At 45.4% G+C, this 136,409-nt stretch overlaps 1 protein-coding gene and 1 non-coding gene across 2 annotated transcripts; both read right to left on the bottom strand.

The window, feature by feature from the left end:
• Positions 1-15,628: 15,628 nt before the first annotated feature.
• PKP2 (plakophilin 2) lies at positions 15,629-120,499 on the bottom strand. The gene is made up of 13 exons (XM_053257440.1): positions 120,122-120,499; positions 92,484-92,596; positions 85,649-86,346; positions 73,859-73,994; positions 68,170-68,377; positions 50,844-51,021; positions 28,079-28,196; positions 25,873-26,034; positions 23,749-23,922; positions 22,864-23,017; positions 21,311-21,500; positions 19,817-19,892; positions 15,629-16,396 (listed from the first exon to the last, which is right to left on the bottom strand). The coding sequence occupies exons 1-13, from the start codon at positions 120,324-120,326 to the stop codon at positions 16,328-16,330; spliced, it is 2,481 nt and encodes an 826-aa protein (XP_053113415.1). The 5' UTR covers positions 120,327-120,499; the 3' UTR covers positions 15,629-16,327.
• TRNAV-UAC (transfer RNA valine (anticodon UAC)) lies at positions 58,920-58,997 on the bottom strand. The gene has a single exon. It is a non-coding gene; the product is annotated as a tRNA-Val (tRNA).
• Positions 120,500-136,409: the final 15,910 nt, after the last annotated feature.

Genomic DNA, 136,409 nt, shown 5'->3' with positions numbered 1-136,409 from the left:
GGAATGTTGTCCAAACTTCTATTTCATTTTCAGATAGACCCAGGAAGCGGGTGGGAGGAAAGCCCCAAGTTTTCTATTTTTTACATCAGTAGGAGTGGTTAGCATATGTCAAAATAAATCACAGTATTTCCCTCTCCCTGCTTTTATTGCTTACTGAGTTAAACTTCTATGTTCTGACCTTTAGCAGCAGTGCCGGTAGTGGTGGAGGATGAGGAAAGAGAAGTGATGCTGCAGTTTAAGGGTACTGTCAGTTTCTGGTCAAGTTCAGCTCACACTCACCAGCTGCCTTAGCAAAATGTTTGGCTTATCTGCACGTATATATCTGAACTGCATTCCTCCTCCCTCCTTTTACAACAGCACCATCGACAATTACACTTTAAAAAATGGTTCTAAAGGCCTTTAAAGCTGTATGTATAGAAAGTGTGGGTTAAGAGAACTACTATCTGTGGCAGGCCAAGACCTCTTTGGGCCCAAGATGGGATACCAAATGCCGCCCCCTTTTTTCAAGGGGCGGCAGCAATACAGTACCTACAGTACTACTATTAATATTTATACAGATGGCCCTCATTATTCATGGTCCCAGCACCTGTGGTTTTGTGTATCCACAGTTAGAGTGCTGGACTAGGACCAGGGAGACTCGAGTTCAAATCCCCATTCAGCCATGATACTTGCTGGGTGACTCTGGGCCAGTCACTTATCCCTCAGCCTAACCTACTTCACAGGGTTGTTGTGAGGAGAAACTTAAGTATGTAGTACACCGCCCTGGGCTCCTTGGAGGAAGAGCAGGATATAAAATGTAAATAACAACAACAACAACAGCATTGATAATAAAATTCAGCCATCCCAGGTCCTTGGGAAGGACTCGATGTCTGGATAAAACAAACCAGTTAATAACACCTGTCTGACTGTGTAAACAATAATAATAATTAATAATAAATATAATAAAAATAAAATTATCCACTGTGTAGCTGGAAATTACTTCCAATATAATTTCTAGTGACTATTTTGCAGGACGGAGCCATTTTGTGGTTCTTTCTTTTAAAAATATATATATTTTAAATTCCCCACGTGTGTGTGTATGTAGAAAATAGGAGGAATTGGGGTTTGGGGGGGCATTGCTAGACAGCTGGAAAACTGGAGATCATGGTTTTTATTTCCCTTATTTCTGCCTCCTCCCTGCTTTTTAAGCTTTTTTTTTAAAAAAAAAATCTTGAGGAACTTATCTCCAACTCCCATTGGCTCAAGGTCTCATCTGTGGTTTTGTTATCTGTAGTTGTAGGCAGAACAGCCTATAATGTAGACACCAGGAGCAACCTCTAGAAGGATGCTGTGCTGGGGTTGGAAAGGGACAGGTGCTCTCCTCTGCTAAATATAAAAGACTTGCCACTTCAAGAGGTGTGTCTACAGTCTTCCAATGCCCTTCCCCTGTTTCATCTTCCACGCCCTTCCCTTTCTAGTTATCAACTGTGCAGCAAGGGAGGAGGCAGCGAGCGACAGCAAAGACAAAGAGGAAGGCCTCAGGAGCAGAGGAGTGGAGTGCTTCTTTGCTGAGTGGGAGAGCTGCTCAGATGGCAGGGGGCAACAGAGGGAGGGAGGCAGGAGAGGCCTAGTACAATGTGAGGACATCTGGCCACCCTGCTGCCGCCCTAGTAATTTACTGCTTGAGGCAACCGCCTCACCTAGACTCATGGACAGGCCACCCCTGCCACTACCCTGGAGAAGTGAAGGTTGCATGGATAAATTATTGCTTCCTTCTAGCAATCTAGAGACTTCCAAAGTGGACCTCTTCTCTTCTTGGGAGCAGAGCAGTCGTGACTACAACTCCCAAAGGAAAATGGTGGTGGTGGTCATATTCTGCCCTCAGAAACATCCAGCACACTGTGGAGATTCTTGATGCCAACAGCAATCAGTGCTTAGATCTCTCCCCAGCCCCCATAACCTGCTAGCAGGGGCAGATTAGCCTTTTTGCCACCTATAGGGGGAAAGGCTTTTGCCGCCCTTAAAAAAAAAAATCAGCTGCTGTGTGGCAGTAGCAGTACTGCAGGGGGTGAGAGGAAAGTTCCCCCCTTTACTTCAATTTTTTATTTCAAAAAGCCCGTCGCTGACTGTGCGGGTGGTGGTGAGCTCAGCTCCTCCCTCCTCCCCGCCTCCTCTCAAGTGAATGCAGAAGGGCTGAGGCTCTGCTATAGACTGCAGCCCATTTACCGCTTTCCCATTTGGGCCAGAAAGTGGGCAACATGGACTCTGTTGGACAGAAACAGAGATCCATTGGGCAGGAGGACGAGGTGGAGGACCACGCTGACTTGGGGAATGGGTGTGAAGAGTGGAGCAAGCCTGGCCCACTTTGCAGCACCTTTGGCCAAGAGAAGACCCCTGCACCTACAGAAAGTCAGCTGGACAGTGAGCTTGACAGCCGTGATGGCCTAGAGGGGAAGTCCTCCACTTCCCAGAACCAGCAGAGTCCCTCTAGGTCCTTGCAGAATGAGAATAGTTACCTTGATTCCCTCAGGCAGCAGGCAGATGGGGAGCTGAAGGAGGAAAGCTAGAAACGGGCTGCAGTTTGTAGCAAAGCCTCAGCCTGTGTGTGCATTCACTTGGGAGGAGGTGCGGAGGAGGAAAGAGCTGAACTCACTGCCCACATAGTTAGCGATGGGCTTTTACACTTCCAGTTTGGAGACCTTAACAGCTAGTTTAATCTGATCCAATTATCTTCAAAGCCATGCACTCACTTCCATTCTGAAAACTGTAATGGCAGAAGGATGGGAATCAAACATGTATGTGGAATCACAGAAACCAGAAAAATAAACATATCCAGTTTCTTCACCTAAGGTAGCATCAGCCATAAACAGAAGAAGAAAAAAAGGTCATCCAGTTAGCACAGGGGTTCCCAACCTGTGGTACTCCAGATGTTGCTGGACTGCAACTCCCATGATCCTTAGCCACAATAAATTGTAGCTGAGGATGATGGGAGCTGTAGTTCAGCAAGATCTGGAACACCACAGATTGAGAACTCTTGAATTAGCAGAACTGAGAGTTTAGCTTAAAAGGCCAAAGTAGGGGGTGGGGGAAGCTAAAATATTTAGCTCTCTGGCTCACCTGAAACTTTCCTAATGGGCTCCCAGTAGCATTTGTAGCAACACTGACTTACATGATGCGCGGCATTACAGCTCCGTAATGCTGCACCCCAGGACTGCTGAAGACTTCAAAGCAAGACCCGAGGTTGTTCTGAAGGACCGGATGCAGAAGCAGTGTTTGTGCAAGTTTCTCTATTGTGAGTGAGGCAGTCCCTGGGCACAGCATTGTGGACTTGTAATGCTGTGCATCATATAAGCCAATGGGTTTATTGACCCTGTGTAAGAGTATTCCTGAGACTGAATTGATTCTTAGCAGGGCATAGGGACCATGGAGCAAAGGGGGATGAGCGTCCCTGAGTTGGGGGCCACCAAGAGACCCCCCGCACCCCAAGGCTGCCCCTTGCCACCCTGCTCCATTGCCTTACTCTCATGTCCAGTGTTCCCTCTTAACAGGGATTCTCAGATGTTGACTACAACTCCCAGAATCCCCAAGCAAAAGCCATTGCAGCTGGGGATTCTGGGAGTTGTCAACAACATCTGGGAATCCCTGTTAGAGGGAACACTGCTCATGTCCCTCTGCTGCAGACACCACCACATTTCTCCTGCACTGCAGCCTTGTGCCTCCCGTCACTGTGCTTCCCCCTGTTGTGGAGGCCAGGCATGCAGGGATGGAAAGCCTGACGCTTCCTCCCCTCTCCATCCTGCAAAGCTCTTGCTTCCTTTCATCCAGCTGACCTGAAGCAAGCACTTTGCTGGCTAAAGAGGGTGAGGTAGCTGCTGAGCTTTCCGTCTCAGGACTGGCCACGAGGAGGACGCAGGGGGTGGAGCATGGCCAGCGTGGACTTGTGCATCTGGCCTCCATGGCTGGAGACAGCAACAAGGCATCAATAAGCAGGAGGAATGCTGTCCCGGGGGTGGCAGGCAGAAAAATGGGATGGCCCAGGAGAGAATGAGGTGGCAGGGGTCTGCCCCGGGCCACTGCCCTGCTTGCTACGAACCTGATTCATAGAATAACTGTTGTATTCTATCTAGCAGTCCTTTATGTTTTGTTAATTAGAAGTTTGCCCCAGTGGGAATCCTGTAGGGAGAGTTTTTTGGGGGGGTGGAGTCAAAAAAGGGGGGGAGGGGAGAGGAGAAGGAGAAAATGGAGTTGTTTCTGGAATAAAATCTTAGTTACAACCAGGGGCGTAACAAGGTCAGAGTGGGCCCAGAGACAAGATTTTAAAATGGCCCCCCCTCACTTAAGTAAAATTTATATATACATTATCTACATCTATATCTATACTAGAACATCCTAAATTATTTTTTAAAAGATTTTGTCAATTGTGTTCGATGCAAGTCATTTAATGGTCCTAGAGAAAGACCTGCTGTTCTGGTAGCTCCAGGTTGTAACACTCACATCAGTTTTGGAGGATGAATACAACTGAAGGAAGCCCGGGTGGGTGTGCGGCTGGGGGAGTCAGTTATGTGACTTGCCTCTGGGGGGCCCCCAAGGCAGTGGGCCCCCAGACAACTGTCTCCCCTTGCCCTATTATAGTTACGCCCCTGGTTACAACGTAAGATTGTTTTGTATTTATGGAGGGAAGCAGCTATGAAACAACAATGGAGAGACTATGGATCTAGTCTAGACTGAATCAGGGGTGCCGCTAGGCAAGACCTGGGGGGTCAGGTCCATGTGCCCACACTTCTAGATGGCCCCATGATGTTCCCCAAGGGAAAAGAGGGCCCCTTTTCTCCACTTCTGGAATGGCTTGGCCTAGAGTTCTGAAATGTGGCACAGATGTAGGACAGGTTATCATTGTATATTGCTTTTGAAGTGGATTGGTCAATCCGTTAATTTTTAATGATTTGGGGAATTAATTCCCCCCCCAAAACACGCCTATGTTACTTGTTTCATGGCAGAAAATTACAAAAACTTCTGGAACCAAAGCAACCCCCCTGCCCCCGGGCCATCATTCTACCCCCATGTGGCCGAATCTTTCCATTGCTTTCATACAAAAGGCTAAACATCACCCCCTTTTCATATTTCCATAATGGTTTGGCCTAGGGTTCTGAAATTGGGCATAGATGTTGAACTGGTTAGCAGTTCTTGTCCCCTTATCCCATGACTGCTAAGCTTCCTCAGGAGTCTTTGATAAGGAACTTTGAAGACAGGGTATATTATGTCAACTGGATCACCTTTATCCACACACTTGTTTACACTCTCAAAGAACTCCAAAGGTTTGTGAGGCAAGATTTCCTTTGCAGAAGCCATGCTCTCTCCCAGCAGTGCCTCTTCTTCTATGTGCTTTACAATTTTATCCTTGAGGATGCTTTCCGTAAATTTGCCTCAAATGGAAGTTAAGTTAACCGGCCTGTAATTTCCCGGATCGACCCTGGATCCCTTTTGAAAATTGGTGTTACATTTGCTACTTTTCAGTCCTCTGGTACAGAGCCTGATTGCAGGGATAAGTTATATATTATAGCAAGAAGGTCAGCAATTTCACATTTGAGTTCTATGAGGACTCTTGGTTGGATGCCATCCGGCCCTGGTGATTTGCTAGTTTTCAGTTTTTCCAGACAGTTTAGAACATCAACTCTTGTTACTCCTATCTGACTCAAGTCTTTAGCCTCCATTCCTGAAAAGCCTGTTTCAGGAACAGGCATATGCTCAGTATCCTCTGCCGTGAAGACGGACACAAAGAACTCTACAACCTCCATATCCTCCTTAATCATCCCTTTCACTCCCTCATTGCCTAATGGTCTAACCGCCTCCCTGGCAGGTTTCCTGCATCTGATGTACTGAAAGAAGTTTTTGTTATTCCCCTTGATGCTTTTAGCTAAATGTTCCTCAAACTCTCTTTTTGTCTCCCTTATTATTATCTTGCATTTCTTTTGCCAGAGTTTGTGTTCCTTTCTGTTCTCCTCATTTGGGCAAGCCTTCCAATTTCAGAAGGAAGTCTTCTTCCCTTTAATGGCTTCCTTGATTTTACCTGTTAGCCATGCTGGCTTCCTCCTGGACTTAGTGGTACCTTTGCTCCTTTTGGGTATACAATCTAACTGGGCTTCTAGTATTGTGGTTGTGAGTAAACGCCATGCATTCTGGACTGAAGTGTCTCTCCTGATTTTCCCTTCCAGCTTTCTTTTCACCATACTCCTCATTTTGGAAGTCTGTGTTAGACTGCCTTGGTGATTCTCTTCCCACATGTATGCTGAGTTTGATTGCATGATGGTCACTGTTCCCTAAAGGGTCGATGACACTGACATCCCACACCAGGTCCTGGGTGCCACTCAGGATTAAGTCCAAGGTCGCCTTCTCTCTGGTTGGTTCCAAGACCACCTGTTCTAGGGCACAATCTTTCAACATATTTAGAAATTTGACCTCTTTGTCATTACCTGACTGTGAATTTACCCAGTCTATGTGTGAGTAATAGAAATCACCCATTATTACTGCCCTGCCTCTCCTTGATGCCTCTCTGATTTCGTCCTGCAGCTCCAAGCGACTGTTAGCGTTTTGATCCGGAGGGTGCTAGCACATCCCCAGTAGCACATTTCCTTTCAGGCCTTGTATTGTCACCCACAAGGTTTCTGTGGAGGACTCCGGTCCTCCTAGGTTGTCTACCTTCTTAGATTCTAACAAGTGCTACTCCACATACAGTGCTGCTCCACCTCCAAGGTGCCCCTTCCTGTCCTTTCTGTAGAGTTTATACCCAGGGATAACAGTGTCCCACTGGTTCTCACTGTTCCACCATGTTTCTGTTATGCCCACTATATCTATTTCTGTGTTAGCAACCAAGCACTCCAGCTCAGGCAGAGCTGTCATACATTGGGCCTATGTTTGTGGCTGCTGCCTGCCTGGGTTTAATGCAGTCTGTTAATTAATTTCCCTATACAGATTCTTTTTTAAAGCTTAGCCATGATACTGAGAAATAGGCAACATCAAATTTCAATATATTTAAATAATTAGCATATTTTAAAGAGCAAGAGCACCCTCGCCAGCCTTCTGGAAACGTGGGGGAAAACTGTATCTAACTTAGGAGAAAAAGCATTGGTCAATTAGAAAACAGGGCCTTTGACAATAGACCGTTACTGGGTGTGGACAGATTAAAGACATTGTTCAAGCACAGGTAAAACCAGTTGGTCAATATCTGTGGTTCATACTGAAACGTCACAGTACTGCGAGTGCAGGTGCAGTAAACTCACAGTTAATACTCAACAATAAAGTAAATTGTTCTTTCTATAATATTCTTCTTAGTGCCAGATCCAAGCCATCAGAGGTAAAAGGTATTGCAATATTCTGTCCCTGTGTCTCGGAGAGAAGGAAGCCTTCTACTGCAGAAGTGTGGGCTTTCCTGGCCTAACCTCCAAGGAACTATATTTTATATTATATACTACAATATTTCATAGATCAAAGCAGGGACATGCCTGTAATAAATACCCCAGTTCTCATATCAAGGATTGTTTCACGAGCCCCACACCCTGCACATATTGTTGCACATAGCTGAAGGCTGCATTCTGTCTGCTATATTGAAAACCTTTTGGTTTAAGATATGGGGCTGACAATGTTTGCTCCAAAGTGTGTGGGAATCTCAGATTAAGATGGTCAGCAAAACTTCCACGCCATTGCTGACATGCTGTGCAAGAGTACGCCAATCTAGTAACACAGTAAGTCTGCACAATTTGTGCCACACAAGAGTAAGTATATTGGACACAATTGACTTACTCTTATGTAGTGCAATTTGTGCAAATTTTACTTCCGTGAAACTTAAGCAAATTGAGCAAACACAACATTAATAGATGGACATACTCTTGGGCATTATGTCAGCTCATGTAAGCAGAGGTGCACCTAGGTAATTTGGGAGCCTGGACCTAAAGGCCTTTTGAATTTCCCCAAGGGTGGAACCACCACTGAGCGAACGGGTTCAAAGAACCCGGGCCGCTGCCAATCAGGGACCACACCTTGTGGCCCCAGACATGTTTCCTGCATCTGAAGTCAGACGTGGGGGCTTGATTTTGCTCCCAAACGGGGCCACGCGGCCCCATTTGCTAGCAAAACCAGCCAGTGCTGTGTTCGCAGTGTGGCCAGAGCAACTCTCTCTGCCTTTAAAAAGCCAGGGAGAGCTGCTCCAGCTGTGCTGCAAATGCAGCACTGGCTGATTTTGCTAGCAAATGGGGCCACACGGCCCCATTTGGGAGCAAAGCCACGCCCCCTGCATCTGACATATGATGCAGAGGGCATGGCTAAACGTGCCCTGCATCATACCTCAGACGCAGGGGGCAGGACTAGGGAGGCTGCATCGGCAGCAGAACCCGGGCTGCCGCTTGGCTCCCTCTGTGCCTGAGCCCCCACCCTGAAAGTTAAGCATCATCACCCTACACACACACACACACAGCCACCCCGTGACATAGTAGTTTTAACACATGGCTTCTTGAGGGCACAAATAGCAACTGAACTCACAAGGATATAAGCATATAAAACAGGTATATTTATGCAAATATACATCAGTAGAAACATGTCAACACACAACATGTTCACATCCCACAGATTTCTTTCCCCACTCCCCCTTCTGTCTCTAAAGCACTGGCGCAGGTCACAATCACACTCGGCCAGCCAGTGCAGTGCAGGCCAGCGGCACGGCATGGTGACCACACCACCCAGGAAAAACTAAAGAGGATTTGGGGGGGGGGGGGCTCCCAGGGGGTGTGGAGGCCCTGGACTTCAGCCCAGAAGTCCAGGAGTAAGAGCGCCTCTGCATGTAAGCAGTAAAGAGTTTGCACGATATAGTCTTGCATATTACACTGGCTTTGCAAATTAGGCTGCATACATCCACACTTTGCCTTGCTCTTTCAGCAGTAGCTTTCCTACTCATTTGCTAGAGATGCACCTGTTGAATTTATGCCTGATACAAGGCACAATGCTTTCCCAAACATTTATTTATCATATTTATATACTGTCTGATATATACATCTCTAGGCTGTGTACACAGTCCAAATTACAAAATAAAAATAAAAGCAATTAAAACACTCGCAGAATAAAAACAATTCACAGAGTGAAACAATTAAAATAATTTCGCAGGTTGGAAAAACAATTTAAAATTGATTTTAATTAAAAGCCTGAGAAAAGAGGTGTGTCCTAAGGGTCTTTTAAAAAGCAATCAGAGATGGGAAAAGCTCTTATTTTGACAGGGAGTGCATTCCAAAGCCCCAGGGCAGCCACAAAGAAGGCCCCGGCATGAGTCACTTCCAGACGAGCTGGTGGCAACCCTAACCGGACCTCTCCAGATGATCTTAATAGGCAGCGAGGTTCATGACAAAGAAGGTGGTCTCTTAAATACCCTGAACCTAAGCCATTCAGGCAGTTTATAGGTAATGACTAGTACTTTATATTGCACTAGGCAGCCAGTGCAATTCTTTCAGAATCGGTGTTATAAGGTCCCTTTGTGTTGTCCCATAAACCAACCTGGCTGCCACATTCTGCACCAGTTGTAGTTTCTGAACTATGTACTAAGGCAGCCTGACTTAGAGTGTATTACAGTAGTCAAGCCTGGAGGTCACCAGCATATGTACTACCGTTTTAAGGTAACTTACCTCCAGAAATGGGCATAGGTGATGTATCAGCCAAAGCTGATAAAAAGTGCTACTGGCCACTGCCTCAACCTGAGAAACCAGAGAGAGTTTTGGATCCAGGAGCACTCCCAAGCTACATACCTGATCTTTCTGGGGGAGTGTAACCCCATCAAGAACAGGCAGATCTAAACCATATTTTAGGTTTTGACCGCCCCCCGCCCCCGCCATCAGCACCTCCATCGTATTTGGATTTAACCTCAATTTGTTATCACTCATCCAGCCCATTACTGCCTCCAGGTAGGTATTTAGGGAAGTTATGCCATTTCCTGATGAAGTTGATAGGGAGAAATAGATTTGGGTGTCATCAGCATATTTGTAACAACTTGCACCAAATCTTCAGATTCTCTCTCTCAATAGTTTCATGTAGATGTTAAAGAGCATTGGAGGCAGTATGGAGCCATGTGGAACTCCATACAGTAACTCTCACTTTGTAGAGCAACAGCCTCCAGAGTGACACCATCTGGAATCTACCCGAGAGGTAGGAACAGAACTACTGTAGAACAGTGCCACCCAATCCCACCTCTCTCAGGCAACCCAGAAGGATACCATGACTGATGGTATCAAAAGCCTCTAAGAGATCCAAAGGATCAGCAGAGTCACACTCCCTCTGTCAATACCTAATTGGAGATCATCTATCAGGCCGACCAAAGCAGTCTCAACACCATAGCCAGCCTCAAAGCCTGTTTGAAATGTGTTTAGATAATCAGTTTCCTCCAGGACTGCCTGGAGCTGAGAAGCCACCACCCTCTCAATCACCTTGCCCAACCATAGGAGATTAGAGATAGGCCTATAGTTGCCTCTGAGGGGTCCAATGTAGGGTTTTTTCAAGTATGGTCCAATGATAGCCTCCTTAAGACAAGGAGGCATCCTACCCTCCCTCAGAGAAGCATTTATAATGTTTACCCGACTCTCTCCAAGGGTCACGCACTATAGTAAATTGCTGCTGGGAAGTCTTCCAGGCCACTTGATGTACAGTGTGATGTGTGCCAGAACATGATTATCCTGAAATAATGCGGAACTCAAATACTAATATCTTGAGAAATACAGAACAGATTTTCCTCCCCCCCCCCCCAAAAAAAAAGAAAGAAAGAAAGAAAGGGGGAAAAATGCATTCCACTATGCACCTGCATGTTTTTTTGGACACATTTAATGTGGCAAAGAAAAAAGAACAAAATCAGTTACTCTTGGTTGCATATAGGTCAAGTGAAATTCAGCTGCTTAGGGCCCAAATTTCAAACTGCTCTATTCGGGTTGTTTCTCAATGGATTCCATGGGATTTTGAGAGATGGCAGTACTTCTCATCTAGCTGGCCCATGCCAAATTTTAAGCAGTTTGGATATTTGGTTTGTATTTTAAGACAGATGGAATGTGCAGAACTTATAACAGAGGAATATATTTTTATACCTCACCTTAACTATGCATATATGCCTACTGTGCTTGTATAATTTAATAAGCAATAGTTTGCCCTGCAGTATTGTAAAAGCCAAGAAAGTGTTTGTTATTTAGCTTGACTAGAGATATTCTAGAAGACCAACATCACTGGCCTACACAGTCTGTTAACAACATCTTGCAGCAAGTCTCAGAGTACCTGAAATGGCAGTCTATATACTACAGGCTCTCTTAGAAGTTAGTGTATGTGTGCTTACTTGCTTGTGCATTACAGACAAGATATAGCTACAACCCTCCTCATATATTTAACTGCTGAAGGCCCTGTGTAGGGAGCTGAATCCTGCAGAAGGACCACTCTAGCAACTCACACTAACAGTTTTAACAAGACATTCCTAGGAGACAGTGGCTGACATACCAGCTAACAAAGCAAATGCACAGAGACAGATTTTGGAGATGCAACCTGAGCCCCTGTGCTGCCCCTAAACAATGTGTTTCCTTGCTTCCAGTGCATGGGCAGAGTGAAGAACATTTTACCCACTTGTGCAACATTGTGCACGTCAAGGGGCTGCGGGGGGAGTTGTGTTTGGGCCTCCGTTGTATCTCTGCAGTTCCTCTTTGTGTGTGCACTTGCTTAGTCAGGATGACAGTCAGTGATTACTCCAGCCTGGACAATGGATTGAGTGTAGTAAAAAAATACACTCTGAGAAGACTTTTCATCTTTCCAATAGCCATGACCACAGCAAGGCCCAGTTAAGTCCAAGAGGATAAATTTATGACTAAACATGAAAGAATTTTATTCTGAAACAGGATAAGCTGTAGATTCAATTCATGGAGATTCTTTTTACTTTGATCTTGGAGGAAAGAACTGCTTTCAAGTGATAACTCAGGAGACCAGTTCTGGTGGTCCCAAGTTCAAACATCACCTCAAATACACAAAAGGATTTCTTTAGTAGTGAAAGCAAGCACAACTGAGCCCCTTAAGATGTGTTTTGATGTGGGATTGAGGAGGCTAGCTCAATCCTCAAAGGGCCCTGCTTAGAAAAGATGCCTTTGAGCCAACAGTACCAGGCCAGGTGGGCCACCTGGAGGATCCCAAGTCAAGCAACTGATTAGTGTATTAAACAATTTAACATCTGCTTCAAACACTATGAACTTCAAACACTGTTTCAAAATACTATGGCTGAGCATGCTCGATTTAAAGTGAGGGAGAGACTACAGGAAGTTAAAATGTGATATGTAAAATAGGAAAATAGGAAAATATGTTCTAATCTTCAAATTCAGTAGCTGACATACTGCACAAAGGGGCACAAGCAGCTTGAGAAGTGCCTCTAAGGTGCGCACATGTGCACAAGCAACCAAGTTTTTTGATGTCCACTAAGTTAATTTTAGATCCCGCTCAGGTTGAATCAGGAAAGCCCCACTCTGAATGCACGTGCGCACACACTGCCTTGATACTGCCACCCAGAACAAAACTCATTCTGCACAGAGATGGAAAAAATTAGAGGGAACACTGCTTGAGCACCACCACAGCCCTGTTTAATGTGTAAACACCTCCAATGGGGCTGTGCCACAGGTCAGCAGTGCTCAGTGGTAGGAGCTTAATACAGTTGCATGGCACAACATCCACCAAAAATAATGGATGTCACATCACACAACTGCATGCATGAAGCCCTTACTTCTGAGTGCTGCTGCCCGGCAGCACAGACCCATTGGGAGGTGTTTACACGCACACACAGAGAGTGCTGAATCTGTCCGCATCCCCTTGCACAGCATGTCAGCCATTGGATTTAAAGAACTGAACTTATATGCATGCAGGGGCATGGGTGGTGTTCAGGCCACCCACGTCCTCATGTGGAGTATGTCAGCCACTATTTCTTTCTGTATCTAAACATATCCTAGAGAATAGGCTGTGCTCATGTGCACCTGTCTGGTTGTCTCTCCCTCATTTCTATCTCTTAAGCAGTTTTAGTCACTTTGGGGCAGTCAAGAGCCTGGTTCACCCAATCAGCTAAAGCATAATTTATATTATTTTAAGTGAAAATCCACAGGAAGGAGGGGGCACCACGGCAATGAAGTTGAAAGACAAAGAAGGAATGGTGTGAAAATGATGATTTATGGAGAAAAGTCCCAACGCATTTCGAGCTTGATGAACTTCTTCTTCAGGGGAAAGTACACAATGAACTGCTTCTCTCTAACAAATGAATGAATGAGCTCAAATGATTGTGAATGAGCCATGAAGATTTTCATCTCTTGGGCTCTCTCTCCTCTCATCCTTTGTGATTTGATCCTTTGTTCCAATGAACCAGTTAGATAAACCACCGTTTCCTGAATTTTGATGCAACAGGAAACTGTGGCTTTTCCCAAAGCAGAAGTGTGCCATCTTCTCTTGCATGCCAAGGAAGGAAAGGAGGGGAGGAAAGAGAGTGGGTGAGAGCCCAAGACTTGCCATGGCTCATTCTTCATGAACATTAAAACCAGCCCAAAGACAGAATAGGCATTGATCCAACATTTCCAGTGGGCTGTTTGCAAAACCATTTCTCAGCTACGGATTAAGCTTAAGGTTTTAAGACTGACACCACATGAAAAGCATCACCTTAAACAAAAAGGTACTTCTTGGAAGAATTAAATTAAGCTGGTTAAACAAACAAACTATGCTTAGGTGTGAGGAGCAGAAAGGCCATGACTCATTCATGTCTGACATTTCCTGCCCAACAGAAAACATATTAAAAATGCTACAGAAACCATAGTGCTGCCTTCGAAAGCACAACTATTATTTCAGAATTGATCATGTATCCAGTTGTCAATTTTCCTATTGCAATGAAAAAAACCACCCTCGAGTGTGGAGTTGAGTAAGATATAACTGTTTTTCATTCTGAACTTGTGATTCACTCCAATGGCTGACTGACACATGTTATGTGTCTTTAAAAGTATACACCCAAAATGCAATGCATGAGCGAGACAAGCATGTTTTTGGAAACCTATGTATTCCAGGGGTAGGCAATGTTGGCTCTTCAGCTGTTGAACTACAACTCCCATCATCCCCAGCCACAATAATTGCTGGAGAGCCAGGTTACCTACTTCGATACAGGTACTTTAATCAGCGATCCAAGACTGGCAGCAGCTCCCAATCAAGTGTACAGGTGTGGATTTGCTGCCTTGTAATGTGTGGAAAGACCCACAGTAAAACCAAGTGCATAAAAATATCACAGAGGGAAGGCAAAGCATCTCCTTCCTAAATCTTCCAGAATAAAGAGAGCAATCACTTTGAATGTATTTGACACATTCCCTTTGGCTCTTGCAAGTGAATTGCTGAGCATCACAATAAACGAATTTCACAGTATGGTAGAGAAGGTCACACCCTCTGGTGACTCTCCTTGCAAGAATACATTTTTAGGATGGGTGTGGGGGAGGTTAAATAAATATCTACTGTGTGTGTGTGTGTGTGTGTGTTAGACTGCCCGAATGGCTAGACATTAATAACATTGTAGAGGAGAGGCTGACTGTATGGTTTCTTAACAACCAATCAAAACCGCCCAGAGATGTAAGTTTTGGGCGGTATAAAAATATGTAAAATAAAATATGTAGAATAATAAATAAAATGAGAAGAAAGCCACTCCTAGGCAATAGTTGCAATCTCTCTAAATTGCTCTGCTAAAAAGAGGCAGGAGAAGTTTGTTAGGGAGCCATTGGTCTAGGGTATCCAGCTGTGCCACTGAAGCCCCCAGCAATGAGAATTAGAGAATAGTCACAAAGAATTCCAAGAACTCCAAGATGTTCTCCAAGATGAACTCCAAGGGGGATGGGGTGAACCATGAGTTCAAGTGAGGGGGTAAAATTCAGGTCAGGTGAAACAAGCAACAGCAGTCTTTATTTCCTGTATTTTGTTTCCATTAAATTAAATTAAACACACCCACCCACCCCCATTTCTACTTTCTTATGCATTATATCAGCACCAACACACAACTGTTGGTTTGCTACCTCCTTGTAATGGTCTGGTTCCTGAGCCTTTAATAGTTGCCTGACATGCAGAAATGCAGCAGGTGAGGGTTTCCTGGAAGGGAAATGAAGTGAAAGGAAAAGCTTCACCTGCTTTGTTTCTGTGCACAGGAGTCCTACAAGAAAAGGAGCTGGCAACTCTACACAAGTGCATTCTCTACAGAATGGGGACATCCCCAAGGATGCTTTGTGTACAAGTTCTGTTGAAATGAACTACAATTGTTCAAGACTGCCCTTGTGATTCTGTGCAGTTCTAATTCAATTCAATTCAATGGTGCTTGTGATTAGACAGGTAAAAAGGGAACCAGCAGGTGACAATGCTCATTTCCATGCTGTGAAAAGCTTCCCTTGTTGATTCCTGCAGATCAAGCTGCTATTAACACACACAGAACCAGGCTTCTTCTGGTCAGCTGGTAACCTCAAGAGAAGAAATACTTGTTAGAGAGAGAGAAACATTAATTCAAGATTGCAGGTAAGTACTGGTGGTTGAGTCTTCAAATACAAGTCTTGTGATCCGGCAAACTCACGGTGTGGATGGATTAAAAACAACAGCAGCAGCAAAGTGATCCCAAGTTTGTATGTATTTTAAAAACATATCCTTCAATACATTATTTCATTCCACACCACTAGAAAAGTAAGCTAGTAAATATGCACACAGGAGGCAATTACTATTGGATCAGGGTAGTGCAGAATTACACCCTGGACAATTTCATGTTCAAAAGCAGTTTATAGAGAAGCTGCCTGCATTTGCAACAGATGTGCAAAAAATAGGTGAAGCTAGACTACAGGCAGTTTTGCATGAAGCATAGATCAGTAGTATGTTTAGCAAAATATGAAATGTACAAAAAGGATTCAACAGGAATTCTCTAACCCTATCTTCTTTGGTTATTCATCTCTCACAAAACAGCATATCAAAACTAAGATATTATGTGACTTATTATCCAAAACTGGGCCAACAGAATATGTGACATTGGTGTGAAGGTCAAACTGTGTATTAAAAGTGTTCATTAGGTTTCAACTTGGGGTTGCTTCAGGATTTACCAATGAGTCATGAGTTTCAGAGGAGTGAAAATCAGTGGTATAAGGCAGCTGGTTTGGGGGAGATGGACAGCACTTTTTTCTGGTCATCTGTTTAAAAGTTTAAAATTGGTATCCCTTGGTGGATGCTGCACTGCTCCTTCTGGTGAGTCTGATGCCAAGAAGTTGGCTGCATACAGTTCCATACAATGTCATCAGTCTCTAAGGTCATTGCTGGCTGCTTTTCAGTCTTTGAGTGAATTGTAGGCTCTCAGTGTCCGGGTGTTGATGAAATCAGTCTTCTTGAAGTTAGCCTTTTCCATAAAATGAAATCAAAATAAAAGAGATTAAATTATAGCTAAGAACCACACAGAACGGAGAGGAACTGAAAGCACCATGGGTGACCTCCAGAGGGACAAAGCGCTTGTGGAATAGTGTTGCACTAGTGCAAAACTATTGTACTTGCTAGCTGTGGTAGTGCGCAGTAGCACAGTTGTGCAACAGTAGCGCAACTGCAGCATGCCTAATTTGTTTTGATAGGTGTGCTATAGTGCAATACAGTCCTGAAAATCCCCATTTTTAGCACAGCTAAGAGAACATCCTGTGCAAGTACATATTTGCTGTTCTGGATGGTGACCAACAACAGGTTATCAGGCATCTATTAAAGATGCAATCTATAGCCCATTGCAAATGCCTTCAGTGCTTGTTAGAAAAGCTGAACATATTATACAAGCCTTTTGTTTTTAATTAAGGAGAAAAATAGGAAATTTTTGAAGGAAAAATACATTCTAAAAGCATGGATGCAAAAGAATGAAAAAGGATGATAATTACAATAATAAAAGGGGAAAAGCACACCTATGCCAAGAATAACATGAAAATAATACATAGTTACAACTAGATATAGATATATAGGAATAGATGTGATCCTGGAATTTCTTTATTCCAAAACATCACAAATAAAGCCTGCTTTGAATATGTCAGTTTGTTGCTTAGAACAAGATTATAGTGTCTTTCTAACTGTAGGCACTTAAGGAAACTTTAACAGGGTGCAATCTGAAAAACAAATATATCTGAAGAACTGTTAAAACTGTATTGGCGGTCAAGCAGGTTCTGGATCCTAGCAGGATGCAGTCAATCACAAACATTTATAAGTAAATAGGCAACTGACAAAAGAGAGAGAGGCTGACTGATGAAGGTGGAGGCTGAATCAATTAATGAAATAATTACAAGGCTCTCTCTGTTTTGGCAGTCATTTATTAAATATGTATATGAAAACTCCCATTAATTTGAATGGATTTGGTTTGCATCCTGCAGCAGTAAACTAAAATGCGATGACTGCAAGCGACAGCATTTTAATACACCTCAATTTGGGATGAGGAGTTTCTCTCTCATGTGTCAGCCTAAACATGCAAGGAACTTTTAGCTGCATTGTTTTGTGTTAGGAATTTAATGTAGGTTTTCAGAAAGAAAGAGGCTCGGGGCCGAAACAGACACTGGACAGCTTCACACGACACGTGGCAAGTCTGTTTGCTTCAAACTGCCGGTTCCCAGTGAGCATGCACTCCTGGTGTGACCTGCAAGTTCTGGTTCTGGCAAGTTGTGTGAACCTGCCAATGTCCGGTTCCCCAGCTGCACTTCCCACCCAACTTCAAATCTTGGTTACAAATGTCGAATGGTGGGAGGAACTGCGGTCAGGGAACTAGACACTGACAGGTTCACACAACACAATGGGATTGTCAGCTTGTGCTGAGAGTGTGTGCTCACCAAGAACCGGTGGTTTGCAGCAACTGGATTTTCCACGTGTTGTGTGATATAGCCCATTATGAAGGAGATCTGTAACTGGATTATTTGAAAGCAGCCATGGAGGAGGGACTACAACCGGTCAGAGCATTGGTGCCCTGTGGTTTTTCTGGTCTAAATTGTGTTCTCACAATAGCACTCTTTGTGGGTACAGGTATGGTATCATGGTGAGTGCAGCAAACACATATATACTACATAAAGACAGAGACCTTTGCCCTTGTAGCTGGACAGTGTATCACTGGGACCAATAATGCACATTGCCAATGTGTGGGCAAGATCTAGGATTCAGGGGCTGATATACAGAGGGAAATTACTCAGAATAGATCTCCAATGAAATTAAAACTTGTCCTTTTAATTTCAATGGGACAACTTTGAGTAATTTTCCTCCTTATGTCCACCAGGAATCTGTGCATGCTTAAGTGGCACTGTGGGGAAATGCTTGACTAACAAGCAGAAGGTTGCCAGTTCAAATCCCCACCGGTATGTTTCCCAAACTATGGGAAACACCTAATTCAGGCAGCAGCTATATAGAAAGATGCTCTGCTAGTGCAAAGCTGTTTGTGCTAGCTACATGTGCCAAGTCTGGAACTTGCACGCCAAACTAGTATTGGGTAAGCATCCTTGTGCAACAGATATGCACCTGGTGGTAGGTCTCATTTGTTTTAAAGGCAGATTTTGCAGAAGAGCACAATTCCACAATTACCTTGGTTTTTTAGTGCTACTTTTCTTCTTGCAGCAGGACAAGTTTGCTTTGCAAGTGCTTTGTTAGGATCTTGGCTCATATGTTTGTGAGTACTGTTATGCTAACTGATTAGTGGACTGGGCTCTCTGCCAAAACTTGCCAATTATATACGGGTAAAAGAGCAGACAGGAAATCAATACTTTTAATTAGAAATGGGCTGCCTTTAATATTTTTTGGTAAAATAAAGATACAATAAATGTTTTGGGACAAATTGAATCTCGGGCCTGGCTTCTAATTATCTATTTTTGGTTGAAAATACGTCTGCGACCAGTTGGTTTAATTCCTGAGTTTCTCTCAGCTAGTCCCCAGTCACTATAGTGTGCTACAGTAAGTAATAAACTCGCCTTTCTAGGCTTAGATCCAGCTCAATTGCTGGAACTGGGTCTAGCGAATGCGAAAAGAGTAGTGAGACAACGCCTTGTTGATATTGAGATCCAAGAAAACTGGGCTGTACTTCCAGAGTTTTATAGAGTAATAAGAACTAAGACGGACCTTTCCCCCGCAAAATATCTGTCGACAATCACTTTATCTAAGTTTCAATGGATATTTACGAGAGTAAGGGTTAACTCCTTTCCACCTGCACTTCTAGCTGGGAGGTTGCAGGGTGTGCCTTTAGAAGAACGACACTGTAGTTGTGGGTCAGGAGATACAGAAACTGTTGCACACATTCTTCTCCATTGTAAATTCCATTTATATCCTAGGGAACGTCTTATTGCTCCTTTAATATGTAAACTGGTAGATCAATCCGATGATAATCTTGTAAAACATCTGCTCTCAGATAAAGATGCTTCAATCTCTATTTCTGTAGCTAAGTTTAGTTATATTGCTTTTAAGAGGTATAATGGGTCATCATCTTAATTCTAAACTGTACATATATATACATTTTAATGTCTATTAGTTTTTACTCTCTGTTTGGTCAATGACTGTAAATAAAATTACAATACAAATGTTCTGGGAATAAATTGTTTCAGTATATTATACAACATTTTAAACTTTGATATAATAATTATATTATTGAATTAAAATGCTAAAAAAAGAGAGAGAAAATATCCAACTGACACTTCACTTGATGACTGAAGCAGGTTATTTCAAAATTGGCCTGTTATATTTAAAATCAATTTTTAAGAAGTAGCAACAAAATCTAAACTACTGACAGGGAAGACTTTTGTCTCAGGACTAGTGGCTAGCTTACCTTTTTGTAGGCATTGTGGAGATCAGCATGAGACCATAAAGAGTACAAGAGAATTGAAGCAGCTTTGCCAGCTTTGCTGAGGACAACAACAACATTTATTATGTATAAAATGCCTCAAGCGCTAGGTATGCACAATAACTATGGCAAAGAGAACAAACTCTGCCTAGAGACCTACAATCTAAAAGGACAAGAACATTAGGAAAGGGGAAGGAACACAAAATGAAAGGAGGTGAAGGAGAGGCAGACACTAGAGGTTAAAGGCACAGGAGAAGAGGAACATTTGAAGATTCTGCTTCAACACTTGCAAGGGGAAAGAGGTGCACATGTTAAGAGACAGCGGCCTACATGCTGACTAAAGCTGCACATGTACAGTCAAGAAAAGCATGTGCACAGTGGCTGTGCTCTCGCTTACAAAGCATCGAGGCTTGCACATGGGGGCAGATTTTTGTCGATTTCTCCTCCTCTAGAAGTGTACTATGCAATCTGGAAATATGTCTCTGAGGGTTACATGATCCTCGGGGACATATTTCTGCTTCTGGGGGATGGGGAGATAGGTTACAATCACTCCCCACTAAATGTGAGCTGGTGCATGCACACTTTTCTTTGCTGTGTGAGCTCTGCTTTAATCAGGATGTTGGCCAGTGATTTACAGAGAAAAAAGGCAGCAAGAGAGAAAGGATGGAGGTGATACAGAAGAAGTAATTCGAAGTTTAGCTGAGAGGAGAGCCAAGTTGAGGAGGAGAGGGCAAAATAATAAGAGAGAAGAGAAGGTAGATAAGGAGCCAAAGTGGGAAGAGATTTCAGCACAAAAGATAGCAAATGAAACTGGATCCAATAAGGAAATGGCAGCCAATGAAGGGAGCATATCACAGAAGAACATGGGCAAAATGACATCCAGATAAATAAAACCTAAACAGAGCAGAATTAAGAAAGGAAAGAGAGAATGAAGCTGAGAAAGAGGCAAGGCAGAGTGAAGAGAATGACAATAATCAACCTGGGAGAGAATCAGGTAATAAACCATGGCTTTGTAGAGCTGACAACAAAAAATAATGTAGTTTAGCAGTATTTAAAAGTTGGAAATGGTACAGCTCAGGCACAGGTTTACCATCTCAATGAGGGCTTGTACTATGATGCAAGTAGGTCAGAGATTCATAACAAATCTCTTCCTCCTTTGGCGCTTTGTAATTGTAAACAGCCGCAGTAATAAATAAACACAGGTTTGATTTCTGTGTTAGTCAGGTATTGAAAAGAGTTCCCTTTCTCTTCATTTCAGTGTAATGAGTAGTTTTACTCCTGAAGTAGTAATTACACTGAATTAATAATGCCACCCAAAGCAAATAATAGTTTAGACTGGGACATGTCCTAAAACAAGATATTTCTTTATCATGGTTGAGATGTTATATTGGTATTGCTGGATGACAGGCCAGTCGTCCAGCAATATAGGCTTTGCCAACCTTGTGCCTTTTGGGAGGGGAGTACATGAAGATGGCTCACCCATCACTTGGGCTGATGTTCATAATCTTTGAGATGCCACCTGAGTTCAAGAGAAGCCGGGCATTCTGGGAGCTGCTCTGAGTCAAGTTATATAGGATGTAGCAAACAGAAGCTGTAGTCTCACTGGCAACATCGGATGTTGGGACAGAATCTGGAAGTATGGCGACCAAATCGTGCAAAACTTCTCTGGCTGGAAGATAAATGGGAAACATCCTTATCCCAGCCATTACATTTCAAGTTCCCTATTTCCCTGCCCAAATTATATGCACTAACTACTATTCAGCATTTGCACAGCATATCACATCTAATTTTCAAAGCACTTTACAATGTTTCGTGTTTATCCAAGATCAATCCTATGAGGTAGATCACTATGATTCTATTGTAGAGATGGGCAAGAGAGTTGTTATTGTTATGATCTATGGCCACACTATCCACAAGGCAAGAGAATGACTCCATGCTCTCTTAGGACCTAATTTCAAATCTCTAACCACTGAACCAGATTATTAGGCTGGATTTACATGTTACACCATGACTGCAAGATAAAGTAATAAGTTATAACCCTGGCCCTATGCTGTTTTTAGATTCCTGTATACAATGGAGGATCAGGATTGTGCTGGCAAGCTACATCTCTGTGGGTCACCCTGACATCTGCATGTTATGTTCAGTGTTTGCATAGAGGCCTAAACATACAGAACACAGGGGCTGACATCCAGAGCAGTCATTATGTGATGCTGCACAGAGAGGCTGTTCTGAACTCAACCAGAGCCTTCCTGAGCAATAAGAGTGTGCACGAACCGAGGTTTGAGCACTGGTTCGGTGCCATGGGGAAGGGAGTGTCAGCATTAAGAAAAAGGAGAGCAGGTCCTTACCTGCTCTCTGCTGCCACATCCAGATTCCTGCTGGGGTGGTGCTTGTCCCAAGCACCTGTGCACAGTGCAAGCATGCATATGGCGTCTGCTAATGCTTCCTTCCCTCAGGTGCATACTTGTAGAATTCAACATGTATAGACCTGGTTTGTATGATCTATACCAGGGGTGGGGAACCGTGGCCCTCCAGCTGTTTTTGAACTACAACTCCCACCATAATTGTGGCTGGGGATGATGGGAGTTGTAGTTCAAAAACAGCTGGAGGGCCAAGGTTCCCCACCCCCAATCTATACCCTCGATTTTGTGCAGGTTGTGTCGATCAGATCTATGCCCATGCAAATTTCAATGGGGACTTCAAGTCCAATACACAAATGACAGGTGGAGGCAGAGGAGGCATGCAGGGGGTGCTATGGTGGTGCAACCCCAGTTCCTCACCATGTACAGCATTTCAATGTCATTATAGGGCTGCTGAAAACAGTCGCCGCAGATCAAACACCAGTGACAGAACTTTCATCTCATCTCATCTACTCTCAAGCGACCCTCCAATATTTAAAAGGGTGCAATCTCCCCACTCAGCTGTACATGTTTATTGAGATAAAGCTTTATCTAATACAAAATTCTTAGTATACCATGCATTTAATACCCACACGGCACTGAAAGAAGTTTGGTCAGTCTTTGAATATTTACCTATTACATTCTGCAATGAGGTGTTACGAGACAAGTTCCTGAGCAGAGAGACGGCAGTTTTGCTAACACTTGGATTGCTCACATGCAGCATGTTTTGGATACTTGGAAGTCCGTTGGCCTTCTTTACAATGATATGGGCTACCCCAAATGGCATCTGTCACACAACACAGGCAACTTTCAGGCTTGATAAAATAACCACCATAAACAATGCATCCTTTTCTTTCAGGCACTGTTAAGGCACATCTACGTCACATATTTAAACTGCTTTAATAATCTGGAGGACTGTAGTTCTAAGACAGGGGTTAGCACCATCTAACACAGAATTCTCAGCAGACTGCAGGTTTATTCACACGTTAAGGTCATTCGCACAATTACAAATGGTGTTCTACTTGGCTTTTCCTCCTACCATCTTTCCACACAACCAAAAATTGGGCAGCACACAACAGATCCCAAACCTGGGTAGAACACAGTTTTTGACTGTGTGAATGTCCTTGTTATGTTCAACACTGGTACAACCATTGTACGGTGTACAGAGGTACAGATATGTACACAGATACAGTCATTCAACATGTTATAAGAACATAAGAACAGCCCTGCTGGATCAGGCCCAAGGTCCATCTAGTCCAGCATCCTGTTTTGCACAGTGTCCCACCAATGTTGAATGCAGGTAGAGCAGTGCACTTCCTATCTGTACCATGCATTTGCTGTGCCTGTATCCAGGTTCACGGGAGAATGAGGACTTTCTCTACCAAGCAGTTTGAAGAACATTCCTTCAGAATGAGTCGGAAGATATAGTATGAGAAAGGGCATCTCGCTGTGGTTTTTGATGTCTTAAATTAAGGTGGAGAGCTGGAGGGGAAGAAAAGGAGGAGCAACCATACTTACTGGTCCACTGCCAGCTGTGAGGTTCTGAAGAGCCCCCAGTGATGCTTCTTGAGTGTAATTCCTTGTGCTTTTTGCTATTAAGGACAAATATATCCTTATCAGAGTGGAATGCCAGAGGGTTTCGACGCCACTGGGATTGCTCTTTTCCTCCGGCAGTGGCAAGTCTTGTTGCTTCTAGGCAGGAAAATAGATTAAACTATCAGACGTGAAGCACTTAGGAATGGAAAGAATTGCCTTTTTGGGTCAAAACAAAGGTCCGGCCAGTCAGTCACTCTGGTCCTGTTATCACAATCCTCCTGCTGACCAGTGTCGAGAGGAGGTGGGAGGAGGCGGTATGCATACTCCCGTGGCATGTGTTGTGAGGACCAGGGAAAACCAAGGGACCATGGTGCTGATCTCAGGCACCAGCCTGATCTCCTCCTGAGATTAGTAATCTGGGATTTGATGTCGGGAAGATGAGCTCTGGAGGGTGTGGTGCCATTTCCCCTGGTTCTCATGACACAGGCCATAGGAGCGTATGTGCTGCCTCCTCCCTATCTTCGGTGGCATGAAGGTCATGAGAACAAGCCCCCTGTCTCCAACCATGGCCAGCCAAACTGAAAAGAACCGCTTGGTATCAGACTGAATTGCTGGCTACAAATGCTTGCAGAGTGAGGCTTGGCAGGGACTGACTTCTCCACAATACCTGTTTAGAGCAGCCATGTTAAGACTAACTTCCCCTTGACAAGGACCAGAGAAGGCCACATTGTCACATCTACTGAAAATATGGTATACAAGGCGAAGACAAAAAGTGCTATCAAATGCAAAACATCTAGAAGATTTTAATGCAATAGGTAATTGAACTATATGAAGAGGCATAACAAGTGATAAATTGATATAATGTACCAATAAATAAGAATAATGTGAAAAAACGTTGTTACATAGGACATGATATGTGTGTGTGTGTATGAATGAAATAATATGAAGACATGTAGCTCTAATAATTCCATATTTTGTTGACCTTCTTCAGTTTTGAAAAAAGGCATTCAAAGAGATATTCTATAAACAGACAGCAAAAGTCTTTGAAATTGATGTAGGATGCAGCTGTTGCTTTCAAAAGAAACTTTTGCCCAGATTGAAGCCAACTTGCCCCATAATGCATTGGGGGAAGGACAGTGGGCTTAAACACTTCCTTACTGGTTTATAAAGATGCGGTTTAGGCTCCCCACTTTTGCACCTGGCTCCCTTCCTTACGCATCAGGAGTGGCAACTTCTTCCTGGTGCATTATGGGGCAAATCAGTCCCAGGAGCAACATAATTTTATTTTTTAATTTAATTTATTTATTTTTACATTTTTATACCGCCTTTCGTTAAAAGAAAACCCCAAGGCGGTTTACAAAAATTAAAACATACAATAAAAGCAGTAAAAACATCAAGCTAAAAACATACATAAAAACAAGACAGCAGATAAAAAACACACAAGAACAGCAGTAAAAAACGATTATGTAAAAGCCTGGGTAAAAAGCCAAGTCTTTAAAAGCTTTCTAAAAGCTGTGATGGAGTCCGAGGAATGAATGGCCACTGGGAGAGCATTCCAGAGTCTGGGGGCAGCAACAGAGAAGGCCCTGTCCCGAGTGCACGACAACCTTGCCTCCCTCATTGTCGGCACCCGGAGCAGGGCCCCCCCAGATGTCCTGGATGACATGGATGAATAAGATATGAATAAGAAATTATATAAGAATAAAGAGGACGGAGCAAGCTAACTTGTTTTTAAAATCATGCAAGCAGCTTTTGTGGGGGCAGTGTGTCCCAATGTATTTAATGTACGTATGCCTTCGGATGAAAATTTTTTGGAAACACTGTTTTAAACACATAAACCCATTATGATGATTTTATGATCTAGGATATTTATATACCATTTTTCAACAAAAGGAAGTTCACAAAGTAGTTTACATAGTAAGAGGAATGGGAAAAGGACTCCCTGTCCTAAAAATGCTCACAATCTAAAAAGGGAGGCACTAACAGCCGCTGTGAAAGACACGATGCTGGACTGAGTAGGGACAGTTGCTTCACCACTGCTAAATATAAGAGACTCACTCCTTTAAAAGGTGCCTCCTAGTTAAGTTGGATTACTGGCACTATTACCTGTTTGGCTTTTCTGCTCCGTGTCCCAAAGCATCCGATGCTGCTGTCACTGGAAGGAACATTTTTCCTTTGCATATAGATATTCTGGGCATAACTGCTAGGGAGCTCAGATTCTAATTGGTAGGAGAGATTATGAAGAATGCACACACAATTCTCTGTGGCCTGAAAAAATGAACATATATGTGTTATTTTGGCTTCGCAAATAAGGTGAAGAGACAAGTAGAGACCTGCCATGCAGTTTAGTTTCAGGAACTTAGATGTTAGACCTTCGTTTACAGCTCTGTTGACTATTGTCTATTGACTGGGAACTATTGTACAATACAATACGATGACAAATATTTATATACAGCTTTTCAATAAAAAGTTCCCAAAGCATTTTAAAGGGAAAGTATGCCGTCAAGTCAATAGGATATTAAAAAAACAAACACACAAATCAAATGGCTCCCTTCTCCCAAATTTAAAAAGAAACATAAGACAGCCACTAGCAACAGCCACTGGAGGGATGCTGTGCTGGGCCAGTTGCTCTCCCCCTGCTAAATAAAGAGAATCGCCACTTTTAAAAGGTGCCTCTTTGCTCAGTTAGCATTATGGGGCAATTATACTATTGTCTAAATTTTGTCCAGAGGTAGCTAGAGTGAAAAGTGCCTTCAAACATTTGTTGCCTTACAAACTTACTTATCTGGCGGTCAACTCGTATTCCTCATCCGACAGGGAATACTGACATGAGTAATTTTTACAAAGCTCCTCCCCTGAAATCACTGGAAATGGCAAGCATTTTTAATGAGGTGCAAAATTCTCCAGTCTGCCAGATTTGCTATTCTGAGTTAGAATTCTAAATATTAATTTCTGGAACGGAAAGCATTAATTCCTTGGATAGTCATAAAATGGATTATTTGGTTAAAGTGTTTAATTTTTAAAAGCTCTTCTGTATGTTGTCAGCTTCCTTTATGTTAACAATTTGTCATGTGAGAGGGATTTTATTCTAAACCTGCTGATTCATTAACTGATTTCATATGACCTAAGTGAAATATACCAGATGAAGCTACACATAAATTAATTTCTGCACTGATGAAAGGCCATTCACAAACCTTTCAAAGAAAAATGTGCTAAATCCACATTAAGCTACTTATTCCCTTGAATCAATATAAATATTCAAAGAATGTGAAGAGGCCAGTTTGTGATAATGAAACTAAAGCTGAATGAAATGGCATTGGGGTGGCGTGATGCACTGCATTCTTCCAACATAGGAACAGAAACATAGGAAGCTGCCTTAAACCGAGTCGGACCATTAGTCCATCTAGCTCAGTGTTGTCTAGACCAGGGATTCTCAACGTTGGGTCTCCAGATGTTCTTGGACTTCAACTCCCATAATCCCCAGTCCCAGTGAACTTTGGGTGGGGATTATGGGAGTTGAAGGCCAATAACATCTGGGGACCCAATGTTGAGAATCCCTGGTCTAGACAGACTGGCAGCAGCTTCTCTAAGATTACAGGCAGGACTTTTTCACCCCTATCCTGGAGATGCCAGGGAGGGAGCCTGGAACTTTCTGTATGCAAGCATGCAGATGCCCTTCCCAGAGTGGCCCCATCCCCTGAGGGGAATACCTGACAGTGCTCACATGTAGTCTCCCATTCACATGCAACCAGGGCAGACCCTGCTTATCAAAGGGGGCATGTCATGCTTGCTACCACAAGCCATGGAAAGCCCTTGCATGTAGGAAAAAGCACCACCCTGGGGACCATTAGGATGCAGAGATGGAAGCTGCAGTCAAAGAAGGCAGATGGGGGAAGTCTTGGTTGATGCAGACATAGTAACATGCATGTTGGACCTTTTTGAATCAAGACTATAGACCTCTTTGTGGCCTTGGCTAGGTCACTTATCAGCCAAATATAAATATCTGAAGCTGCTGATTCTGACTGCCAGTCTAATGCCATAGACGCTACCAGGCAGTGGCTTTACAGGATTTCAGATAAGAGGTCATTCTCAGCTTGGCTACCTGAGATTATTTAAACCAGATGTCACACATGTGCATGCAAAGGACATTTTCTACCATTGTGCTATGACATCCTCTCCTGGATGTTCATGACAAGGTTGTTATGAGACAGAATAAACAACAATCCATTTTAGGAATAGTGCAGGGAAGACATGTAAATAAGCAGCACTGCTCATCCTTGACACAGAACATTCATTCATCTGGAAAAGTTACCTTGTCATCAGGTTGATGATCTGCAGTGGTTCCTTGGATATAATACACCAGTGACTCAATTAACCCATTGCATTCCCTCATCTTTTTCCGCCCCTCGGGACCAGCAGAGCTCACGTTTCTGTTAAAAAGGAATCACACTTGGTTATAGGAATACCCTGCATTAAGTTTCTTGAATCCAATTTTGTGATGATTTCTCATTAGCACAGGGTGCTAATGCTTGTGAAGACAGGTTCCTGCTCACTGAGCAAAGAGGCACTTTTCCAAGTGGTGACTCTTATATTTAGCAGAGGGAGAGGAACTAACCCTATCCAACTCCAGTGGCTGTTGCTGGTGTCTACCTTGTGTTTCTTTTTAGATTACGAGTCCTCTTGGGACAGGGAATCAGCTGCAGTGGCGCAGCGGGGAAGCAGCTTGCCTAGGGAGCAAGAGGCTGTTAGTTCGAATCCCTGCCGGTGTGCTTCCCAGGCTGGGTCTAGTAAATATATATTTGTAAGGTTCTGTGGTCACCAGGAGTCGACACTGACTCGATGGCACACTATACCTTTATATCAGGCAGCAGCGATATAGGAAAGTGATGGAGGCAGATGCTCACTTCAGTGACCACGGCAAAGGCATAATCTCATACAGCCCAGGAGGAAGGCAATGGTAAACCACTCTTGTATTCTACCAAGAAAGCCACATGGATCTGTGGTCACCAGGAGTCGACACCGACTCGATGGCATAATCTTTCCTTTGGGACAGGGAACCATCTTATTTCTTTTTCTGTGTAAACAGGGAAGAGGTGCAGCATACACACAGCCTAGTTAAAACTTCTCGACAGCACTGCTAAATATGTGAAGGATGCAGACTAAGTTGGTTTTTAATAAGCGCCACTAAAATAAACGAGACAAGGTAGCTGGGAAGAACAAGTTTCATTCGTTTAAATGAAAAGTCATGACCAGCTTGATCTGGGTCCTACCTTATGTGAACTGTACATATTAGTGGTTTGTAGAGAATGGGGCTGTTCTCACGACCAGAGACGCTGGGTTGTAGAGAGGAAACCCAGCTTAAGGTTGTCTGGGCCCATGGGATTCCAGCAAACACAAGCTGTTTGACCTGATTTGGCTACCCAGGCCCGTGCAGAAGGCAAACTTAATGATTTGCTTATACTGATACAGTGCTCAAATTACAGGCGATGGTGGGAATGGCCCCAGCCTTTGTGATGGCTCTCTTAGCGACTCTTTTTAGAGGGTCAAAACGCACACCTCATCCCACCCATAATGCAAGCACTGGATGACACAATCCACAAGGATGACAGATGAGTACAACAGATGTGTTGCCTGATCCTCTGTAGTCCATGTGGGACCATTAGATATGCCCCAGTCCTGTGCAGAATTAGGCACATCTTAGCTCAGTGAAATTAATGGGTTTAGGTGTGCCATACAATTGGCCTTGTAAGTATAAGAACATAATGTAAGGACAGCCCTGCTGGATCAGACCCAAGGCATATCTAGTCTAGAATCTTGTTTCACACAGTGGCCCAACAGACACCTCTGAGAAGCCCACCAGCAAGAGGTGAAGGCATGCCCTCTCTTTTGCTATTGCTCCCCTGAAACTAGTATTTAGAGGCATCTTGCATCTGAGGATGTATGTGGCCTATAGACAGCAGATTAGTAGCCATTGATAGACCTGTCCTCCATGAATTTGTCAAAACCTTTGCTGCTTACCCCAACTTCTAGATCATTTATCAACAAGTTAAAGGACACTTGTCTCAGTACAGATCCCTGGAGGATAGGGATGTGCAAGCCAGCTCGCTTTGAGCTGGGCTCCACATCAAGCTGGCCCAGTTCGGGTGGTCCAGGTTCGAAACCAGACTGCCCCCTGGGTTGAAGAACTGGTTTGTGGGCCGGCTCAGGGGCTATACTTGTAAAGGGGAATCTGGCGAGGGAATTTGCTGCATTAAATGGGTGTGTATATGAAGTAGTATTTGCCTTAATAATTAAGGCAGTGGAGGCAGCCACAGCAGAGACATCATAGGCAGTGGGCGGGGGAGGGGGAGAACTCCTCCAACACCCCCCCCGGCTGGCCTCCTAAATGACAGTCCAGGCTGGCTGCGGCCCGTTTTGGGCCTCTGAGGCTGGAATTATCATTTGGGAGGCAAGTAGGGGCTTGGAGGAGCCTCCCCCCACCTCTGATGTCTCTGCTGTCACCTCTACCAACCTGGCCACCTTAATTATTAAGGTAAATACTACTTTCCCTCAACCCCCTGCCCCAAAGTAGTATAGGAAATTCCCTTTACTTGTAAAGGGGAGTCCTCACCAGATTCCCTTTTACAAGTATCCCCCCCCCCCCCCGCCCCGAGCCAGCCCGCGAGCCAGTTCGGCCTGCCTCAATATCTGAACCGGACCCAGTTTGGCCAAGCTGAGCTGGGTTGGTTCAAATCCGATCTGGATTTCCTTTTACAAGCAAGGCACACAAACTGGGTTTAACTAGGCCAAACTGGTTTGACCTGGTTCAACAGCATGAACCAAACTGCTGGCTGGTTGTAATGAACCGGTTTGTGAACTGGTAGTTCGGTTCAAATTCAGTTCGAATTCAAATTTAGCTGCCACGGATGGTCCTGTGCACACCCCTACCCACTTGTACCTTCAGTTTTACTGACTTTCTGCGCCCTTTTCAAACTAATATTTGGTTGGCTTAACAAAGTTGGTAAATTCTAAGGTTCGAAGTGGGTAACTAGAATTGGGAACCAGACTCGGGCAGATTCTGACATGACTCCCAACAGGAGTATGCGATTCCCATGATCTCTGGTTCCCTTCATACTTATTTGCAAGTACTTTCAGGTGGTTGTGTAAACCCATCCATACAATTAAACACACACACCCATAAAACAGCAAGCATCAATAAAAGCAACAAGTAAAATGCAGTAATAAATGGAGTTACCATATATATTGATTTTGCTAAATGTTAAATTTAGTTCAGCTACTCATGCATGCGTAGCACATGCCAATTTCCTCAATATTTTCCAGCAATAATCCAATATGCTGTAGTTAATACTTAATACCACCTCAGTATCTAAGCTTGCACAATTGAAGCAAAGCTGCACATTTTGAATGTTCTGATACATGAGAACTATGCATGCGCGTGCACACACACACTGATATTCTATTGTGGATTTCAGTGGTGTTTCCAGATAGTCACCCATCCAAGCACTGAGCATACCCAGACTGGCTTCAACATAGCTGCCGTATCACATCCCTTTCAAATCATGCCCTGATACAGCTCTCACCCCACTGACATACGGTAAATAAGACTTTAACATAATGTAACTTTGTCTGGATCATGCTCTTCCAGAAATCTTGTGCTATTGAATGCATCATGGGTCACATGTAGGGGAAAACATTTTCTCCTTACTGCCAAAAATCTCTCCAATTTTGCTGGTGCTCAGTGACAGTCTCAGTGGCATTTGAAATATGTTCCCATAAAACAAGGTCAGAATTACACAATTAGACATTACAAGAGAACACAAGAGGAGAATCAGCGGGAGGGTGTGCTTTACTTTCCCTCTTCTTGATGAATGCCTCCCCCTAGGAATTTTTAGTTCCCTGCCAGTAAAATACCAAAAGTGAGGCCAGCTAGGGAGGCAACCACAGGGCGGAACAGGTGGACAAGGGAACAACAAAAACAAATATTTATATATCGCTTTTCAACAAAAGTTTCCAAAGCGGTTTACACAGAGAAATAATAAATAAATATTATTATAACAAATATTTATATCTATATATTTAATTCTCTAAGGCATACCCGTGGCTAATCCCATGCGTGGCAGCTCTCGAGAGAGTTCGCAAGCAGAAGCACCTGATTGGGCAGTGGGGATTCTATATGCAGATAAGGGGGAAGGAACCTGTGAGAGCAGAAGCACCACGGTGATTGGGCAGTGGGGATTCCATATGCAGATAGGGAGGAGGAGACTGTGGCACCATGTTGATTGGGCAGTGGGGATTCCATATGCAGATAAGGAGGAGGGGCCTGTGATGGTTAAGGTCAGTTGGAATGCAACTGTTACTGGTCGGAAGAAGTTCTTGAAAGTAGACGAGAGGAATCTATCTATATAAAAGGATAGTGGGCAGGGGTCTGCAAAGAGAGGAGTCGTGAGGGAGGAAAGAGCCCCTTCAGGAGAAGGAGGCTGCCGTTGTGTTAATTAGATGAGGAAACAAGATGAACAAGATCTGTTAACTCAGGAAGGGAAGGAGGGAGGGAGGGAGAGAGAGAGAAAAAACATGAAGGGAGGGGGAAGAAACAGTGGGGAAGAGCGAGTGGAGGAGAGAGAAAGAGAGAAAAAGAAGGGAGGGGAAGAGAGACAGAAGGAGGGGCAAGGGATGCGCCCAAACCTGTCAGCAGCCTGAAGGGAATGGGAGGCCTTGGTGGTGGTGGCAGCGAGGAAGGGCCCTTTCAACCACTGCTCCTGCTCCTGTGGGGAGGAGCAGGAGTGGGCTTGGGTGGGGAGGTCTCTGGGGATAGAAAGCTGCAGCTTGGCCAATAGGTGCCAGAGATGCTGCAGCCACGACCAAGAGGGGTAAGGGTGTTGGCGTAAAGGGATGGAGGAGTGACCAAGAGGAGTGAGGGGGGTAGAAGCAACGAGATGGAGGAGCAGGAGCAGGAGTGCAGCTCAGGTGAGGGTGGAGAGATCTCTAAGGTGAGGGGGGCTGTGGCAGGGGGTGAGGGGAGCAATCAAGTACTAGCATGCAGATGCTCTGCACAGGTTAAGCTAGTTATAAATAAAGGGAAGGGCTAAGTATCCTGCAAGTGCCCCTCTCCTTCTGCATTTCCATTATCTCAGTCAATGTAGGTAGTAAGTAATAATTACTAATTACAGTCAACCAGATTTAACAGTAAAAGAAATATCAAAATACACATCTTTACAGGGAGCAGTATATATGCAGCAAGTACAAGAGGGCAGCGGGGAAGTAACTTGCCTAGCAAGCCAGAGGTTGCCAGTTCGAATCCCTGCTGGTATGTTTCCCAGACTATGGGAAACACCTATATTGGGAATCAGTGATATAGGAAGGTGCTGAAAGGCATCATCTCATACTGCTTGGGAGGAGGCAATGGTAAACCCCTCCTATATTCTACCAAAGACAACCACAGGGCTCTGTGGTCACCAGGAGTCGACACCGACTCGACGGCACAACTTCACCTTTACAAGAAGCCGACCCTGGGCAGCACTCACACTTAATTCCTTACAGCGGGGGTTATCAAACTTGGGTCACCAGATGTTGGACTACAACACCCATCATCTCCCACCACAGCGGTCTTTGGCTACTGTGGCAGGGGGTGATGGGGAGTTGCTGTCCAATATCTGGGTACCCATATTTGAGAGCCCCCACTTTACATCGTCAGCTGCCTTCTGATTTTGACAGCAACCACCAGAATCTTAGCCACTGCCAAGGAGACCCACCCAAGGCAGCCTATCAGCTCATGCGTAGCTTATTTTACAGATCTATGTGAGCTGTCAATTTAATCCCCTGAATTAAACATCTTGCAAATCTGCTGCAAAGCAGATTTGCTCTTCAGATACCCCGCGGCCTGAAGGCATGTATGAATAACTCCCTGGAAACATGGTCAGCAAAGGTACGACGAGTTGTTTCTATCTTAGTCAAAGTGACACTGGGATCACATACTGGTGGAGAGAACATCTAGTTATTTCAGTTATCTAAGGCATAACTTAGTTATCAAGGGCAGGATTGATGGTCTTGTGGTAGCGACCCTGAATTGTCCCCTTCGCTAAGCAGGGTTCACCTTGATTTAAATTCAGATGGGTGACTATATGTGAGCGCTGTAACATATTCCCCTTAGGAGATGGGGCTATAGCTCAATGGTAGAGCATCTGCTTTGCATGCAGAAGGTCACAGGTTCACTCCCTGGCAAATCCAGGTGTGGCTGGGACAGACTCCTGCCCGAAAACTTGGAGAGCTTTGCCAGCCAGTGTAGACAATACTGAGCTAGATGGAGCAATCGTCTGACTCCGTATAAGGTAACTTCCTATGTTCCTACATTCCTAGTTGCTCCGAAATGTGACACGAGACTTTTTGTCCTCTTCCCCATGTCCTCTCTCCCCCCCCCCATATAAACTCGCAGATCATTATTGGCATCTGCTCTTTACAAAAAAAAATAGGACTGTGCACAGTTTGACTGAAACTCGATGGCACTTGAAAGGACACGTTCTCTCTTTTACCAGCTCTGTTGTCAGCAGCATGTTTTGCAACAGCCTTGCTTGTGCATATAGAAATAGTTTCGCAGGTCTGTGAGAGCTAAATAAAACAAGAGCGATACGGCTGGAATGTCCAACTCCCATTGTTTGCACTGGAGCGCAATGGGTGGATTTCAGAACAAAACGAGCTGCAGTTACAGCAAAGGGACGTTGTCGGGTGTTGTACAAACAATGCTGGGTTGTCGTTTTGCCATCTTGTCTCAGCCCAGGGTGTGTTGTGTCTTCTCACCCAGGAACAAGTCAGGGAAAGGGCCAGTGAATCTCAGAGGTCATTCACACAATCGAAAACTGTGTTCTACCCAGGTTTGGGAACTGTGTGTACTCCCAATTTTTGATTGTGTGGAAGCAAGGTTAGAGGAAAACCTGGGTAGAAGTGATTGTGTGGAATCAAGGTAGGAGAAAAAGCTACCCAGGTTTTCCTCTAACCTTGCTTCCACACAATCAAAAATCGGGGGTACACACAGCTGCCAAACCTGGGTAGAACACAGTTTTTGATTGTGTGAATGACCTCTCAGTCTCAGTTCTGCTTTCTGTAGGGAACTTTCAGTATTTGCTAGCTTGCTGCTTTTCAGAAAACATGGCACACCTGGGCCTTTTTTTTAATCCCACCCACCTGTGGTTTTACCACAGGTTTACGGGGAGGGTTTACTGCAAACTCAACGTTGTCCCCCAAAACTGACACAAATAGTGGATTTTTTTTACTCCTGATATAAATCGGGTTACACTCTAGTGCACAGTGAAAAACCCAAAATGTGTGTGAAATGCCCCCTGATAACTCACAGGGACTTCAGGGTAAATATAGCCAATATGTGAATGCATCCCCGCCATTCCATAGGAGATGCGAGTTAAAGGGCTTCAAAAGGCCCTTGTGAAAAGTTTCCTGGAGCTTACGCCCCCCCCCCCAAACCCCTCGGTTTTGTTGTAGCTTACATGTTTTGTGTAAAAAAATCTGTAAGTTATTTTAACATCTTTTACGTAGCAAAGAGGTCATTTTGAAGTTTGCTGTTGGTGCAGTGCAATGCATATTTCATTGCTGGCATATTGTCTTTTTTGAAATGTGCAGCTAGAAACATAACTGCACCTGATTCCTTATTCACTGATCTTAAATTCTGTGCCAGCACATGCTCTGGCTGAAACAGAGCTGGTGGCACCTATCATACAAAAGCATTATTTAGTTTCCTTTGAAACCAGTGGCGGAAGGAGGCTTGTGGTGGCCCGTGTTCAGCTGCCGCTATGGCCCCCTGGCCCTGCCCCCGCGTCTGACGTCAGATGCAGGGGGCCGGCTAGCCACGCCCGCTAAAGGCAGGGAGAGCCATTCCAGCTGTGCTGCCAATGCAGCTCAGGCCCATCTCCCTCCCAAACTGGGCTGCCTGGCCCCATTTGGGAGGGAAATTGGCCCCGCTGCATTGGCAGAGAGGCCAGGAGCGGCTCTCCCTGCCTTTAAAAGGCAGGGAGAATCACTCCAGCTGCGCTGCCAATGCAGCGTGGGTCGACTTCAGTCCCAAACGGGGCTGTGCGGCCCCATTTGGGAGCGAAATAACACGTGTCTGGGGCTGCGAGGTGCAGCCCCCAGGGGCAGTGGCCCGGGTTCTTTGAACCCATTCGCCCAATGGTGGCTCTGCCCCTGTTTGAAACATAGGACGCTGCCTGAGTCAGACCCTTGGTCCATCTAGCTCAGTATTAACTACACAGACTGGCAGCGGCTTCTCCAAGGTTGCAGGCAGGAGTCTCTTTCAGCTGTATCTTGGAGGTGCCAGAGAGGGACTTGGAACCTTCTGCATGCAAGCATGCAGATGCTCGTCCCAGAGTATCCCCACCCCCTAAGGCAGGCATCCCCAAACTGCGGCCCTCCAGATGTTGCTGAACTACAACTCCCAGCATCCCTAGACACAATTTTTTGTGGCTGGGTATGCTGGAAGTTGTAGTTCAGCAACATCTGGAGGGCCGCAGTTTGGGGATGCCTGCCCTAAGGGGAATATCTTACAGTGCTTGCACATGTAGCCTCCCATTCAAATGCAAGCCAGGGAAGACCCTGCTTAGCTAAGGGATAATTCATGCTTGCCACCACAAGACCAGCTCTCCTCCTCTTTGCAAGCATGATGGTATCAAGAGTTTTATTCGATGATATGGTGGAAATGTCCAAATAGGAAGAGAAATGTGACATCAGAAGAGGGACAAAAGCAGTCTCACAACAGCTCTACTGCTCTGCAAATATTTGTGTCTGGGAACAAGCTCTGCAGCTAAGGGTTTGTACAGGTTTTCTGAGTTGCTCAGCTTAAAATGGGAAAAGCTCAGTGATGAAAAGAACCTATTGGCTGCTTTCTATGTGGTCACCAACACTTCTTTCTTTCCCAGTTCCCAGAGCAGTTTTGCAAACTGTTTAATTTCCTAACTTTTTTTTTTTTTGGTAAGGTGAATAATGAATGTATAAATGAATGCACAGAAATATGGCATTAAAAAATAACAAAGGCAGAGAGCCTAGCTGGCACATGAGGAAAGAGACAAGAGTGAGATCTGGAATGGGGCTTCAGCTTCCTGATATGTAGATGTGTGGTGGAAGTCACAAAGCTGAACTCATATCAGGGTGAAGAGCCAGCAATGAATGCATGTAAAATCTTACATCTGTTACCCCAGCTCAGCAGCTGGGATATGGCATACATTTCCCAGCCTCTCCTGGTACAGAGGCTTTTCTTTGGCTACAGAACATAAGACACTGAGATCCGACATCTGCCCATGAAAGAAAGAGCAGGGTGTCCTTTCTCTAAATCAGCTTCTCTGACAGCTGTGGCAGAACATTTTCAGGAGGAAAGCTCTGCAAACATCCTGTGAATGGATGCTGCATGCCAAAGGGAAGATCAGTACCTTTAGTGTTCACAGTATAACAGAAAGCTTTGTGTTGGGTATCATGCCAGCTATTCTGGCATGTACACAAATGCAATACAAAGGCAAAATGTCAACCATGTACTTGGTACTAGAACATCTCAGAAAATGAGATTGCTGTGCTTATCAAATTACTCTCAGTTAGGCACTGAAGCAAGCTAAAGATCAAGGCACTGCACTTTCAACAGGTTTATGTTAGCAGCAGTCTCTAAATATGGAACTACAGTTTGAAGTAACTCTACTGCTGTAGGGTTCACACATAATGAGTTACCACTGAAGACCCAAGATCTTCTACTTGACTCTGGACAAAAAGGATGTAGGTAATAGGTCCTACAAGGTGATGTGACAGGGGTGGGACTTCCTTCTCCCTTCACCCCACTGTACAGGGATAAAGCGGGGCAATTTTATAACCTCTGAATGAGGCTATGGTGAACCTGCTTACTATTCCATCCATGACAATGGCAGTTAAAATGATCCCATGTCTGGAAAGATCACTGTCTGAGACGTTGTACAGCCTGTATGGTACTGTGTATTGTGCAGACCATCAGTGATCTTCACCGTTTTTCAAGCAGAAGTCACTTTGGTCAAAAAACATTCAGTGTGAGAGACATTTACTACCACGCTGACCTCTTTGCAGTGCTGTAGTTTCCCCTGTGCTGGGAGTGGAGTGCTTTAAGAGAAATGGAATCCAAGCAATGGAATCCAAGCAACATCTTGGAAGGCGTGCACAAAGCGTTGGGAACTGTAGTCCCTTCTAGCACTCTCCTCATAGAATTCTATGGGGTTCTAGAAACTAGTATCTTCCCAGTGCTACGGTATTTATTTATTTAGCATATTTTTATACTGCCCCAAACACAAGTTCTCTAGGCTGAGAAATCACTTTTCAAGATGTTGCTCGGACTCAACAGGGCTCCATTTTCCTTAAAGGAGCCCCACCAGTGCTGGGCAAAGTGCACAACTGCACACTGGGAATGGCTGCCTCTGCGTGGTACCTGTGAGGCGTGTGCAGATTTGGCTGAAGCTTCCCGTAGGTTCAATAAACAATTAGCCAGAGAGCTGCACTTAGGGTTGATGTGAGACACCACTAGCTTCCGGGCTTTGCAATGAAGAACACTGCTACTGTAAAATACAGGTGGAAACACACTCAGTTCATAGGAGCCCTTGGTGGCAGATTTTATGTGTGCTTTAAAGAGCTCATTAAATAGTGATGCTAGTTCTATGAGGTTGTTAGGCAACAAGCATGTCCCTTTTGATTTACTTCAACCTTCCTTCTCAAGGCACAATGCCAATTTTCCTTTCTCTCAGCCGTAAATAGAGCTTCTGTTTCAGAGGCCCAATAGCTGACAGTTGCTGGAACAGGCCTCTGTGTACACAATATCCTTTCCTAACAACTAAATTTGGATGAAGCTTGCCAAAGAGAGCAGCTTTCATAAATTTACATTTCTCCACCTCTCAGGGTACATACAGGTCGAGAATCACTTATCCGGACTGCTTGGGACCATTAGTGTTCCGGATTTTGGACTTTTCCATAAACAGTACAGTGTGGCGGAACTCTCACTAGAGCGTGCGACAGTTCCAGTGGGAAAAACAATGGCGGTGGCAAGGAGGCGAGGGGAGGAGGTGGGAGGCGGTGGCAGGCAAAAACAATGGTGGCAGTGGAGGGGGGAGAAAACAATGGTGGTAGCGGAAGGGGGCCATAACAATGGTGGCGGTGGGGCAAAAACAATGGCGGTGGCAACGGGGGGTGGGGGATAAAAAACAATGGCAGCGGTGGGACAGCCTGGTCTGGCCCTGAGGGACGTGGCGGGATGGCCCTGGCCCTGAGGAATATGGTCTCCTTGACCATATTTTAAAAGTGAGCTGAGGGTGGTTTTGTTTGTTTGTTTGTTTGAATGGCATGGTGTCCAGATTTTGGAGCATTCCAAATTTTGGATGTCCGGATAAGGGATACTTGACCTGTATACGGATTTACGCTCCTATTCTGAAATAGCAACTGCAGAATTATCGCCACCTCCCAATTCTCTGTTCATCGTCATTGGTGTAGACCAGATTCCTCTTTCTGCATATAAAGACATTTGTTAATTAATCTGGAAACAGGAGATTTTTGCATCCCTCTCTCCAAATTTGAAGAAGGGCCACCTATATGTCTGCCACTATACAGTGGACTCAAATTGTATCTGCAAGTGGTTCAAGTTCTCCCAGGTCCCTCAGAAAGCTGAAAATTTCTATAATTATTGCCCAATACACCCTAGGTTGGTTCACACAACCATCAAAATTGGGGCTCGAGGTGGGCTACCCTGATTGGCATGATTGTCAGAACCTATGTAGTTTCCCTGAGCCCAGCTTGCTACATGCAGGGCTACCCAGATTTTTACTGCGGATGGAGGAGAGGAGAACCCTCCTACCTTGAGAACCCTTGTGCCTCTTCTACCTGAACGGCACCCTGCCCTCCCTCCCCTACACAGCAGTCACAGACAGCTGAGGCTACAGCAGCTGCCATCAACGGATGTTCTAGCTTGCAAACCATGCTCTATGTTCCTGAAGTTGTAGCGGCTTTGGCAGGACTGCATTCACCTCCTCCTCCTTCATGGCCAATGAGAGGGCAACTACTGACATCATGAAGTTTTCCAGTCTGCCAGCACCACAAAGCATGCTGGGAAGGCAGAGATGCCTTTGGAGGACCTTCCATGGGTGGCCATGGTTTGCAACTGAAACAAAGTCTGCAATGAACCCAGCAGTGACTGTCTGTATGCTGGGCTTGCAGATCGAAACGGAGGCAATGCTCATGTGCTACTGACAGGGTAGGAGCTCTCCTGGCCTCCAGCCCACCCCCCAAACGGTCATGTGAATGAGCCTAACAGTTACAAGGAAAGTTGGGAGTGTTGGATATGGAGTTCCCGTGCATCGACCCTTTGTACTGACTATCCTAATGACCACGAGGGGCATTTGGAGTAGAGGTAGTTAGTGAGGCGATTCTCAAGATCAGTGGAAAGCGGGCTAAGGGAGCTTAGTCCACTGTCCACGGATCGTGGGAAACACCGGGCTTGCAGGCGAGCCCGGTTTCCCCAAAGCGGGTCACCCACTTACCTACCCCTCCCCTTAGCCCAGGTTAGCGGAGCGAGTGATCCGCTAACCCGGGTTTTGTGGTCGTGTATTGCCGCGGCAACATATGAGGAGACCCCTGGCCTCCCGTCTTTTGGGGGTCTCTCCAGCATGCCTCGCGCACTTGCGAGGGGCATCCTGGAATTTCCGGGGGTGTGAGGTCCCCGATCCCCGCAGCTCCTGCCGGCTCCATGACGGAGCCAGCAGTCGTGTGGGAGGCCAATCTGGTCACCAAGGGCTGCAGCAGTGCTCGTCTGCAGGGAGAGCGGGCTGAGCCTGCTCTCCCCGTAAACCTCATTTTGCAAGTCTCACTGATCATGAGACTCGCCTCAGTGAGGTTCTCCTTACCTGTTCCTGTTTGCCTCTACTCTATGACCCCTGCTTTGACTACTCAGGTACTTCCTGTAGTGAGTCGGTCCTCTTCCTTTTCTCCTAGAGAAAAGATGGAAACATCTCTCTCTCTCTCCCTCCCTGCCGACTTACTCATTATGTAGCTGATAGATAGGATTAGGTCTTTCTTATCTCAGTGTACTTCACCAATAAATCAGTTTCGTTTAGACTCTTCAGTGATCTCCATGCATATTCTTTAAATAGCTACAACAACAACTCGACACTCTGTAACTGGAGCAGTAGTTTCCTTGGCACTTTGCTAAATAATCACAAACCCCAACAGGGAGAAGGCGTGCTTTTACATCCAATAGTTTAAAAATGGGACAGGAAATTTACTTCACAACAGAGAGTAGCATTCCAATACAAACAAGCCCAGGCAAAGCGTTGGCTGTGAGAGTTCTACAGCATCTTTTCACATATCAGTCAGACTATGATCTGTGGGGAAATTTCTGGTAGCAGCTAGTCAAGCTTCATTTGCTAGCAAAAACATAAAACAAACACAAACCCACAGGCCAATACAACGATAAAGTTGTAAAGAGCAACAGCATATCAAGTCTCTCCACCCATACCTTGGCTGGCATCACTGCCTCCTTGGTTTCTCCCCTTTCAGGATTGGCCTGGAGGCTCCAGAAATCCAGAAAACAATCTCCGGCTGACTACTGAGAGCAAATCAGGGGCTGGTAATGATATTGTAAAAAGTACTGGGAAGAAAAAAAACAAACCCCAGGAATAGCACCAGTCAGAGTTGGGAACTCTTATCTCCCATGCATGTCAGGAAGGGTGAGTGTAAAAGCCTTCACCTATATGGTTCCTCCAACAGTGTTTCTGATATCCCACACAAGCAATGGCTAGCCATTGGGAGCTGCATCACCTGCACAGCATGTTAAGCACGCTGATAGAAGGACTACATGGGTGAAAGCATTTAAGTCGACCCTGATCCATCTGGGAGAAACCACAGAGGCAGCAACAATCATGCTGGCATGGGTAAGGGATGCCAATTCTATAAAAACCCAGTGAAGAAAAACATCTCAACCCATCTCCTAAAAACTGGGAGTGATATGGCCTGGTGGGCTGTCCTTGGGAAGGTGTTCCACAGCTTGTGAAATAAGCCCTGCTCCATACACTTACAGACATTAGGCCTGTTCACACAATGGTTTGAATCTAGGTTTAATGTGGGTTACTAACATTTGCGTGATTGTGTGGCCCCATGTCAAGGTAGGGCTCTCGGGCCATGAACCACCTTGGTATGGGTTCGCGCAGCCTCTTCAGTGTTGATAGCCCACATTACACTTAGATTCAAATGGCTGTAAGAACAAACCTACTATCTCCCTAGCCAGAGAGCCCTTTCTCACAGTGAGAATGGTGAGAGAGGGCAAGAGAGTTAGCAGGCAGGAAGACTTAAAAAGCTTACCTCCCCGCAGATGACCAGGGGCTCCTTCTGCAGCGGGCAGAGCGCCTGCCCAGACGACTCCTGGCTACTGCCAGTAGCTTGGAGGGTCAGGGTGCATCACCCCGCATCGCCCCACCCCTAGACCTCCCATAATGCACTGTGCGAGTGTGTGGTGCGTTATGGCGATCCCCCTTCCCTCCCCAGAGCTGGCCAGGATAGTTGGGAGGCGATCACAGAAACGGGGTTAGTAGAGCGTTCGCTCTCCTAACCTCAATTTAGAGGGTGGCTCTAGAGGTGCGTTTGCCACCAAGGTGCTGCTGGGATCGGGCCTGATCCTGGTGGTAAACACATGCAAGCAAAACTGGCTGGGCTTTCTTAGCTTGGCTTTGTCTCTGTGTGTGAAAAGCTTCAGGGGGATACAGAGCAAAGCGTTGTCTCAATATGTGGTGTTTCTGTGTATCATATGAAACAGGTATTCCTAAACATACTTTAGGTTCAGATAATTTAGACTTGTCTAAATTAAGCAAGCAGCTCCCCTCTTTCCCCCATTTTTCCTACACTCCTTTGATTCTGCTTTAATCCAGGGTTTCCCAACTTTGAGTTCCCAGATGTTAGACTACAACTCCCATGATCCCTAGCCAAATCAGCTGCCCATTGTGGCTGGAGATGATGGGAGTTGTAGTCCAACAACAACTGAGGACCCAAGGTTGGGAAACCCTGCCTTAATCAGAAATATTTCTTCCCCACCATCACCTTTGTTGCAATTTCTCTTTTATTGCTATTCCTCTGTTACCTCTACGAGTGACATTATTTAATTGCGAGCAGTTCAGGTGCATTTTGCATAATGCAATATACATCAAAAGTGCGACTTGCTTTCTGCAATACAGGCTTCGGGCGATAAACTTTAAACACCTGAGCAATGAGCATGTCAGCTTTCACAAAAGGAGGAACTAATTAGGGATTTACAAGCTGGCATATGTACAAGTAGTTAGATAAATTATTTGTCAGCACATTTTCCCCTCCAAGCCCTGCTTTTCATCATAGCTTGTCAGCTGGCACTTTGGTTCTTGTTCTCTTTTACATATACACTAATAAGACAGAGAAAACAATTCTACAGAAATTAGCACGGCTTTGGAAATGTCAAACTCAATGTGGTCATTCACACAACCGGGTGGGCAGGGCAGCGGGTGGGACAGTGGGGAGGCTGGTTGTACTCACTTTCCCCCCAGACATGCGCTGGACTCCTGCTGGGAGCACGGACCACACTCCCAGATGATCTGAGCTGTGTGCTGCAACATGGAGCAACGGAGGCCGGGACGATGTGTCCCAGCCTCCGCATATCCCACAAAGCACTGTGTGATATGCACGACACATTGCAGGAGACGGGTGCTCTAGGCACCTGTCTCTGTGTCCGCTGGGGCAGAACATAGTCCCAGCAAACACACGGAGCCTGAATTAGGGGCTTGCATGAACCCTTAGCCCTGGCTAAGAGCCAGGTTTCAGAGTGAAGCTCGGCGGTGCTGCCCAATCCTGGCCATTCTCACATGCAGCCTGACCCAGGCTGGGCTTCCCTAGCCTGGGTGGATGTGAGAATAGCCTCGATGTGAGCGGGGGAAGATGCCGTTTAGTGCTCTGGCAATCAGCAGCTCCACAAGTTCCTAGCCCATAGCAAGGAATATAGGGAACATCCCATGGAAATACAGGTACCTTCCCAGCCTCAATCTGAAAGGCTCCCTGAATTACCTATTAAACAGTGTTAGATCAGTTTGCTGCTGGCTACATTTGACAAATTTTATTTACTTTATTAATGTATATTTCTCCCAAAGTACTAAAAACATTTTCAGGGAGGCTTCTAAAATAAAATGATAGCCGTGTGCTTGTGCAACAAAGCGGCGCTAGTGTAAGATGATCACGTAATTGTGCTAACTCATGGGAATTATTGGAATTGTGCTATTGCGTTATTGTGCTAAAGTTATTTTTAAAAAAAAACAAATGAGGTGCGCTATAGGTTGCGTGCCTGTTGTGCAAGTGCTAACACTAGTCCGGAATGCAACCTGCAAACTTAGCACAACTAGCCAGCAGAGCAGTCTCACACTAGTGTGATGCCTTTGTTCAAGGGCACCGTTCGTCAGGATATCAGCCAGTAATAATGCTAAGATGACAATAAATAGGCAGCAGGATAAAAAGAAGAGCCATGACCAGTAAAAACAACTGGAGCCACAGACTAAAAGCCTAGGCCAGGGGCAGGCAACCTTTGGCAGCCCAGCTGTTGTTGAACTACAACACCCACCATCCCCAGCCACAATGTGGCTGGGGCTGATGGGAGTTGTGTCACTAAGCAATAGCTGGCGTGCCAAAGGTTGCCTGCCCCTGGCCTAGGAAAATAAAAAGGCCTTCAACTGGTACTCCTATGAACCTTCCTTCTACTGAGCTAAACCGTTTGGCCATCTGGTTTAGTATGGTAATAGTGTAGTATTGTAATGTTGTAATCTGGCTCAGAGTGTAATACTGTATCTTCCTGAAAAGAAGATGGCCCTGAGGCTCTACACACAATCCGTGTGTAGCGCCTGGGAGGGTTCTGCGGGGAGGGCAGGCTCCCCGCAGGCTTAGCTTGCTGTCCCTACACATGAGCAGTTGACTTGAGCAGCCCTGGGTGGCCGACTCGGCCACCGACACAACTACTGACTCTGTCACGGAGCCAGTGGGGGCTGCAGGAATCGGGGGCGCTTGGCCCCGGATGCCTGCAGACTGGAAGTCCCAGGACACCCCACGCAAGTGCACGGGGCATTCTGAGGGGACCCCCAAGACCGGGAGGTGGATTGTAGCCTCCCGGTCAGGGGTCTACTCGTGTGTTGCTGCACATCGCAGCAGCACATGAGCAGGAAGACAAGGTTAACAGAGCACCCACTCCATTAACCTCCTTTAAGGGGAGGGTGTTTTAGGCAGGCTAGCTGCCTTGGAAGCACTGGGCTCGCCTGTGAGCCTGGTGGTTCCCACGATCATGGGAAAGTGGGCTAAGCTCCCTTGGCCAGTGATCGTGGGAATAGCCTCCCTGAATTTAAGATGTAATAATTAAATAATTTGGGTTAAATATAGGTTATGCTATTTACTCAGAAGGAAGAGGACCCTACATTTAAGACGACCCCCCAATTTCTAACATCAAAGCACGTGGGAAAACGTGCATGGTGCATTACTGGGGCTCCGGGGGGTTGGGGTGCCTCGCGGTGCCGCTTCCCTGGGCCCGACCCCTGGAGCTGCCTGGCGAACTGCAGCGAGGTGCGGGCGGCCTGTGGGAGAGCCGCCGCTCGTCTGAGCGGGTGATCTGCCCACCCATGGACAGAACACCAGTCGTCTGCGAGGAAGGTAAGGTAAACCCTTCTTCCCCACAGCCAGCCCCAAAGCTCTTCTCACTGTCTGACTTCCTCCCTGACACTATTCTACACTGCTGAAAGCTGTATGCCATTTTGGTTTAATCTGCAATAGCCTTTACTCTATTGATTTGAAAGCCAAGAAAGTGTTTGTTCCTTTGATTAAAGATTTACGGCAAGTGGTGAATGGCAATGTGCTTCAGTGTTCCTGCACATATGTTTACATGGATGAATGCGACAAACTAGGGCAGACTTCTAGAGCGGTCTCATGCCAGTGAGGCAAATCCCCTCCGCGCTGCTGCAGGCTTGCAGTGAAGTGCAGGCGCTTTTACACAAGACTGCAAATAATTTGAGGAGCTCGCCCACGCTCTGGAAGTGCTCCTTGGATTAGAAACATGCCACCTGACCATCAGTGGACCATCTAGTCCAGGGATTCTTAACGTGTGGGTCCCCAGATGTAACTGGACTTCAACTCCCATAATTCCCAACCAAAGGTCACTGGGGCTGGGGATTATGGGAGTTGAAGTCCAATCACATCTGGGGACCCACACGTTGATAAACCATGATCTAGTCTAAGAAGCACTTCTGAAGCATGGATGAGCTCCTCAAAGTATTTGCACTTGTGCAAAAGCACAAGTCTTCAGGAGTGTGTGTGTTTGGGGTTTGTATTGTCTAGAGCAGGGATTCTCAACGTTCGGTCCCCAGATGTTATTGGATTTCAACTCCCATAATCCCCAGCCCCAGTGAACTTTGGTTGGGATTATGGGAGTTGAAGGCCAGTAACATCTGGGGACCCAACGTTGAGGATCCCTGGTCTAGAGTTCTGGACTAGCACTGGGAGACCCGAGTTCAAATCCCCATTCAGCCATGAGACTTGTTGGGTGACTCTGGGCCAGTCACTTCTCTCTCAGCCTAACCTACTTCACAGGGTTGTTGTAAGGAGAAACTTATGTATGTAGTACACCGCTCTGGGCTCCTTGGAGGAAGAGCGGGATATTAAAAATATTTTTAAAAAAAACAAACCTGTTTTGGGCTGCTCTCAATGCCAGCCACTGTGAGTTCATTCCCTGGTCAGAGGAAACTTAATCATGAATATAGCTCTAGCAGCTTGTGCTAACGAAATATCAACCAGGCAAAAGCAGGGACAGCAATTCACCAGGGACTAGGAAGCAGGGACTGTTGCTGGTAAATAAGGACAGTTGGGCAGTATATATCTAGCTGAGGGACTAACCTTTGCTCTTTGTCCTATCATGGGCCTTGAGATCTGCAGAGATCCTATCCTTAAGGCAGCACTTGTGAAATACCAAAACATCAAGGGGGAGTGAGGAGGCATTCCAGCTTCCAGGTTGCAGAATATCTGGCCTTGAAAAACCACCAGAACTTGAGGTTGGCTATAATTTGGGAGCAATGCTTTGAGTGTCCAGTGATAAGATAAAGATTGTTCCTTACTCTTAAAATGTTTGAACAACAGGTATACGAATACTTTAGCAAGACAAACATGAGCCCATGTTCTCAAATCACACTGGTTAATTATTCTTTACTGAATGACAGGAGTGGCCTTGTAGCTTTCTCATAGCTATAAAACCTTAACTGAACTTGTACAGCCAACACTGTGTGATATAAAACCTGCGTGTGCAATAAAGGACCAAAGAGAGAGAGAGAGAGAGAGAGTGAGAGAGAGAGTGTGTGTGTGTGTAGGCTCCTTTTGTGCAGCATCCATACCCCTTAAGGAAGGACTGCACAACTTTGGTCCTCCAGCTGTTGTTGGACTACAACTCCCATCATCCCCAGCCACAGCAGTCAATAGTCAGGGATGATGAGAATTGTACTCCAGCATCTGCAGGGGGGCTGAAGCTGTGCAGTCCTGCTTTAAGGACTGGAAATCCTGACCAGCATTTGTACTCACCCTTTGCAAAGTAAAGTTTGGAAATACACTGAGAGTTTCTAGCAACAATGACAAGAGCTTTGCTTTTTGTGTTGAGGAAGAAATCAAAGCTGGGAAGTTAAGATTTTGGGCTTGCATGTTGACCCTTTGGACACATAAAATACATACATTCCCATCCAATGATGAGATTACTGCATTTCCCTAACACGTATATGAACCATCATTCCTCAGCTAGTAGGGCAAGTGAGTTTTGGAATGCTGTGAATTAAGTGAGCATCAGAAGCACCTGTGACAATACAGACAAAGACCAACCAAATATTCCGTTGTCTGTGACTGACATCCTGAGTAATGCTGTGGGCAAGCAGCTAAAAAAGGCATGCATGTGAAAGTGTCCCCATTTCTGAAGCAGTGATTTTTGTGGCTCAGCCCTTCCCTCAGAAGTCCTCTGAGCAGTGTGAAATTACGTCTCCGAGGGCCATGCAGCCTTCACAGAGGGGCATAATTTTATGCTGCTCAGAGCACTTGCTAGTGCTCCTCTCTTGTTAAGCCCCCATGCTTCAGAAGCGGGGATGCTATTGCTGCGTGAGTGCCTGTTTTAGCTGCACATGCACAGCATTTCTCAACATATTCACCAGTGTGATTTTGTGACAATCCATGTAAGGTTTTATTTATTATTTTATTCTTCTTTCAGACTGTGCACTAGGGACGTGCAAAACGTTTTGACGTCAAAACGGTTTAACTCAAAATGGGCCATTTTGAGTGTCTCGGACTTGAAACAAAGCACCCTTTAAATAAAGGGCCTGCTTTGAGCTCAGAACAAAACAACCCTGTGTTGAGTAGAAAAATTTCAGGTGCCATTTTGGAGGCCTGTTTGTCCCTTGCTGATTGGTTTTCTGGCATTGGGTTCCGATTGGCTTGTGATCTCCTTGTTTCTTGGTTGGCTTTGTTATCATACAAATCAAGTGTTGTCATGGGCAACTGCGCAGCCATTGGCTGGGGGGAGGGAGGAGGGAGCCAAAGGAGGAAGTTGTTCTAGTTGAGCTTATATCTATGCTAGCTGCTAAGCGTGCTGCTGTGGCAGCTGTTGGAAATAAGGAGTCATAATTGTGTATGAGAGAGCAATTTGTGCCAATAATGTTACTGCAGAACAGGTACTGTAGATGCCAGTGGATTCTGGGTCAGTGAATCTTCTTTGGCCATTTCTGGACTATGTTTGAAATGTGTGTTCTGTGTCGGGAGGGACAAATTCCCTTTTACTGTGTGCCTCTGCAGTGTTTTCCAAGGCAGGGTTGCAAAATGCAATTTGCAGTGCAAAACTTGTGTGCATGCACTCTCTGAGTGCAGCTTGTTCTGGCCTTAGGGAACAACGTGGAAACTCGAAACACCCCACTGTTCCCCATGGGTAGCTCCTAGGGACACCAAAGTGGGTTGCATGTGGTGGGGCATGATGGCTGCTACCTCCCACTCAACCCGCAAAAGAAATGGTGTGGGCGATTTTAAACAAAATTTTAACCTTTTCCCCAAACCCCCATAGGATCCTAGTGTACATAGGAACATAAGCAGCTGCCGTATTCAGTCAGACCATTTATCCCAATATGTTCTAGACTGACTGGCAGTGGTTCTCCAGGGTTTCAGGCAGGAATCTTTCCCAGCCCTACCTGGGGCCTTCTACATGCAAGGCAGATGCTCTACCACTGAGCTACAGCCCATCCCCAATAATCTGTGTGGCTTCAAAAATGAAGCCAATAAATCTCTCCACACTCCCCTGATCAACCCCTATATGTGGACAGGAGTTTTCTTTTCTCTGCTATTGTTGGATTGGAGTTGGTGCATTTTTTTGCACACAGAGAGAGTTCTAAGCTTGATCCTCCCCCCTCCCCCCACCCCCAGTTTTGTAAATTATCTGGATAAGCCTTTAGCAAAACATTGCTCTGAAACCTGGAGAAGGAGAGATTGTCAGGGTGTAGTTTTTTGTTTTTTTTAAAACACACATTTCTGCCTAGGAGTCTACTATCTCTAAAACCACAGCCATGTTTTTACACTAACTTGGTTCAAATAGCATGGGTTCTCATTTTACATTTATACACATCTACAGGGTCTATTAACGAGAAAGTTAGTATCACATGTCTTTTGTACTCCTGCATCTGAATAGCCACTTGCGATGCAGGGACCTGGCTGAAGAACAGGAGCCCTTTATAGTTGAATAGCTGGGGCTCTAACCTGGGGGATAGGAGGCCGATTCCATTGGTGCCTCTGTCATACCCTGCAGTGTAGCTCTGGGACCTTTACTTACCCTCTCGAGAAGTTTACGTCTAATATTTTGTCTGATAAGATTACAAGCTCTTCAGGCCTGTGACCTCTTAAGCCAAAAAACTGCACAGTGCCTAAGACCACAGTGCCTTGGACTTAATAACTGCTGCCATATAATGGCTAAATACAAGTAACCAAACATACGCATGCTTCTCCAATTTACCCTTGCCTCTTGCAAGCTGCTGGGAGTCTCAAACTGGGGATGCAGGCAGTGGGGCTCAGACACCTTACTCCAGGCCTGCTCAGGCCCTCCAGCTCTTTTTGAACTATAACTCCCATAATACCCAGCCACAGTGGTCAACAGCCAGGGATTATGGGAACTGTAGGCCAACATCTGCAGGAGGGCCCAAGCTGAGCAGCCCTGCCTTACTCCCTGCACCGCTACAGTAGCTCCCAGGCAGAGGGAGTTGTCAGCCTGATCTGCTGTGCATAACGTGCCATCCATTTAATGGCAGGAACTGGTACCTCAGCAGCTCTTCAGTCTTGATGACCTGAAGACCCAATAGGGGCCTGGCTGGTTGTATATAACAGTTGCTCTAGACCTGGTTCTTCAGTCTGACCACAGCACAGACTTGACCATACCCATAACTTGCCCTTCTGCTCTTTGTTCATCTGATCTGGCACAATCCCAGCCTGTCTTGACTGCATCTGCCCCTCTGACCCTTATCCGCCAGCTCTTCAATCAGACCCTTCCAGTAGCAGCCTGCCCTGCAGCTAGGTCAAAGTGTGACACCTCCAACTTCCTCCCCTACCTTGGATCAGACTAAAAGATCCTCAGGGCAAAGACCTGTCTTTGTGGTGTTAGTCTGTGCACTGCAGGTGAAGTTTTCCATAGCATGAAGATAAGGGTGCTTATATCTGCTTAATTTCTGCATGTCAAGATTGGTACTGAAGGCAGAGAAGTCATATGAATAAATAAATCTGGCAACTTTATTTGATGCTCACTGTGTGAAATGGTTGCTACGCAAGGCATTTTGTAACAGGTTTTCATCCTCATGCACAAAGAAACCAATAAACTCCACTACTTTGACCTTCATATTTCAGGGACATTGCTGGGCAACACATTCTAAACGGCCCAGTCTCGCTGCATGCCAGGGACTTGCGCACTTCCTGAAAGGAAACATTCCCTTGGGCCATGAGGAGTTTAAAAACCACGATTCAGCTGGTTATATCACCAACACATAGCTCACCTCAGGCATCCTGTAGCATTGTAAAAGATGTCAGGGTCTGGTATGATGCTAGATTTTGGATAATCTCTATCTGGCCAGCCAGAGTAAGGGATGAGAACGGTTTCTGTCAGCGGCTGCAGCGCTTCTCGGATCAGCAAGGTCTTTAGCTGGTCATTGGAGGACAGGTTCCATAACAAACCTACAAAAGATATAAAAATTATGATACAATAGCCATAAGAACATAAGGACAGCCCTGTTGGATCAGGCCCATCCTGTTTCCCACAGTGGCACACAAGATGATGATGATGATGATGATGATGATGATGTATTCGATTTTTATTTTAAGATGCTTCTGAGAAGCTCATAGGGAAGAAGTGAGGGCACACCCTCTCCCCTGCTGCAGCTTCTCTGCAAGTGGTATTTAGAGGCATCTTCCCTCATTAGGAAGGCGATTGAAAATAAAAATGCTTATATTATAATGCCCTTATACAAATCTATGGTGCAGCTACATTTGAAGTACTGCATGCAGTTCTGGTCACCATATCTTAAGAAGGACATGGTAGAACTGGAAAAGGTGCAGAAGAGGGCAACCAAGATAATCAGGGCACTTTCCTCATGAGGCAAGGCTACAGTATCTGGGGCTTTTTAGTTCGGAAAAGAGGCGACTACAGAGAGACATGATAGAGAGGTATAAAATTATACATGGAGTAGAGAGTGGGCAGAGATAAAATTTTCTCCCTCTCTCACAACACTAGAACCATGGGTCATCCCATGAAACTGAAGGGCATGAAATTTAGGGTTAAAAAAAGGAAGTACTTTTTCAGACAGCACATCATTAATCTATGGAATTATTTGCCATGAGATGTGGTGATGGCCTCTAGCTTGGATGGCTTTAAAAGGGGCTTAGACAAATTCATGGAGTACAGGTCAACCAATGGCTATTAGTCTGGTGGCTAAAGGCCACCTCCAGCCTCAGTGACAAGATGCCTCTAAATATCAGTTGCAAGGGGAGCAAAGAGAGATGGCATGCCCTCGCCTCTTGCTTGTGGGCTTATCAGAAGCATCTGGTGGGCCACTGTGTGAAACAGGATGCTGGACTAGATATGCCTTGGGTCTGATCCAGCAGGGCTGTTCTTATGTTCTCTTAGACTGGAGGTGATCTATAGCCTTCAGACTAGTAGCTATTGATAAAGCTGTCCTCCATGAATTTGTCCCTCTCCACAGTGTCTGTCAATATGTCTGGTAATTTTGTCAAGTGTCTATTGTCAATGAAAGGACTGATTAAGTACATTGGTCGACATCCTGACCAAGGATGTGGCAGTGCTCCAGGCTTAAGAAATCCCAGGTGCCTTGAAACTTAACCGTAATGCCTAGACTAGGATATTTAGAGGCAGACTTACTTTATAATATTTTTATTTGCCACAGGGAACCCTATTTCAGTTCTATATTACTTGTATAGAAGATAAAGTGAAGCCTAATTACCCTCCCTCTGCACAATGTCTGTCACTAAGTTTGGTAATTTTGTCAAGTGTCTATTGTCTGACTCTTAATGTTGGGACTGGCTTCTACAAGCCAAGACAATTTATCAAGACCTGCTTCAGGAAGTAGCACCTCTGTCGAGGAAGCACCTGTGCTGACTACCACAGTGCAGATGCTCATGAGGGAAGGGGTGCATCTCTCCTTCCTCTGGAAGTGTCCTGTGCATCACAAAAATATGTCTCTGAGAGTTGCGCAACTTTGAGAGGAAGGAAAGACTGACAAAACTCACCCTTCTCTTTGCACCTGGCATTGCACGACTAAGCAAAGTGCTCTGCAGCACAGGCACATACTTTATTAGGATGTCAGCTACTGAGTTTTGGTCTTTGGACAATGGTTCCAGTGCTTGCTTCCAAATATTCCATAGAGCCTAATTGTGCATTTTCTTCTTTCTCCAATCAAGAGCCAGAAAGATACATATAGCATATACAGGACATTTTTCTGACAGAACTCTTAACAGCTGCTTACAGCAACACACAGTCAATTTTACCATGTTCATTAGGCAAACTATATTGTCTGAATGCAAAGAAAGATTAAACACAGCATGCTTGGTTGAACATCTTTGACACTTCAAAAGAGACCTCCAACATAGGAGTGCTGAACTGCTTTGCATGAACCATTACAGTCAAGGTAGATATGGCTGTAATCCCTGTCACCCTAGGGATAAAACCCACTTGCTTGGATGTGTCAATGCTTGGAAATGATATAGTGGCATTACAAGGCCACATAGAACAGTAGTACATTTGCTGGTCACCTCCAGACTTGAGTACTGCAATGCGCTCTATGTGGGGCTGCCCTTGTACATAGTCCAGAAACTGCAGTTGGTCCAGAATGTGTCAGCCAGGTTGGTCTCTGGGTCATCTCGGAGAGATCATATTACGTCTGTGTTGAAAGAACTACACTGGCTGCCAATACGTTTCCGGACAAAATACAAGGTGCTGGTTATTACGTATAAAGCCCTAAACAGCTTAGGCCCTGGGTATTTAAGAGAATGCCTTCTTTGCTATGAGCCACACTGCCCGTTGAGATAATCAGGAGAGGTTTGTCTGCAGTTGCTACCGGCTTGTCCGGTAGCTACTCAGGGATGGGCCTTCTCCATTCCTGCCCCAAGGCTTTGGAATGTGCTCCCTGCTGAAACAAGAGCCTCCCCATCTCTGTAAACTTTTAAAATGGCACTGAGGAAACATTTATTCATCCAGGATTTCCTTCCTTCCTTCCTTTTCTATACCGCCCTTCCTGGCTCAGGGCGGTTTACACAAAGAAATAATAAATAAATAAGATGGATCCCTGTCCCCAAAGGGCTCACAATCTAAAAAGCAACATAAGATAGACACCAGCAACAGTCACTGGAGGTTCTGTGCTGGGGGTAGATAGGGCCAGTTACTCTCCCCCTGCTAAATAAAAGAGAATCACCACATTAAAAGGTGCCTCTTTACCAAGTTAGCAGGGGTTAGATACCCCTGGGCTATTAGATACTGGGGCTATTGCCACGATCAACAGAAAGCGGGCTAAGCTCCCTTAGCCCGCTTTCCATCAATCGTGGGAACCACCGGGCTCACAGGCAAACCTGGTGCTCCCAAGGCGGCTAGCCCACCTAGACCACTCTCCCGTTAAATGAGGTTAATGGAGCAGGCAGTCTGTTCACCTCATTTCTTTGCTCGTGTGTCACCGCAGTGCACCGCGACAAATGAAAAGATCCCTGGCCAGGAGGCTGCAAACAGCCTCCTGGGCTCGGGGGTCTCTCCAGGATGCCCCGTGGACTGGCATGGGACATCCAGGGACTTCTGGGGGCCAAGTGGCTCCCGACCCCTGCAGCTCCTGCCAGCTCCATGACAACTGGCAGTTGTGTGGGCAGCTGATCCAGCCGCCCCAGGGCTGCCCTTTGATCGTGATTGACCCCCGCAGACCCGACAGAAGCTCTCCTCATGGATCGTGAGAAGAGCTTCACTATTTCAATAGTTTGGTTTTTAATAGTTTTAATGTTGTTTTAATTTTAAATTGTTGTAATGTTTTACTCTTTTTACTTGTTTTTATTGTTTTGTTGTAAACCACCCAGAGACTTGCGTTTTGGGTGGTATAAGTAAACCACATTTTGGGAGACAAATTAAAATAAATTAAAATAATGCAGCATATTTTTCCCAGACACAATTTATGAAGGAGAAGGGTGGTATCGTAAAATGTTAGAGTTGGAAGGGACCTTCTAGGTCTTCTAGTCCAACCCCTGGTTCAGGGCTGGAAACTGCTACAGCATCTGATGGCTGTCCAGACTCTGCCTGACAACCTCTAGAGCAGAGTTCTTCATTGTAAGGCCTGGGGACCAGTTGTGGCCCTCACCAACCCTAAGTGCAGCTCCTTGACTAATTGCTTGTTGAGCCTGTGTGACACTTCGGCCAAAGCTGAATATTCTGCACAGTCCCCCTGGCACCATGCAGAGACCCCATTCTCATCATGCAGTGCAGCACTTTGCCCAGTGCCAGGGGACTCCTTTAAGGCCATCAGAGCCCTCTCGAGCCCCTGCGCCATCATGGGAGGCATGCAGAGCGTGCTGGGAAACGTAGCCCTTCTCAGAACATCCCCCCCGAATTCTTAAAAGAAGGCCCCTTCTGTATCTCTGAAAGGGCCTTCCCAGCTCTGAGAAAAGTGAAGCACTGTATGGAGGTCAGGAAAGGGGAAATGGCTCTCACATAGAATGCTTTTTGCCAAAGTGGTGCCTGCTTTAAGAAAAACACAGTGAAGATCAGAGAGTGAGAGAGCAAGAGAACACTCTGCTTCACCAGGAAGACTGCTGAACAGCAATTACAATCAGGACATACTTCCTAATATCTAGCCTAAATCCCATCTCTTGTTTGAAGCTTGGTACAGCACTCTATTCAGAATTTCTCCTCTGACAAATCTAGACATAATTGTAATCTGTGCCTCAGATAAAGTAGGCTTCCCCTCACCTTATTCTCAACACATTCATTAAATATGTTTTAAAATTATGCATTCACTTGCTCAAAGGATTTCTTATCTCCCCAACTATTAAAGGCTTGGGCCCAGGGTATTTAAGAGAGCGCCTTCTTTTTCATGAACTCTGCTGCCTATTACGATCTTCTGGTGAGGTCCGGTTATGGTCGTCACTGGCTTGTTTGGTGGCAACTCAGGACAGGGCTTTCTCTGTGGCTACCCCGGGGCTTTGGAATTTGCTCCCTGTTGAAAGAAGAGAATGTCCTTCTCTGTTTGTTTTCAGGAAGACCCTCAAAATGCACCTGTTATCGCAGGTTTTTAACCGGAATTAATTTTAATAATTTGTTTTAGCAACCTGTTTTATGACTTTGTTTTAATTGTGTTTTGTGGATTTTTAATCTGTTTTTACTGTTTTATATATGTTTAAAATTTGGTCCACTGCCTAGGCGGTTTTAAAAGATAATGATGAATGAATGAATGAATGAATGATTAATTAATATCACTTGGGACTGTTTCTGTCCAGTTCTGGTGCTATACTAGTGTTCACGTTCTTCAGTGTTTGTATTTCCTCAGTATAGAGGACAGTGATTCCCATATTATCACTGCAAATGATACTGATGGGAAGTTTACAGCCCAAACCTTCATGATTTCATTAGCTAGGGCTGGAACGTAACTGAGGTCAGTTAAGTGCATGATATTTTTAAATGTCAGCAATAGGTTCTTTCTGCATCAGATGATAATTTGTGCTCTAAGCAGACAGGTGGACGATCTGAGAGCATTAGTGGTCTGATGAGACAATCTCTAAACTGGTTAAACAAGTATGGATACAGGTGGTTCCAGTCTCATCTATAGGAGTGAACACGGAAACTACAAATAGAAACCTTGAGTCAATGGGAATTGGGGGGTTAGGTTCCTGGAGCTTTAAAAAAGGTCCTAAAAAGCAGAAATATAGGGAATAAAGCATAGTACCTTGCTCTCCAGGCCTCCAGTTTTCATGAAAGGCCTCCCCAAACCTGAAAATCCTCCAGATTTCTGATATTTTTTCCAAAAATTCTTGGGGAATTTTTTTTTAAAAGGAGCCAGAATAAGGCCCTGAGATGCAAAATGATGGCCGGAAACGACATTGGAAGTCATTTCCGGCTACCCTCCTCGTAGAGGAGAGCTGGTCTTGTGGTAGCAAGCATGACTTGTCCCTTTAGCTAAGCAGGGTCTGCCCTGGTTGCATATGAAAGGGAGACAATATGTGAGCACTGCAAGATATTCCCCTTAGGGGATGCTGTATTCAGGGAAGAACATCTAGGTTCCAAGTTTCCTCCCTGGCATCTCCAAGATAGGGCTGAGAGAGATTCCTGCCTGCAACCTTGGAGAAGTCATTGCCAGTCTGTGTAGACAATACTGACCGAGATGGGTGAAAGGTCTGACTCAGTATGTGACAGCTTCCTATGTACCCAGGAACCACAGATAGGCAATTTTCCCCTATTTTAAAAACTGAGGATAAAGAAACTGAGTACCTATGACCCAATCGCAGATATGCGAAACCACAGGTGCTGGGACCACAAGTAACTAGGGCCGCCTGTATTTAGAATATTGTCTCAACAGAAACCAGTCACATGAGCAGAATATCTGAAGGGAGATTCTTAGCCTGTCCTAAATCCTTTGCCTGGGTATAGTATTCTCCATAAATCCCCAAGTCCCAAATCTGCAGCACAACTTTTTTTAAAAAATGGCATTACCTTTAATCCAGGCTGCTAGCCTGCACACATGCAGCTCTAGCATGCAACATAACGTTTTAATACACCCCTTGTCCTGATTATCTAGGATTAAAAATGCATGGATTGGGCTGAGAACTTCACTGAAGCTCTCAAAAAATGAGAGAGCATGGGCTGAAATATATCATATATTTGGAAAAAAAGGGAATGAAAAACAATGGGTGACTCAGCATTTGCCCCATACAAAGTTACAGCAATGATTGTAGCACTTATCACCACACATTCCAATTTTACATACCGCTTCTAAGCATTTAAGTCATATATCTAGCATTGCAGATCTGAGCATCTAAAATGTTTGTCAAATAAGATAACTACACCCCTAGCCTAATTAAAATCCCAGTTACAGTATGCACATCCTATCTGATACCTTTGGCTCGTGTTATTAAACGCAGACCTCCCATCATCTTGAAGTGAGAGTTCACCAATTTCCTAATCCTATCTGACACAGGAGATAGGGACACTTTGCATCTCACTACCCAGAGGGGAGCAAATTAGCATGCTCTTTGAACTACAGACAGGTGTGAGACCCACAGTCCTCCCTCCCTCCCTCGTGGCTTTAAAGCTAGAGGGCAAAGGCCTGGCCAGTGTTCAGTTCTTTCCATCTGCAAAAATGGGTGTTCTATGCAGAAGCTGTAGTGATTAACACTCTCTCAGCCAAGGGCCTGCCAACTGAAAGACTAAGGTAAAACTCAGTGCTAGTCAGTTAGTGAAACTCTTCTCATGATTGGTGAGAAGAGCTTCTGGCAGGTCTGCGGGGATGTGGCGGAGGAGCAGGTATGCACCTGCTGTCCTCCGTTTTAAAGGTGCTGAGGATGTGCTGCAAATTGCGCTTTGAATCATGATTTGTGCACATGCCTGTTTTGATGAGGGCAAAACCTCTCTCCACTTTCTGATCATGGCTGCTCTGGCCCTCACGGCAGAGGCCCTATAGAATCTATTCACACATTCTGTTCAACACCCGTACAATCTGTGTACAGCCCAGGTAGCCTATGTAGGTACAAATCTGTGTGATAGAGGTATTGCTACAGGAGTACCTATCTGTAGCCTGCATTTCAGGGGGCCTTCATTTTTAAAATGAACACAGGCGCAGTTGTTCGCACAAAAACAAATCTGTAAGTACAGGTATCTGAATGCAGGTACAACACAAATGCCTGAACAGGGCTTAAAGGATGCACTGTGTGCCTTTTTGGAGAGCACGCAAGGATAATGCTACTCCTAGGCACCCTTGTGAGATTCTGGCCCTCTATCCACCTGTTGTGACAGCCTTTTTGCATGGCAGTTATTGTTTTATTTATTTATTTTGAAGATTTATACCCTGGGTTTCAACCACAGGGTCTTCTAGGTGGAGAATGCCAGGCCTGATAGGAAGAGAAAGAAATTCTCTTTCTTATGGAATTTGCTCAGTAGCGACAGAAATCGGCAAAGCAGAGGCCGCCCAAACAAGCTTCTGAAGGTGAGCCAGCCAAGCCCCCAGGGAGTATCTAACCTCTTGATCTTGTCTCCTACACAGTACATCTAAGAAATGAAAGAACATTCTTTCTGCAGGCAGGATTAGAGAAAAGGCAGGCAGGCAGGCCGGCCTGTTGTGAAAGGGAACATAAATATAAAAAGGAGCCACACCTATCTTGTACTCAGTCAAACATGGAAAGTCACAGCAGTCTGTTACTCTGCATGCATATGATTCCCAGTGTAGCTACACCAAGGGCCCAGTGCTGCAAATATCTCTTGGTGTGAGGCCTCATTGACTCAAGCGGAACCTGCCTTATACTGAGCCAGACCTTTAGTCCATCTGACTTGGTTATCACACTGACTGGCAGTGGCTTCTCCAAGGTTTCCCAACCCTGCCTGGAGATGCCAGAGATTGAACCTGGGACCTTCTGCATGTATAGCAGATGCTCTACCACTGAGCCATAGCCTCATCCCCCTGACAGCCAGACTTGCGCAGCACCAGTGGAACAGCATTTTCCATTGTACGAGAGGAGGCAATTTTTGGTGATCTCCTCTTCTTCACAGCCACTTGTGCCTCAATAAACTATGTCCCTGAGGGTCCCTCAACTCTCAGGGACATATTTTCAGCAGGCACAGGAGGCTGTGGAGGCAAGGGGGGATTGGAGAACATCACCCCACACCACCCATGAAAAATGCTGTTCTGTTGGTGCTGTATTAACCTCGATGTTAATCAGTGATTCTGCTGCCTTCTGACAATCCAGATTTGAAAGCCAGCACGGTGGTGGTAGTGTTTTGACTAGGACTGAAGAGATAGGAATTCAAATCCCTGTCATGAAGCTTAGTGCATGACGTTGGACCGCTCACTATCTCTGAGCCTAACAAATCTCCCATAACATATCCTTGGGAGAACAAAACGTGTGGTGGGCAAGGGGGCATGAATGTTGTTCTAAGCTCCTTGGAGGAAAGCTGGAATTAATAATTGAATTAATAATCATTTGGCCCTTACATATAATAATATTTTGGTTTGTTCAGTGATTTATGGAGCTCAAAGCATCTAATATGCATATTATCTCAGCAGGGCTGTCAACATTTCAAATGATCCCTACTGGCTGCATGTATTATTTCCAAAAATGTAAAAACTGCAATTTTCTGCATATCAAACTGCAGTTTTCAGAGGGCAGATTACAAAACTGGCAATGCTATGAAGGCCACCCAGTAGATTCATGGCAAAGGTGAGTTATGAATGGAGGTCAGTCTCTGCTACAAAAAGTCTCTCCTTCCCCAAAGCCGCATGAAGTAGGACTGACAAAATAAATTATTTTGACTCACCTTTATTTTACTTGGCTCCTGCTGCTTTTCTGCATGCAACATATCTTACTGAGTTTATCTTGTTTAAGGTTACCAACTTTTTCCCCCTGGCAGAGCTCCTGTGTCTTAAAACAAATGCCTGGCATGCAGGAAAAAATGCTCATTGCTTTGTTTGCATGCACGGAAAAACATTACTCTGCATATTGGCCACCTGCCAAATGTGAAACCAGCTTAAAGATACAAGAGTCCTGTCACAAAAAAGTTGGCAACCCTCATTACATGGTAAGTAAGTAAGTTTAGTGTTGTAGCCACAGGTCATAACACATATTAAAACAACATAAAACATAATAGGTAATATATCATGCTTAAAAAACCCCCAGACAAGACAGTAAAAAAACCCGTAACTAACATAACTAACTAAACATGCTTCCAGTTAGTGTTGCCACACTGCCAGTCAGACACTGCCAGCCAGTGTTGTTATAGGCCAACAAATTGTGACTTGCCCAAGGTCAGTCCCTGAGACTGATCATTCCTCTGGCATCTGAGTCTTATTCTCCTGTGCCCATTCCAGACGTTCTGTTCGTTGCACTGCATTTTAGCCCTTTATTACAAAAAGCTTTCTGTTCCTTCTAAAAGTTCTGCTGTCATAATAAACAGGTGTGGCAGTGATGCCAAAATGATGATATTGCTCTCCCCACCCCCCGCACCCCGTACTAACATGACAATGCAACTACTGTGCTTACAAATTATGAAAGACCGATTATCTGTGAGCCAACAGTGAGAAGATGTTTTGGGCTGAGATTTAAAGACCATCTGCATTGAACTGAGATTCAAAAGATGTGTTTTGGAATGCAGAGCAGTGAGCTGAAGAAACAGTCCTTCTCTTTGTAGAGCCACTCTGCGTATGATATATTGCCAGATGATACTTAGCAAAACCTCCCCTCCCGCAAACAAAACAAAACTCAACCCAGAAAAGTACTTTGGTTAAACTTTGGGGTGATTTTTTTTAAAAAATTAAATTCACAGAGCCAGATTTTCTTCCCTCAAACACTCCTTTAATCACCAAAGTTAAAGCAACAGCCTGTTTTTGAAAAGGTTCTCTGGGAGCCAAGTAGATCTGCGGCCAGATTGTCAGATAAGCACTTTATAAAACAGGAGCCATGGGTATTTCTGTCACAAAACCTTCTGGCTTCTGTCAATGCCCAAAGGAACAAGGACCACAGGCAGTTTTTTTTAACTCTTTCTTTCCAGGAGGACCACGGGAACACAACAAGCTGCCTTTTACTGAGTCAGACCATTGGGCACTCTGATTCAGTATTGCCTGCACGAACTGGCAGTGGCTTTCCAAGGTTACAGGCAGTAGGGCTGGCGTTGTGGCAGTGCCGGGATCTGCATGGATCCCAGCAGTTCTCACGGGCAGCCAAGCGCAGGCTTGGCTGCTTCTGAGAACAGCCTTCAAGTTTTTTTATTACTTATTATTATTGCATGGAGCTTGCTTCTCCCCTCCCTGCCTGAAAGAAGACTGTGTTTCAACAGCTTTTCCACACAACAATTGTGGAATTCTTTGCCACAGGATGTGGTGACAGCCAACAACCCGGATGGCTTTAAGAGGGGTTTGGATAACTTCATGGAGAGGTCTATCAACGGCTACTAGTTGGAGGGCTAAAGGCCACCTCCAGCCTCAGAGGCAGGATGCCTCTGAGTACCAGTTGCAGGGGAGTGACAGCAGGAGAGAGGGCATGCCCTCAACTGCTGCCTGTAGGCTCCCAGTGGCATCTGGTGGGCCACTGTGTGAAACAGGATGCTGTATGAGATGGGCCTTGGGCCTGATCCAGCAGGGCTGTTCTTATGTTCTAACTGCTAGGTATCACAGGACAGGAGAAGGAAGAATACGCTGACCTCTGCCATTGGTCATAGGAACAAGCACGACTGGATAGTTCTTGTACTATTGTAAGCCACCTAATTAAATACAGAGGGAAATGCAGCACCTCTGGGTTGTAAGCTGTCAACCATAACCTTCTTAACTTTTATCATCTTGGTTATTCTTCTGACGGCCTATTCACACTATTAGTTATTGAGGCTGTTCGCACGACCTACCGGGTGGGTGGAAGTCTTTGCAAACCTTGCCTCCCCCCCCCCCGCCCCTCCAGATGAGCATGTTTAGACTGGTGGAAGTGTGCCTTGTGCTCACACAAGATTAGTGCTGCTCCATGCAGTGCGGATCACTCTGGGGCCGGGACTCGTTATCTTGGTGTCCTGTATCACATAGGAAGTTGCCATATACTGAGTCAGACCATTGGTCTATCTAGCTCAGTATTGTCTTCACAGACTGGCAGCGGCTTCTCCAAGGTTGCAGGCAGGAATCTCTCTCAGCCTTATCTTGGAGAAGCCAGGGAGGGAACTTGAAACCTAGATGCTCTTCCCAGAGCAGCTCCATTCCCTGAGGGGAGTATCTTACAGTGCTCACACTTCTAGCCTCCCATTTCTATGCAACCAGGGCGGACCCTGCTTAGCTAAGGGGACAAGTCATGCTTGCTACCACAAGACCAGCTCTCCTCTTCACACAGTGCCCTGTGCACTGAGCACAGTGCACTAGGGGATTCCCGCAGGGGATGGGAACTCTTGGTGCCTGACTCTGTGTCAGCATGAGCTGCAAGCTGCTCGCACTGACACACAGTACTGGGAGCTGGGTTAAGGGCACGTTTGCACCCTTAACCTCCACTAAGAACTGGACTTCAGTGCTTGGGTGGCACTATTTTAAAGTGGTTCAGTTCCTACCTCTCTGGCAGATTCCAGATGGTGTCACTTGGAGACTGCTGCTCTGCAAAGCGGGAGTTAATGTACAGAGTTCCACAAGGCTCCATACTCCCTCCAATGCTTTTTAACTTCTACATGAAACTGCCAGGAGAGATCATCAGGAGATTTGGTGCAGGGTGTTATCAATATGCTGGCGACACCCAAATCTATTTCTCCCTATCAACTTCATCAGGTAATGGTATAACTTCCCTAAATGCTTGCCTGGAGGCAGTAATGGGCTGGATGAGGGATAACAAGCTGAAACGGAATCCAAATTAGATGGAGGTACTGACTGTGGCGGGTCAGAGAGATGGTTTAGATCTGCCTGTTCTGATTGGGATTACAATCTCCCAGAAAGAACAAGTATGTAGCTTGGGAGTGCTCCTGGATCCAAAACTCTCTCTGGTCTCTCAGGTTGAGGTGACATCCAGGAGTGCTTTTTATCAGCTTTGGCTGATTTGTCAGCTATGCCCATTTCTGGAGGAAAATAACTTTAAAATAGTGGTTACATATGCTGGAAACCTAGAGGCTTGATGTAATGTATTCTATGTGGGGCTGCCTTTGTACATAGTCTGGAAACTACAGTTGGTGCAGAATGGGGCAGCTAGACTGGTCTCCAGGATAACGTGAAGGGACTGCAAGATCTGCACTGGCTGCCGATATGTTTCTGAGCAAAATACAAAGTGCTGGTTATTAGCTATAAAGCTCTGAATGGCTTGGGTCCACGAAATTTAAAAGAGCACCTCCTTTGTTATGAACCCCTCATCTTTGCCGCCTACTAAGATCATCTGGGGAGGTCTGGTTCCAGCTACCACTGGCTTGTTTGGTGGCTACTTCGCACCGGGCCTCCTCTGTGGTTACCCTGGGGCCCTGGAATGCACTCCCTCTTAAAATAAGAGTTTCTCCACCTCTGGCTGATTTCACAAAGACCTTTAAGACACACCTGTTTTCTCAGGCTTTTAATTGGTTTTAAATCATAATTGTTTTAATCATTTTATCCTGTTTTTATATTTGTTATATTTTAACTTATGTACATCAGCTAGGGATGCACAAGTCAGGCGGTATAGAAATATGATCAACAAACAAATACATAAAAAGCTTTTGGATTTCATCTTTTAAAATACTGGGATCAATGATCCTGACTGTAAACAGTAGGGGGATTGTTATCTCTAATGAGTGGAATTCAGAGTTCTGAAACATAAACCAGTGACAGCCGCCAGAGATTAGCATCCTGATTAGTGGAAATGGCCTCACCTCTACATAAGAACATAAGAACAGTCCTGCTGGATCAGGCCCAAGATCAATCTCGTCCAGCATCTTGTTTCACACAGTGGCCCACCTTTTAAACCTTGGTAGCCAATACCAAGCAGATACTGCAGTTTAAGTTTGTATTAAACTGTATTAAACAGAGTAAAGCCAAGTGTTTTTCTTTCCAACTGAGAATAGTCATTTTTGCCGATTACTATAAGGCAAAGGTTTTGCAAGGTTTTCATTCTGTTTCCCCGCCCCAAAAAACAAACCTCTAGAAGGCAGAGTTTCCTACAACACCATACTAAAAACGGAGGCCCTTCCTCCCAACATCCTTAACCAGAGATTTCAACATGATTAAGGAAAGTACCGAAAATGTTAGATGGGGGATTCTTGCAGGAGTTATATCAGGTTCTGTCAGTCTCCAAACATCCCTGAACCATGACCTATTAGTCACATAATCTGCAAAGGAATTACCAGACGGTAATGTTATCAATCTTTCTATGGACACACATTCCCCCCAACTGCTTAATTTGTGATGATAAATCTGGAGAGGGGTTGTCATCATTCCAGAGTGAGATTTTCTAGCCTGGAATTTGGAGCCAAGACCCTTCTGCTCGTTATCATTGCATTGCAATGCCATTACATGATATAGTCATGGGATACTATTTCATGGTTGGTAATATGGTTTAGGGAAATATGAAGGTTTTGCTTATGTAGAAGGCCATGTGCTCAGTTTAACTTCAGGGGGAGAAATTCACAATTCCCCTTTATGTTGGAGGTTGCACAGACAAAGGCAACGTTGCCTTTGCCATCCAATACGTTGCCACCCCATCTAATTGCACAGAACGATCCCTAAAAGATAATGTACATAATATTTGCACCCCCATCACTATCCTCTCTAATAAAATGCTTGGTGTCTGTCCGTGCCTCGGCTGTTCTGGGCATGCGCGGAGCGCATGCCCAGAACAGAGCCAGGGAGGCACAAACACCAGGATCTGGCGACCATCTTGGGCGGCCAGAAACGGCCGCCCCGAAGAAGCCAGGACTGCGGAGGAGGGGGAAACTGACCGAGGCGGCAGCGGAGCCACTGCCTCAGCCGAAAGAGACGGAGGCCGGGGGCGGAGCGGAGGCCATGTAACTTTTAAAAAAAATTGCTCCCATGCAAGCGCCCAAAGCGGCAGTTCGGGAAGAGGCTTTGGACAGAGAGGAGCTCTGCTTGCGAGCTCCTCTCTGCCTCTTAAATTAAGGACTTTCTTCGGCCGACGGGCCAGGGTAAGGGGGACTCGGCAGCTGGGAGGGAGGGTCGGCGGTGTCGGCCGCAGGAGCAATTTTTTTAAAAAGTTACATGGCCTCCGCTCCGCCCCCGGTCCCCGTCTCCCTGGCCTGGCGGGGGCAAGTGCCTGGGCCGATTTGGCCCTTAAACGTGGGGGGGGGGGGGCACAAAGGAGCTGGGAGGGCGGGCGGCCGGAAGGCGGAGGGAGGGGGAATGGCGGCGGGGGGCCAGGAGCGCCGTTACTAGCGCCCGTTATTCAACGGGCCGAAATTCACTTGTTTACTTATATTTCCTCCACTATACTCTCTTGAGACACAGGCTCTGTTTATACCAGGGCTACACGATGCTGGTATACATCGTGGTATACGACAACTCCCATAATTCCTTACTATTGGCCTCTGTGGCTAGGGATCAGGCGCGGAGCCAGCCGAGCGGAGACCTGGGTCCAGCCCTGCCCGGTGGCCCCTCTGACGATGTCCTGTGCATATGACATCATGCGCACGGGGCGTGCTCGGAGGGAAATCCCCTCCCAGGAGCGAGCGCTTGCCCATCCTTTTCAGGCAGCGTTTGCTGCCTGAAAGCATTTATTCCTCCCTTTCTCTCCCTCTCTGGAGTACCAGTTGCAGGGGAGTAACAGCAGGAAAGAGGGCATGCCCTCAACTCCTGCCTGTGGCTTCCAGCGGCATCTGGTGGGCCACTGTGCAAAACAGGATGCTGGACTAGATGGGTGTTGGGCCTGATCCAGCAGGGCTGTTCTTATGTTCACCCCAACCCAGGCTAGCGAAGCCCAGCCTGGGTAAGGCTGTGCACGAGAACTGCCAGAATTGGGCCTGATCCTGGCAGGGCAGTGCCGCCTAGCCCTGCTTTGAAGCCCGGCTCTTAGCCAGGGTTAAGGGCTCAAGTTTAGGCTAAGGATTCAAATTCAGCCTCAGTGGATACAGAGACGGGAGCCTAGAGCGTGTCATGTCGTCCCAGCCTCTGGACCTCTGTGCTGCAGCAGGCAGGGCAGATGATCTGGCAGTGCGGTCCGTGTTCCCAGCAACACAACAGTACTCGCCTGGTGGGGAAGGTGAGTTTAGCCAGCCTTCTGCCCACTCACTGCCCACCCACTTCTGTGAACGACCTCACTGCTCTCTCACCTGCAGACTGAAGTGATACAGTCCAGGCTAGACTTCATCAGGCCTTCATAATTTGCCTGTCCTTTGGTCTCTACTTCTTAGCCAGTCTAGTGAACTTTTCTGGGGGGGTAAAGTTCATTTAAAAATATACTCCCTTTGAACTTTATAATTAATGAATGACTGATTTTGTAACCATGGAATAGCAACATTCTTCTCAGTAAGTGCCCATTTCCTGTCAGTTTGTAGGAGTAGATAGCTTCTTATCTCATTCTGGCCAATGCGAATTGACACATCTTTTGCCACAGAAATGAACTGTGGGCAGAAATTCTATAGAGTTGAGGGGGAGGTGAATGGAATAAAGAGGCACTATTCTGACTGTGTTAGGGGGATCTCTCCTAGTAATTCCGCCTGATGAATCAGCCCATTAATTCAATTCTTTACCAAATCCTTAGCCATTTCCAAATCCAATTCTACTCCCTGAACCGCCCTGTGAATTTACCTGAGTCACATTTCGATCCAAACCAAATAAAAAATCAATTACTCTACTTGATTAAAACAATTAGCAACAGTCATCATCAGAAGTCTGGCAGTTTCCCCTGAGGAAATGGTCTCAGATCTCAGTCAGGCAAGAATAAAAAGAAAACCTGAAAAACCAGGAACTAGTATGTTCACAGCCCACAGTTTGAGGCAATTCTCATGACTGGCCAAAATCGAGCTAAGGGAGCCTAGCTCAATTGCGGCCAAGCATGAGAACCACTGGGCTCGCAGGCAAGCCTGGTTTCTCCAAAGTGGGTGACCCACTTCTGTAGCCCTCCCCTTAAACGGGGTAGTGAAGCGAGCACTCTGCTAACCCCATGTATTTGATTGTGTATTGCCATGGTGCAGCAACACACAAGGAGACCCCCCCCCCCCGAGCGGGAGGCTGCAAGCAGCCTCCTGGGCTTGGGGGTCTCTCCAGGATGCCCCGAACACTCGCATGGGGCATCCTGGAATTTCCGGGGGCCATGTGCTCCCCGATCCCCATAGTCCCCGCTGGCTCTGTGATGGAGCTGGCAGTCATGTGGGCAGCCGATCTGGCCACCCAAGGCAGCAGGAACGATCATCTGAGGGGAGAGCAAGCTAAGCCCGCTCTCCCTGCTAACCCCCTTACGGTGAGTCTCACTGATCATGAGACTTGCCTTCTTGTCTTTTACAAGGTGGCTGATCTGCCTAGTACTACAGCAGGCCTTGAAAGTGAGAGGTGGCACTGCTCCTCTGGCTGCTATTGGTGTTGTTGCTCTGACATCACAAATAGTGGGGCTGCTTGGGATAGGTAGTTAGTGCTAAAGGGGACTTAAATTGGAATTCTAAAGTCTATGGGCAACTTTTGCTCAGTCTGATTCTAAACATATTTGCTTGAAAGTTAAGTCTCATAGATTTAAATGGAACTTACTGTACTTCCAGGTCAGTGTGGTTAGATTTTGCAGCATACACGATGCAAGTATTACTTAAATGCCATGGGCTGTCAACAGGCACCTCTCTGGTAAACATCCACTGAGTGGTTTTGCATGAGATGGATGGACAGACAGACATGTACTGTTCATAGCAGGGGTTCTCAAACTTGGGTCCCCAAATGTTGCTGGACTACAACTCCCATCATCCCCAGACACGACGTGCCTTTGGCCATTGTGGCTGGGATGATGGGAGTTGTAGTCCAACAGCATCTGGGGATATAAGTATGAGAACCCTTGGTTTATAGGATGAAAATGGTGCTTCCCTAAATAGACCAAAATACTGGGGAAACTCCTAACTAAGCCCAACCCCACATTTAGACAGTAGGCATTTGTACTTAAGGAGGACAATGATTATGAAAGGCGTGTACAGTCTGGAGCAGCATTCCAGCGAGTCACCTTTCCAGTTACCTGTAATTTGCTTTTTAGTCTCCACGTCTTTGGTTTGCCGCAACAGCCTTAAGAGGATGGAGATCCCCTTCTGCTCTGACACCTCCAGCTTGTTGTCATTGTCTTCATATACCAGGTTCCTCAATGCTCCACACGCTGCCCTCTGCACGTCCTCATTCTGCACACTCAGAAGCTCGATTAGCTTGGGAATACCATGCAGCGAATAAAACTGTTGAGGGAAAACAGGCAGATGTTTAATTTAAGGGGAAAATATTCAGCAAAGATAACAAGATGCAGAGGATGCCATTTGGTTCTGCGAGGTGAAAGCTTGTTTTGGAAATGCTAATACCATCTTCTCATACTAGCGAGGCTACATGCAATAGATCGCACAGCTCTTCAGTTAAATCTTTAAGGACTGGACTGAGCTCTGAAACCCATATGTCAAATTCTGGCAAGCGGCAATATAGGAAACTGTGTTACCTCAAGTCAAACCATCTGGGTCAGCATTGCCTACACTGACTATCAGCAATTCTCCAGGGTTTCAGAAAAGGATGTTTCCCAGACTTACCTGGAGATGCCAAGGGTTTTCCTTGGGATCTTCTACATCCAGATCAGGAGTACAACCCCTGAGCAAGCCCCTCCCCTAAATTAACAGGAATATAATAAGCATGAACAGCTGAAATCTATTTGCCTGCAGTGCTTGCAACACACCACTGCCACACATCAATAAAAGCACACTTATGATGCACTGGGGTATCTGTTGGTATGGCTTGTCCATCACACTCCTGGATTGGGGCTACAAGTCTCAGGGCTCAAGGACAGGATAGGGCATTTTCTTTTAAAAACAGTTCCAGGGAGATTTGTCCCAGACACCACCAGCCACTATTGCAAAGTTGGCTTTTCAAGCCTTTTCTTTATAAGCAAAATGTTTTATAGTAAAGGAAAGCACAATGCACAATGTTTTAGCCCAGACTTTCATAGTGGCATAGGTTTTCTGGTGGACAAACCCATTCTTGGATAGCCAGAAGTGCATATACAGAAATATGGAAATGTGATCTAACCCTAGCAGTGGGGAATGGGGGCGGGGCGGACCAGGGAAAGAGCTTTACAACAGAATGAAGAACTTGGCTGCAGGTGCTGAGAACAGGCCAAGATGAAATGCAACAAAGACTTCTGTTAGCCTCATGCCTTGGCAGGGGATCATGAACTCCTGCACTTACTTTCACTCAGTTGCATTAGAATTCCTACTGATACTCTGCTTATCCATTTCCCAAGCCTTTCAAATCCTTATTTTTGGATGCTGATGGAATAAGATCAAGACCTGCCTCTCTTATTCAAGAGGAATGATGTACACTAGGGATGTATTGCATATATCCATCTATTGTACCCAAGTTCTGAATACAGGAGGCCCTCTTTACTCATGCGGGTCCCGTTCTCTCCTACAATCCTGAGAATGGAAAAAAGGCCAAAAATGGGGGAATAATAATAATAATAATAATAATAATAATAATAATAATTCGATTTCTATACCGCGCTTCCAAAAATGGCTCAGGGCGGTTTACAATAAGAGGAATAAAGCATTGTACTTCACTCTCCAGATCTCCATCAATGCCCCCCCCCCATCGATTCATCACAAAGAATCGTGATTTAAAAACAAAAACAAACAAACAAAAAAGGGCCACAAAATAGCTCCATGCTGCCTCCGGACTGGCAATGCCATTGGAAGACACTTCAGGCGGCCCAGAAAACATGGATAGGTGAAAATCGCCTATTTTACTACCTGCAGATAAGGAAACTAGGTCTCTCAGACCCAACTGTGGGTACACAAAATTGCGGTCGTGAATCCGAAGATAACGAGGGCCTCCTGTATTATCCTAGGGATGTTATCCCTTGACATACATGCAAACACAGGTATTCAGTACCTCTAAGCTATTAAGTACCTCTAGGCCAGGGGTGAGCAAACTTGGCCCTCCAGCTGCTGTTGAACTACAACTCCCATCATCCCCATCCACAATTTATTGGTGCTCCAGGCCATTAACACATCTTCTAACCAGGAGGTGAAAGAATCCAGCTGGCAAATAGCATGCAGCCCCAGAGAACCTACCTTAGTCCACAACCCACATAGAGGCATTTCAATGAGATCCTGACATAAATTATAATGAGATAAAGGACTGACTTGACAAAGGGGCGGGGGGAGAGACAGTGGGGAGGGGAAGAAGATATATAATATATTTGTACTCAGTGTATTCAATAAGAGTAGAACAGTATTAAACAGGATGGTTCCAAGTCCCTGTTAACACTCCTTTAAGTGCCACCAACTCCAGTGCCCCAGATAAATTACCAGTCTTTGGCCATCACATCTCCAGGAATGCTTTCAACAGTCACCTGGAGATGGTTGCCAGACTTTCCAGGCCAATCCTGGCAAGTCAGTAACTATCAGATTTGGGTCCAATGACCTGTGCTAAACCTCATGGTTTGTTGACGTGAGCTGTGTAATGCTCTACTCTCATGATAAGGGGGGGGGGGACCTCTTGGCATGTAAACTTTGATTTGCATAGAACATGGTCTTGCATGAGTTTGCTGCTCATACAGACTCAATCAATAAAACAAACAAATGAGTAAGGTGAGATGCATCAGTAGCACCACCAACATTTTATTTTCTCTCACTTTTTTGTGTTTGGCCCCTTTTCCCCTCAAAGAAAAGGAAATGGGGAAAAGCAGAGGGTAGAAGAAAGAAGCAAGGGGAGTGGAGGAGAAGGAGAGCTGGTCTTGTGGTAAGAAGCATGAATTGTCCCCTTTGCTAAGTAAGGTCCACCCTGGTTTGCATTTGAATGGGAGACTATGAGGCTATTCTCATGATGGGGGAAAACCGGGCTAAAGGAGCCCAGACTGGTTTCCCCCCATTGTGGAACCACCAGGTTCGCGGGCGAGCCCAGTGGTTCTCTGGCAGCTAGCCCGCAAAAGAAGCCCTCCCCTTAAATGGGGTTAGCGGAGTGAGCACCCAAGTAGATCCCAATCAACAGTACCTTCCACCCACTCCTGCTTTATAGCATACAGCTTCTGGTTTTGAGTTTTACCAGCAACAGACTGAAGCCCTTTACAACTGCATGTGGCTTGAGTGAACTCCAGAGTGTATGGAACGATATTTTAGGTGAACCAGAACATGGCTTCAGAGTAGAGTAAAATGGTCTGCACTCTGCACAAAGCAGACATTTCCCCCCAGATTAGAGAAAGCTTTTGTAGCAAAGGTGCTGATAAAGGAAGAGGCATGCATTTGTTGTGGAGAGCTTGTTTTGGGAACGCTCAACAGTTTACCACATTCAGCATTTTTTCCTCTTGATCAACACCCTAATCAGTTGAGATAGGGAGGTGGCTGATGCTTTGTTGAGGACTCTAGATATTTGCTACGGGGGTCTAAAGAGTTTCAAGCTCTTATGTAAACAGCTTCATACCAGGGGCGTAACTACCATTCAGCGAGGGGAGGCGGCTGCCTGGGGGCCCCCCACGCCTCGAGGCAAGTCACATGTGAATTGAGTGTGTGTGTATCAGTGAGGGGCCCATTTTTAAATTTTGTCTCTGGGCCCACTCCAGCCTCGTTACGCCCCTGCTTCATACCACTTTCTCTCAGACACTGGAATACTAAATATAGAACTGGAATAACGGTTTCAGAACTGTGAGGCTGGAAGTGTCTCAAAGACTGTCCAGGCTAAATCCCTTCAGTGAGGACATGTTCTTTGGAAACATGTCCAGGAGGGGTGTGTGTGTGCATGCATCTGGGGTAAAACTGAAGGCTCACTGCAGACGTGATTAGGTATCCTACTATGGTGGGAGGCAGGTTCCCAAGAAAGAAGTTCTCAAACTTGGATCCCCAGATGTGTTGGACTACAACTCCCAACATCCCTTTGTGGCAGGGGATAATGGGAGTTGTAGTCTGACAGTATATGGGAATCCAAGATTAAGAACCCCTGCCTTTAGAAAAATCCATCCCCTTGTCATCCACTATGCACTTACTTCATCTGATGCATACTGTGGCTATCTGATGGAAGAGGCTCTTGCTTGTGGCATCTTGTGGCACAATAAATGTGTTTGTTTTCAGGTATTACAGGACTCTCTTTTGTTCTTGTTCACAGGGACTATTTAAGCCAGGTCTACTTGTATTTCACTGGGGATTGGCAGTAAATTGGTAGGAGTAAATTGGCAGGATTAGCTTGTTGAAAAGCTTGGGGATGGGGGACTAGGAGTGGATTTTTTGGGGGAAAGGCTGTGAGTTCATTTCTGGTACAGAAAACAACCAATCTCTGGAATGTGCAGGTGCCCAGAGGCACCCCGTACCTTCATTCTAAGAGACCGAATGGTGGACCTTAAGAGTTCTGTTGTTTTTTAAAAGGCAAAACAGATCCCACAAACCTGAAGTCTGCCCACTTCTCCTAGACAGAGCAAAATGCTGAAGTGTTGTGCTGTGTGAACCTGATCTGTTGTTCATTCAAGCACCATTTTTAAAAGAACACGAATCCATTTAAAGGTAAAGTGTGCTGTCAAGTCGATTTCAACTCCTGGCGCCCACAGAGCCCTGTGGTTTTCTTAGCAGCCCTTAAATAAGTCATTCTATAATGAATGTGAATTTGACATCTCACTGGATCAGACAGAGGAAAAAGCACTCTTTCCAGGTCAGTTAATAGTTGTGTTGTCTTTATTCAGGCTCTCCCAGGAAGGGCTTTTGTGCGCTGCTGCTCTCTTTTCCCTTCCCATTTGTTTTTCAATTGACATTTTGGGAGTCATTCTTATGTATAAGAAGAATGGTGGTTACCCCATTTTGGTGTGTGATGTCACAATTGATGCACAAGCCTCTGACTGGCCAATGGCACAACAGGTATGGAGATCTGATCTCTCCAAGTGACCAGATGTAGAGGATAGGGCTCCTACACATTTAATAACTGCATCTTATGGGTCATTTGGCTCTGTAGCTCTATCAGTCGCAGAACTAATGGCAATTATGGGTCACCCAATGAACTTCATGATCAAATGGTCTGAACCAGAACTTTCTAGTTCAAGTCCAGCGTTTTAGCCCCTGTACCACATTGGCTGACTTTAACAGATGAATTTATAACCATAGAGAATCTGACCCAAAATTTATTTCTCTCCAGAGTTCCTTAGTCCCAATATTCTGAGAGCCAGCATGGTGTAGTGGTTAGAGGGTTGGACTAGGACCAGGGAGACTGAAGTTCAAATTCCTAGTCAGCCATGAAACTCACTGGGCAACTCTGGGCCAATCACTTATCTCTCAGACTAACCTACCTCTCATGGGGTTGTTGTGAGGATAAACATAATCATGTACACCACGCTGGGCTCCTTGGAAGAAGAGCAGAATATAAATGTAACAAGAAGTAACAAGAGTTAATGTGCCTAGTTTTTGTGCGGCTGCCATCTTGGATCATGGTGCATGACGCTATCACAAACCTGACGCCATCAGGTGTCCCTATGTGACACAACAACTGTACCAAATTTGGTGCCAATCAGTGCAGGCATTGTGAGGTTGTTGGGGGAGGGACACACACACACAGAGCAAGGCAATTTCATAAGATTAGTTTCCATGTGAAGGCTAAAAATAAAGAAAATAAATTCTCCTACACTGGCACCAGATGCAATACGTTGAATGGAAGCGTATCCACTGTATGACCTTCATGAAGTTAAGAACGGAATGGTTACTCACTTTCCTTCTGGCTTCTGCTCTCTGGAAGCTCTCATGCTGTATGAAGACAATGGCTGTAAGGACTCGGGGAGACAAGGCATTTTCAGTCTGCAGAATATTCACTGCATGCTCCAAAGTCATCTCCGCTTCTGAATTCCTGGGTGATTGAACATAAAAACCTGGTAAGCCAAAACTGTGAAGGAGCAACCACTGAGTCAATGGCTGTGAATGAATAAGATTGTGAATAAGTCTCAATGAACCTAGATAAATAATAATCACAGTCTTGTGGTATCTTAAACAAATTTACCGTGCCATAAACTTTTATGGGTCAGAAGCTACTTTGTCAGATGCATGAACTGCTGTCCACACATCTTCTAAATGGATGGATGGATGATGATAGATAACTTTATTTGTTAGCCGCCCCATAACAAATTGTTCCCTTGGCAGCTTACAATACAACATTAAAACACAGATAAAAACACACAACACATTAAATTAAAATAGACCAAAAAGTGTGTGTGTGGGGGGGGAGAGGAAATACAAAATACAATACAAAACAATTTAAATGACATTGTTAAAATCAATTAAAATCAGATCAAAATGTTAACATTTTAAAGGCCTGAGTGAACGAAAAGGTCTTCACCTGGCATCTAAGTGAACAAAGTGATGAAGCCAGGCTAACCTCACTGGGGAGGCTATCCCATAAATGGGGTGCAACCACCGAAAAGGCCCTCTCCCCAGTAGCCACCCGCCTCACCTCGTTTGGCAGGGGCACTTGGAGGGCCTCCGAAGTAGATCTTAAGGTCAGTGTGTGTGTGTATGAAGCGACACCTAGGCCAGTGAGCTTCTTCTCCTCCTGAGGGAACCAGCCTGTGAGAACTGATGGGGCAACTCCTTCTCCCCTCCCCCACTTTCCCAATCACAAGGAGATTCGTGTCCCCTGAGAGGAAGGCAGGTGAAGAAAACCCAGGCCAGGAGTTCCTACCACCAGCTCTTGAAGCAGTGGTCTGGACAATTCTGCTATATTTCTTGTAACTTTTCATTATTGGCATTCTAGTATTTTCACTTGGTCAACCACCTTGAATGCCAAGGCAGAAAAGTGGACTATAAATGCAATAAATAAGTAAAATGTGTGTGTGCGTGCGCGCGCACACACACACACACGTACAGAAGGAGAAAAAATGTAAACGCTAGGCTCAAAAGGCAATGAAATGCAAAAGGTAAAGTAGGTCCATTTTTAATAATCACACAATCACATAAGGGGCTTCTATATGTTTAATCAAAATCCATGTCAAGATTCTCTGTTTGAGCGTGGGCTTCATTTTCTGAGAAGTGGGCAAACAGCTGAACAGAAACCAGAGCTAAGCTCTGGCCAGGCCAGGCAAACCAGGAATCTTGGGTATAAATAATCCCAACAGTACGCAAAGCTGAAAAGTATACACGTAAGAACAGTGGCTGACATCTTTGCAGCCTCCCGGCCAGGGGTCTACACACGTGTCACCGTGCAGTCACTCTGTTAACCTCATTTAAGAGGAGGGTGTTGTAGGCGGGCTAGCCGCCTTGGGAGCACCAGGCTCGCCCGGTGGTTCCCACGAGCACTGGAAAGTGGGCTAAGCTCTCTTAGCCCGCTTTCCAGTGCTTGTGGAAATAGCCTCAATATCATCTAGGAACAGGAGAAGAGAGCTGGTCTTGTGGAAGCAAGCATGACTTGTCCCCATAGCTAAGCAGGGTCTGCCCTGGTTGCATATGAATGGGACCCTTGATGTGTGAGCACTGCAAGATATTCCCCTCAGGGAATGGAGCTGCTCTGGGAAGAGCAGAAGGTTCCAAGTTCCCTCCCTGGCTTCTCCAAGATAGGGCTGAGAGAGATTCCTGCCTGCAACCTTGGAGAAGCCGCTGCCAGTCTGTGAAGACAATACTGAGCTAGATGGACCAATGGTCTGACTCAGTATTTGGCAGCTTCCTATGTTCCTAGGGCTGCACAACCTTGGCCCTGTGATGTGTTGTCATTCCTGTTAGTGTGGGTTTAATTGCAGATTTTGTGCACACACACGTAGCTTCTGTTTACCTGACACTGCAGATCCCAACATTGCAGCCAACAGCTGCTGCCAAGCCAGAGGAGTGAAACACCCCATCAATGGCAGTCCTTGGCCCTGGGTACAGGGCCAAGTGCAAATCACTCCTGGCCTGGTGGAGGGAATGGAGGTGGGCCCAGCACTGTGGGCATGAGCAAGCCAGCACCACCTCAACAGGCAGGAGGAGACAATGGCAGGATTGGCCACCAAGGATGGGGAATCGACAAAGTTGGGGGAGGAGGGAGTCACGGGCCACCAGATGTGTGTGTGTGTAGGGAAAGCGAGCTGGTCTTGTAGCAGCAAGCATGAATTGTCCCCTTTGCTAAGCAGGGTCTGTCCTGCTTTGCATTTGAATGGGAGACTACATATGTGAGCACTGTCATTTATTCCCCTTTGGAGATGGGCCCTCTGTGGGAAGAGCATCTGCATGCTTGTATGCAGAAGGTTCCAAGTTCCCACCCTGGCATCTCCAAGCTAGAGCTGAGAGATCCCTGCCTGCAACATGGAAACGCTGTTGCCAGTCTGTGTAGACAATACTGAGCTAGATGGACCAATGGTCTGACTCAGTATAAGCCAGCTTCCTATGTGATTGGCTAAAAAAACCCAGAAGCAGACACTGAGACCCGGGTCTCATGATCAGTGAGACCCGGTTTGGGAAGCTAAGCGGGGAGAGCGGGCTAAGTCCACTCTCCTCGCACATGAGCAGGGAGGGAGCTTTCCGGCTCCGTGAGGGCTCCGATTGCCGGCTCCGTGACGGAGCTGGCAGGGGCCAATCGGAGGAGGGCCCAGCAGAGGATGATTTTGTTGCATCCTGTGAGCGCGCAGGACATACTGGCAAGACCGCTGGAGCTGGGAGGCGGCTTTTTGCCTCCCCTTGGGGGGACTCCTTGTGAGTAGCTGTGCCGCAGAGTTGCGCCACGGCTACAGATGATAAAAAAAAACCCAGGTTTGCTGAGAGCTCGCTCCGCAAACCCGGTTTTAGGGGAGGGGTACTTAGGTGGGTTAACCGCTGGGAGGCAGCCGGGCTTGCCCAATTTCGCCTGCTCGTGGGAATAGCCTCTGAAGAGTCAGAAGGAGGAGCAGGGATTGAGAGCTGTATTGTTGTGCAGACATATTTAAGGGTTGTGCAAACATATTTAAGGGAGGCTGCACTGATGATAATTAGGTCAAAGTTAAGACACAGGGAGCTCAGGTCCTCCAGGAGAAAGGCTAAGCCAGGTTATAGACCTGCTGGAGGAGGATTCTGGTGCCATGAGCCACCTCCCCAATGTTCTGAGGCATTTTGCAGTGCTCAGAATCAGAGCAATATATATACTATATTTTAAAAAAACCCTTGCTTATGGAACTGTGTAAAATGTATGTGCAGGAGATAGTTTGATTGACAGGGAGGATGCAGAAGCCGTGAGACCCCTGCAAGAAGGATAGAGAAACCCTGCTTAGAATGCAGGAGTGGAGAAGGCAGTAATAAAGAGAAAAAGCAGCTGGAAAACAGTTAAATGACAGCTTGGTTGGAAGTTAAGAAAGGGTGAACTTGGAGTCTTGGAAGGAAAGAGAATACTGCACATGAAAGACTTCTCCTAGGAAGAGAGAAGTGGGGCTTAGGCAGGGGGTAAATCTGCTCTCTATAGGAATATCTTTGCCTGTTCAGGGAATGACCTAAAAGTCCTCAGAAGGGAGGCTGGTCAGAAACTAAGTTACCAAGTGAGGCACTGCAATCCCAAAGTGGAGAAAAGAAACAAAGAAGCCACCATAACTGAATGTCAACACCTCTGAAATGTTATGAGTTAATGACAGCACCTGGAAACCACTACACTTATTTACCACTAAAACTTGCAGCCATTACGCATTATGAACTTGTGCTATAACAATAAAACTAAATTTGTAGTGATCAGCCTCCTCTCCTTCTAAAAAGTTAACCGGAAGTGAACCCTTGTCTTGACGACTGACAGGCTGGTGAACTCCAGGGCTCAGCCAATCAGCACACCAGGTGGGTGGGACCCAAAGAACTGTTGCCAGGAAGAAGAGAGTTCTTTGTTGGAGGAGAAGGTAGGTTGGAGGTGCACAGGAGGACATGTGGCCATGGAGGATGGCTCCAGGAAGATAACTGTAAAGCCTGGGAAGACAGGATTACAGGATGCTTGAAGTCCCATCAGGAATTTGGTGAGTTTAAGGAAAGGGGAAGTTTAGTCTACAGAAAAGTTTGTTTAGTAAGACTTTGTATTAGGGATGTTATACTTCTTTGGTGTGTGTTCTATTGCATATTCCTGATAGGGATGTGCATGAACCTCTTTGGAGGCCCTTTTATGGGCTTCCAAACATGTTCAAAGACCGGCAGTTTGGCCGGTTTGAAGGCAGAGAGATACTTTTAAGGGCAGGGGAGGTGCTCTTACCCTTCCTACCACCTTTCCCCCACAGGCACTGCACTTTAAAAGGGTCCAGCGGGGTGGCAGGGAGGTACGCTGCAGGGAGGTACGTTGCCTTGTCAGACTGGAAGTGACCAGAACTACCTAGCACGTGTGCACATGTCGCACTCCCCCGCATGTTGGGTACTTCTGGCCTGACAAGGGAATAGGGTGGCAGGGAGGTACGCTGCTGTCCCATTGGACTCTTTTAAAGTGAAGCGCCGGTGGGGGAAATGTAGCGGGAGGAGTAAGAGCACCCTCCCCGACACTTAAAGGTATCCCCCCTCCACCCTCGAGCTGCCCCCCATAAGTTCCATGCACATCCCTAATTCCTGATACTGTTCTATTATTGTTTACCTGTAACATAATTGAAATAAGAAACACTAGCCTACGCCCATCCTACCTATGGCATTGCAAAAGACTCTATAAACATTTAAGCATGCATTAAGACAACCTATTTTTGTAACCCTACTAAGTACTCTTAACTGTAACTAAAAGCTGAGAAAGCCTCAGATGGAAGCAGTCTGTAGTAATTGAATAAAACTGAATTTTTAAAGTTCTTTTCTTTTTACAAGGCTCTCCGAGTTGGTTTTTAACTCACAAAAAGTGAGGGGGGCGAAGGGGGATTTCTCAAGTGCAAACACATCCTCAAATGTTCAGCAGCTATCAGTTTTCTCATTGTGTATAGGCTTGCACATGGAAGATTTTTGTACTTTCCCAAGAGTCAAATTAAGAGGGGTTTTTTGGGTTATCCCACCTCAAGCCAAGATATTTTCTGTAGACAAAAGGGGTGAGCATTTTGAACCTACCAATAATACAGAATAGTTTTAGGAGAAGCCTAGCCATGCAGCTCAGCAGGGATGATTCAGCATTTCTTTCCCTCATGTGAACTTGCTCTGAGACAAAAACTGTAATCCACTACAAACCTATTTCAGTGTTATCAAAGAGTAAGAATATTTTAGAGAGACAACACACAACCACACATAAACCAGGGATGAGAAGTACAATTCTGGTGTCAGATTCTTCCAAAACAGATATGAGTGGTGGCAGCAGAGATACCTGGAGGTGGGCCTTCCTGCAGCTGTTGGGATTACAACTCCCATAATACCTGACTGGGATGATGGAAACTGTAGTTAAAAAACAGCTGGAGGATCAAAGTTGTACAGTCCAGTTCCAGGGCTATCTCCCAATCAAATAATCCTAGGTTGATTAATTAGATGACTCTGTCAATTAACTGAGTAAGCCCCTAAAAAGATTACAACTTCCAAGAGACCCTGTGCCTTTCCAAGGACTATAAGGAAGGAGGTGGGGAAAATCAATTTTCCTTGTAAGAGACATTCTGCAAATGAAGCCACTTAAGACACATCTAAGAGAGCCATTCAGACATTTATGTTCAACACTTGTACGATTTCCCACCCTAGGCTTATACTTGAGTCAATCAGTTTTTTGGTTTCTTAGGTAAAATTAGGTACCTCGGCTTATATTCGGATCAGCTTATACTCGAGTATATAAGATAATATTTCCATGTCATCTGCTCACTTGGTAAGTACTGGGATAAGAAAAAAGGGCTGGGAGGTTATCCTGATTCTAATCCAGATCATACAAGTGAGTCAGAATGGCTACCCAAAGCAGTCATTTGAATTGGGTTTGTGCGTTAAAGCCCTAAGGTGGCCTCTGATTCAAAATCATGGCTGCTTTATACAGTCCTACTAAATGGAGAGACAAATGATCTCCAATTATTTGGGCTGTCAAACAGCACACTCTACATAAAGAAGATATTTCTTTGTTTCCAGATGATGTCCCCACACGTTACAGCAGGCACCTATCTCAGCACTCTCTTGTGTAGGAGAGAAGGGAGAATGCTTCTACTAACAAGACACCTGCTACCCACTTTTTTCTAAGTACTTTTATTAAAAACTGTTAACATTTTTAAAAATCCATTTCCTGATTAATTATAACTGACCTAAAGTGTTTTGTTTTCAGTTTAACTATTTAGTGATCCAGGCATGGCAGCCCTATAAATTATGCGCCCTCATCTTCCCTTTTTCATACTCTCAGGTTTTCCTCATGTAGCCAAGAAGGATGCATAAAATGTACTCTGTATCAAACCAGCTAAACTTTGTGAGCTCTGCCCATTTCCTCCTAGACTTCTCAAGTGGAGATGATATCAAAATGTCAGCTGTTTCGACCGATACTGAGCTATCCAGAATTCACTCTGCTTCAGCAAACATCATAGTCACCTGGAAGTTTTCCACACCCGCTTTTAGCTTGCATCTCCTCTGGAACAAAGTGGGCATATTCACATATTCGGCAGATTTACCCCGAATTCCTTGTGAGCTATCGGGGAGCACTTCACACACGATTTGGGTTTTTCACTGCTCGTTAGACTGCAACCCGATTTATATCCAGGGCAAAAAAAATCTACTTTTTGCATGGGTTTTTTGGATGTTGAGTTTGCAGTAAAGCCTCTCAGAAAACTCTCAGTAAAGCCTGCTGTCTGGAGAACTCCCTGGCGGATTAAATAGTTCTGTCCAATTCCATTTGTTATTCAAGCTACAAGTAGTCTACTGCATAGGGATGTGTTATGACCTGATAACATGAATAAATCCTTCTGTCCTGACATTGTATACCTTAACAGCTGCAAACTTAATTCCTGGGTAAGCAAATCCAGGGCAGTTAAGACTTAGTGGAATGGAGCAGGAATTCCAGAAATGAACAGAGCAGAAGATCATTACGAAAACAATATATGAAATGGCTAAACGGTTGCGGAAATAAGAATAATGTTCTGTCTCTGGAAGATAGTGCAAGGGCTAAGGCAGCTTTTACTTGAAATGCACTGGTGAATCCCATTCTTGGGATTCCCCATAGGGTTTTTCATTTTGCTCTATTTTGTTTTTTTAGCCAGAAACAGCAGACTCTATGGCATATGTGTAGAGTTAAGCCTTCCACCTCCCAGCCCAACTCTGTTGGCCCATTGAAAATTGCCTGCTGTAAGTAATTTGCCTTCAAAGCAGTAGCAGCACTAGAAAAAATTGAGGGTGGTCACAGAAGGGGCAAAGAGGAATATAGGAAACTGTCTTATACCGAGTCAGACCATTAGTCCATCTAGATTCAGGATTGTCAACTTCAAACCCCCCCATCTGGTGTTGGACTACAACTCCCATAATCCCCTGCCACGGCAGCCAGGGATTGTGGGAGTTGTAGGCCAACATCTGCAGGAGGGCCGAAGTTGAGCAGCCCTGGCCTACAATGACCGGCAGGAGCTCTCCAAGGTTTCAGGCAGGAGTCTCTCTCAGCCCTACCTTGAGATGCCAGAGAGTGAACCTGGGACCTTCTTGTTCTTCCCTTAAGGGGAATATCTTACAGTGCTCACATATAGTCACCCATCCAAATGTAAACCAAGACAGGCCTTACTTAGCAAAGGTGACAATTCATGCTCACTACCACAAGACCAGCTTTCCTCCCATAAGCGCATTTTTGTGGGGGTGAGCTGTGTCCCATATGTTGGGTTTCTGAAACAGAAATGGGGCAGGGGGGGCAAAGCAGGCGAGGGGGGAAATTGCTTGTCTGAGGGGGTGCTGCCCCCTTGCCCCTCCCAGAGCCACCCTTACCCCAAAGCTGTTACTTGCTGCCAATAGTAGCTTTGGGGGGAAAGAGCAGCTCAGGGGAGGTATTTTCAGTGGGAGAAGGGCACCAGGGGGAAGAGTTTCCCCCCCATTCCATGTTCCCGATTTGGATTGGGGGCTCCCTGTAGCTCCTTTTCAGAAAAGAAAAGATCTGGGGAATGTGAACCATATAACGTAACATCTAGTTTGGCCTGCAGTTTTGTAAGCTACATGTACAGTAAGCTTCATGTCAACAGGTCAACACTTAATCTCCTATTTATCAGGAACCATCTCTTTTTTGTGTGTTCTCTGTTCCTAGTCAACCACTGACCCTATTTTTACCTTTTGTGGGAGGACTTGTTAACATGCTATTAGTACCAGTTATTTGAGGTTCATTCTTCATGACTGAGTCCCCTCTCCCACAGTCTCTAGAGGTTAAATCTCTGATTGGGGAATGGATGTATCTGGTCTCTGGTGCACTTGCGTGCAAATGCCTGTACATGGTCATTAAGGCACTATGTGGTGCACAACCTGCTATTTAATACACTTTAGCTGCCAAGGCATATTTTGAATTGCTAAAAAAACAGATAGGATATTTAGATGCCATGACGTGTCTATATCTATAAAGTTTAGAATCGTTTGGACAGTGGTTTTCCCCGTGACACTCTATGGATGTGAAAGCTGGACTTTGAAGAAGCAAGACAGAAAAAGTATTGATGCTTTTGAACGTGCTGAAGACTTTTGAGGATACCATGGACAGCCAGGAAAACAAACAAATGGATCAATCCATTTGAACAAATCAATCCAGAATGTTCACTCGAGGCACAAATGACCAGGATCAAACTATCATACTTCGGACACATTATGCAAAGATCCAGCTCCCTTGAGAAGTCCATAATGCTGGGGAAAGTTGAAGGAAAGAGAAGAAGAGGATGACCAGCAGCAAGATGGATGGACTTGATTACAACAGCAATGAATGCACCACTGAGAGACCTTAAAGGCCAAGTTGAAGACAGATCATCCTGGAGAGAATCTATCTATGTGGTCACTAAGAGTCGACACCAACTTGATAACATTTAATCAATCAATCAATCAATCCAAAAAACAGAACTGTCTTACAACAGGTTATTTAATATATCTCTGTGTTGCCACAAGAGTATTAAGGGTATAGAATACATGCAAGTAGGAAAGTCACACTGTAATTGTGCCAACCTTCTTGTTAGTCTGTAGAACTTTAGGGCAGAGGTAGGCAAACTGTTGGGGTTTGTAATTATTCAGCAAAGCACCAAGGAAGCGACCACTCCTGTTACAAGCTGTGGAGTTTAGTTGTTGCAGTTGTTCAAGGAACACGCATGGAGATCATTGTAGAGTCTAAACTAAATTGATTTACTGGCAAAGTACATTTGGGATAGGAAAGACCTATCCTATCTATCAGCTACATAATGAATGGGTAGGGAGAGAGAGATATGTTTCCATCTTCTCTCTAGGAGAAAGGGAAGAGGACAGACTCACTAAAGGAAGTACCTGAGGAGTCAAGGCAGGGATCAAGGCAGGAGAGAAGTGTCAAGGCAGGATCAGAGAGCTGGTCTTTTGGTAGCAAGCATGAGTTGTCCCCTTAGCTAAGCAGGGTCCATCCTGGTTGCATATGAATGGGAGACTTGATGTGTGAGCACTGTAAGATATTCCCCTTAGGGGGTGGAGCCGCTTTGGGAAGAGCAGAAGGTTCCAAGTTCCCTCCCTGGCAGCATCTCCAAGATAGGGCTGAGAGAGATTCCTGCTTGCAACCTTGGAGAAGTCGCTGTCAGTCTGTGTAGACAATATTGAGCTAGATGGACCTATAGTCTGACTCAGTATATGGCAGCTTCCTGTGTTCTTATGTCATAGAGTAGAAGCCAGCAGGGACAGGTAAGGAGACCCTTACTAACTCCCAGTGCCCCTAGTGATCATTAGGATAGTTGGTGCGAAAGGTTGATGCACTGGAATTCCCTCTCCAAAACAAACATGGTCCTCTGGCTGTTGTTGAACTACAAATATAGTTCAGTAAATTGTGGCTGGGGAAGTTGGGAGTTGTAGTTTAATAACAGTTGGAGGGCCAGGTTTGCCCACCCCTGCTCTAGATGAGTACCTTAATCATATAAACAGAACTAGCTGAGTCTATTGTATAACCAGCAATTAGGGATTGTTTAGACAGGTCTAGCTCAGTCAATAGCCAGGAGACGTTGGCGGCTGATTTTTCTGTTTCCTGTTTTTGCTCTCTGACAACCAAGGAAGATAGAAATGACCTTACAAAGAGACCTTGCATCTAACCTGGAATTCAATCTCTAGACCAGGCTGAAAACAATGGTCTTGTAACCTAATGGATTTAATGTCTAACCATCATCAATCTGAAAGAACTCATCTTCAATCCCATGAGTTTTACTACAAACTCTAAGAAACAGCATCTTTGATATGTGAGTTATTTGCACACTATGAAGACTTGCAACAGTGGAACATAGGAAGCTGCCATATACTGATTCAGACCATTGGTCCATCTAGCTCAGTATTGTCTTCACAGACTGGCAGCGGCTTCTCCAAGGTTGCAGGCAGGAATCTCACTCAGTCTTATCTTGCAGATGCCAGAAAGGGAACTTGGAACCTTCTGCTCTTCCCAGAGCGGCTCCACCCCCTAAGGGGAATATCTTACAGTGCTCACACTTCTTGTCTCCCTTTCATATGCAACCAGGGCAGACCGGTTTAGCTAAGGGGACAAGTCATGCTTGCTATCACAAGACCAGCACTCCTCTAGTGAGTCTGCTGATGCTTGAAAAGCCAAGAGGGTAGTGGTTCTTTTGATGGAGATTGTTTTGTACATCAAGGGATTTCATCCAGCACTACTTGCATGAGTCAACATCCAACAAATTTTAATGACTTTATTAGTCAACAATAAAACCATTACACCTCCTTGCATGTAGACTCATTCAAGTAATACTGGACGAAACTGTATGATGTTCAAAACAATCTCCATCAAAAGAACCACCACCCTCTTGGCTTTTCAACAGTGGAAGACTGACTGTTGCAGGATAAACAGAGAGTACTACTGCGGTAAAGAGCCTTCAGCAACGTGTAATATGGAGTGGGGATAGGTATGAGTGATCATTAGTATGAGATTAAGGGTGACCAAGCCACCTTGTGCCTTAATGTTCATGTGCATGCAGCCATTTCTCATTTGCCAATTTAACTGCTAGAAATCAGCACATCTTCCACCAGGAGTTATGCTGAATGCATATATGAGGACAACTGGTGTGATCATGCTCCCCTCATGCATGTCCCCTTTATGTGAAGAGAAGAGGGCTACGATGGTGCAATGGACACTATCTTCAAACCAGTGGTGCTCTTACCCCTGGACTTCAGGGCTGAAGTCCATGGCCTCCATACCCCCTGGGGGCCCCCAGATCCTCTTTAGTCTGTCCTGGGTGGTGTGGACTCCAGCAAAGCGGGGAGGGGTGGGTGGGCTCCAAAAGCCTTTAGGTCCAGGCTCCAAAATTATCTAGGTGCACTTCTGCTTCAAAGGCTTTTAAAAAGGTTTAGATTAGATAAATTCAAGGAGCTCTCTGGTGGAAAGGCGGAAATAACATGTAGTAAACAAAATAATAACAGTTCCAATTTGGGTATATGCTTCATGACCTCGAGGTACATACAGTAACTTAAAGCATGTTCTTAGGCACTGAACTGAGTGCCATTTCAACTTACAATAGTTGTGACCCTAGCTGCAACCCACTGGTGGCTATCCTTTCTTGGTGCAGGAGACTGCTTCCGGTTGCAGCTGCCATAGCTGCTGTCATTGGCATCCTCTTCTCATTCAAGTTGGCAGTAGTGCTGGTGACTGAAGCTGGTTGGGAGGCCTCCCTGGTGCTCTGTGACCTGTAGGTACTCTGATGCCAACTGGATCTCAAAGACTGCCTGAGCTGAGATCCAGTTTGGGAAGTGATGGGAGATTTGACTTGTCCCATGGGAGAACCAGAAGTTGGGTAACTCTCTTTCTCCAAAAGGTTGTTCATACTCCGACTGCTTCTAATCCGCTGATACACTGGCACGCCCGGGCTGGTAGGAACACTGTCAACCACCGTGTCATTAACAGGCCCAATGTGGAAGTGCCTTTGAATGCTGTACCCTCTGCTTGGGGTAATGTGGCTTGTATTAACAATCTCAGAACGAGCATATCTCGGTGGCATGGCACTGGATCTCCAACTATCGCCATGCCTTAGAGAGAGGCCCCTGCTGTAACGGAATTCATTCTGCAGATAAGCCAGCTTCTCAGGGCTGCTGTCAGGTGAAACCTCTAGTCTCTTCAAGGGCAGCCTTTGAGACTTCTCTTCCATTGTCCCGTATGAGTGATATGGCTGGATTCTTGGATCCCAGCCATTTTCATAGTGAAATCGGGAGCCCATCTGTTAACAAAACAAAAACAGGAAAACCACAGGTCAACAGGAAGAACATAGTCTTGAAGTGGATGTTTGTGATAATCAGCCATTTTGTTCAGTCCTCTCTGTGAGGAAATAAGTTCCACTGGAGGTTAGCAGAGCCTCACCCACGCCCAACATGCTACCTCAACACTCATCTACATAAGACCTGGAGAACATAAGAACAGCCCTGCTGGATCATGCCTATGGCCTATCTAGTCCAGCATCCTGTTTCCCACAGTAGCCTATCAGATGACTCTGGGAAGCCCATGAGCAGGAGATGAAGGCATGCCCCCTCTCCCACTGTGGCTCCCCCGCAACTGGTATTCAGAGGCCTGATGCCTCCAAACCTGGAGGTAGCTTATAGCTATCGAGACTAGGAGTCACTGATAGACTTATCCTCCATGAATTTGTTGAAGCCCCCTGTTGAACCATCCAAGCTAGTGGCTATCTGCACATCCCGTGACAGCTTGTTTATTTATTACATTTCTATACTGCCCTATCCATCCAAAGGCTAGTGTGAAAAAGTACTTTTTGTCAGTCCTAAATTTCTTGGCAATGAGTTTTATGGGATGATCCCTGGTTATAGTGTTTTGAGAGAGGGAGAAAATCCTTTTCTCCGTTCTCTCTCTCTCTCTCATTCATGACCAAAGAATTCACTTCACAGCAACCATGCCTGAAATTTTTAGAGTTTTAAAAGTGACAACCAGCACGTCAAACTAGGCTCAGACACAAAACTAGGAGCCAATGCAAATAAAATAATATTGGAGTAACATGATACAAGCAGCCAGGCCTTGATACAAGCAGCTGCTGAAGTTTCTGAAGGTTTCAATGGCAACCCCAAAATTTGAACTAGGAGACCTCAGAGATGTTGGGTTAGTAGATAACCTTAACCATGTCATCATATCACTATATCTGGAACAATATGGGTATCTAGCTTTTGTTTTTTGGCCAATAGAACCAACAGCTGCTAGGGTGTACGTGTTTGACTTTGGCAAAACAGTGCATTGGAAAGGTAATATATCCCTTCCCCAATGCTGCTCAGGAAACATAAGAGAGAGAGCCAGCGTGGTGTAGTGGTTAGAGTGCTGGACTAGGACCGGGGAGACCCGAGTTCAAATCCCCATTCAGCCATGAAACTAGCTGGGTGACTCTGGGCCAGTCACTTCTCTCTCAGCCTGACCGACTTCACAGGGTTGTTGTGAAAGAGAAACTTAAGTATGTAGTACACTGCTCTGGGATCCTTGGAAGAAGAGCAGGATATAAATGTAACAACAACAACAACAACAACATAGGAAGCTGCCATATACTGAGTCAAACCATTGGTCTATCTAGCTCAGTATTGTCTTCATAGACTGGCAGCGGCTTCTCCAAGGTTGCAGGCAGGAATCTCTCTCAGTGTTATCTTGGAGATGCCAGGGAGGGAACTTGGAACCTTTTGCATCAGGGGTGTAGCAGTAATTGAGTGAAAGGGTTCAAAAAATCCAGGCCCACAGCTCCTGAGAGCCTTCCAGCTCCACCCCTCCCTATTTTCTTCATTATCTCCCTCATTCTGGGGGGCGGCCAGAGAGAGGGGTGAACATGGCCCCCCTCTCCCCTAGCCATGCCCCTGCTCTGCATGCAAGCATGCAGATGCTCTTCCCGGATGCAGCGGCTCCATCCCCTGAGGGGAGTATCTTACAGTACTCACACTTCTAGTCTCCCATTCATATGTAACTAGGGCAGACCCTGCTCAGCAAAGGGGACAAGTCATACTTGCTACCACGAGACCAGCTCTCCTCCCTAAGAGATCTGGTCTTGTGGAAGTCAATGTGTTGACTTCCCTGAGTCAACACATCTTCAACAATCCAAGGAGCTTAAAAAAATTAAGTTGGTAAATCCAAACCATGGCTCTCCAGCGCAACATGTAATTTGGCCCTTGGATCTCCTTTACATGTACCTCTACAAGTGCAGCTCCCACTACCTTAGCAATTGTTTTTATATCATTCTACATTGTTGGGATTGGGGCATTATAGCAGTGTGCATGAATGGTCTCCTTTGCTAAGCAAGGTCCATCTTGGCTTGCATTTGGATGGGCGACTACATGAGAGCACTGTCTGCTGTAAGAAATTTCTCTTCGTGAGTGTAGACAATAGTGAGCTAGACAAGCCAATGGTCTTACTCAGTATAAGGCAGCTTACTGTGTTCTGAGATCCATGTAGAAGCTTCTGCCTACAGGGTCTGTCTTCATTGGGTGTTTACATAACACATCCAGACGATGCACATATCAAGGGCTGGGTATTGAATGTGTGTTGTGTAAACATGCAAGGAGGACAAAGAAGACAAATGGAAATCTTTACACTTAATAGCCAGACCAGTAAATGTAATGCAAAGGAGATCCTCCTAGAAGCTTCCCAGAACTATGGAATTCTTTCTCCTTGAAAATTCATCAAAGCCTGAGACTAACTAGTATTTGGAAAATATTGCATGCTCTCTTTGCATGGTTAGCTTTTAGTGTTCAGGGTTCGTCTGCTTACTTGGCTCACTGTATCATTATGTACTAAGGGTTTGTCTTATACGTCACCACTGGATGTTTTACAACATCATTAAAGGTAAAGTGTGCCATCAAGTCGATTTTGACTCCTGGCGCCTACAGAGCCTGTGGTGGAATTCTTTGGTGGAATACAGGAGGGGTTTACCATTACCTCCTCCCGTGCAGTATGAGAAGATGCCTTTCAGCATCTTCCTATATTGCTGCTGCCCGATACAGTACCAGCGGGGATTTGAACAGGCAACCTTCTGCTTGATAGTCAAGCATTTCCCTGCTGCACCACTTAAGGTGGCACATGCAACATCATTAAAACATGCAGTGAAACACATAATCAAAACATGCATACAAAAATCCACATTACAGTATATGCATTTATATACATTCACCACAGATAAATAAAATAGATGGGAGCAACTGTACAAGAACAAACCTTAGATCACTTGGAAGATGGCTGCTGAAATACCATGCCTTGCAGATATTTTTTTCCTAAATGTAAGAAGATGCATTGAAGGACCTCACTGGAAAGCAGTAGGACCATTGCAAATAAGGCCTGGCTCCCTCATCCAGTAGATTCTACCTCTTTTCACAAAAGAGCTGTAAGCAAGACCTCTCCATCAGTTCTTTTAACAGGTGGAGGTGGCCATACATGATGTTCTCTTTGATATACACGGTCCAGGGCTTTAAGGAGCTGGACCAGAATCTTGAATTAGATCTGGAAGCTATAAGACAGAGCAGATGATGCAACAGCAGTTGACTGTCTTCCCACCTCCTCAAAGCAGGCAGCACCCTGGGCCATTTTCAAGTGCAGCTCTAAACAGAGCATTTGGCTGGTGTGTCTCTGTAGGTTAGCTGCAGGGTTTTTTCTAGGCATCTGAGTGCCCTGAATCGGGGTTAGAGTCTATGTATTCCCATTATGCTGCTGCATGGCCATAACTACTGTGGTCTACTGCCTGGACCTGGTATCATGTTTCCCTTGCCACCCTGCCAGATCCCCTTCTCTTTATTTCCTGAGATTTTGTATCTATCAAGGAGAGCTGGTCTTGTGGTAGCAAGCATGACTTGTCCCCTTAGCTAAGCAGGGTCTGCCCTGGTTGCATATGAATGGGAGACTTGATGTGTGAGCACTGTGAGATATTCACCTTAAGGCATGGAGTGCTCTCGGAAGAGCAGAAGGATCCAAATTCCCTCCCTGGCATCTCCAAGATAGGGCTGAGAGAGACTCCTGCCTGCAGCCTTGGAGAAGCTACTGCCAGTCTGTGAAGACAATACTGTGCTAGATAGACCAATGGTCTAATTCAGTATATGGCAGCTTCCTATGTACATTTACCCATATGTACCCAAATCTGAACGTAAGGCGAACCCCTCCCCCCCGCATTTCCAACATCAAAGAACTGGGGGGTGGAGCTAGTCTTGGATTCAGGTGTGAGGGCTGCTTTGCCTTGCTTGACCATACCGAAGCCATTTTGCTTTTATGCCAGAGCTGCTTTAAGCAGAAACGCCTTGCAAATAGAGGACAAGATGACAGTTAGGCTTAGCATGGCAACAGGAAACTGTTAGCTTGAAAACAGATTTTGGGGGAAGTCATTGCAGTTTAAGTAAGGCTTGGACAGACAAAGTTAAAACATGTAACTTCCATATGTTATTGGATAAGATAATGTGCTGTGCATTGTAGTCAGTCTTTGGGTCTCATCAGGTTTGAAACCTGTATGGGCTCTCTCTGACCCACTTCAGCTGAACTACTTTTGCATTAATAAAGCAACTTTACTTGAATTACCTAAGACTCATAATCATGAAGACAAAGTTTCTTCCACTCAGGTAAATATTTGATATGAGCCAAGAGGAATTCTGCCTTTGTTTATACTTGCCAGACACATTGTGGACTTTGTAGACTGAAACCATCTTGTTTAGATTAAGTTAAGTAGAGGTAACTCAGGTAAATACAGTATATCTTGCCCCCTTCCAAGACCTCAGGATAACAATATAGGGTTGGTTCCCCCCACTTTTGTTCTTAGACTGGACAACCTAGTCACCTGTTCCCTCTTTCCCTGCAGTTAGTTGTTCATCACTAGTTGCACGGCCAATACGAGGCACAAGAATCCCATCTCTCCAATAATGTGCTGAGATGTGATTATCTGGGAGGGTCATTCTCATGAGGTTGAGTTACCCATTTGTTCAAGCAGTCATTCAGTTTCCAAGGTTTTTAAGTTTCCTGGCTTAAACACTGTCTTGGGCTTTCCTCATAAGCTTCTATTACTTTCCCATTCAGTCACCTTAAGAGTAGCTACTCATTGTTGTGATTGAGCATAAAAACTACATGACATTCTCTTTAATTCTGTGGTGTGAGAACACAAGAGGGTACTGTCATGCAGGTACAAGTTAAGCTACTGATGAAGGAGAAAGGGACAAAGGAAAGCAAGTAATTAGATAAATTCAGACACTGTAATTAAAAGCTGGGGTCTACTTAACTTAATCCAAACAAGATGGTTTCAGTCTACAAAGTCCACAATGTGTCTGGCAAATATAAACAAAGGCAGAATTCCTCTTGGCTCATATCAAATCAAAAGGCTCCAGTGTCTGAAATAAGGATTAGGTTCCTTCCTGGTACAGATGATGTATGTAAGAGTTGCAAGCTTTTTTAAACCGTTCAATTGCTGTTCTGAATTATGTTATAAAAGTACAATAATGATTCCTAAAATTCAAAGTATTGCTTTACAGAACAATATTCCTTTATAGAAGGAAATAGAGGAATATACTAGATTAAATAGGCATCTATGGATTCCTAAATTCAAAATACTGGCTGACATCCAGATTAACACAGTGCTGGTGCTCTAAAGCTGTGTGGGTATTATGGGGAAGGGGCACTTCTTGTTGACACCCCCCCACTTCATTCTGAAGCCCTTGTGCCTCCCAAAAATATGCCCCTGAGGGTTGCACAGCCGTTAGTCTGAATGTCAGCCACTGTCATTAAAATATGACAGCATTTTGAATTTCAGGGATCACAATTTTACTTGTTCAACCTAATTCACAGTGTCTATTCCAATATCAATGGAGACAATTCTTCCCCAGCAGAATCAGGAGACTCATGTTACTTCTTTGCATTAATCTCTGCAATTGCTTTCATTTATGGGATCATTACAACACTAAGGTATGTGTGGCCTTCAAACATAAAATATGAAGGGAAACTCAGAAGCCACTGCTAGAATTTAAAGGTGAACTCAACCAAATATAATCCAGCCATTTGTTATATGAATACGACGGATATGTATAACTTTTCAACAAAAGTTCCCAAAACAGTTTACATAGATATAAATAAATAATATGGCTCTCTGTCCCCAAAAGGGCTCACAATCTAAAAAAGAAACATAAGATAGACACCAGCAACAGCCACTGGAGGGATGCTGTGCTAAGGGTGGATAGGGCCAGTTGCTCTCCCCCTGCTAAGTAAAGAGAATCAACACTTTTAAAAGGTGCCTCTTTGCTCATTTAGCAGAGTTTGCTTTGTTGAAGCACAGCAAGCAAGACCTACATTTCAGTGTGTGTGTGTGTGCGCGCGTGCGTGTATACACAAAATACTTACTCCTTTAGCATTACTCACCTGTTTAGACTGATAGTATGAGGCACCAAGAGAAGCTTTTGGAGAAAGGTCTGTTTCAACCACATCTAGATTATACACATATTCTGGAACACTGATGGCACGATGTAGACTCCCTGTATAAAGACATGAGAAATATGTTTAGAGCCAACTTCAGGTGAAACTGAAATGTTTAAGTCACTGATTTGCAAGACTACATACGAACATAGATGCATAAGAAGCTGCTTATGAGTCATACCTTTATACTGAGTATAAGTATACCATTATTTTATTTTATTTATTTAACATATTTTAATACCGCCCAAAACTTACATCTCTGGGTGGTTTACAACAAAAACAAAAAGTCAAAACAATTAGTTTAAAACAAATAAATGACAAATTAAAACATTGGTTAAAATAAATGACAACAAAAAGTCAAAACTTTATAAGAATTTAAAACCTTAAAACAATATTTTAAAATGAAGTTAAAATGAAGTTATTATACTTATACTGAGTCAGACCATTGGTCCATCTAGCCCAGTATTGCCTACTCTGACTGGTAGTGACTCTCCAAGGTGCCAGGCAGGAGTCTTCCCTAGGCCTACCTGGAGATGCTAGGGAGTGAACTTGGGACCTTCTACATGCAAGCAGATGCTACAGCCCCACCCCGTTACATCTTACAGCACCCGCAGGAGCCATTCATTGTGTTGACTGCGCTCACACTCCTTCCATTCAAAAATCCACTCCTGATTTTCCCTCAAGCTTTCTTCATTTCAGCAGTCTCATTCAGAAAGCGGGGAAAGGCCTTTCCATTGGTGCTAAATGTAAAGTGTGCCATTGAGTCGGTGTCGACTCTTGGCGACCACAGAGCCCTGTGGTTGTCTTTGGTAAAATACAGAAGGGGTGTTTACCATTGCCATCTCCCATGCAGTATGAGAGGATGCCTTTCAGCTGCTGCCCGATATAGTCTGGGAAACATACCAGTGGGGATTCGAACTGGCAACCTCTGGCTTGCTAGTCAAGTCATTTTCCCACTGCGCCATTAGTTAAACTAATGTGAGTCAGAAACCCTGCCAATCAACTGTAGATCATCCAGTGAATCATGCAATGCAGAATTTTGATTTTATAATTTTGTTTTAATCAGAGACTTTGCACTAGCCCTTGTGGAGACTCAGGTAACTTCCCATGCTAGACTAAGGAATTCAATGTATCTGAACTGGTTGCATAACTGAATGCACACAATCTCTGCAGAAAAGGACGGTGTAGATGGCTTCATGCATGTTCTTATCCTCTGGTTGTTCTGATGCAAAGAAAGCCCTTGATGAAAGCCTTTGAATGGTTCTCAAACTTGGTCCCAGAGGTTGGACTACAATTCCCATCATCCCCATCCAAAGGCCATTGTGGTTGGGGATGATGGGAGATGCAGCACACAAGCATCTAGGGACTCAAGTTTGAGAACCTTTGACTTATGCTTTTGCCGATACTGGCTAGAGATGTAAAACTTCAAGAAATTTTGAAGTCATGAAAAAACTCTTTTTCCTCCCTGGAAAAAATGGAAATTTGGGGGGGAAATTGAAATATATGCATTATTTCAAATATATTATTTCAAATCTATGCATTATTAAAGCACCCTTTGTGGGTCTAAAGTCACACTGTGAGGCTATTCCCATGGGCACTGGAAAGCGGGCAAAGGGAGTTTAGCCAGTTTTCTAGTGCTTGTGCAAACCACTGGGCTTGCGGGCAAGGCCGGGGCTCCCAAGGCAATCAGCCTGCCTAAAATGCCCTCACCCTAAATTAGGTTAACTTCGGGGGCCGTGCGGCCTCTGATCCCCACTGCCCCCGCCGGCTTCATGATGGAGCCAGCAGTTGTGTGGGCGGCCGATCCGGCCGCCCAGGGCTCCACCACAGACCTCACTGAGGTTCTTCACAGCAAACGTGTGAAGCGCCTCTGTTTCTTTAGGAGCATTTATTATGTATAACCTGATTTGTTTATAACATTGATCCTGCTTGGTACATTGCATTTAGAAGTACTGTACCACTATCAGCAGTGTTTGCTTCTTCTGATCCTTCATTTTTATAAAGACTTAGAAAATCTGAATTCCCTGTATTGAGATAACCCTCTCTCCCTTTCACATGTTCCCTTATTTCTTGATTTGGAATATTTCCAAACATAGACCAGTTTCTTTCACATGCATTGTTGTAGAAGATGGAGGAATCTGAATGAAGCAAGCAAGAACTTTACTATTCTCCTTTACTTCGGAGAGTAAAGCCCAGAGCACTTTTCCTTATATTAATATATCTGAACACCTTTTCTTAAATATTTTATTCATAATTCCAAAATAAAACATTTCATAATTCATTTTTTCCATTTTTAAAAACATTTTTCAGGAAAAACAAAAACAAAAATGTAATCTGGAATAAATGGGAACACCCACCCCCCACCCCTGCATTTCTACGATTTTTTCTGGGCATTCACATCTCTAATGCTGGCATAGGTTTCCCTTTGGGAGTATAAAAGAAAGTCACTCTAAGGCAGTAAGATGAGAAATGGCATGGCCATAGCAATGGGGGAGAAAGACACATTTATAGGCATTATACAAAGCCTGCAAAGGAGAGCTATAAAAGGAGAATGCAGGAGAGAAAACATATCACCTGCATTGCTCACTTTTTGTTTTAACCGCAATTAGGTGATACATTATGAGAAAAACACATTAAAATGTTGTTTCTTTCAATATCAAAACAAAACCCTCCAATGATTATATGCAAAATATTTTCCATCATAGAATCCAGGGCTAAGAAGTCTATGGTAAAAGTTGAGCATCTGAATAAAAAGGGGCACTATGAGTTAGTCTTCTCTCAATAAACAAGAAATGTTAATTTGGCAGTTTTTGTGCTGCATACATTGGTGAGATCAGAAATAATAAATGCCACAATCACAAGAACAATTAGCTGAGGTCATTCACACAATCGACAACTGAGTTCTACGAGCTGTGTGTGCTCCCAATTTTCGCTTGTGTGGAAGCAAGATAGGAGGAAAACCTGGGTAGCTTCTCCTCTTACCATGCTCCCACACAATCACCTTTATCCAGGTTTTCATTCTGCCTTGCTTAGAGGTGCAAATTAACTAACAATGCTTCACTTCTCCAAGCTGCTTCACTTCTCCAGGTTTCGGGTTGCATTTAAATGTGCTGCCCTCCTCTCTTTTAGAAAGGAGGTTCACTAAGGCTTCTTCAGCTACGGTTTTCTGCCCTTGTGGCTCTGGCCTCCTGGAAACTGTTACCCATGTCTTGTTATATTGCTCTTTGTGTCAAGGTGTTAGAGAAGAACTTATCTCCCCGCTGTTAGTTAGATTTCCTGGAAGGTGTGAGGTTTTTTATATGCAATATTGCCTTGCGGATTCAAGCTGTGAGATTAAGGTCTCAATTTTAGGAGTTGTTTTACTGTTTTTAAGTAATCTATTCTATTCTGGATGCTTGTATACTGTTTTATTGTGTGTAATTATTAGTCACTATTTGTGTATATTAGTTATATTTGTTATTCTGATTTTTATCTCTTGGTTGGCCAACAGCTGTAATAAAGATTGACTGATTGATTGATTGATTTTACCTTTCTTCCACACAACTGAAAATTGGGAGCACACACAGCTCCCAAACCCGGGTAGAACACAGTTTTCGATTGTGTGAATGACCTCGCTGTGTGCAAATCCTAGCCAGAAGCCAACAAGATTTCCACCTAGATGTGTGCAAGATTATACTTGCCACAGTCAATCTTTTAAAAATTGAAGAAATTGTTCAGGGAAGAGTAAATTGACCGCTCTTATATTGCTGGTATGGTATGGTATGGCTCCATTTGCCTTGATCAATTGCTGCTTATCCGTACTTAGCTCAACAGCTGATTTTTTTCCCTTTTTGTGACTTTAATCTTTCAGCAACAAACCAGAGAAAGCAGGGCTTCCTTAATCCCTCTACCCCAACCCAATGATGCATCCAGACTGCTTTAAAGGCCACCAGCAAATTCTGAAGATTAGGGGAGACATCTGGCAGGCACAGAGAGTGTGGGGAAGAACTGGGGGTTAATGAAACTCCCTATCCATACCTGGAAGGTTAAGTAATTCTACAGAATTAAAGAAGGTTAAGTAATTCTACAGAATTCTATATCTTATCTCCAAGGTTCCTGGAAGGTCAAGTTGTTTGAAGAGTTGTTCTATCTCCTTGGTTACAATCTGATTTGTGTTCTAATTTAAAACATTTCCCAGGCTGGGTAGCTGTCTCAACATAAGGTCCCCCGCAAATCAAATCTGTTGATTAAAATGGATTATTGGTCGGTGCAATAATGGTCATGGAGTTATTTGAGACCACAGAAGATGGGAGCAATTGCCCTACATAGTGATAGAAAGAAGTGGTGAAAGAGGTTACTTGGTCAAAACATTCAGAGGAGACCTTGCCAAGTTGTGGGATTTCTCTCTTGGAACGTTTTCAAAGAGGACACTAGAAAAGCAACATCCAATCCCATGGGCCATACACAGCCACTATGCCCAGAGCAGATGCTGAGGAAAATGAGACCACACAGAGCCTGGCTACTCCTGCTCAACAGCATTTCACAAGGAGAGAGTGTCCTAGTTTGTGTGCTACAGATCCTGTTTTGCGCACCAATATGGAAGTCTATAACTACCTGTTCTGGCTGTCAAGATCATTGATCTGATGTGAGTGGCTGGCATACTGCACAATGTTACACACACACACACACACACACACACACACACACCAACAACAACTTAATGGAAGAATTGTGCAAAAGCAGTTGTGCAGTTCATGACCCTTCTTTCTAGTGGCCGACTGCACAATTGTGTTTGTGTAACACAAAAGTACTCTTGAGCGACTGACTGCACTGTGAGCATGGCACTGGACGATTTTTTCCGCAAACGGCGCCATGTGGCCGAATTTGTGAGCTAAACCATGGTCCCCGCATTTGGCGTCAGATGCAGTGGGCATGGCTGGGGCATGAGGCGTGGCCCCTGAGGGGCAGTGGCCTGGGTTCTTTGAACCTGTTTGCACAATGGTGGCTACACCCCTGCAAGGGATGGTTTTGAAAGGCGACTGGGCCCCCACAAGGGCTGTGGGGCAAGGCAGCACATGGCACCTTGTCTTTGGTGCCAGAATACCGTAAGCCACCCCTGCGATCTGGCTATCTGATTCCAGAATATATAATTTTGGAAGGAGCTGCTGCTTGCTCCATTTGAGTGGCCAGTTGTAAAAAAAAAAAATATAAAATGGTTGACTCACAGGTGCCTTCCAGATTACACACTGTTCAGCAGTAAAATGCTTCGGCTTGGCAGGATTGTTCTGAAAACAAAAATAGCTTGCGCAACCCTCCCGCAACGGGAAAATACCACTGTTTTCTTGCAATGCCCATGGAGTGTAGGACTAAAACACAAGGATCAAATCCAAAAGAAGGCACTGGAACTGTGAATGGCACCTTGCAGACAGCGCAAGGACTGCAATGTCGAAACTCGGGCAGCACAGAAGCACTTTTAATGGACAGTTGTGTAATCTGGAAAACGCCACAGCCATGAAAACCGCAAAATGATGCTGGCTATATGTGTAAATGTTTTACATCCAAATGTTGGAATTGAAGTTAATAGTGCAGTAAAACACAAGTCTTGCATCACCTACGAATGCTAACTATAGTAACTTGCATAAACAACCCATACAAAGGAGGAATGACCCACTGGTAACTGTGAAAAGGCACTAAAAGAGGCTGAAAGGCTTCTCAGGTTGAAAGTGCACGAAACTCCAGTGACTTGTTTGAATGAAGAAGGTGGGTAGTACAGGCACCCTGTAATAGTCCCTCCCATGTTGATGGAAATCTTCTTTAGATACTGGCTGACAGCCAAGATCAATCACTCATGAGTAGTCCCATTGAACAATTGTCCTTACACTCTCACAGATCACTTAGTGCCAGGATTCCCAACCTGTGGTACTCCAGGTGTTGTTGAACTACAACTCCCATCATCCCTAGCCACAATAAATTGATGGGAGTGATGGGAGTCATAGTTCAACAACATCTGGAGTATCACAGGTTGGGAACTACTGGTTCAGTGCATAATCATTCAGTGACCCAGGTCGAATGTAATGCGGAGCCATGATTTAATTTCCCCTTACTGTCCCACCTTCCCTTCACACACTAGGAGCAGAAGGGACTGGAGCTCCCCAATTGATCCTCCTCTTCCACCTCACCACCCCTGCCACTTTTTTCTGCACTTTTGTGCTCAAGAAGCCATGGCTGCTGCAACCAGTAAAGAAAGAGACAGAGAAAGGGAAAGAAGGTTGCAGTTCAGCAGCAGGACATTTTGCAACAGACAGCAGACAGGAGAGGAGAACAGTCATTTACCTAACTGAGACTAGCCTCACTGCTGCGCTGGTGACAGGTTCTGCTGTGGTGGCGGGTGCTGACGCCTCGTGTGTGAGAGCATGCTGCACCAGAGATCGTCACATGCAGATCTCTCCACTCACTCACGCTGGGAGTCAGGCAGGCAGCTGCCTGCTGCTACAGCCAGGAATCCACTCCACCCCACCCCGCTGCATGGAAGAAAAATCAGGGGCTGGTGGCTGGGCCTTGCTGGTTGGGTGAGCACATGGCTGCCCGCATACATGGCTGCTTGCCGGTTGCGGCGGCACAGCACGGAAATGAAGGGACATTTAGGCTCCCAGTAGGGGATATTTGGAGGCCCACCCCCGCACCCTGCTGAGGACCGGGCATCAGCCCGGAGATCCAGTCCAAAGAGCATCCTGTTAAGATGCAACTAGAAATGGAATGCCATGGAGGAGTTAGGGTCTGTTTTCTGCGCCCCAGCACTGGCTGACGTTGCACGCACATTGCAATGCAACCAGTTGCTCAAGAGTGCTCTTGTGTTAAACTGAAGAATTACACAAACACAATTGCGCAGTCAGCCACTAGAAAGAAGGGCCATGAACTGCACAACTGCTTTTGCACAATTCTTCCATTAAGCTGTAGTGTGTGTGTGTGGGGGGCAGGTGTGGGGTGGCTGCTGGGGGCCCCCAACCCCAGCCATTTGGAGCCCCCCCAGGACCTTGGAGGACTGGACTGGGTCCCCCAAGGTCTGGGGGTTAGAGCACCTCTGTTTCCTCCTACCTTGCTTCTACACAACCAAAAATTGGGAGCACACATAGCTCCCAAACCTGGATAGAACACAATTTTTTGGTTGTGTGAATGACCTCGTAGTTTGTCTCACAGGAAGCTGGACAGGCTGGGCATGTTTTGTGGGCATCAACATTTTGTCTGCAAAGCTGCAGAAACAATTATGGCAAGGTCAACAAAACACTTCCATGTAATAGCAGTGCAGCAGTACTGTGCTCTCCTGTTCTGCAAAGCGGCACTCGTCTCAGGCATTGTTCTGGCTTGGCTGATAGGGCAGAATGAGCACAATGGGATACATTTGGCTCCTGCTGCCTGATCTACCTTGGAATGCACCTGGAGGAACTAGTTGGCCAAGCCAGTGCCTGAAAGTGTAGACGTGCAAAGGAAAATGAGACAAGAGCACTCGGAATTGGGTTTTGGGTTAGCAGAGTTCCATAGTCTCCAACATGCCACCTTGAAAACGTGGACATGAAATGGGGGTCTGGAAAGGGGGAGGGGCTAGAGGGGGCAGTTGCTTCCCCCTGGATTGAGCCAGTTCCCATTGAATTCAATGGGGGCATACTCCCAGGGAGGGAAGCATAGCATTGCTGGCTTTGCCCCCACTAGAAGAAAACCCTATGGAAGCCCTTCAGAAATGCCTGTGAATCTACAGGTTGGTGATGTGGTCAAGCAACCTGGGAAGTATGATATACAATGGGCAAAGGGCGTGGCCAAGCAACCTGGAGGCATGGCAAACCGTTCTGACTATAAAAAGGCCACAGAGGAAGGAAATAAGCAGGAAATAAAGTGAAAGAAGAGCACAGCATTCCAGACTGCCGAAAGAGATGAGCAAACCAAGATCTTGCAGCTGAAAATAGGGTCACACTTGTAACCAGTTCTCATGCCAAGGAAAACTGCTCCACCTGCCCCGCCCTCCAACTACCATTACACGTGGCTGAAGACTGGAGTCCACTCACTATATGCTGAGGTTATTTACCCAATCAAAAACTTTGTCTTCTACCCGGGTTTGGGAGCCGTGTGTGCTCCCAGTTTCGGTTGTGTGGAAGCAAGGTAGGAAGGAAACCTAGGTAAGTGACTATGTGAAAGCAAGGTAGGAGGAAAAGCAACCCAGGTTTTCCTCCTATCTTGCTTCCACACAAAGAGCCCTTTCTCACGACTACAGAGAAAGGGCTGAAGGGGGGGGGGAGGAAGCCTTAAAATCCTTACTTTCCTGAAGATGATCTTTGGCACCTTGCTGGGCGGGTGGACCACCCACCCAGATGATGGCCAGCTTCTGCTGGAGGCCCCTGGAACTCCCACAATGCACTGCATTATGTGCGCGGTGCATTATGGGGATTCCCCCAACAGCTGGGAGCCCCGCAGTCTCTCAGCCCTGGCTGCAAACCAGGTTGGCAGATGATCAGAAAAATGAGGTTAAGGGAAATGGGCTGTGGAGGTGGGTTTACCGCGCTGCCACCAGGAGCCGGGTGGCTCCTGGAGGTTCTTATGTGCAGGAGAAACCGGGCTGGGCTGATGTAATGTCTTCTCCAGACCGTGAAATGTCGTATAGCAGAAAGTGTATAGGAGATGGACCAGGAAGACTCGGTTCCAGATTCATACTCCTCTATGAGGCTCATTGGGTGACCCTGAGTAAGTCAACATCACTAAACCAAACTCACTTACAGAATTTTTGCAAGGATAAAATGCTCTCCTGCATTCCTTATGGCAAGGGTTCCCAACCAGTAGTACTCCAGATGCTGCTGCACTACAACTCCCATCATCCCCAGCTACAATTCATCATGGCTGGTGATAATGGGAGTTGTAGTTCAGCAACGTCTGGAGTACCACCACTGGGAACCCCTGCCTTATGGGATGGTTGAGTCATGTGCATATATGAGTGTGTGTTTATACATAATAATCTATGTCTGCAAAAGCCAGTTCCCAGTATTCCATCCTACTCTCCCAGAATTCCATCCCCCTCAAGCATGAAAAAGAAGCAGCTTAGAGCAGGGCTGGGCAGACTGGAGCAAGTAATTCTCAATTATTAGGGCTCCTGGGATCCCATTCCGGTGGTATCCCAAACTCCCTTACCTTCTCCCAGACAAGTGAGAAGTTGGCATCCACTTTTATAGGGCATAGAATAGCACTCTAGTTGGGGACGTTGGCCTCCACTGCTGATGCTAAATGGCCCAGCCCTTATTGACTGGAAGCCTGCTCAGTGGTGGTACCAGGGGGAAAAAAAGAGGGGGCACAGAAGGGGCAAAGTGCATTGGAGGAAAAGGGAAGCCTTGTTCTGTGGGTTAGATGACTGAAAGAGATATACGTAATATATTTCATATTATTCTCTTTATTTAGCAGGCAGAGAGCAACTGGCCCTCTCCATCTGCAGCACAGCACCCCTCCATTGGTTATTGCTGTTGTCTATCTTGTGGCTGTTGCTGTTGTCTGTCTTATGTTTCTTTTTAAGATTGTGAGCCCTTTGGGGACACGGAGCCATTTTTATTTATATCTATGTAAACCGCGGTGGGAACTTTTGTTGAAAAGCATGTAAATTAATGTCCCCCCTGTAAATACTTGTCTGGAAGTGTGCTTGGGCCCCTCAGATACACATAGCTCCTTCAGGGGGTGCCATGCATATATTTGTGGGAGGGGCCCACAGAGACTCTACACCAGGGCTGCACAACTTTGGTCCCATAGCTATTATTAGACTACAACTCCCATCATCTCCAGCCACTGTGGCCCATAGTCAGCGATGATGGGAGTTGTAGGCCAACATCTGTAGGAGGGCCAATGTTGTGGAAACATAGGAAACATAGGAAACTGCCATATACTGAGTCAGGCCATTGGTCTATCTAGCTCAGTATTGTCTTCACAGACTGGCAGCAGCTTCTCCAAAGTTGCAGTCAGGAATCTCTCTCAGCCCTATCTTGGAGATGCCAGGGAGGGAACTTGGAACCTAGATGCTCTTCCCAGAGCAGTTCCATCCTCTAAGGGGAATATCTTACAGTGCTCACATGTGGTCTCCCATTCAAATGCAACCAGGGCAGACCCTGCTTAGCTATGGGGACAAGTCATGCTTGCTACCACAAGACCAGCTCTCCTCAGCCCAGCCCTGCACCCTCTAAAGGGGATGAAGTAACATCATCTGAATGTATGGCTAGTGTATGCTTAGTAAAATACTTTTGATTTACTCTTTATTCTGAAAACAAGATAAATACCTGCAGGGAAGCAGCAGGGCTCTTGCCTCAGGCTTGGAAATATCACACTCCATCCTGATTGTTCCACTCTGCATGTAATGCCTCTAATCTAGGCCTCCCCTTGAAGTATTTGGGGGCAAATGCTTCAAGACCTTGTTTGTGTCAAGATACAGATCACATCAGCTCTGGTGTCACCCTCCATAGTCTCAGTTCATTTGCAAAGAAGCTGAGAGCTTTCAAGGGCTCTGGCTTGACTGGGTTATGCAAAGTTCATGTTGGTGAGCATGCAGAGGGTATTAGCTCACACCTCGGCTTTTCACCTGGCAAACTCAGCTATTGGGCAACTTCCTTGAACTATCAGAAACATCTCCTGTGAGCTTTCCTTGATGGCTGACAAATTCCACAGAAGTAGCCTGTTTGCTGGGCCAAACTAACAAGGAAAAGAGGCTTTGTAGTGTTGTGCATTTCCCAGGACAGGCCTGGGGTCTTCAGGAATTCACATTACTCTCCAAATGACTACTGAAAGCAGTCCTGGGGATATTGATTATTTTATTTATCATATTTTTATATCACCCAATATAAAATCTCAGGGCAGTTTACACCAAACAACTAAAACCTAAAAATCATATAAAAACAATTAAAATTACCATCAATAAAACTTTAAAACATCATAAACTAATAGCCTGATAAAACATGCAGAGGTTCTGAAATCCGGATCCCCAGATGTTGTTGTACTACAACTCCCATCATCACTAGCCACAATGGCCAAAGGGGATGATGGGAGTTTTAGTCACCCACCCAGTATTTTATTTATTTATTTATGTAACATATTTATATACTGCCCGAAACGCAAGTCTATGGGCAGCTCACATTACAATAAAAACAAATAAAAAGGTCAAAACATAACAATTTAAAATTTAAAACAATGTTAAAACTATTTAAAACCATCATTTTTCATGAGCGGTATAGAAATCGAATACATAAAAAAATAAAATGAATGAATAAACCATTAAACCAGTGTCTAATTACGTCTGGTTGGATAAATGTGTTTTGACTGCCTTTTTAAAAGTTGTAAGAGATGGGGAGGCTCAGGGCAGCAATGGAGAAGGCCCGTCCCGAGCAGCCACCAGAAGAGCTGGGGGGGGGGGCAACTGCAGACAAACCTCTCCTGATTATCACAATGGATGGTGTGGTTCATAGCAAAGAAGACATTATTTTAAATACCCAGGGCCCAAGCTGTTTAGGGCTTTACAGATTTTAATCAAGACCTTGTATTTTGGCTGGAAACTTATTGGCAACAAGTGTAGATCTTTTAAGACAGGAGTGATATGGTCTCTCCAAGATGACCCAGAGACCAAACTGGCCACCACATTCTGGACCAACTGCAGTTTCCAGACTATGCACAAAGGCAGCCCCACATAGAGTGCATTGCAGTAGTCAAGTCTGGAGGTGACCAGCATATATACCACTGCTCTGAGGTAATTTACCTCAAGAAACGGATGCAGCTGGTGTATCAGCCAAAGCTGATAAAAGGCACCTTTGGCCATGGCCTCAACCTGGGAACCAGGGAGAGGTTTGTGTCCAGATTCCAGAAGCACCCCCAGACTGCATACCTGTTCCTTCTGGGGAAGTGTGACCACATCCAGAACTGGCAGATCAAAATCATCTCCTGAGTTCCAACCCCACACAATAAGTGCTTCCATCTTATCTGGATTCAGTCTCAGTTTGTTATTTCTCATGCAGCTCATCACAGCCTCCAGGCAGGCATTTGGGGAAGTTATGCCTTCTCCTGATGATGTTGACAATATGGAGCCCTGAGGGACACCATACTGAAGTTCAGATTTTGAAGAGCAACACTCCCCGAGGGACACGATCTGGAATTTGCCCGTGAGGTAGGAGTGGAACCACTGCAAAGCAGTGCCTCCCACCCACAACCCCCTCAGACGTTCTAGAAGGATACTACGGTCAATAGAATCGAAAGCCACTGAAAGGTCCAAAAGGACCAACAGAGTCATACTCCTTTTGTTGACAGCCAGTTGGAGATCATCCATCAGGCCGACCAAGGCAGTCTCCACCCCACAGCCCACCCAAAAGCCAGTCTGAAATGGGTCTAGATAATCAGTTTCCTCCAAGACTGCCTGGAGCTGGGAGGCCAACCTCCTCTCAATTACCTTGCCCAACCATGGAAGATTGGAGACAGGCCTATAGTTGCTTAACTCTGAGGGATCCAATGCAGGCTTCTTCCAAAGAGGTCTAATAGTTTCCTCCTTAAGGCAAGGAGGCATCCTGCCCTCCCTTAGAGAAGCATTTATGATCTCTACTAGGCCCTCTATAACAACTCCCCTGCCAAATAGTATAAGTCATGTTGGGGAAGGGTCAAGAGTACAGGTGGTAGGCTGCACCGCTCCAAGCAGCTTGTCCACATCTTCACAATTCACAAACTGGAACTGATCCAGTCTGAATACATAAGAGGAGTTGCTGGACACCTCCGATTCAGATACTGTAGTAACTGTGGGGTCTAAATCCAAGTCGGCCCAAATTTTATCCACAAAAAACTCATTAATCATGTCACAGCAGGTTATAGATGGTTTCAAGTTCTGTTTCAAGGGAGGAGGGGCATTTACCTGCCCTCCCACAACCCTGAACAACTCCACTGGACGTGAACTTGTAGACACAATATGGGTGGAATAGAATCTCTTCTTTGCCACCCGTATTGACAGAGTATAGATCTTCAAATGTGCTTTATGTTCTAATCTGTTGGATTCACATCGAGTCTTCCTTCACTTGTGCTCCTGTCGTCTACCTCGCTGCTTCAGCCCCCATAGTTCTTCCGTATACCAAGGGCCAATTTTGAAGCGGGTTGGAGAGGACGCTTAGGAGCGATCATGTCTACTGCCCTAGTGAGTTTGCTGTTCCAATTCTCCATCAGGGCATCAACAGGATCACCAGCAGAGCCAACACTAAATCCCTCCAAGACTTCTTGGAACCCTACTGGATCCAATAATCTTCTCGGGCTGACCATCCTAATGGGCCCCATACCCATTATGAAGGTTGGGTGTGACAGTGAGTCCAGCCTTAACCAGATGGAGGTCCATACATGATAACGGGGAAATCACAGGAATCCCCACCCATGGAACACCACCCTGATAAGAGTAAAAGACCTGATCAAGTGTGTGACCAGCAATGTGCGTTGGTCCCGAGACCCCTTGGGATAGGCCCATAGTTGTCATGGGCCTATGAACTCCTGAGCCGCCATGGACAAATTGGTCTCAAAGTGGACACTGAAGTCCCCCAGCACCAAAAGCCTGGGGGACTCCAACGCCAAACCCGAGACCAAGTCTGTCAGCTCAGTTAGAGACTCCACTGAGCAGCGGGGCGATCGGTACACCAAGAGAAGTCCTAGTCTATCTCTGGCCCCCAAACTTAGGTACACACATTCAATATGGTCAGACCAACAGGGATCTTGGTCAGGAAGAGGTTATTCTTATAGACCACAGCCACTCCACATCCCCACCCGCACACCTGTATGACAAGAAGAGGACAAGCGATAGGTCCTTATTAGCAGATTTCTGTAAGCAAGTTTATTAAAACTCTTTAAGAGTTAAGCATGTTCCATTTATATCAAAGCTGTTTTTCCAAACATGAAGATGCCTTAGTTATCCTACTTATGAAGCTGATAACACATTTTGTTCTGCAAGAAAAATAATCACATATAAGCATATCCAGCTAAGGTTGCAGTTAATCAGGGATAACTTGGGACCCCAGATATTGTTGGACTACAACTCCCATCATCCCTAGTAACAATGGCTAGCGGGGATTATTTGAGTTGTAGTGCAACAACATTTGGGGACAGGTTTGAGAATTGTGGCTTGATACTGTGAAAAATATTGGGGCGGGGAGGGGGAATAATCTCCAGGAACAGCTTTTATTTATTTTATTTTATTTATTTAACACATTTCTATACTGCCCAAAACTCACGTCAGCTTGTCAGAATTGGAAACCCTAGGCTTGTAATACCTTAAAGACTAAGAAAATTATTGCAATAAAAATGTTCATGGATTAGAAGAACCCACTTCAGAAGATGCACCTGAAAGGTTATGCCACAGTACGTCTGCTACCCTTTAATGTGCCACAAGATGCTTGTCTGTGTTCAATTCAAGGAGGAACAATCAATCATTCAAGGGTTAGAACAAAATCAAAGTGGAGAGATTAAATTTCAAAGAGAAGCTGGATATCTCTGGATCAAGGCTGGCAAGCTGGCAGGTCTGTCATTAAGGCGTGTTTGTAAACAGTGCTCAAAAAAGTTGCAACACATGCAGGAACCTATAGCTCTAAGATAATTGTAAGGAAACTAATATTGAGATTTTTCATTCATCTTTGGATTCAGAAGATCAGATCTGTCCATTTATCACACAGTTTTTCTCGTTACATTCTCAACTGGAGAGGTCCATGGTTTCCTTGCTGTTATAAATCCACAGAAGGAAGTTTTAAAGAGATACCACTTCCCCCACTCCCATTCTACCATCTTAGAACTGCATTTTGGGGATCACAGCAATAATTCCCCTTATGCTGCTGCTCCACAGTCTTATGTGCAAAGAATCGTACTTTACTCCGAAACTGTGTCGTACCCACGCCAAGGAATTCCACTAAATTTATTGCTTAGCAAATGTTACAGTAATTGTACATTAACAGAGGAGTTTATGTTTCCAATGAACCTACAGTCTAACTCTGGGATAGCTAACTAGTGTTCCTCAGGACAAATCTGTTCCCTGACAGCCCTACCAAATGTCAAGTATACCAAGAAAAAGCATAACCTTAATTATTTGTATAACATCCAATGCATAAGTGGGATTATTATTTTACATAATGATAATACAATAAAAATAAGCACTTGCCTTAAAAAAAAAATCCAATTGTAAACTATATTTAAGCGGGGGGGGGGGGAGTGAATATGAAGGGGAACAGAAATAAAGAAGACCTACAGTAGAGGCCCTAAAAATGAAACTGATATAGTTAACTCCCATGTTGCCTAGTCCTCATGACACAGAATGCAAGAATGGATAATCGAATTTTTATATATATTGAGCAAACTATATTGGTGTTATTAGTCTAAGTTTAAAATGCAGAACTGTGAAGGAATGAGACCAAGACCTCTTGGGTTTCTGTATATAAGCCCCTGCATTGTTATTAATATTCCCAACTGTCTTCTTGTAAATAAGCCCTGATAAATGAGTTGTATTATATTATATTCCCAAAACTTCATTATTGTAAATAGGATTTCTGTGCTTGCAAATCCCTGTGCATGGAGAAGGATGGCAGGGCCAAAAGTTCAATCTTGTTTTTCTATAGTTTCACATTTGGTCTAGCATTTGAGAGTTGGTTTTTGGAGGGAAAGGAGATTTTTAAAAAGAAGGGGAATTTTGTTTGTTTGTTCCGATTGGCTGGGCTGAGGAACTGATGGGCAGAGAAACTGCATATATTGGGAGTGTTATTGGACAGCAAGTATATCAGCGAGAATTGAGCCTAATCCTTTTTGGTTCTGGCAAGACGCCCCATTCCCTATCCACGATAGGAGGATGAAAGCCAGTGGCTGAATCAAACAGGAAGGCTAGATTCTAGAGGTTTTCCCCGCAACAATTTCATCCTCCTATCGTGGATAGGGAATGGGGCGTCTTGCCAGAACCAAAGAGGATTAGGCTCAATTCTCGCCGATATACTTGCTGTCCAACTGAATGGAGTCAAACAAAAAGGGTGCGTTGCTCAAAAAAGGGGCCGAATTTGCCATAGGTCAGAATAGAGCTGGCAAAATGTTCCAACAAATGGTTTTGAGATAGAAGATAGGTGTGAGCGATCATACCACTTGCCCCCTGCCTTGTAGGCTGTTGTTGGCCGTGGCCCAGTAATATTTACACTCAGATTTTCCCAGTGATGGCCCATTTCCCTTCAGGAAGAGGAGGGCCTTAGTGTCTACTTCATCACAGATCAGTATTACCTTCTCAGTTTTCCTGCTGTACTAAAATGGTTTCAGGGGGAACCAAAGTAGGAGCTAAATCAATAGCTAGTATTAATGACAGATAGTTTTGCCAGCAAGGATAGGGTGGATTCATTCCCAGCCTGTTTCTTGCACTAGTAAGAGAGCCAATATTACATCAGTGTTAAACAGTACATAAAATCAACAACTTGGTTTTCTCTTTGCTTCTGGGACTAGCTCTTTCCAGGCAGCTTAGTCCGGTTTGGTTGTCTTCTGCTTCTGGGACTAGATCTTTCCAGGCAGCTAGTCCTGCATTGCTCCCACGGTGTCTGAATCGATTTCCCACTCATCCTCTGTGGTTCTCCAGAGTCTCAGGACTGGAACTCGACCACCAGGTGGTATTTCATCTGCTTCTGGGGAGGGCACCCTGCGTTGTTCCCTCGAGGCTGGAGTTTGGTCTCCAGGTACTGCTGCACTTGCTTCTGTTGGGGGGTAATTTCAGCCTTGCGCCCGAAAACTTTTCACTGTGGTTTCAGAGATGTCCTCCTCTGATGCTCTTTTACATCAGTCAAGTCTCCTTCCTCCAAGAATGACGCCTCTCCCATTGAAGTATGGGTAAAGTTTCGTTAACCTGCAGATAAATTATTTCTTCTTATGTGGCTCAAAGATTTTGGAGGACCAGCCATGTGTGAAGGGCACTCTATTAAGATTTTGTGTAGGGAAAGTCCAGTTCGCTGGTTGGGCATGGCCCTCATGATCAGGGGTCCCAGAGCTTGGCTGAAAGCAAGTAAAGTCTTAAGCTGACAGGAAATCTTGTCACTCTGTTCTTAAGGTACCTCATATCTGGGCACCAGTTCATGAACTAATTTCTTAAAACTGTAGCTGCATCAGCTTTCCCACAGGGGTAGTGTTGGGGCACATGTACCCCAACCTTAGACTCAGAGGTACCAACCCAGAAGTATGTGGAATTCAGTCCTGTGTCTGGTTCCATTTTATTAAGACAGGAATTAATGCCTGGACTCAGGGTGAATTGACATCCAGATCTGCCTGGGTAATGCTTGGTAAATGATTTGTAAAGGCAGGGGTAATCTAGCATTGTTTATCAGTGTTTGTGGAACTCACACAAGACACAATGGGTCAGGCTTAATTACCAGTCTCACACTGCTGAAATTAACCTGCTGTCCAGTAATCCCCTTACCTCACTGACAGGATGCTTCTGCCTTAGTCAAATGTGTTGATTAACTCGCCTCACACAACTAGAACTAACTCTTTCACTAACTCCTGACTTTTAACATTCTTGGGACAAGGCAGGAGAAGATGTAGATTTGTTTGGGGAATGACAATAGAACAATACTCTGCTAACAGGAGAGATCCTGTTGACCCTGGACTGACCAAATATCCTGAGCTAATTTTGGTAATTAAAAGACAATATTCAGAGGATAGCAGGAATAGATGCCTTTTGTGATCCAGAAGACTCAAATGAACATCAAAGGATGGAACCACTATAAGGAGTCGTCTCTGGACATGGTAGACTAGCAGTCTTGTGCCTACAAGCAGTCTTCCGCCTACAAGCAAGATCTGCTCAAGAGCCATCCCAGAGTTTGCTGCTAAGCCAACAACAAGCAGGAACTCTGTCCATGAACCGGAACTCTGTGACTTCTGCTGTGCAGTGAGAAGTCAAGACTTCCCAACCATGGTGCTCTGACTCTCAGCCATGCTCTGAGCAAACTGCATGCTTGATCTAAAAGCTCCTGTCTCCAGCCAAAAGCTTCTCTCCTTCAGCTGAAAGATCCACCATTCTCAAGCCTCTGATCCTGGTAATATGCTGCCTCCACAAGCCTTGGATCCCTCCATCCTTTCCCCTTGTCCCTCTCCTAATTCCTGATCTCCCCAAACCATGCCAGCCCTCAGCCTTCCTTACCTCCCCCCTCCGGCTTGTTCCGTCTATATCTGAATTGTATTAGGCTCTAGGAAGATTTAATACACACACATGTTAGTTAGGAACACTGGGTGAATATTGGTGCTGGCTAGGGTTGAAATACTGTTAGTAATATTGATAGAATGTTCTGCTTTCTGCTCAGCTAGATTGATGTTGTTATTCCGTTATACTCAATAAAGCCCATTGAATCATTTAGGATTGGTTTGATCTCCTTTCTTCCTTGCGCCCAGATCCTACATGGTCACTATATAAAAGAACTTGGTCACTTGGTGACACTGATGATACAGGCCTAATTTTGTATGCTAGCTAATGAGCATATTTAGTATACAAATCAGGCCTGGACCACAACAGTAGGCTTCAATCTTTCCTAGAGAATTACAGACTATAACTAAAATAAATTCATAACCTTGATGTGATGACAACTGGGTTAAGTCCAGCTGGAGGCTGACAAAGGGTCCTTGTGTAGCTTTCAAAGCCACTGATTGTTTTTACAGGTTTGGATCCATTGCACGAATTATACATTTCACATTTTGGCTTCAGTAAGAAGAGACATGGTGGTAAGATTTGGGATGAAACCAATCTTTAAAAAGCAACGTGTGCATAGCATCTCTTTCCACACACTCCCATCCATGATAGGTGTGTAGGGAAGGGATGCTAACTGGAAGGACAGGTGGCCAATCCTGTTCTTCCAGATCGGGTTTTAGTGCAAACAACACTCTGCCTCACTCCATGATCGTTTCTCGTCTTCTGGGGTCTGACAAATCTGCAAGCCGCAGTTCAGGAGGAGTGGGCACTCTTGTTTCTTTATAATTATGTCTGTTCTTTTAAACAAGTTCACATTTTGTCACAAAATTGAGTACAATTCCAAAAACATGTCTACAATCGGTCTATATTCACTTTTCCCCCACCTTGCCAATTTACAAGCCTTTTCAACTGCTTTTAGCTCTGTTGTCAACTTTTAATACTCCAAAAGTATTACAAACAGCATATCCAGCCTGCAGGTAACCCGATAAGTCTCTGAGGCAAGTCAGAATTTTGTCAAAACAAAAGAATCCAAAACAACATACACAGACACACACACACATGCACGCAAACGAACAAACAGAGAAACAAACATTCTGTAAAATCTGAAAATCTGCTCTTGGATTGAGTGCATCATACAAAGCAATCCCCCTTCTGCCTCCCTTTTGCTCCCACCCCCCTTGGGGTCCTCCAACCCCCCTTTCATACTGGATTTCCCCCTGCTGCATGACACTAGCTGTTCTACATCTTGCCAATTAGGTTGATGTGCATTGAAGATTGTTTGAAATCTCTGGTGCACCAGTTCTGCCTCATCTCGCAAGCGCAGGATGTTTTGCTGCCACAGAACCAAGTCTGCTGCAGCAAAAGGTTAATGACTATAGGGATGCACTATCCCGTTGTTAGTGGGAACAGGGTACGTTCGGAAAGGGGCTATCAACTGGGGAGTTCTCTCCGCAAAAGATTTCATCCGAGATGTCTGGTTTCCTAACGCCTGTTCAAGGACTGTGGAAATTACCTTAGTTGCTGTTTCTAGGCGAGAAGGAGACTGCTGCTCATGCATGAGTTTGCTCTGATGGGGAGTTTCCATGAGATCTCCTCCTAAGGCAGCTGCTCCTGCTACTCCAAAGGAGAGCCCTAACCTGGTGTGAGAGGGAGATCCTAAATCTAGCTGGGGCTGGATGTTTAGACCTGATCCATCCACCACAGCACCAGCTACAGAAAGGGGAAGAGATGCGGGGGGGGGGGGGGAATAGTACTAGGTCTCCACCCATCCTCCTGTGTGGAAAAAAACAGAAAGGAGGGAGTGGAGTGGTGGCCACCTTTATTTACTGATAGGACTGGAAGACTGACTGGAAAACCGCCCTGCCCTCTTCTCGGCAGCATCTGCCCAGACGTACCAGTAATCCATTTGTAGTACCAGTAATCCATTCAGTAATCCATTCAGGGCTGGGGACCCTCCAGGAACCTTCGCAAATAGCTGAGATGTTTATGCTCAAATGACTCTGTCACTGGTCACTGTCTTGCAGGAATCTCAAGGTAAATCCTGGCCATATGGAGGTACAAAGAGTGACTATCCGAACCCGTGAGAGTCCCACAGTCCCTGTCAAATTCTTCCAGTTGTTTTTTTAAAACATGTACACCTGGGGAATTCCTGGAACTGGCCCTTTGCTCTGTCCCATCCCCATCCTTCCCAAGGATCCCTCCCAAGGAATCCTTCCCAAAGGTACCTTAAAACCGTAGAGCACGCACCTGATTCTCAATGTGGAATCTTGGAAGCTGTCCTTTTTGCCTTACCCAACCCAGGGGGTCCCACTGAGTCCCAGCAATGGTGAACTCACCGTTTGGTACCAGCTGGTTGTCCCTGGATCCCTGACTGGGGTGCCAGGAAATTGTTGCGGGGAAAACCTCTAGAATCTAGCCTTCCTGTTTGATTCAGCCACTGGCTTTCATCCTCCTATCGTGGATAGGGAATGGGGCGTCTTGCCAGAACCAAAGAGGATTAGGCTCATTTCTCACCAATATACTTGCTGTCCAACTGAATGGAGTGAAACAACTAGGGTGCGTTCCTCAAAAAAGCTTTTATTTCATGTCATGAAAGGCACGAGTATCATCAGAGAGCATCTGGCTGATACTGCGCGCCCGAACCATACAGTTGGCAAGTTTTTATAGGTCTCAAACATACAAGCTTATCAACAAAGCGATTAATACACGTTATTAGTTATTAAACTTACATATTTCAGAGGTGTCATCTAGAGCCTGAGAAGATGAGTTACTACCTGGCTTTTATGACAACTTTAATCCCTATGGTATCTCTTCCCTATGGTATCTCTTCGTACCAGCAAGACCCTCTTTCTGCTGACTGAGGAATTTAGCTAATGGCCTGTGTTTGACCACTCCTGGTACCTGTTATCTCTGGTGGGCTTCTCAACCCACATTCTTGAGAGGGGGCTTCCCGCTCTTGACTTTGGCCTCTGTTACCGAGAGGCTTCTCAACTCTGAATAACCCGCTAGCTTTATATTCCATTAGGGATATGAACCAAACTTTTGAGTTATGCTTTGATACACACTTTTATATATTTATTTGTAGGCCTGGATTAAACAATTCGTTATCAGTGTTTCGAGAGGGAAAACAGAGTCCTGAGTGACAGAGGCCAAGAAGATGGAGAAGTCGAGAGTCCTGGGAGTGAGTCTTGAGGGAGAGACCTGGCAGCAGAGTCTGGTAGTCTGCAGAGAGTGAGCAGCCAGCAAGAAGAAGAGAAGCCTCTGAGCTGAAATCACTGAAGAAAAGGAAGAGCCAGGCTGGATTGAGCCCCAGGACTGTAGAGAGGGGCACCTAGGTAATTTTGGAGCCTGGACCTCAAGGCCACTGGAGGCCCCTCCACTGCAAGTTAAGCATCGTTTTTTTTAATATGTAGGTTCTTGAGGGCACAAGCCACACCACCCAGGACAGACTAAAGATGATTTGGGGGCCCTCAGGGGGTGTGGAGGCCCTGGACCTTGGCCCCAATGTCCAGGGGGTAAGAGCACTTCTGGACCTGTGCTGTAATCAGAACAAAGAATCTGCCCAGGAAGCATGTAAGACAGTACAAGAGGACTCTGAGTAGGGACCAGCTTTTCTGCAGCTTTTTATTTTCCCTGGCCTGTTCTGTAAGTGTTTTGAGTTTGTATTTTTTCTGTAAAAGAAATGTTTTGATTGAACCAATTTTTCTAAAGTAAATTTTCTTGGTTAAAAAATTAGAAGCTTGTTGATTGTCTCCACCCCATGCCTATAAGCCTTTGCACACTACTGAGGTTTGTTTTGGGGTGGGTTGTGTTTTTTTATTTTTTTTATCAATGTGAAGGGCAGTTGTAGTAGACCCAGCCATACCAAAAATTTACTTGGTGGCAGCAGTAAAAAGGTTAGGAGGAATAGGAAGCTGTTCCTCCACATGTGGTGGTAGTGGTGGGATCTGTTACCTGTGGTAGCGTGGTGGGATAGCTGTTCCTCCACAAGGACAAAGCAAAAAACAGATCAATTTGGCCCTCTTTTTCTTTGTGTTAAACCTCAGAGATACAGAATATGTTCAGCCTTTTATGCATTCAGGAAGCTAAGCAAAGAAGGAGCTAGTCAGATGCAGAGTTAATATTTGCTATGAATGTGCCACAATTTATTTCCATATAGGAAAATACCATGTAGGAATTACCCCATGCACGACTTCAGACATGTCTATTTCACTATGATATAGTAGAGATGTGCACGGAACCGCAGCGGGGCAGTTTGAAGGTGGCGGGGGAGTGGGGGAGGGTGCACTTACCCCTCCTGCCACTCTCCCCCACCGGCATCCGTGTTTATTAATGGCCATCGGGGCGGCAGCGTACCTCCCTGCCACCCCGCTGCCCTGGACTTCCGGATATGACCGGAAGTTGCCAACGCACCTTCGTGCACCGGCACAGGCGTGCACGCGTGATGTGTGTGTGGGTGACTTCCGGCCATATCCAGAAGACAAGGGCAATGGGGCGGCAGGGAGGTACGCTGCCACCCCGATGGGCATTAATAAACATGGATGCTGGTGGGGCGGGAACGACGACGATGGTGGGAGGGGTAAGTGACCCTCCCCTGCTCTTAAAGGGAGACCCCTATCGCCTTCAAACCAGCAGAACCGCTGGTTCCATGCACATCCCTATGATATAGTGATGTGTGATAGCATGTATCACTCCATGCTCATTTTGACACATATGCGCACATCACATGCAGAGATGCACCTAGGTAATTTGGGAGCCTGGACCCTAAAAGCTTTGGAGCCTCCCCTCCCCTGCTACAAGTTAAGCATAATCGCTCTACACACACACACACACACACACTGTGATACATGCAGTGTTTTTAACATAGGTTCTTGAGGGCACAAACAGCAACTGGGCTCACAAGAATGTAAGAATATAAAAAGGTATATTTATGCAAATATGCATTAGCAGGAACATTTCAACACACAATTTAACATATTACCATCCTACATATTCCCCCCCCCGCCACACACACACTCCCCACTCTGTCTCTAAAGCAGAGGACATACTCGGCTGCCCAGCGCAGGTCACAGTCATGCTCGCAGCATGGGCTGGCGGCACAGCGACCACACCATCCAGGACCGATTAATGAGGATTTGGGGGCTCACAGGGGGTGTGGAGGCCTGGACTTCGGCCTGGAGATCAAGTGGTAAGAGCAACTCTGATCACATGTAACAGAATTATCTACATGGAAGTGGGGGGGTTTCCCTTCCAATTTTCCCAATTTGTTTACAACTCCCCAGCATTTTCGCTCGCATTCTGGTTTATGAACATTATTTTTCAGGAAATGAATAATGCTTCAAATACCAGAAGATCAGAAGAACAAGACCAAAAACACAAAACTCATGCTAAGATTACAGTGTCCTCTTCAGACAATTGCAAGTGCTTTGCAGAAATGTTAGCAAGCTGCTGGAGTTTTCTCCTTTGTAGGAGTATTTTGCAAGGTGTGTATACACAGGCATTGTTCCAACCAGCCATGCTCTCTCATTGGCTGGCTGCAGATAAAGAAGCAGTTTGCAGTGATCTTTGTTACACCGTCAGCAAACATATCTGGGCAGCACTTTCTATACAACCTGATACGTTGTCTAACAATATCCAGAAGCCTTTTTCCCTCTCCTTAAAAAATAAAATTAATTAATAATGGAAAATGACTCATCAAGAACTTGGATAGTCCAGACAGCCTAACATCTGTTCCGATAATCAGTCTGAGGGTGGGGCACTACGTACATTATGTTGGTTGCTCTCCAGTGATGTGTGGGAGTGAAAAAAGGGGGCAAATGACAGGTTGTGACTACTACCTGAGCCCGATTCAGACATTATGCTGTATGAGTATAGAGATGTCTGTACACTCATACTTGAATTTGTGTGAATGATTATCTGTGTTTATTTTAAAAGGGGACCTGGATACAGGCCCTTCAAATGCATGGTACAGCTAGGAAGTGTACTTCTGTTCCTGTGTTCAACATAACATGTAAGTGACTGTACCTGTGTACAGATCTGTACCTGTGTACACTGTACACCTGCTGTATGAGTGCTGAACATAATGTGTGAATGGGCCTTGTTGTAGTGAACCTTTTCAGGTTAGGAGCCTCATGAAAAGTACAAAAACCTCTCCCTCCCAGTATGTGTGTTTTAATCTATAACCATTTTTATCTTTTTATGAATTTTAAATGTTTTATACTATGTTTTAATTCTGTACACTGCCTAGAGATTTCTATACTAGGCAGTATATAAATTCAATAAATGTAACCATGTGAGGAGCAAGATGCCTGTATTATTATTTATATACCAACATAACAACAACAACAAAAGTTCCCAAAGCAATCTACATAGAAAAAAGGGAAAGAATGGCAGCCTCCATTTCACTGGTTAGGTTATAAGAGACTGATGGCAGTTCTCTCATGGCAACTTCCCATTTCACTCTGTTCATGATAGAACTTGAAAATCTCGTGGAAGAAACTGACAATGCAGTTACTTGTCACTCAAGCTTCGTCACCCCTCCTTGGGGACCACGCAGGCAGTAAACAAGTTGTTGTGGCTTAACACATGATCTCAGTGTTACCAGGGACACATGGAATTAAGTCACCGCGAAGAAGAAAATATGCTATTTCCATGTTTTTAACCAATGAAAGTCTTTAAGTTTAATGCTATTGGATTCATTTTCATTGTAATTACTTGGAATATTGAATTCAACAAAGGTTATATTGTTCAGAACAATTCATATGGGTGTACAAAATCTTGCACATCCCTGTTCCAATCTTGAATTAACAATATCTGTCTAGAAACAAATTTGTCTATTGTATCCTCAAATTTGTCTATTGTAATTGTACCCTTGCTTCTTTGAAGAAGCAAGACAGAAAAAGCATTGATGCTTTTGAAATTTGGTGCTGGAGAAGACTTTTGAGGATATCATGGACAGCCAGGAAAACAAACATATGGATCATAGAACAAATCAAATCAGAATTTTCACTCGAGGCACAAATGACCAGGCTCAAATTATCATACTTTGGACACATTATGTGAAGAAGACCCAGCTCCCTTGAGAAGTCCATAATGCTGGGGAAAGCTGAAGGAAAGAGAAGAAGAGGAAGACCAGCAGCAAGGTGGATGGACTTGATTACGACAGCAATGAATGCACCACTGAGAGACCTTAAAGGCCAAGTTGAAGACAGATCATCCTGGAGAGAATCTATCTATATGGTTGCTAAGAATCAACACCGACTTGACAGCACTTAATCAATCAATCATCCCTGAAATGCTTGTAATACACAAGTTTTATCTGAAATACCATGTTCCAAATATATTTTAACCAGTCTAGGTCTGTTGGTAGTGTTGCTTTCCCCCATGCTTTTGCATTACAGATTCTTAATGCTATTAACAGATTAGTGGTCATTTTTGCACATACTTTCCATATTTTTCCCTTCCATAGTCAAAAAGAATTACCTTTGGATCATTAGTTAGATCATAGACTGTCATTTCATTATTGTTATTATAGCTTTCCCAAATGTAATAATAAGTGAGTGGGCATGACCAAAAGGCAAAAAATATTTGCCCTGGAAGACTGACACTTCCAGGAAATATTCATCCATCAAATGACAAGAACTTTTCAGATGTAAAGGAATCATATACAGCAGCTTTCCCAGACAGCAGGCTTCACTGCGGGTTTACTGAGAGGCTTTACTGCAAGTTCGAAGTTGCCCCTGCCCTCAAAAGACGCAAAAAGTGGATCTGATTTTTTTTAACCCCAGATATAAATTGGGCTACACTCTAATGCACAATGAAAAACCCAAATTGTGTGTGAAGTGCTTCCTGATAGTTTGCAGAGACTTTGGGGTAAATTTGGCTGAGTGTACACGCTCCATGCTAGAGGAGATGCAAACTAAAAGCCGGGTGAGAAAAACTTCCAGGGTCCCTCTTAAGGCAATATTGGCAATTATTTTAAGATTATTCCCTCATAATCATATCCATTCGTCTTCTGCAATTGGGTTTGGGGGTTCTATTTAAGTATATAACTGGATCTAGATGGATTTCGCTGTTGCTTTACTGTTGCTCTATTCTGGTGTTGTTTGTGTGTGTGATGTCTAAAGGCTGCATATAATAAGTGGTATACAAGTTTTCTCAGTCAATCAGTAATCCCAAGAGCTGATCCACAATCAAGTGCAGTTTGCCATGTCCTACACAACAGACCAAAAGTGTGCAGCAAGAGTGCTGATGTGGTAAAATCTGCCTCATCACTCAGGCAAATAATTGCATGTGCTCCATAGTACAGGGGGTTCTCCAACTTGGGTCCCTCAGATAAAAGACAACTCCCACAATATTCAGCCAGAATGGCATTTGGACATTGTGTTTGGGGATGACGGAGGTTGTAGTCTAACAACATCAGGGGGGGACCCAAGTTTGCAAACTCCTGGATAAGCCAGTGCCCAATGCATTCCATGTCTGGAACGCTCCCACTAGCCTAAAACGGAGTCTGGAAATTACCCTCTGGGTTTTTTTGCACAGGTGAAATCAAAAGGGACCCCGGCCTCTCTCTCCCTCTCTGATAAAGGAGAGGGAGCAGGAAGGAAGCAAGAATTTGAAAGGGCAGGAAGGATGGACTGGCCAGTCAGAGGAGCTGAAAAGCAGAGCAGCAGTTGGGAGAAAGGGGGGGGTGAGGGAAGGGAAAGGGGGCCAGGCAGGGTGTGGGGTGGAATCTGGTATTTAGAAAATACTTGGAAATGTATTTTTGCAAATGTTAAATGTATAGGCACCCTCCAGTCAAAAGATAAGGGCTTTTTAAACAGCTGGATCTCATGCATGTGTACCCAGAAACAAGTCCCACTTATTTCAAGGAGATTTATTCTCAAGAAAGTGTGCCTAGGATCACAAGGAGAAATGAACTTAGGCTCCTAGCTCTTCAGTCGTTATCAAAACTGGGCTTAAGACTACTCAGGGTTGCCTAAAGTGTCTTCAAAGTCAACCTATTCTTCTTTTTAAAAACTAGGATATATTTAAGATTCCTTGCACTTCAGGTGGGACAAGAGACATCCGGTAATAAGCGCACTGGACTATGGGGGGGGGGCGGTTCAGACCACCGCTGAGCCATGAAGCTCAGTGAAACCCCATTTCTCAGCCTAACCTACCTCACAGGGTTGTTGTGAGGCTAAAACTGGACGCAGCGGGAGGAGAACCATGCATGCTATCCGGAGCTTCTTGGGAAGAAAAAATAACAACAAAACAAAAACGTGACAAGCAGGGGCATAAATACTAAGCGCAAGTCTCCCGTGCGCCCATTTTGGAGGAGCGAGGAGAGAAAAAGAAAGTTTACTCGAAAGTTCGCGGGAGGCGGAGAAAGGGCTGTCGGCTGGGTACTCACCGTTGACCGAGGAGCCCCTGTGCTTCCTGGCCAAGGTCTGCTGGACCTGCTGCTGGAGACGGTAGGATTTCTGCGCCTCGGCTCGGCCGCCCGAAAGCCGCGCCGGCAATGCCAGGGTGGAGCTGTCCAGCTCGCCCAAGATCTGCTGGCCCAAGACGGTACGGATGTAGCTGGCATCGGAGCCGACGACGGCAGGGGCTGCCATGGCGGGCGGGCGGGCGAGGAAGACTTGGCCAAGCAAGCGGCCGCGGCTCGGGCTGCGCTGCGCTGGCTGCGGGACCCGCAGGGCGTTGAAGACGGGAGCGGCCGGCTGCTGCACGAAGCCTCCGCCCCCTGGCGGAGCGCAGCAGGCACCAGCGGCCACTCCCTCCCCGCGGGGATCTGCCAGCCACACCCGGTCGGGGCCGAAGGGCACGGCCGGCAGCTCAGCTCTGCCTTGGGCGCACCGCGCTTCACCTTCCCTCCCAGCCGGAAGCCTCGCCCTGGAGCTTGGGCGCGTCCCGCTCGACGCGCCCAGGTGGGGGCGGGAAATCAGAGCCGACGCCGGCAACACTGAAATGGCCCTCGGCCTCCAGGTGGCTACACACGGAACTCAGCGCGACTTCAGCGCCACGCAACCGGCCTGAGTGTCTGCCCACTAAGCCTTTTGCTAGAGCGCCCCGACGGCCGCGGCTGCGGCAGGTGTGCGCTGGAAAGAAAGGTCGCACATCCCGCCCCAACGATTCAGCAGGAAGGGGGGGAGCAAGCAGCACGCAGAGAAGTGGCTCCCCCCTCCCCAATTCTGTTTCAGAAAGCTAATATGTGGGACGCTGCTCGCCCACCCATAAAATGCACTTTTCTGTATCACCCCAATCTTAAACTATTATTTAAACATATTTTAATGTTTACTGGTTTTTACTCTGTTTGGTCAATGACTGTAAATAAAATTACATTACATTACATGCACTTTTCTGTGCCTGCCGCACTCACTGCAACTGTGTTTACTTTGTGTTAAAGAGAGATAGCGGCGGAGGCTGAAATAGGTCTGCAAACCTCGCCATCCACTGACTTGGAGAACCCTGCTCTAAATGCCCTGGACTTACTTTGTGGTTGTGGGTGAGGAAATACCTCCTCCGAATCTCTTTAACGCTTTTTAGTTATCTCTTAGTTTTTGGGTTGCCGCCTGATTAAAGAACTCTTAGTTGAGCAATTTGCACATATTGCATAGGACTGAAATGATTAGTTTGGAAAAGAGGGGAGCATACTGGAAATACTGGCTGACATTCAGAGCAAGGAAGAAGCACTGGCGCAGAGAGCGCAGCCTGACAGTACTTTCCAGCTAACACTACCGGTGCACCTTTTGACACCCTCCCTTTGTCCAGGAAGTCCTCTGTGCCACCCAGAAATATGCACCCGAGGGTTGAGCAGCCCTCAGGGACACATTTTTGGTTGGCACAGAGGGGGCTTCCTGGGAAAAGGCAGGGTCGTCACTAAGAGTCGACACCGACTTGATGGCACTTAATCAATAAAAAATTACTGTTCCCCACTGCGGTTAGCTGGAAAGTTCTGTTAGGCTGCTCTTTCACTGCAGAGATGCATCTTTGCTCTGTATGTCAGCCCCCTTTGTTTTTAGATAGTGCAAGTACATGGTGCCTGCCATCTGCACTAGGAGAGCTGATCTTGTGGTAGTAGTATGCGTGTATTGTCCCCTTTCCAAAGCAGGGTCTGTCTTGATTTGCATTTGGATGGGACCATAGACCTTTAGACCTGGGTCTATAGACCTTTCCACAAGGATTGATTATTACATGGTAAAATAATTATTACATGGTAAAAGGTAGACAACAGGACAGTGTTCCCTCTAACAGAGATTTCCAGATGTTGTTGACTACAACTCCCATCATCCCTTGCTGCAAAGGCCTTTGGCTGGGGATGATGGGAGTTGTAGTCAATAACTTCTGGGAATCCCTGTTAGACGGAACACTGCAACTGGAGCACAAATGGAGGAGGACCATCCATGGATCTTGAATTCAAGAAGACACAGCATAGAGATCACCCGAAGGCATATGCTCTGGCAATACATGCAGCAAGGAAGTGATTTTTTCCTTGCCTGTATTGTTTATCTTCCCCTTTTAGTTCTCATCCAGCAGAGCTGTTCTGGATTGTTAGGGGTAGCAAGTGTGACTTGTTCCCTTTGCTAAGCAGGGCTCACCCTGGCTGCATATGAACGAAAGACTGCATGTGTAAGCACTGTAACATATTCCCCTTAGGGGATGGAGCCGCTCTGGGAAGAGCATCTGCATGCTTGCATGCAGAAAGTTCCAAGTTCCCTCCCTGGCATCTTCAAGACAGGGCTGAGAGAGTCCTGCCTGCAACTTTGGAGAAGTTGCTGTCAGTCTATGTAGACAGTACTGAGCTAGATGGGCCAATGGTCTGACTCAGTATATGGCAGCCTCCTATGTTCCCTTCTGTTTCATATCTGTTTCCGGAAACGATGTCTCCCTGTGACACATTCAGTGAGTTCTTTCCAGATAAAATCTCCCACATTTGGGCTATATGGACTCCAATATTTCTGCAGAGCCAGTTAGGGAGGTGTCCAGCAATCCTTGCAAGGTTAGATTGGATCAATTTCAGTTTGTGGCTCCTGAGGATGTGGACAAGCTGCTTGGAGCGGTACTGCCTGCCACCTGTTCTTTGGATCCTTGCCCAACATGGCTGCTTTCACCTTGTAGGGAGGTTGTTGGAGCTTGCCTAGTTGATATAATTAATACGTCACTGAGGGAGGGCAGGATGTCATCTTGTTTGAAGGAGGTGGTGGCTAGACACCTTCTTAAGAAGCCCACTTTGGATCCCCTGGTGATGGATAATTATGGGCGTCTCCAACCTCTTGTAAGCCACCTTAAGTGGCGCAGTGGGAAAATGCTTGACTAACAAGCAGAAAATTGCCAGTTCGAATCCCTGCTGGTACTATATCTGGCAGCAGTGATATAGGAAGATGCTGAAAGGCATCATCTCATACTGTGCGGGAGGAGGCAATGGTGAACCCCTCCTGAATTCTACCAAAGACAACCACAGGGCTCTGTGGGCACCAGGAGTCAAAATCGACTTGGTGGCACACTTTACCTTTACCTCCAACCTCCTATGGTTGGGTAAGATGATTGAGAGGATGGTGGCTGACCAGCTCCAAGCAGTCTTGGGGGAAACTGATTATTCTAGACCCATTTCAGAGAACGTCTTCTTCGCCATGAGCCCCACCGCCTGTTAATATCATCTGGAGGGGTTTGTCTGCGGTTGCCGCCAACTCATCTGGAGGCTACTCGGGAACGGGCCTTCTCTGCTGCTGCCTCTGGACTTTGGAATGCACTCCCTGTTGATATAAGAGCCTCCCCATCTCTGGCAACTTTTAAAAAGGCACTGAGGACACATTTATTCACCCAGGCTTGTAATTCGATTCATAGTTTTAAAATTTTTAATACTGGGTTTTAAATGTTTTGAATGTTTTTAATTGTTAATTGATTTGATGCTTTCAATGATTTTAATTGTAAACCTCCCAGAGACACAAGTTTTGGGCAGTATAGAAATACTTTAAATAAACAGATTAAATAAATAATAAATGTCAAGGCTTTAGAGTGGGCTATGGGGTTGAGACAGCCTTGTTCAGCCTGATAGTTGACCTTCACCAGGGAACTGGCAGAGGGAGTGTGACTCTGCTGGTTCTTTTGGATATCTCAGGTGCTTTCAATACCATTGACCATGGTATCCTTCTGGATCGCCTGAGGAATTTGGGGATAAAAGGCACTGTTTTACAGTGGTTCTGCTCCTACCTCTCTGGTAGATTCCAGATGGTAGTGCTTGTTGACAATTGCTCTTCAAAATGGGAGCTACTATATGGAGTCTCCTAGAGCAAGGATTCTCAGCGTTGGGTCCCCAGATGTTATTGGACTTCAACTCCCATAATCCCCAACCAAAGGCTACTGGGGCTGGGATTATGGGAGTTGAAGTCCAAGAACATCTGAGGACCCAACGTTGATAATCCCTGCCCATTCTGTCACCAATGCTTTTTAACATCTACATGAAACTGCTGGGTGAGGTCATCGGGGATTTGGTATGGGGGTGTTATCAATAGGCTGATGACACCCAAATCTATTTCCCCTTTTCATCAATATCAGGAAATGGTGTTAGCCCCTTAAATGCTTGCCTACAGGGCCCATGGTCATGATTTCATTCCTGCTGAGGTATTCCAGTCCAATATTGACTGGTGGGCACCAGTATTGGCAGCACTCTTCACATATATTGTTAAATCCACCCATATCCCGGAAGTCTAGGGTATGGCAATTATCGTCCCAATCTATAAGAAAGGGCAAAGGAAAGATCCTGCCAACTACTGCCCAATTGGTCTATTGAATGTGGTCAGCAAGCAAAGCACCTATTTGTGAAGTTCTATGATTGGATAGAAGATAACAATATTCTAGCTGAAGAACAAGCAGGATTTAGGCCAGGAAGATCTACAGTAGATCAAGCGATGATTTTGCAACATCTAGTGGAGAATACATGGTACTTTAAGTATTTTCAATTATTTTTACCTTTTCCAGCTGGTTTTGTTGGTTTTTTTGTTTTGTTTTGGTTTTTTTCACCTTTTTGTCAGGATTGTGCTAGGATTGTCTATTTTGGAACCTAACCTCCCAATTTCCATAGGCATAACGCCTCATTACTTGTGGTTTCCTTACTCGTCATAGTAGGCTAGGAATGGAACCCCAGTTAGTATTGATGGGGTTTGCCTGTAAAAGGAGGGATTGTGGACAGGCCAGTGAGATTTCACTCAACTGCATGTCAATTTCACTCCTAAATTCCAGAGTGGCGGGGCACGTTTTTAACAGTCACCAAAACTTTCCAAAGCAAGAATGATGTTACTCTAAAGCTAGGCTGCGCAACTTCAGCCCTCCAGTTGTTGTTGGACTACAACTCCCAGCATCCCAAGCCATAGTGGCCAATAGTCAGGGATAAAGGGTGTTGTAGTTTATCTTGGGCCGATAAAGAAATCTTCCCTGCTGAGCTCTCTAACATGGACTCCTTGCTTTTTAAACTCGCTGCGGCTTTTAGATAGTGCAAATGCTGTTTTTGTAGTTCTATTACTTTTATTGTATTGTGCAGTTTTAACTGCCTTGACTTCCTTGGAAAATAGATGGAATATAAATTCCTAAATAAACAAACTTTAAAACCAGAGTCAGAGTAATAGTCATTCTGGATTAATCATTCCATATCACAGTGTGTTTCTTGGGTCCACAAACCTTTCTACAGGGATTGATTATTACATGGTAAAAGGATGGGATTGTGGACAGACCAGTGATTTCACTTAATTGCATGTCAATTTCACTCCAAAATTTCAGGGGGTGGGGTGGGGTGAGGGAATGTTGTTAACAGTCACCTAAACTTTCCAAAGCAAGAGTGATGGTGCTCTAAAGCATGGCTGCACAATTTCAGCCCTCCAGCGCGTGTTGGACTACAACTCCCAGCATCCCAAGCCATAGTGGTCAATAGTCAGAGATAATGGGAGTTGTAGTCTAACATCTGCAGGAGGGTTGAAATGATGTGCAGCCCTGCTCTGGAGAGCTGAATGGAAAAAGAAAGAACGTATTACACTTATATCCTGCTCTTCCTCCTAGGAGTCCAGAGTGGTTTATGGCACATGGTCTATGTTTATCCTCACAACAACCCTGTGAGGTAGGTTAGGCTGAGAGGCAAGTGACTGGCCCAGAGTCACCCAGTGAGTTTCATGGCTGAGTCAGGATTTGAACTCTCAGGTCACTGATCCTCGTTCAACACTCTAACCACTACACCATGCTGGCTTTTCCTCTACAGGAGTGTCAACTTTCAGCCCTGTGGTGATGCCGTACTGACACACTGGAACCCTGCTCTTGCTGAGTGATTCAGGAAATTTCAGGTAGCAAACAAATCCTTGTTTGGAAATCCTCAAAGCTTGCCTCGGAAGAAGCAGGAGCTGCATCAGCAGGGTGGGGGCTTTCCCACATCACCTTTCCCCCACCAGCTTTCTGAGAACACTGAATTTTACATTCCATTAGCCTTACTGTGTTGTGAATGAATGGCTAAGGATGAACAAAATAAACCTAGTGGCCCTTAAGGACTGGGGGATGGCATTTTTTCCTGATAGGCCTGGAATGCAGTCTTGAGAAGGTGATGGCCCTACTTGGAGCTGGAGGGGAAAGATCAAAGAAGCCATGTGGTGGAGCTGCCCATTGAATTTAGGAATCCAGAGAGGGAAGAGGGAGGCCAGGGTTGCCCTTCTCATTAGGAGCAGTGGAGGCAGCTCTCTTAGGCAGCAGATGGTGGGGGATAGGGTGAGCACAGCTACTTTGCTACTCAATATCACCACCACTGCTTTCTTCCTCCCTCCCACCTTCCCTCGTCCTTTTGCTTGCCAGTGCCTTCTCCATCTTAGCACTCTTTCTTTCCTCCTCCACCCAGAAGAGGAGATTTGGTCTTGTGGTAGCAAGCATGACTTGTCCCCTTAGCTAAGCAGGGTCTGCCCTGGTTGCATATGAAAAGGAGACTAGAAGTGTGAGCACTATAAGATATTCCCCTCAGGGGATGGAGCTGCTCTGGGAAGAGCAGAAGGTTTCAAGTTCCCTCCCTAGCATCTCCAAGATAGGGCTAAGAGAGATTCCTGCCTGCAACCTTGGAGAAGCCACTGCCAGTCTGTGAAGACAATACTGAGCTAGATAGACCAATGGTCTGACTCAGTATATGGCAGCTTCTTATGTTCCTATATTCCTAAGAGGATGGAGTGGCACAGTGATAGCCGAAGGCAGAAGAGTTGCAGCAGAAGGCAGTTGCAACAGGGGCAGAAGTTGCACAGTTGCAGCTGTTGCAGCCATGGCAGCAAGAGCAGGGCTCTTTAAACAGAGGGAGACAGGTCTTACCTGCCCCTCGGGCACTCCTCTGCCACCCCACTGTGGCACTGTCCTGCATAAGAACAGGAAGTTTGCAGATGCTATTTACACGATGCCCATGGAATGCTGGGAACAGGGAACTTTCTGTTCCTATGCAGAAAGCCCCCGGTGTGGCGTGGCTTATCTGCAGACATGGCCTGGCTGTTCGGAAGCGACAGCTCCACGGAGCACCAGAGGGGCAAGTAAGACCTGCCTCCCTCTGTTTAAAGCTCCCATTTGCCCCCGACTGAAACATTTTGGCCGGGGGGGACTTGAATATTTTTGGCACCTCAGATTAGAGGCACTGAAATGATTTGTGCACATCCCTATTAGAAAACCTGCAGGGGTTGGATCAGGAATTTCCAGCTCCCGATCCAATCCTTGAAGGTGCAAGGGGTATGGAGAGATGAGAAGAGGCTGCTTGCTGGCAGAGTCTTGCAGAGTCTTCCAGTCAAAGCCTGCAAGGGGTGGATCAGGAACTGGGGGCTCCTGAGCTCCCTGTAGGCCTCAAAGGGAGCTTGGGGAGGTAGGAGGAGGCTGCCTCTTTTCATTGCTTTGCACCCCTTTCAAAGCCTGCAAAGGTCAGATCAGGCCAGCTGTGAGCTGACTCTTGCTGGTTTTGAAAGGGGTGTGGGGTACAAAGATGGGGGGCCCTGGATCTGGCGGCCTCCCCTCTTTGTCCCCTGCCTCATTTAAAGCCTGAAGGGGCGGGGCAAGGTAGCACTCAAAGACCGTGGGCCGTCTCTGCTGAAGATGAGGCACTATGGGAAGGCAAGCTTTCTCTCCAGTAGGGGCAGCCGAAGGTATTACAGTACCTGAGGCCAGGTGTCAGATGCTGCCTTGCCCATGTCCTTGTTGGGGGCCAGCCCCCTTTCAGAACTGACCCTTGCAAGCTTTGAAGGTGGAGTGGGGTGCGGGGAAGAGTGAATTTTTCCAGCAGCCTCCTCTTCTCTTCTCGGGCTCCTTGTAAAGCTTGCAAGAGGTACAGCTGAAACATTGCTCCGACTGCAGCAAGGAGGCATCTTCTACCTTGCGGGTGTCCTAATAGCCTGCTGTCTGAGGTGGCCACCTCACCTTGCTTCATGAAGGGGCCGCCCCTGCTCTCTGGGGATTTAATTTGATTTTCTGCCTGCTGTAGTGGTGTATATTTGCTCCCAAACAGAAATACCCATAGTATTTGCTTTCTCTTTGCTTTGCTGTTATGAAGATACCCCAGGTTTCTAGTGCTTCCTTCCATCCCAAGGGAATAATTCAGAGCTAAAGGAAGGAAGAGAAGGAAAAAGCCAAGTTTGCACAAGCAAACACAAAACCAGCAGAGTAGGATTTGAACTCATCGAAACCCGAGTTCAAATACCCAGCACAAATATTTATAGGCCACTTTCCAACAAAGATTCCCAAAGTGGTTTGCATATTAATTAATTAATTAATTAAATAGGCTCCCCATCTCCAAAAGACTCACAATCTATGATCTAAAAAATAAACATAACATACACAGAACCTTATAGCATCAGCCACTGAAGGGATGCTTTGCTGGGGATGGATAAGGCCAGTTACTCTCCCTCTGGTAAATAAAGAAGATTACTGCTTTAAAAAGATGCCTCTTTGCTCAATTGCCATGAATCTCACTAGGTAACACTGGGCCAGTCACTTCTCTCCCAGCCTAACCTACTTCACAGGGTTGTTGTGAGGATAAACATAACCATGTACACTGCTCTGGGCTCCTCAGAAGAAGAGTTGGTTAAAAATGTTAAAAAATCAATAAACCATGTTCCACTTTTCTAATTCTAGACAATTTGTTGCCTGATTCTTATGAATACAGTCTTGGATTGCCAAAGTACGTGGCTTTCTTTAACTATAGAAACAAAAAGATGACCCATCACTGCATAGTTTCAGATCACCCCAGGCAAAGGCTTGGTTTCAAATGGTGAACATTTCTAAAAGTTTATGAGCAATTGCTGAGAGTAGACACTTTTATGTAATCTGAACTCAAGTGGTTGCTACTGGTACCTTTATCATTCTCAGGTTTCTGTCAGTTATGGGGTTTTATAGGCCCACATGGAGATAGTTCAACTGCGGTTTCCTGCTAACATTTTTGCTTAGTTGACATTTTAATGATACCACCAGCATAATCAATCCAGGATTTTCACTTGAGGCACAAACGACCAGGCTCAAACTATCATACTTCAGACACATTCACACATTCACCCAGATCCCTTGAGAAGTCGATAATGCTGGGGAAAGTTGAAGGAAAGAGAAGAAGAGGACGACCAGCAGCAAGGTGGACGGACTCAATTACGACAACGTTGAATGCACCACTGAGAGAACTTAAAGGCCAAGTTGAAGATGGATCATCCTGGAGAGAATCTATCTATGTGGTTGCTAAGAGTCGACACTGACTTGACAGCACTTAATCAATCAACCAATCAATCAGCAGCATAATATTCTCTATGTATTGATGCATATGCCGTTTCTCTCAGTAACCATTTATCTGGTTTCCTTCTTGTTTACTGATATTATTTCAGTCATCAGCCAATGCAAGGCTCTTGAACATTTTCCTAAGCAATGACAATAAGATTCCTCAGCATTTGTATAGTGCTTCAGAGTTTTCAAAACAATTTACGTACATTATCTCAGAGATCCACAGCAGGAAGTAAGGTTGTGATCTTAGTGTGCATACAGATGTACCTGGAACCAAGAACAGGAGTGGCTTTCCCTGCTACAAGGTGCATTCTGCTTAACCCTGCCCTTCCCATCTTTATTCCTCAAGTCACTCATGACCATTATGTATTTGTCCTTGAAAAACTGCCCCCAAAGGAGGAGGGTGTCGCTTAAGTGATTGACACAAGGGCCAGTCAATCAGCACTCTGCAAATTCAGCTTCTGCTACAAAGCAGAACGGGTTTTCCCTGAGGCTGATTTAGGGGAGAAGTTAAAAATGTGGCAGAGGGGGGCACAAATGTCCCTTGGCCCTGGGCGGAGGGGTGAGCACTGGCTGGGTGACAGCCCACTCTCCCCCTCCTACCTCCCCAGCTCATTAGCACACGGTTGGCTCCTGATCGGAGGACTCATCTCCACTTCAAACTCATCTCAGCTTCAGATAAAGATGAGCCTTCCCCAGGAGGTACTGTATATGTAGGTTCTGTAATAGATATATACTAACTGGACTGGACCACCCACCGCCGCTGCCTGTTTCTCCCCACCGGCATGTCTGGCTTTCTGGCCGGCCCACTTCTCCCCCCCCCACACTTCTGCCCCCACCCCCCATGCTTTCTGATGGCTGGCCAGCCAGTCCACTTCTCCTCCTCTTCTCCCCCCCCCAGCGCTTTCTGGCTGGTGGGCGGGCCGGCCAGAAAGTCGGCCCGCCACCTCCTCCCACCCGCCTGCCCACTCCAGGCAGCAGCCGCCTCGGCACCGCCTCCTGCTCCCTGATATTTTTTACCCCATCCTGTCCCTGTTGCTATCCAGGCAGCTGCTTGCAAACTCTCACGAGAGCTGCCACGCATGGGATTAGCGACGGGTAAGTTTAAGAGAATTAAATATATAGATAGATAGATAGATGTTAACAATATATATTTCTGAGCCAGGAGATTGCACACATGCAAGTGTGTGTGTGTGTGTGTGTGTGTGTGAGCGACTGTATCCATGGGGAAATATATGATGTTATTTGCATAGGAGTGAGAGAAAAGTCATGTCAGGGACAGTGTTCCTTCCAACAGGAATTCCCATTTGTTGTTGACTACAACTCACATAATCCCCAAGTAAAAGCAGCTGGGGATTCTGGGAATTGTAGTCAACAACATCTGAGAATCCCTGGTACAGGGAACACTGGTCAAAGATGTTTTGTTTTTCACCATGTCCTTACACTTCTGTAACAAAGACATGGGTGGGGGCGGGGCATCTTCACATTTGGCCCAGGGCCCACTCCAACCTTGCTCCACCCCTGAATATGCTCACCATAGTGAGCACACTGCTAAAATTATGTCTATCTTTACACTGCCATACTTTGTCTTGGGAATGATTCAGTAAGGGAGCAAGCCACGTTTGGAAATGCTCAGTATTCCCAGATTGCAGAAGGGAGGCGAGGCATACACAGAGCCTTGCTTGAAGCCACTTAGTAAGCTCATTACTGATGTGATTTAGGCTTTCTGATTTACAGTTCACACATTTTGCAGCCCTTTCTGCAGGGTAGAGCCCAGATGGTGGGGCTTGGGGACTGCTGTTCCACCCTTTGGCATGTGGAGTGCCACCAGGCTCTTCCCTGGGATCAGATGCATAGGATAATGATGTGATCAGGGACCCAGAAGCAACTTCATTGCCAGTGTAGTGAACTGAGCAAGAGGAGAAAAAAGGAGCTACACTGACACCTTGTGTCTGATATCAGCAACACCAGCTATTCATGGAATTATTAAAACCTGCAATTATTAAAACCTGTTACCATAATAAAGGTGTGTGATGCTTGGAGTTAAGAGTTGTGTTAGCCCAGGGAACCTCAACAGTTCCATAACATCACCCCCCGCCCATATACCGGATAAAATTACTGGTTCAAATCTCACGTCAGCTATAAAAGTGAGCGGCCTTAAGCGTTTATCTATTTACCTATCTATTTATCTATTTATTTATACACTTATATCCCGCTGTTCCTCTGAGGAGCTCAGAGCAGTGTACATGGTTATAATTATCCTCACAACAACCCTGTGAGGTAGGTTAGGCTGAGAGATACATGACTGGCCCAGAGTCACCAAGTGAGTTTCCTGGTTGAATGGGGATTCAAACTCAGGGTTTCCCGATCCTAGTCCAACACTCTAACAACTACGCTATGCTGGCTCATGAGCTCTCATGAGCTCCCTGTTCGGCTTCTCTTCCCCTCTTTTCCATGAAGTTAGAAACTTCCATTCACAATTTCTAACAAGCTGCAGTCCCCCCCGCCTTTTTTGTCCAAATACAAAATGTGGTTTATACAAACCATAGTTAATTAACAAACCAAGATCTGATTATCAGAACAAAAGGTTCTAATTACATGCAAAGGAGGAGGGAAGGGAAGGGGAAAACACACAAGTCTGATGCTCACCACTGCTTGTGCATATAATGACAAACCATGGTTTGTTGTTAGCTCTGAACTAAATCAAAGGACCGGGTCTCTCACGATCAGGGAGACCCGGTTTTAACGGGTGAGCGGGAAGAGCGGGCTAAGCCCTCTCTCCCCACTCATGAGCGAGCAGGGAGCCCTGGGTGGCCGGATCGGCCGCCCACACAATGGCCGGCTCTGAGACGGAGCCAGCGGGGGCTGGGGACCTAGGGGGCCATGCGGCCCCCGGAAGCCCCAGTATGCCCTGCGTGAGCGCGCAGGGCATACTGGGGAGACCCCTGAGCCAGGAGGCTGTTTTTAAGCCTCCCGGCCGGGGGTCTACTCATGAGTAGCCATGGCGTGGAGCCATGCCGCGGCTACTCATGAGCAGATAGCCCGGGTTTGCGGAGCACTCGCTCCGCAAACCCGGGCTAAGGGGCGGGCTACAGGAGCGGGTTAGCCGCTCCAGAACCATCGGGCTCAGCTGCAAGCCTGGTGGTTCTTACAATCACAAAAATGAGGCTAGGATTTTCTAAGCTCTCAAAAGTGCTCACTGCAAAACTGGAAGTGGGTCCCTGAGAGTTGGGCAGACATCAGAGCCACTTTTGGGTCACTGGGAATGCTTCTGGGCATGGGGGAGATGGGCAAAAACCAGCAGAACACTGCTAGCCTCCAGAAGCATCAGCACTCTTCATGGAGAGATTCAGCACAACACAGCAACTAGTGACCCCTGGCACACACACTAGTATGCCACAGCACTCTGGTTGGGAAATGAGGCTTTTGAGCAGTGGTTCCAAACCTGGGGTCCTTCTGATGTAGCTGAACTACAACTCCCAGCATCCCCAGCCACAATAAATTGTAGCTGGAGATCCTGGGAGTTGTAGCAATAGCAATAGCACTTACATTTATATACCGCTCTATAGCTGGAAGCTCTCTAAGTGGTTTACAATGATTTAGCATATTGTAGTTGGAGGACCCCAGATTGGGAACCTCTGCTTAGGATGTTAGCTTGTGACCACACTGGAGGTTTTTTCTTTCTCTGACGGCTGTTTCATCAAACTACTGCAACCCAGGCCTTCTTTTCCTCTTCCTTGGTTGCATGACTTATTTATCAGGCCTGTAACATTTGCCATCTGTTAGCCCAGGTGTTCAGCCGAGCTAACGAAAGCCCTCTGGTGCCATGCTGACCAATTTAAATCCAGTTTTCTCATCTGTGGACTTGGAGCATCTTCCTTCCATTGCCAATTAGTGAAGTTAGATTTGATGATTAAATTTTTTTTAAAATTCCATTTCGATTATGGCATCCTTTTTAGTACTGCAGGTCATATACAAAACCATGTTTACCTAGTTTAGATTTAAACCATCTGGATTTCTCATCCGTAGCTAATAACTGATAGTTTTGTGAAGCTGTTCCTGTAAAAATGAATATATCATCCTTCTAGCCTGCCAAATGTGGACCACAGTGGACTCCTGAATCTTTCTAATTTGTTTTGGCAGAGCACATTTGGTAGAATATTTTAATGGCGACTGCATACAGCATTCCATCAATTCCTACCAGCCAAATGTCACTACTGAATATGGATTGTTAAATATCCATCTCTATCCTTGCTTATTCTTTTAAATGAAAAATCTGGCAAATATTTGCATGTAGACCAAACTGGAGAGAGGAAATGGAATATACATAGTGCATTATAAATGTGATAGCAAGGCTCATGCTGTTTTTCTATTTTATTTTTAATATTGAAATCCTAAAGACAGTACTGCTGTAGGGATGTGCATGGAACCGGCAGAGGGTAGGGGTGGCTCGAAGGTGGGGGGATACCTTTAAGGGTGGGGGAGGGTGCTCTTACCCTTCCTGCCGTATTTCCTCCACCACAGCTGCACTTTAAAAGGGTCCGGGGGGCGGTAGCATACCTCCCTGCTGCCCCATTGCCTCGTTAGACCGGAAGTACCCGACATGCACACGAGCGAGCATGATGTATGCATGCACATCAGGTACTTTTGGTCACGTCAGGTCCAACACAATGGGGTGGCAGGGAGGTACGCTGCTGCTCCCAGACCCTTTTAAAGTGCAGTGCCGGCAGGAGAAACGCAGCGGGAGAAGTAAGAGTACACTCCTCCGCCCTGCCTTTGAACCGGCCAGACCTCTGGTCGTTCAAACCTGTTCGGAGGCCTGTACAAGGGCCTCCAAACAGGTTCATGCACATCCTTATACTGCTGTCCTGTTCCTGGATGTTAGATTTTATTGGATGTAGTAGGCTGTGCAGCCTAAAAAATGTCAGATCTGATCCAAAAGGGAAATTGTTGGGAGGGCCAACATGGTTCCTCAAAACTGTCAGATCAAATCATGTTGGATCGGAAATCTAACATTTCTCGACATTCCTGTCAGATCCCAGTTAAATGGCCAGCAAGCCACTTCTCAGTTGACAGGTGTTGTGCTGCATATCGGGACCAACATACCTATTGGGCCGACATGATAGAGGGCATATCGAGACCGACATGACAGAGGGCATATCGGGACTGACATACTTGCCAGACTGACACAGCTGCACAGTGATCTAGATGGATCACTTTTATGAACTGTATTGGTGATTTTAAAGTTTGAATATTGCCTTGGCTATCTTTAGACAAAGAGAGTGATTTATAGGTCAGATTCAGATCCCAACTATACGGTGTACCCAAGCACTTGGGTATGCCCAGAGAATTTCGTTTCCCCTCTTTAAGCCCAGTGAGTTTCCATTCCCCCCCCTTTAAGCAGTAAGTCCATGTGCCATACCATAAACTGCTTTTAGAAGAGCCCTCAGTTTCAAAATTGGGTTGCCTCCTGACCTGGAGACCCACTGTTGGGGAAAGAAAGAAAGAAAGAAAGAAAGAAAGAAAGAAAGAAAGAAAGAAAGAAAGAAAGAAAGAAAGAAAGAAAGAAAGAAAGAAAGAATTCAAGCCCAACGTCCCCTGGGCTATGCAGAATTAGTTATGCATTCCTTTGGAGCTTGGCTAGTTAACTTAATTTTAAATGATTTCATGACACAAATATGTCAGTTTAATCAGTGAATTAACCAGTTAATTGATGAAAAGCTTACACTTTCAAGCAAATTCCAGTCTACCTTGCAGCACACTAGTGAACTCTGAAGCTGTTTGGGAATGGTTGGGTAATAGTTATTAAGATCAGTTTAAAAATATTGGGTCCAGGTGGTAGTTCCATTTGTTGGACTTCCTGCCGATGACTGAGCTCTCAGTAATGATGTAGACATTGAACATTCCACTGATGTGCCATTTTGAGTCTGGAACCCTAGATTTTGCAGTTTCTCAAGTATCACCACACTTGGGGTTAGAAAGTGACCAGTCAGGTGCTTCTGTGGAGGAAGGCAGACTGATCCTTGCAAGTGGCCACTCCCTTGGAGTCAGAAGGTGATGAGTCAGGGGCCTTGGGTGGGGGGAGGGGAAGGTGACTTCTTTACCTCTCATAATCTAGGATTGCCTTTTGATGTGACAGCCATGTGAGGGCAGAGCTATTGAAAGAAACCAAGATGAAACCATGATTGTGGGTTCAGACATCATGCAGACCATGTTTAGGACAAACAGACCTACTACAAATGTTGGGTTCAGATCCTGGTTTGACAATCCCAAATAAACCCTGGTTTGTTATTTGACATGGAGTCAGACATGCAAATATAGCTAGGGGGAAAATATGGTTCTATACCAGGGGAGTCAAACTGTGGCCCTCCAGCTGTTGCTGGCCTACAACTCCCATCATGCCCAGTCACAGTGGCCAATAGCCTGGGATGATGGGCGTTGTAGGCCAACAACAGCTGGAGGACTGCAGTACCCCTGTTCTGTGTAATGCCCGAATCTGCTTGGAGTCTTTTCCTCAAATGTTACTCCCACTATGCATGTACACAAGGATGTCATTTTGGTAACATGCAAAATGCACTTTTCAGTACCATGGTAATCGCTATGCATGTTACTGAAATTGCCCTTCTCTCGTGTACTCTGCTATGCATGCCAGGGAATAACATGCTTATGAACATGCAAACAGCAAAACCCATAGATATTGGTGTGTTATAGGTCTGTGCAACTTGGCCTTAGAACTTGTCCATTCAAGGAATTTCAATCAATTACCGCTCCTCCACCCTTTTCTCCATTCTGAATGCATATTGAAGGTTCCTTGGGTATGTATTAGGCTGATGCATTGAGAATTTGATTTGATGGCTGTGGAACCATGTCTGTTTCCAGACTGCAGCAATCTTGCATATGAAGCAAAAAAGGCAAAATGATGCTTTCCTGCTGGGGACCACAACACC

Source organism: Hemicordylus capensis, chromosome 5 (assembly GCF_027244095.1).
Source record: "Hemicordylus capensis ecotype Gifberg chromosome 5, rHemCap1.1.pri, whole genome shotgun sequence".
Taxonomy (NCBI): domain Eukaryota; kingdom Metazoa; phylum Chordata; class Lepidosauria; order Squamata; family Cordylidae; genus Hemicordylus; species Hemicordylus capensis.
The sequence above is the reverse complement of the archived record's forward strand: the minus strand, read 5'-3'. Positions and strand labels throughout refer to the sequence as shown.

Excerpts from the sequence above, each read along its gene's own strand:
- PKP2 (XM_053257440.1), bottom strand. The coding sequence starts at position 120,326 with ATGGCAGCCCCTGCCGTCGTCGGCTCCGATGCCAGCTACATCCGTACC. Across the intron at positions 73,995-85,648 it reads CAGCTAGGGTCACAACTATT|GAATTCAGAAGCGGAGATGA; the intron begins GTAAGTTGAAAT and ends TCAATCACCCAG. Across the intron at positions 51,022-68,169 it reads GACTAAAAAGCAAATTACAG|GTTTGTTATGGAACCTGTCC; the intron begins GTAACTGGAAAG and ends TATCTTTTGTAG.